The 144,179-nt window shown below is 42.1% G+C and overlaps 1 protein-coding gene and 1 long non-coding RNA gene across 3 annotated transcripts; one reads left to right on the top strand and one right to left on the bottom strand.

Annotated features, from left to right (window-relative positions):
* Positions 1–43,519: 43,519 nt before the first annotated feature.
* TMEM65 (transmembrane protein 65) lies at positions 43,520–102,914 on the top strand. Of its 2 annotated transcripts, XM_024102712.3 has the most exons (8): positions 43,520–44,360; positions 54,593–54,673; positions 77,995–78,039; positions 79,933–80,000; positions 81,457–81,511; positions 84,216–84,258; positions 95,147–95,252; positions 97,294–102,914. In XM_024102712.3, exons 1-8 carry the CDS (start codon positions 44,012–44,014, stop codon positions 97,387–97,389), a joined length of 843 nt encoding a protein of 280 aa, XP_023958480.2. In that variant the 5' UTR covers positions 43,520–44,011; the 3' UTR covers positions 97,390–102,914. The 2 variants fall into 2 exon arrangements, with proteins under 2 accessions (XP_023958480.2, XP_065442179.1); XM_065586107.1 differs by lacking the exon at positions 54,593–54,673 and having other exon boundaries at positions 43,532–44,360.
* A 13,364-nt stretch (positions 102,915–116,278) lies between these two features.
* Positions 116,279–119,752, bottom strand: LOC122174755 (uncharacterized). The gene is made up of 3 exons (XR_006177022.2): positions 119,633–119,752; positions 118,878–119,006; positions 116,279–118,384 (listed from the first exon to the last, which is right to left on the bottom strand). It is a non-coding gene; the product is annotated as an uncharacterized LOC122174755 (long non-coding RNA).
* Between the last annotated feature and the right edge of the window lie 24,427 nt (positions 119,753–144,179).

Below are 144,179 nucleotides of genomic sequence, written 5' to 3'. Positions count from 1 at the left end.
CTGCCTCAGCTCCTTTATCTTTGCTCTGCACTGTAGCGTGTCCTGATCATAGCCCTTTTCGCACAAGCCTCGCACAAGTATCAAAATTCCTACGGCTGAAACACAGCTGGTATTGCACAGCCTCCTCTCCCCAAATACTGAGCAGATACAGCAGCTCCACAGCAGTCCAAGAGGGAGAGCCTTTGCTGCATGAAACCACTGTGGTCACCTGGGAAGATGTGACGAGACCTCTCCACGACGAGCAAACAGGAAATGGAATTTCAAAAATTCCCAGGGCTTTAAAGGGGGAGGGGCAGATGGTTGTTTACCTGGTTGCAGGACAACGGAGTTTAAACCGCTGACCAGAGCCGTCAGGATGGGCATTGTGGGACACCTCCTGGAGGCGAATTAAAGCAATAAAATCAAGCGTGGTGTCTACACTAGCACTTTGTCGACATAACTTTTGTGCAAAAAACCCTTATGTCTCTCGTCGGGGTGGTTTTATTTTGTTGCATTTTTGCCACCAAAGTCACATTGTAGTGTGTACACATCCACTGTTTTGGCGACAAAAGCTGCCTTTTGCCAACAAAACTCTGTAGTGTAGACAAGGCCTTAGAATGCTCTCATACCCACACCCTAGCCCCAAACTCCCACTGGGCCCCTGACACAGCCCAAACCCCACCACAATCCCACTCACACATATCCCTAACAAACGATCTCAGTGCCCCTCACACACACACCAACCCCTTGCGTCCTTGCATACATGTACACAGCAAACACCCCCTCAGAAAATCCACCACATCCCTTAGCCACCCTCTCTCACATACACCCAGCACTAACCACTAGTACTGAAGTTAAACAGGTTTCAGAGTAGCAGCCGTGTTAGTCTGTATGTGCAAAAAGAACAGGAGTACTTGTGGCACCTTAGAGACTAACAAATTTATTAGAGCATATCTGAGGAAGTGGACTATAGCCCATGAAAGCTTATGCTCTAATAAATTTGTTAGTCTCTAAGGTGCTACAAGTACTCCTGTTCTTTTTGAAGTTAAACAGAACATCTCCTCATTCCACAATTCATTCACATATACTAAAGTTACACAAATGATAAATCCCCATTCATTACTAAAATCAATGTGGCAGTATGACCCATTTCACATAATACACTCCACACAGATAGCACATATCAAAAATATGACATACTATATATGTATATGAAATTCATATGCCATTATACAGAAGTTACATATAGAAAAATTGCCCAACTCACAAAACAGCTTTTTTAAAATGAGGAATTGGTTTTTAAACAAAAGAAATGTGTTTGTTTGATTTTAATAGCAATGGATCTCGAACAATCCTGAAACTGAATCTAATGCTGGAATGGTTTCAGTTTGTTTCAACACATAATTATAAAGACCGCCATCTCTCCCAGCATACCAGTGTTGATGTTTTTATTAGCTCAGCTATCTTATTTTCTCACAAGAAATTGTATGTAGTTTGCACTTCAGGCTGTGTCTATACTGTCCTTTTTAATAAAATTTCTCATAGGTGCCAGCATTTTTACCACTATATTGTCTAACCTCATTTAGATACAGGTTTAGTGTTGATATTTCCTGACTTATGAGTGAGTCATTCACCTTGAAATGTCAATGTTCTTTTAATGTTGGAGTGCGGGGAGGTGTTGCATGGAATTTCCTATTTTTATGTGTAATCAATAATGCAGAAGGTCTTGTCTTATTCTCTGCACACCTTTCTATATCAGATGGAAGAAGGCAGTACTCCTTTGGAACCATTCTCTTTTCCCCATACATCTTTTCTAAGAGACATTAGGCCCTACAGCATTGCATACAAACTTTCCTAAACTATGCACATTAACAGAACCAATAGAACATTGGCAGATTGCTAAAGGATTGCATTACAAATCCAATAAATGTTCAGAAAGAACATTTAATAAAATGGACAAAACTTATCTTTGACAATTCACAACTAATTTCCACGAGATACTGATAGGCATATCTGCAACCCTACAACTATTTCCATACCAAATTAAAGTTGTAGGTTTTGTTTTTTTGTTTTATAATGAGAAATGTGTACTTTTTAATTTCCTCATTCTTGAAGATGGTTGATGCTTATAATAATATTGATAATATTGTTCAATTTGAAATAAAAATAGAGAGCAATACAGGCTTGAGATGAAGTATTTGAAATAAATCAACACTAATCATTTTTGAGGAGGACAGGAGAGCAACATGCATATACCTGATCATTCTGAATAAGATATATTGAAAATGTTTATCTGTATGGGGTATAATTTAAATTAACTAACAGCTGCAAAGTCTTCCACGCAGAAGGACCCTTTGGCCTGCATGGGGCCCCATTAACTGCAGTTGGGTTCCTCACTGATATAAGGTACACCTTTGCAAAACAGCTTGCTTGATAGGAGTTTATATTGCTATTTTCATGTTGCTTTCAAGGAGTTAAGCCAATGGTCCCCAAACTGTGGGGCATACCCTCTTAGGGGGGATGCATGCGGAGGAATGTTCGGGGGGGGAAGTGGCGGGGCCTGGGCCAGCCCCCAAGGGGATAGATGGGGAGGGAGCAGTACCCAGCCCCTCTCTGCCCACAGTTCCACTCCAGCTCAGGCCCTGCCCCCAGCTGAGGCCCCGGCTTTGGCTCCGCTCCTGACTGCAGCTCCTGCTCTCAGCTGCGGCCGCCGTGGCTTCGCTCCCAGCCGCAGCTCCAGCCTCAGTCCCCAGGGGGTGGGGGCAGACAGATTACATTACGGATAAGGGAGGATCCACGACATAAAAAGTTTGGGGACTACTGAGTTAAGCGTTAAACGCAGTGGACTAGATTCACAGTGATTCATAGATTCAAGGCCAGAAGGGACCACTGTGATCATCTAGTCTGACCTGCTGAGAAATAGAGGCCAGAGAACTTACTCCAAATAATTCTTGTTTGAAATACATATGGATGTTTACACAAACTAATTTAGGCACACAAGTACCATCAGGTGCATGTGCATATATATGTGTTGGGTCTTGTGTGTAAAGCAACTCCAACTTTTGTGTGCCCATCAAATGTAAGGTCTAAAGTGGGTCAGAGCAAATGAGTATACAAATTTTTGTACATACACTTCTGAAAATCTGGCCCAGTGTTTAACATTTCTGCTGTTATTTTTAAAAACCTTCTAAGCTTGATATAGCAAGCATATAGTATGTGTAAAGATAACATCAATTGTATATTTACACTTTGTGCTCCCAAATGTGGTGATGATCATTTGGAATAATGAACCAAATTCTGCTCAGTTACTCTGGTTTGGAACCTCACTGAAGTCAATGGGGTTGTATACATGAAGTGACTGTTCCACTGTGGGTAAATACTTACTAGTCATTGGGTGAAAAGGAAAGTGAGCACCGCTTTCTGTATTTTTCACTCCATGCATCTGATGAAATAGGTTTTAGTCCACGAAAGCTTATGCCCAAATAAATTTGTTAGTCTCTAAGGTGCCACAAGGATTCCTCATTGTTTTTGCTGATACAGACAAACATGGCTACCACTCTGAAATGTGAGAATGACTGTAGTTCAGTGATAAAGGCACCTACCTGGCAGTGGGAGACCCTGGGACAACTCTCTCTGTTTCAATCACTCTTTCATTATTTATTCAACAGCTTGAACAGGAGAGGTTGAGGGAACCGCCATATCAGAATATCCCATTGCTCAGTACACCCACCTAGTAGGGGAGAGATCCCTGTTCAAATCCATTCTTCCTCTCTGGCAGGGGATGGGGAGAATTGAACCTGGGTCTCTCATATCCCAGGTGAATGTTCTAGCTATTGGGCTAAAGTTATAAGCTGGGTTCTATTTCTAGATAGATTCTGAACTGGACCCAATCCACTAGCTGAGCATACCTATTGGATCTGACCCTGCAGATGACTTTGGCAGTTGAATACCTATCTTCCCCTGATTCATGACTCGCTCTGGCACTTACATGGGAGCTAGACCTTGAGGGAGGCAGCAGTGCACATGCTCAGAGGCAGAAACATAGGCACTTGGGGAACTTTCCCCTGAAATCTTAGGTGCTAAACTAAGTTTAGGTGCCTACTGCGTTCAGAAGGAGTGAGGCTAATCCTGGGATTTAGGGCCTAAGACTGGACCTTAAGCACCTAAATTCCCTTGTGAATCTGAGCCTTAGTTTCTTGCTATATAAATTGGATATAATAATTACCTGCCAAATTGCATTCTGAAAATTAATTAGTGTTTGAAAAGTACTTTGAGATTAGAGCCAGCTGAGGATTTGTTGACAAAATGAATTGTGCAAAAATGTTGTAAATTTTTTTACAAAGGATTTTTACTGCTTTATAGCCAGCTCATCGATTGGTCAAAATTTATGAACATTTTCAAAAATTGTTCACTACACTTTTTCTACATTTTTTTAACCAGCTGTGTTTGAGCTTGTTGGTGAGAAGTGATGTATAAATGAAAAGCATCAAGTATGGACTGCAACAGTTTGCTTGAGCTGCAGCTGGTTTAACAAAATGAACGCAAATAAACTGGACATAAACAAGAGACATTTGCTGGAGCTCAAAACACTCCTTAAACTTGCATATTAAGGAATGCCCTGGTATAACCACACACTTCTCAAACCAGGCCCTCTATATCTTGTCACCTCCTGAAGTCAAATTTGTGGGCTTCTGTGGCCTTATGAAACTGCCACATCTACATCAGCTGTTGGGGGAAAACAGCTGACTCATGATGACTACATTTATTGCTCAGGTACTATAATGGGCTCTACACCCACAGGGCAATAGAGTTGCCGTAAGGCCAGCACTTAGATTGCACATTATAAAAAGACAGGATTCTGCAAAATCCACATTCTTAAAGGTAAAGAAAAAGAAAAATGGGGGAAGACTTTGTGGTTGCATTCCTGTTTCTAGCTACAAATTCCTGAGAAGCATGTAAATGTATTTAGGGACCCTTTTCCCTGTGTGGCCAGATGTTAATTTAGCCAGATCCAAAAAACAAAAGTTATGTAAGAATTATAAACACGTGCTATTTGTTAAGAGACTCAACTCAAAATTTGGGTACTGAAAAATCAAAGTTGGTACACAGCTTGAAAATAATGAAATAATTAGCTGTCTTACTGTATTTCAAAAAGAGCTTTTTCCCCCCTTCTAAAGGCTTAAATCTTTTTGAACCAGTGATTTGAAAATGATTTAACACTTCTTATTGAAAAGCTCTGTGCAATAGCTCATTATTTTATCACCGGGTTTTTCACATTAGTAAGAGTGAGGATTTTTGTTCACTGGACTGGAATGAATGAGAACTGTGAAAGGAAATTGGAGTTCAGGGCAAAGGGTTGTTTTTTTTATTCCCCTCACTGAATGATTTTCTAGCGTTAGATAGCAATTAAAAAGGAATGTACAAACATTAATCTAAGTATTACTGTTTGATACACTGAGTATGCAGATGACATCCAGCCTCCTATAGAGGGACAAATTCTGTCCTCAGGTATGCTTGTGTAAAATGTTAATAGGTTTGTAACATGTGTACTGACTACAAGGTCAATAAAATACATTTAGTGGGTACTGCACGTAAAGACTTCATAAGGCTAATGTAGTGCCCATCTTTAAAAAAGGGAAGAAGGAGGATCCGGGGAACTACAGGCCAGTCAGCCTCACCTCAGTCCCTGGAAAAATCATGGAGCAGGTCCTCAAGGAATCAATTATGAAACATTTAGAGGAGAGGAAAGTGATCAGGAACAGTCAGCACGGATTTACCAAGGGGAAGTCGTGCCTGACTAACCTAATTGCCTTCTATGATGAGATAACTGGCTCTGTGGATGAGGGAAAGCAGTGGATGTGTTATTCCTTGACTTTAGCAAAGCTTTTGATACGGTCTCCCACAGTATTCTTGCCAGCAAGTTAAAGAAGTATGGGCTGGATGAATGGACTGTAAGGTGGATAGAAAGCTGGCTAGATCGTCAGTCTCAATGGGTAGTGATCAATGGCTCCATGTCTAGTTGGCAGCCAGTTTCAAGCGGAGTGCCCCAAGGGTCGGTCCTGGGGCCGGTTTTGTTTAATATCTTTATTAATGATCTGGAGGATGGTGTGGACTGCACTCTCAGCAAGTTTGCAGATGACACTAAACTGGGAGGCGTGGTAGATACACTGGAGGGTAGGGATCGGATACAGAGGGACCTAGACAAATTAGAGGATTGGGCCAAAAAAGGTTCAACAAGGACAAGTGCAGAGTCCTGCACTTAGGACGAAAGAATCCTATGCACTGCTACAGACTAGGGACCAAATGGCTAGGTAGCAGTTCTGCAGAAAAGGACCTAGGGGTCACAGTGGACGAGAAGCTGCATATGAGTCAACAGTGTGCTCTTGTTGCCAAGAAGGCTAATGGCATTTTGGGCTGTATAAGTAGGGGCATTGCTAGCAGATCAAGGGACGTGATCGTTCCCCTTTATTCGACATTGGTGAGGCCTCATCTGGAGTACTGTGTCCAGTTTTGGGCCCCACACTACAAGAAGGATGTGGAAAAATTGGAAAGAGTCCAGCGGAGGGCAACAAAAATGATTAGGGGTCTGGAGCACATGACTTATGAGGAGACGCTGAGGGAACTGGGATTGTTTAGTCTCCAGAAGAGAAGAATGAGGGGGGATTTGATAGCAGCCTTTAACTACCTGAAGGGGGGGTTCCAAAAAGGATGGAGCTCGGCTGTTCTCAGTGGTGGCAGATGACAGAACAAGGAATAATGGTGTCAAGTTGCAATGGGGGAGGTCTAGGTTGGATATTAGGAAACACTATTTCACTAGGAGGGTGGTGAAGCACTGGAATGCGTTACCTAGGGAGGTGGTGGAATCTCCTTCCTTGGAGGTTTTTAAGGCCTGGCTTGACAAAGCCCTGGTTGGGATGATTTAGTTGGGATTAGATCCTGCTTTGAGCAGGGGGTTGGACTAGATGACCTCCTGAGGTCCCTTCCAACCCTGATATTCTATGATTCTATGATCCTAAACCTGCACCTGTTGTTTTGCAATTTGATATAGATGGACTTTTGCACATGATACTAGAAGCATGAATGATATTTAAAGACCAGAGCAGTTTTGCTGCTTGAGGCTTAATGTAAGAAAGTTACAATTACAGTTTCACATTATAATTAAAGACACAGGTAAAATCTTTGCCAAGAACAAACAGTTTATATCTGCATCTGCTACTTCTGAGCAAAATAATGAAAACACAGCAAAGTAGAAGCTCCTTTGAAAAAGAAGAGCCACTGACTATAACAGTAGTAGAAAATGTTTGCAGATGCCTGAGGGACATCTTTTTGATATTTTAATAATTGGCTCTCTTCCCTTTTCCCCTGTCCAGAAAAAAGCACATGTCCAAGATTCAGCTAGCAAACACAAACCTCAGAAAACTGTGTTTACCCTTTGATCTTCTACTTCTCTGCACTGCAAGCCATGAGTTTAGTTTTCACTTTTGAAACCAAGTAAAAAGTGTGTGGAAAGTGATTTATTCCTATTAAATACTGACAAGTCACATGGTAATAATTTATTTCTGTGTAAAAAAACAAAACTATTTTTATTTCACATTTCTAAGACATGTATCACCAGAGTATCTAGGTACCCATTATATAACAATTCTCTCAAAAGGGAGATGAAGATCTCTTACCCATTGTCTGGCAAAACATGCTCACTTAAAAAAGGAACAGATTCAGGAGAATGTTTCCTCTGTACAAGGTAAACTATACAACGGCATTTGCGAGGAAAAAAAGACACTGCAAAGTGCTTTAAGGATCCAGTAATAATGATCTCTAGGGGAAAACATACAAAATAGTAAAGTATATGTAAAGTAAAATATAGCAAAGTAGTATAGCAGTAGCTATAAAAATGTCAGTTTATCCTGGGCTGACAGTCAGTGTTTCTGGATTTGTTATGGTTCTTACTGCTCTTTAGAAGTTTGTAGTAAATAAAATACTAGACCTGCTAGTGCATTGTAACATCATTTTTAAAAAAATCCTAAATAGTAACTTTCCTGATGATTCTATTTTATATATTGTTTTCCATAGCTAAGGAAAATGAAAGTATTTTACACTCTAGATGCATGTAGTCACTGATTATGTAGGTAGAGAACTTAAGGATCCGATCCGGCTCCCCGGTGACTTTGGTGAGGCAAGTTCATACCCCATTTACTTAGTTTCTGATAAATCTTGAACACTGGAACCTGTTTTGCTTTGAGAGAAAATGTGGGGAAAGACACCAAAGTCCCCTTTGTCTTTCATTGGAACTTGGACAGAGACACCACAGTGGAAGAGGTCATTAGGAGTTCTGGTTCTCGTGATGTTTTGGCCCATAATGCATGAGTGCTACCAAATGATTCATATTGATCATCTTTTTAACCAGTAACATTTTGGAATGCAAATATTAATCTATTGGCAGCTTCCAACAAATATATCTGAAAACCCTTGCTCCCACCCTCAAGTAGAATTGTTTCTTACAAGTGTATTTGTAATACCTTTTACATAGAAGAAGTAGGAAAATACCAAATGGATCTGATCTTACAAAAGTTTTGTACATGCAGCTCAGTTAGAATGATTATTTATTTGTCTTTTGGTTATGATAAAGTGTATCGAGAAAGAATGATATGTCAGTGCACAGATATCTAACATCAGAGATCTAGAACTGACAAGCTAGGTGCCGTTACTTGAATTTACCAAGCCACTTAGAGTGCCAGGTTAAAACAACACCTTCAAATGTGCTTAGAAACAAACTGGAATCTGATGCTGACTATGAGCACATCTTTAATTTGCTCCCTGTGGGAAACACTGCTAAAAAAGTGAGCGGCAACATTCTACACCAGTTGAAGTTTCTAAGCGGTCTTCAAGTATCACTCCCTGTAGGGTTTGTTTTAGTAACCTAATCTGGATGGGGGGGAAAAGCACACGGTAACTGTGGTGAGATCTGCATCCGAAAGACAAGATAATAACATTCTAGCTAAGCATATACACATCTTGGCAACTGCTGCTGTCAGATATTCAGCAGCCATCTAGGCTATAATTACAAGATCACCCCCCCTTGTCTGGCTCTCTAACAAAAAGCAGGCAGATATTCCCAAATGAAGGAGCTCTCTACTGGTTTCCCTCAGTCTAATATCATCTCTGTCTTTCCTGGGCTGAATGTGACCCAGCTATGTTTTCCTGTGGGTCCCAATCTGACTACACTGAGAAAACCAATCAACATTGCTGACACAGAGCTGGGTGTCTCCTGCCTACTGAATGCACCAAAGCCCACACTATCTCCCCAAGTAGTCTCTTAGGGCTTGGCTACACTTGCGAGTTACAGCGCAGTAAAGGAGCCCGGGGCGCCCTAGCTCACTACCCATCCACACTGGCAAGGTACGTAGAACGCTCTGACTCCGCGGCTAGAGAGCTGCTGGTACTCCACCTCGGCGAGTGGAATAACGTTTGCTGCGCCCCCGCTGGAGCGCCGCAGTGCCAGTCTGGATGAGGTGTTGCATTACTGCACTCTGATCAGCCTCCGGAAACATCCCATAATCCCCTTAAGTCAAGTGGCCACTCTTGCCATTGTTTTGTAATCACTGCAGGAGTGCAGATATGCCCTTTGAAAGCTCTGTTTCTGACAGCCGGCATGCTTATCTACTCCAAGACAAAGCAACCATTACTGTGGAATGCTGTGTGTGAGTGAGAGAGAGGCGGGGGGGGGGGGGCGGTCTGTTGCTGTCTGAACTTACAAGACAGCATGCTGACATGCTCTCAGCCCCCCAAAAACCAACTCTCTCCACCCCCACATACACACAACACACTCCCTGTCACACTCCACCCCACACCCCCCATTTGAAAAGCACGTTGCAGCCACTTTGCATGCTGGCATAGCTACCACAATGCACTGCTCTCTGTGGCTGTTGCAAGAGCTGCTAATGTGGCCACGCCAGTGTGCTTGCAGCTGTCAGTGTGGACAGATGGTAGCGCTTTCCCTATTGCGCTCTACGAAGGCTGGTTTAACTCAAAGTGCTCTACATCTGCAAGTGTAGCTGTGCCCTTACACATACTGAATGGAGGGAATGACAAGGCTCTACCTGGGCCTGCATGCATATGCAGCACAATGCCAAATTAATTCATTACTGCCAAATGCAAGGTAATGCACATGGGAAGGAATCATTTGAACTATCCATATACATGGCTGGGTTTTCATTTAACTATAATCACTAGGGTTAAAAAAACCAAGTGTCATTTGTGGGCAGCTCAGGTGAAACCTCTGCTCATTGTGTAGTAGCAGTAAAAAAACCAAACAAACAAAAATACCAACAACAGGATAAAAATAAATATGAGAACAATTGTGATGTTCTTATAGGTACCCTACCAAATTCACAGCCATGAAAAACGCATCACGGACCGTGAAATCTGGTCTCCCCTGTGCAATCTGGTCTTTTGTGTACTTTTACCATATATTATACAGGTTTCATGGGGGAGACCAGAGTTTCTCAAACTGGGGATCCCAACCCAAAAGAGGACTGTAAGGGGGATTGCAAGGTTATTGTAGGGGGTCGCAGTATTGCAACCCTTAGTCCTGCACTGCCTTTAGAGCTGGGTCGCCTCAGAGCGGTGGCTGTTGGCCAAGGGCCCTCCTCTGAAGGCAACAGCGCAGAAGTAAGGGTGGCAATACCATACCATGCCATCCTTACTTCTGCATTGCTGCTGGCTGTGGCACTCCATTCAGAGATGAGTTTCCAGACAGTAGCTGCCACTCTCCGGCCACCCAGCTCTGAAGACAGCACCACCGCCAGCATCAGCACAGAAGTAAGGATGGCAATATCACGACCCCCCCTACAATAACCTTTTGGGTCAGGACTCCCACAGTTACAACACCATGAAATTTCAGATTTAAATATTAGAAATCATGAAATTTATTATTTTTTAAATCTTATGACTGTGAAATTGACAAAAATGGACTGAATTCTGCAAGCTGATTCATGTGGACGTAGCCCCACACCCTTCAGCAAGGCTCTGCTTTATGGCTGCATGAAGCATCTACAGATTGGGGGGAAGGAGCTAGAGATGAGAGGAGAAGAAACGGTAAACCAAGAATTCCTGTTTACCCTTTTTCATAATAAAAGAACAAGTAAATAGTTAAGGAAATTGAAAAGTGTAAATTTAAAGTGGATAAAAGGAAATACCTTTTACAAAATGCATAATTAGCCTTTGGAACTCATTGCCAGAGGATGCTATTGAAGCCAAGAGCTTAGTTGGATTCAGAAAGGAAGTAGGCATATAGATAATCAGAACATCCATAGCTCTATTAAGTAGGATACATTTTTTTTAAAAGAAGGGATTAAAACACTCATGCTTAAACCTGCCACTAACTGATGGGGGGTTGGAGGACATCTCTCTTATATTCCAAAATTGTCTGCTCCAGGATTTCTTGCACCTTCCTTTGAGATATCTGGTAGTGGTCACTGTCAGAGACAGGACAGTGGACTAGATAAACCACTGGTCTGATCTGTTATTGTGTTGCCCATGTCCCTATGTTTTATATTTTTAATGACTGATCTTAATTATAATTTATTTATAAAGAAGGCCTGATTAGATTCAGGAAGACAGAGTCTATGCTTTTCTCCATAACTCAAGGGTCATTGAAATCTCATAAGCCCAGGAATGTATGCTCCAAGGCAACTTAAAATGAACTCAAAACCCTTACTAAGGACTCAAAATCTTGTCTCTCTCACCAAGAGAAGTAGGTCCAATAAAAGATATTACCTCACCCACCTTGTCTCTCTGCATTCACATGGCATTTACAAATTGGCACAAAGTCTTCAAATATTATAGAGCTTCCCAGGGTGTATCTTCCTTGTGGATTTTGATAAATAACCCCCATATGTCAAAGCCTTTCAACTGTAATCTTTCTCAGCTGTGGGAGGAGCCTGGTACAGAACCTGTATGAGGATCAGATTTATGAGAGCTGAGAAGGTCAGAGCTACTTATATTCTGAACACACATATATCATCAGCTTTTAGATTTTTTTCTCAGGGAGCTAACCCGCTCCAGATGACACCAGAAATTAATCAGCTCATTAATACTAGCTTCTATTTAAAGAACCAGTTGAAAGTGGCAACTGCTCTGGAATGTAACAGTTTGTTTGGTTAATAAACTGGACATTTTTCAATTAAAAATTATCTGCTTCCTGGAAAGATTCCTGTCTCTGGTCTAGCTAGCCTTAAAGGTATCTGTTTTCAGCCCTTTCCTGAGTGTCAAGAGAGGAGCTTGTCACTTGGCATCGGAGTTATTTGTTTGTGAAATTTTGCATCTAGATGGCAAGACAAGAGTTTGGCTGGAGAGGTGGAGGGGATGAGTGTAAATAGTTGTAGGTTGGTGGTAGCATCACAGATCCTGTTACGATAATTGTTCTGCACTGATCATTAATACCAGCTATCTTCAGTGGGAATTCCACAAATAAAATGATCTCAGGACTTCAGTATCACACCAGTTTCAATAGAGGTTTGTGGAAAACATATTATGATGCTACATGATTAAGGGTATAGCTCAGTCTTGTGCAGAGGGCAGCACAAGGCTTATGCTAGATTTAAGGCTTAGGAGGGATTTAAGTGATGCACAGATTTGATGGCCCTCTGTACAGGGATGAATTTCACCTAAAATAATAGGCCAAATTCTGATTGGCAGCATGTATATGCAGATCAGAAAATTATGGGTGGCAGGGGAAGAGCTCCATGGAAGTTGTTCTCCTTGATTCCACAACCTCCAGAAAGTTACATAGGGCTAGGTTCACAAAGGAACTTAGGACTGGCGACACTGAGTGTCACCACACCTAACATTTAGGCACTTAGAAAATCCCTGTGATTCACAAAGCCTGAATTAGGTGCCTAGACTCTCTCTACAATAGATAGGGAGAGGAGGCGCCTCAAAGTGCTGTGTAGACATAACCCCCCCTCCCCCCAGGGCTGGCCTATGCCAGCTGACTTGGGCTCACGGGCTTGGGCTGCGGGGTTGTTTCATTGCTTTGTAGGCTTCTGGGCTCCGGCTGGAACTCAAGCTCTGGGACCCTCCCACCTTGCAGCAAATTGGGTCAGAATCCATGACAGAATTAACAGGTTGCTGTGTTAACGCACACGTGGCTTATCGTGTTATTGCTGCGTGCAAACACGCAGACCTCTATAGGTTTCCTCCCGCCCGCACCTGGCACAGTTTGGGGCAAAAACTGACACCCCACTTGTACTTGGGAGAAATGATTTGGTGACCCACAACCAGCATGGATTATCTCTAGCTGAAATGGACTAGATTTGGAAATGGAACACTGTCTCCCAAACACACACGCTGAGTTCACTGTTTCCCGGCAGCTCTGTGGACCGAGGAGGAGCGATTACAGAGCAGCAACTTTCAAGCCCTTCCTACTGAAAGGAAAACATGAGTGACCCTAGCAAACATCTGTGACTTTATAGCGAAAATATCCTTTTGAGCTGTTTGAAATTCCCAGTCACCATTTTGAACTTCACGTTGTGGGGGATGAGGAAAGGGGACACCAAGGGGCTCTGCAAAAAAAAACGCCATTGGTGGGCACACGCTGCTAGCCGGGGCTTCTCATAACTTTTGCATTGCTGCTTAGAGCAGAAATCCCTCCCATTCCTGTCATAATAAACTGTTAATTGGAATCATAAATTTACTGAGCTCTGGAGCAGCTTCTGTCTCCACTGAGTTTGCTGCAGGCTCAACGGTGGGCTGTTCCTGGTGGTGGTGGGGAAAGCAAACGGCTCTTCTGAGTAGGGTTGCCAGTTATGGTTGGATGTATTCCTGGAGGTTCCATCACATGACATAATCTTTCATGAAAGATTAATCTTCAACTCCTGGAGACTCCAGGACAATCCTGGCAACCCTAGTAGCAACCGAGAATTCGCTGTTGATCCTGATTTCATTGTTGAGCTCTGGTTTCAATGAGAGTAACTTCATGCTCCTCACGGGGAGCCTGCTGCTGGCTCCCATCAGTCCCCATGCTGGATACAGAGGCCAGCAGGGCACCATCCCAGTTCACCAGGTCATCAGGAAGCACAATTGGCTCAGTGCTGAGTGCAGTGCCCTGCACCCGGTCATACTGCTCATAAAACAGACATGTCATTGGTGAGTTGTCCGTTGTGTGGTTCTTGTCCCTCGTCTTCTGGTACTGCCAGCTTTTTAGTTATCTGCTGGTACACGTCGTCATTCCTGGTACTTTTGCTAAAGTCCACAGTTTTACTGACCTCATACCAGAGAGTCACCAAAATTTGACTGTGCTCCCGTGACCATGAAGCAGCGTGTTTTGTAAAAGGCATGCGCTGCTCGGTCTCCACTGCAAACCCAGGAGGCTCTGCAATAGTGTGCTTGCAACTCGGTGATTAGAAGCGAACGGGTTAGCGCTGACCTGAGCTGCTGCCCTATGCCAAGACGAGGGTTGGGGTGGCTTCCATTTTCAATAGAGTCAATTGGAGATTGTTTGGATAGAAAGGACTAAGGGAGTTGGCCCCTGGAATTGTGGGATACTTCTGGTGGTCTCCCAGGACACAAGTCAAGAGGCACTGCGTCTCCACTGCAAAGCAATAGGTCTCGGACCCTGGGTCCCAGCTGGACTTGTGCTCAGACCCTGCAGCCCTGCAGGGTCCTGGGGCCCTAGGTCTGAGCCCTGGGTTAGTATGTCACCCTGTGCCCACCAACAATGCCAGCCTCAATGCTCCATTTATCCATTCCTTTCTATGTTTTTTTTCCAGAGTCCCCCTTGCGTATTGAATACCTTCACAATTCCGGTCCATCAATCTATTACCCTGTCCATTAATATCCCTCCTGAAATCTTGTCTCTCTCACCAACAGAATTTGGTCCAATAAAAGATATTACTTCACCCACCTGGTCTCACTTCTTCTGTGATGCTCACAAAAAGACAATAATTATAATATTTTTTTCTAAAAATACTAGTTATTTCCTCCGGCATGCTTCCTAGTGCATCTTGTGTATATCTGTCTTGTTTATACCATAAGCTTTTTGGCCCAGAGACTATCTGTATTTTGTGGTTTGCTCTTCCCCTTTTAGATACTTAAGGTGGATGGATCAAATACAGACACTGACATTCCTGAAAATGACCAGCATGATCTGTCTGGCTTGCTGGGTGATTCATAGATTTTAAAGCCAGAAGGGATCATTATGACCATCTAGTTATGCTGCCTGCATAGAATCATAGAATCATAGAATATCAGAGTTGGAAGGGACCTCAAGAGGTCATCTAGTCCAACCCCCTGCTCAAAGCAGGACCAATTCCCAGCTAAATCATCCCAGCCAGGGCTTTATCAAGCTGGGCCTTAAAAACCTCCAAGGAAGGAGACTCCACCACCTCCCTAGGTAACGCATTCAAGTGTTTCACCACCCTCCTAGTGAAATAGTTTTTCCTGATATCCAACCTGGACCTCTCCCACTGCAACTTGAGACCATTGCTCCTTGTTCTGTCATCTGCCACCACTGAGAACAGCCGAGCTCCATCCTCTTTGGAACCCCCCTTTTGGTAGTTGAAGGCTGCTATCAAATCCCCCCTCATTCTTCTCTTCTGGAGACTAAACAATCCCAGTTCCCTCAGCCTCTCCTCATAAGTCATGTGCTCCAGACCCCTAATCATTTTTGTTGCCCTCCGCTGGACTCTTTCCAATTTTTCCACATCCTTCTTGTAGTGTGGGGCCCAAAACTGGACACAGTATTCCAGATGAGGCCTCACCAATGTCGAATAAAGGGGAACGATCACGTTCCTCGATCTGCTGGCAATGCCCCTACTTATACAGCCCAAAATGCCGTTAGCCTTCTTGGCAACAAGAGCACACTGTTGACTCATATCCAGCTTCTCATCCACTGTGACCCCTAGGTCCTTTTCTGCAGAACTGCTACCTAGCCATTCGGTCCCTAGTCTGTAGCAGTGCATGGGATTCTTCCGTCCTAAGTGCAGGACTCTGCACTTGTCCTTGTTGAACCTCATCAGGTTTTTTTCTGCCCAATCCTCTAATTTGTCTAGGTCCCTCTGTATCCGATCCCTACCCTCTAGTGTATCTACCACGCCTCCTAGTTTAGTGTCATCTGCAAACTTGCTGAGAGTGCAGTCCACACCATCCTCCAGATCATTAATAAAGATATTAAACAAAACCGGCCCCAGGACCGACCCTTGGGGCACTCCGCTTGAAACCGGCTGCCAACTAGACATGGAGCCATTGATCACTACCCGTTGAGCCCGACGATCTAGCCAGCTTTCTATCCACCTTACAGTCCATTCATCCAGCCCAAACTTCTTTAACTTGGCGGCAAGAATACTGTGGGAGACCGTATCAAAAGCTTTGCTAAAGTCAAGGAATAACACATCCACTGCTTTCCCCTCATCCACAGAGCCAGTTATCTCATCATAGAAGGCAATTAGGTTAGTCAGGCATGACTTCCCCTTGGTGAATCCATGGTGACTGTTCCTGATCACTTTCCTCTCCTCTAAATGTTTCATAATTGATTCCTTGAGGACCTGCTCCATGATTTTTCCAGGGACTGAGGTGAGGCTGACTGGCCTGTAGTTCCCCGGATCCTCCTTCTTCCCTTTTTTAAAGATGGGCACTACATTAGCCTTTTTCCAGTCATCTGGGACCTCCCCCGATCGCCATGAGTTTTCAAAAATAATGGCTAATGGCTCTGCAATCTCACCCGCCAACTCCTTTAGCACCCTCGGATGCAGCGCATCCGGCCCCATGGACTTGTGCACGTCCAGTTTTTCTAAATAGTCCCGAACCACTTCTTTCTCCACAGAGGGTTGGTCACCTTCTCCCCATGCTGTACTGCCCAGTGCAGCAATCTGGGAGCTGACCTTGTGTGTGAAGACAGAGGCAAAAAAATCATTGAGTACATTAGCTTTTTCCACATCCTCGGTCACTAGGTTGCCTCCCTCATTCAGTAAGGGGCCCACACTTTCCTTGATTTTCTTCTTGTTGCTAACATACCTGAAGAAACCCTTCTTGTTACTCTTAACATCTCTTGCATAACACGGGCCATAGAATTTAATCAAGTAATTCCTGCATCAAATTCAATAACTTCTGGTTGCAGTAAAGCATATCTCTTAGCAAGACATCGAGTCATGTTTTGAAGACCTCAAGTCATGGAGAATTTATGTTGGAGAACTTATGTTACCTCTGAGTGACCAAGCAAGTTCTTCATCCCCAGTTAAAAATACTTCATAACGTTTTCTTGAGGGGGGTCAAAGTCTAGTGAGTCAGAAGGTTACTGTGTTTTGGCTTTTATTAGAACAGTGTGAAATATTTTCAGTGGAACCTGGCACCGTACAAACGCTAGTACAAGTTCTACTTCAACCTTGAAATTTAACAAAGGTTTGTCCAAATGTTCTATAATAGTTTGTGAATCTTGGGCCCTTTTTGTGGACAATCTTGGTTTGATGCTGAAGCCATCAAAACTTGTGGTTTTAATGCAAAACTAGATTAATTTTGTTTGTTTCAACGATGTGTGACTCTTAGACTGTTGGGTAAATGCAAACCTAAAGGAATGTTCAGGGAATGTAAATGCTGCAGAGAGAAACCAAAGAAAAAATTAACATGAAGCCTTGTGGACCAAAAGAGAGAAGTTTTGCATAACTCTAGGGCCAAATTTGTCCCTGATGTAATTGGGGGAATCTCTGTTAACATCAAGGGCACCCAGGCTTAATTTGGGCCCCGATTTCCTTGTGTCAGCAACTCTCAGTATAGAAATTTTCATGTGAGATTATTTCCAGTAATCCAGCCATTTCCATTAATTTCCATTAAGCCGGTTTATACCTGGGTTTGACCACAAGATGGCAGGCATGTTTTGTATGAAGAATTAGAATAGCCTCTACAAAGTTTTTCAGTTTATAGTTTTGGAAAGGTTTCCAAGCAGGCTTGTGTTTTAGTTTTAAGAATAAAGTTATGCAAAAGTAAGACTTTTTGACTGTAAATTACACTACTGAACTCAGAAGAATAAAGATGTCCATAATTACTCTACTGATATTAAAGTTACTCTATTCTCCCTTCTAAATCTGAGCCCCTCTTCTCGAGTCTGTATCTACTTTCACAATTGGAAGGAGATTATAATTTTCTGGATTAGAAAAAACACAGGAATTATCACCCAGTGCAAATTCTTTGGTTCATGTTATTTCTATTTTCTTTACCTTTTTATAATTTACCCAGAGATGGAAGGGAGGAGAGAGAAGCAGTGAACTTTCCCTCTCACACAGGGGTACTGGGACAATTTTTATAGTGGGGGTGCTGAGAGCCATTGAACCAAACTGTAAACCCTGTATATAATGGAAACTACTTCACGCCGGGGGTGCAGTAGCACCCCTAGTTCCAGCACCTATGCCCTTGCAACCACCAGGATACCCCCTTTACTACTTTAGAAGCACTGCCTGATTATCCTCCCAGCTGGTAGTGTCTGGATGTGACTTCTAAAGTTTATAAACATTGTTTCTGAGTTGGCCAAATATATGACTATAGAGCAAAGCTGTTGGAATTATTAATAATATTTGAAATTATTAATATGGAAAATTACCAAACACCAATTTAACCATAAATTCCGTTATTAAATCCAAAGGGTACTTTATGTAGTTGCTCTAAACATGTCAAAAAAGCTTAAATAATAAGGCTGGGTACTACTAGAGAAGATTGTGAAAAATTTAGATGTACACAGATGTGGTGGTAAATCATACGTACAGCCTTTGAAAAGGACTCGGAGGAGGATAGAGCTGTATGTGAAAGTTAAAGTCCTGAAAGTACTTCCAAAAGAAGAGATTGCAAATGACCAAATTAGCCTTGAATCAACAAGAAAACCCAGTTATTAGAAAATGTCCCAAGAAGTGAACCTCCACCTTATCTAGGCTGATTGGTCAGTGGCACACCATCACAATCAAAGCTAGTGGTTCATATTTCAATACTGACTCTCAGCAGTCCCTCCACTGGCTCCCCCATGCCCACTATATTACATTTAACCTTGTCATATTCTTCCCAAGGCCCTTAATAACTATGCTCTGGCCTGTACCTCAGCTCTAATTTCTTATTCTCTCCCTTCCCCTGGCTTTACCACTGAAGTCAGTCTTGAGGAGATGTAGTCTAGCCAAGGAGTCCATCCCATGAGAGAGAATGGGGGGCATGAAGAACCCAAACTACAACTCCCATGAGGCACTGCAGCAACCTACACAGATGCAGTTTAATGTTGACCTGACTTGAAACAAAATGCAATTCAACAAACTGAAATGTTTTGATTGGGGTGAAAGCTCACGAAAATAAAATATTTCATTTAGATTTTCCTGACAGAAAATAGACAAATTTCAGCAAAATCATTTTATTTTTTGGCTGAAATGGTGTTTTCTGTTAAAATCATTCGATGGCTAGCAATTATGCAGGTATAAAAATGAACAATTTTTTCATAAATATGAAAACACAAAAAATGCTGAAAATTTTATTTCTATAAATAAAAATAGTGGACCAGATTCTCAGCTGGCATAAATCGATATAGCTCCATTTACTTCCATGGAGCCAAGTCAGTTTACATCAGTGAGGATCTGTCCCAATACTTTAAATCTAAAAATGCAGAAATTGCTGCTAGATACTTTTAAACCAAAAATTAATAAAAACAAACAGCCCCTAATAATCAGGTGACTAACTCTTGGTCATTGTTCATCCTCTTGCACACAATGCTATGTGTAACTACTGTCCTATTCATCTTTATTGTTGTTTTCACTATTATGATTATATATTAGTTTGTATAGCACCCAAAGGCTCCAATTAAGATCAAGGCCTTTTTGTGCTGGGCCCTGGACAAATATGCAGTACCAATTTGCATGTATCAATTTGCTTACAGTTTGATGTCCTGATTCTGCAATTAACTTCTCAATGGCAGATTCCTGGGCCTGCTCAGAGCTCATTGCAAGATTGGGGTTTAAATTAGGGTTGCCAGTTTTGGTTGGGTGTATTCCTGGAGATTTTATCGCATGACATAATCTTTAATTAAAGATTAATCTTTAATTCCTGGAAGCTCCAGGAGAATCCTGGAGGGTTGCAACCCTAGCTTAAATAGGTCGTTTACAAGATGCAAGAAGAAGTGAAGAACAGAACATGGGGTGAAATGGCAAGACAGTGATCATGGAAATAGAAACACAGAGTTGCATAAGGCTTCAGAATTGCTGTATAGCTAATGTGCTTTATCTCATTCAAAGTGTTCAGTTTAGGAAGCTTGGCATATTGCTGTTTCTGGGAAGAGTGGATGATGATCAATTATCGTGCAGATGTTCAATTAGCGTGCAGATGTTACAGCCACTTATCCCAGTATCCTGTTTCAGTGTATTGACTACATTTCATTATTAATACTATATCCAAACTAATGGTGTGTATCCTGCTTTACCATTCAGGTTGCCCCATTATGGTGCATTATGTTATAACACACTCTGCAATATAGGCAGATCTGAGGAAATGTTGTACACATCAGCAGGTCTGACAACCTGTAACAGAATCTTAATTCTGTAATTGTTTCACAATCGTAGGTGGAGAAACCACAGGCCCAGACAGGTTCATTCCACTCTTTGCACACAATATGTTTCAGTGCTCTGTACTCTTATTTACAGGAAGAGAAGTGTTTAGTCTTTAGCCTTCATGCACCCAGGCATAAGTTGATCAGCTGGAGGCTGTGACAGATTTCCCTTTGGGTACAGAACTGAATGGTTAGGTATATTATAGAGATTTTATGCCATCCTCAAAGTATCCAGCATTAGCCATTATGAGAGGAAGGGATCTGAGGATGTTGTTTATGGAAAAATGTTGCTGTCCCTGTACTCTCAGAAGAATTTCAATTAATTATTTCCATTCAGTGAAAAAAATTGCCCATTTTCTTTTTAAGGGCCAAATACTTAACTCCTGGCCAGAACCCTAATAGATAGGATTCCTTCCCATACTGCTGGCTGTGGAACACTGTGCAGAGCCTCTCTATGGTTGTCATGGAAGCCTCAGGGCTGCAGCAGCATCTCCGGCTCCAGGCTTCCCCCCGCCGTAGTGATTTTGGCCAGGGGATCTACATAGTTGTTGACCCTCTCCAATCACCCATCCCCGAACCCCTCCGCACTGGCCCTGAGGTAAGTCTCCACGGTGCACTGCTTTGCTGCCGGTGGTTGGTGGAGTCTGCCCACAACTTGGGCAGCAGAACCATGGCAGTTTTGGTGCATTAGGGCCCTTCCCTCTACAGAAGGGGATGGGGCATAATATCTCCTCACATATTATCTAGTTTGAGGTTGTAGTAAGTGAAGAAAATATAATTTACATTATGCTGGTACATAACATGAATTCATCACTAAGGGCCTGATCCAAAATCCATTGATGCCAATGGAGAGACACCCATTGACTTCAGTGGGAGTTAGATCAGGCCCTAAACCATACACACATGCCTATCCTTATCCTCTGGAAACTTGATGGTACTGTTTCTTTTAATTAAATGTGGCCTGTCAGACACTTGTAGTATTACAAGATCTACGCCAACCTATAACTGATGCTGCAATAGCTTCAATAAGCCTCACAACAGGATTTTCTTCCTAGTAGCACTCATCTGTGACAGAGGTGGTTGAAAAACAAGTAAAAAAAAGTCTTGACTTTAAAAAAAGATTGGATTTTCAATATTTGATTTAATTTTTTTTATCAACCCAGCAATCAAATTGGTTTAAAATGATAACCTCTCTATGAGGATCTTCATTGGGAAAAAGATTTTTTTGGGGGGTGGTAGTGGTTGAAATTAGAATTTGCAACCAAAAATTCATCAAAAGTTAGGCACTTTACAAAGGCAGAAGAAGACATGGCCCATGTCACAGTTCAGGGCAACAGCACCTTTAGATCCCCTCAATGGTTCAACAAGGGCTCCACATCAGTCTTCCAGCTCCCCAGCTGTTGGCTCTCTTGGGTAGAGACATGCATCTGTCTCTGTTCTGAGTGACTGGGATATTTCCAGGCTGCACCGATCCCTGCCTTCACTGTGTTATGTCCCACAAAGACAGTGTGCCTAAACAGACCTGCTTGCTTTCTCAGTTCAGATACTGATCACAGACTGATTGCTACAGGTATAAGTTCCACGCAGCTCTTTCTAAGCAAGCCTCCTTTACTCTTAAGGTAAAAAGCATTACAGAGAAAACATAGAAAAAAAAAATAAAAGAACCTACACACATGCTAATAAGTTCACCAGAGTCCATCCCAACTCTAACATGAGTTCTGGCAGGAGATGTCCTTTAACACACACCCCTTCCCCCCACAAAGGGATTCCTTGTGGTTACAAGTTCATCACAGCTTCAGTTCATAACAACAAGCACCCAGTCTTACGAGGCCTCAGTAGGCCAAGGCCTGGTCCCCACTAAGCCCCCCCTTCGGACTAAGGTATGCAAATTCAGCTACGTTAATAACGTAGCTGAATTCGAAGTACCTTAGTCCGAACTTACCGCGGGTCCAGACGCGGCAGGAAGGCTCCCCCGTCGATGCCGCGTACTCCTCTCGGCGAGCTGGAGTACCGGCGTCGACGGCGAGCACTTCCGGGATCGATCCGGGATCGATTTATCGCGTCTTAACCAGACGCGATAAATCGATCCCAGAACATCGATTGCCTGCCGCCGGACCCTCCGGTAAGTGAAGACGTACCCCAAGTCTTGCCAATCTTCCCCTAAGGATTGGGGCCCTCTGTGGACCAGGGGTCCTGCCCATTTGCTGGATCAGGAAGAAGGCCCTGAGTCAGCTTAAAAACAGGCTTTTTATCCAAAAGTCCTTTGTCTATTGGTCTCTGGAGAATCCAGTTTGATCTAGTATATGCATATATCCCCAGGGAGTGACTTCATAGGGTTAATAAAGGAGGAAATGCATTAGCATCACCCCACTCTACTAGTGAAGGGACATACAATGCCACATACACAATTGCATTTTTAATACAATGTACCCCAAAGCCATTCAATAAGGTTTAATTTCAATAATCACCTCTAATTCAATAAGGTTTAACTTAAACTTTATAAAATGATCATAATTCCATAAGGTTTGTTCAGGATATTGTCAATCCATCACAGTCCCTACCCCAAAGAGCTCATAATTTAAAAAATCCTGAAAGGGAAGCTGGTAGTGATTGTGGGAATAAGATAGGTAGTAGACAACAGGGCTATAGTTTGGATACCCTGTGGTATGGACATTCTTTGGGGTACCTGACCTTAGAAAAATGTGCATGGTTATTATGGATTAACTGGCCCATCCCATATTTATTCTATCCACCTGGTGCTGCTTTTCTGAGAGCATTTCATCACTGTAGCACTTTGATTTTGCAAAACATAGTTTAAAAATAGAAAGCATCTCAAATGGAATAATTTTCTTCTTGCGTCACTAAGTAACATCTGTAGGAATTATGAATGCACTAATCAAGAAATGATTCATAGATTTGTTGTGTGTGTGCACGCACGCATGTCAAAAATATTGCAACTCTAAATGACAGATTAGTTTCCTGGAACACACAAAATAAAAATAGCCAATCCCCAAAGCCTTTCTTGCAGAAGGACCATCTCCATTTCAGATAGATTATTTCATCCTTGCGCTATATTTCTGGAATAATTAAAAAGTGTGGCCATCCCTCTGACTGACAAGCTAGAATGCCTAAATTTAGTTAACTCTTTAGTTCTGGGAGTCACATTTTTTGTTTTTAAATACTGCAATTAGCACAATGCAGGGCCGCCCAGGGGATTCAGGGGGCCTGGGGCAAAGCAATTTCGTGGGTCTCTTCCATAAAAAAAAGTTGCAATACCATAGAATACTATAATCTTGTGGGGCCCCCTGCGAGGCCCGGGGCCTGGGGCAAATTGCCCCACTCCCCCCCTCCCCCCCCCCCCCCCGGGGCGGCCCTGGCACAATGCACCAAATCTTAACTCTTCCTACATCAAGGTACTGTGCATTGGATTAATGTATTGTAGCTACTTTGGGCTAGATCCTCAGCTAGTATAAAATGTTGTCATGCCTTTGATTTCAGCAGAACTACACACTAGCTGAGGATCTGACTTTATTTATTTTGTACTAATACTTTCTGTTTAGTCATCACACATGGATGGCTTTCTACTTTTGGCAAATGTTGATACAAAATTTAAATATTTCTGTTTTAACGTGACAAAACGAAGTCACAACATTCTCAAAATTGCCAGAATCTCTTCTTAGTTTAAAATTTTCAACCACCAAGGGAAGATTTAGAAAACAGCCCATACTTAATAGGCTTTCTTCTGCTGCAGGAGTGTGCATTTCTGCTGGCAAAGAGCACTAAGAACTCACAGTAACTTGTCCTATCATTAAAGAGTTACAATTCCATTTGCTAATAATGTGGAGCACGCTGTCTGACCTATGATAAACAGTGAGTATTCAAATAATTTCAGATACAAGCTATTGCTAGATATTTTCACCTTGGGTGAAACCCAGGCTTCATTCATGGAAGTTTTGCCATTGGTTTCATTGGGACTAACATGTCATGCAGGCCTTCTATTTCTATGGAGTTAGATAAGACCGTGACCAGCATTCTAGAAATACTTAAGCTATATACACATGTATATATTTGTTTAATGTACGCTGATTTCTTCAGCTGTGGTTATTCTGAGCCTTCATGGCTTTATGTGGTTGCTAGAAATGTCATTGTTTGAAGAAGACTCTCCAGTTTTCTGACCAATCCACCTGTTCAAGCTCTCATCAAACATCACTTATTTCAGTTAACCTTCCATCACTGACCTTGACTCTTACTCCAGACACTGTACCAAATATTAACATCTTTTATAAATAAGGGAACCAACTAACTTATATGTAGCAATAATCAGGTGGTTGGTGTTATCCTCATAATTCTATCCTCTTTCCTACACCCTTTATTTATTGCCATTCCTTATTGTGTTGTTTTTAATTTAGACTGCAAACTCCTTGGGGAATGGACCCATCATTTTATTTGACCATAAAGTTGTATGCACACAAATGGTGATCAGTCTAGCTGTTCTACAACTTGATGGAATAGGAAAGCGATAGGTCATTTTATATCCGGAGTGAATAAAGTACCAGGGAATAATTTGTAAAGAATGTTCCTGCACTGGACTCCAGGGATTAAACTAAATTGGCCTAATAATTATTAGTTTTCTCCATCTCTCATTTTTACCCTAACTTTGTTCAAGTAATGGCAAAATTCCCAGTGACTTCAATGGAGCCAGGATTTTATCTTTTGTTTCTACAAGATTCTTAGGTGCTATATTTAGCATATGGCAAGTGTGTATTCTTTCCCTCTCTTTTTTAAGTTTAATACATTTATTTGAATTTGGAGCAAATTAATTTCATATAAAACATTCGATACTCTTAGCATCTCAACATTTATACAAAGTTAAGTCTAGTATATTGAATGCTATTTTCCAGTACTAAATAATTGTTCCATAGCTACTCAGATTTATACCCATAGTGATATATATGAAATAAATACTTAGAGACAGAGATTTCTATGTCAGTTCATAAATATTGTTACACAGTAGGATCAACTTCTTAATGACAAAAAGTACCCTAAATTTGCTGTGTATTTTTACTCACCATCCACATTTCACCCCAGAGCTGGCTGCATTTCAGTGGTTCTGTGAATCACCATTTAATATTCTAGAGAGAGAATAATTTTGCAAAATGCCTGCCTTTTATGCTTTGGAAAGGAAATATATAAATTCAAAATAGATACCATGCCTAAGAGAGCCCTATTCAGTGGAATGATGCAGAGATAGTGACAGTAAACTTTTTAGGGGAAGACCTAAATGCATTAACTTAATGTTTAACAAGTTTGGGTCCCATTCCGGTTGGTGCTGATCTTCCTGAACTCCCACTGAGTTCAATAGGAACTGAAGCTGGTTGAATTTCACAGGAAGCGCTCAGAACCTTTGGTCCTTTATTTTCCCCATTGCAGATTTCTGCAGTGCTTGCTCCTTGTAATGGCAAATACAGGCTGTTTTTCACATTAAAACAGAAGCAAGGGGAGCACTTCACTCTTTACATTCCTGCTATGCTATTCATTTTTAATCTCTTCTCCAAACCCTCCTGGTTTTCCGCAACATTTAATCAGTACCCCAAGCACAACCACCTCCTCACCTCTCTGTTCCTTTACTGTATTGTTGTTCCACTGAAGAAGGCTGTTAAGCTCCTAGTGGAATGTGTTTTCCTCTACATTGTTGTATTACCAGAGAGGCTGGCTGGTAAATGCCAACAGTGCTGCTATATGTGTTTGTATACCTAGATCCCATTGAAAATGATAAAGTAAGAAAGCAACGTGAACAGTTAGCAAACAGAGAGAAAAGTCTCTCCGGAGCCATTAGCTGCTTTTCACAATCCTGTTTTATCTTCACCCAATATGATTTGAGGATATTAGACTCAGTCTACTGCCAGCCATTTCAGGAAGTGGTGGGAGCCAGCAGCTTGATTCAGTTTTTAAGGCTTATTCATTTTATTAGAGGACAACTCTGAAGGGACACTGCTGTGTTACTGGAAGTGAATACTCTCCTTTTCCACCCACCTTTGACACACTTTACGAGGAAGCATGGTCTAGCGGTTAAATCAGAAAACAAGGAATGAAATCCTGGCCCTATGAAGTCAATGGGAGTTTTGCTATTGGCTTCAATGGGGAATTTAATATTAGGCATTAAAAGATGAGTCTCCTTCCACTAATTTGCTGCGATTCTGAGGAAGTCACTTAATGACGCTGCTGGGTAAACATGGGAGTGACACTCTATATCTCGGGGGAGCACCCTGTAACCTCCATATTAATCATTTATATATAATTATGATATTTCATATAAAGCATGCCATGTAAGCCATAGATGCCACCCACACCAAATTCTGCCCCCTCCCCTGAGCGCGCCCAGCCCTGGCTCCTCTCCCTCCCTCCCAGGACCTCCTGCATGACGCTGAACAGCTGATCTGTGGTGGGTGGCAGGCACTGGGAGGGGGAGGAGCTGATCAGGGGGGCTTCCGGTGGGTGCTGAGCACCCACTATTTTTTTCAGCGCCTATGATGTAAGGAAAGGTTATGATCTGCTGAAAGCCATTGTTCTAGCTAACTATGTATATTATTAGTGCATATGAAGTTATGAGATTGTGTTGTATGGTTGTCACTAAAATATGTTGTGAGTTAGGGAATTGCCCAGATATTAGATGCCCAGAGACAACAAAAAGGGAGGTAACCAGCACCTGAGCGGGTGTTGAACAACCATCAACAGCCATTGTCCAGCAAGGGAGTTACAATTTAATGACTCACTTGTACAAGGCCTCAGCAGGGGAATTGCTCAGCCTTGCCTGGTGACTCAGCAATGCCCACCAGACATGCCTGGACTTGTGTTCATGAACTGAGGATATAAAATAGAAGACAGAGGCTGCATGGTTTGTCCTTTCTCCTCTCCCACCTACACTGAAGGCAACGAGAACGCTGGAGCTGAGGAGACTGGTCCTCAACCTAACAGGGAGAGCCTGTTTATGAAAGACTGTAACCAACCTGTAGTATCCAGTAGGGTGAGAAAAACTGCTTAATCCAGCTATTCCAAGTCTAATAAAATTGAGACGTTAGACTGCATGCTTATCTTTTATTTTCTTTTGGTAACTACTCTGACGTTTTGCCTATCACTTATAATAATTTAAAATTGATCTTTTGTAATCAGTAAACTTATTCTAATGTTTATCCTTACCAGTGAGTTTGACTGAAGTGCTTGATAAATTGTCTCAGGTTACAAAGGCTGGTGAATGTCCACTATCCATTGACGAAGTGGTGAACCAATTAATAAACTTACATTTGCTCAAGAAAGGGTCTTGAGAAGTGCAAGACAGTACATTCCTGAGGTATAAGGCTAGGAGCTGGTGGCAGGAGGAGGGAATTTGGCTGGTGCCTTTCATTGTGTGATTAATGAATGGCTCTGGGAGCATTCATGCAATCTAGCTGGGTGTAGAGCTCCACATGTAGTTGTACTGAGTGGTAAGAGCATCTGCAGGGGTTTGCTGCTTGTCACCAGTAAGGCATTGTGAGAGACTAGATTAGTGAGTTAAGGGGGCACAGCAATCTCACAGTCCCAGATTGCACCCTGGGGATCCCATCACAATGGGAATCCATATTTGAAACTTGGGAGCTTAAATCCTTCCTTTGGGTGCTCAAACCACCATTTACAAGGGTTGCCTAAAAGGGCATTTAGTTTTCCAAATGCTTTGTAAGTGCTCAGCTGCCAGGATTTAGGCACACAACTATGAAAATTGAGTCCTGTCTGAACAGGAAATAGGTAGCCAAAAAAAAAAAAAAAATGAACTGCTTGAGTTGAATATGAAGAGAAGATGGGAAACAGAAAGCTGTTGTTTTCTGAATGACATGATTATATTCATGACAGTTATTTTCAGCGATTTAATATAGTTAAGGCTTCCTGTTTGGGAAAATTATTTGTGTGTATATTGGTGGAACTTCTCAAAATACTTGAGCTGCCAATCGTACACTGAAACGGACAGGTAGGTGTGTGGAAGCTGCATGACAGATATTAGGAGAATGGATTTAATTGGTCATATATGATTTTGGTTTGGAAGCCAGGAGGAGTACGCCCCCATCTGTCCTCAATCAGAAGATCTGATAGTCCACAGCAAATGTTGGTAAATTTGCCTCCCCCTTTTCCCTCACCCCTGCCAGGGGTCATCTCACAATAGATGATCATGTGGAGACTAGGATAAAACTGCAATTTAATTTTCACATATGACCAGAAACAGGACTTGAATGTAAGTGATAAACTAGTGCATTAACTAACCCCCAATGCCATATCAAGAATTAAAACCAAGCAATCAGCATTTTAATAGAACATCCCTGATTTCTGATAAGGGTCCAAAAAGCACTTGGCAACAAAGGTCCAACATTAAAATCCAAGACCAGGAAATTTAAAGGAAAGCAAGCTTGAATCTACCACACAGTGCAAAAATTAGGCTTCTGAATCTCAGTTACTGTCTCAATATACATAAAAGAAGAAGTCACTTTCAACGCATTGAGATAATTACTCTTCTGTGCTCAAAAACACAAATGTTTAAAGACCGATATTGGTAAGGATGCATGTCACAAACTTTCACAGGAAAAACATTGCCAGTAGGTTTCACTCCTCCTCCCTATCTTCCCTCCTCCATAATCAGCTAAAATAACATGAAATGTCAAGCGGAACACCAAGACTAATTCAAGGGTAAATTGTTCCCAAAATGTTTATAGAAGCATAAAAAGTTAAATTTGTTTTATTGTGTGAATTTTCATATCATGCAATGACAGCTATTGTGGCAGATTCCATCCAGTTATTGTGAGTGATCTTAGTGTGATTCAAACATACACAAAGACCTAGTCTGGGACCCAAAGTACTTATATTCTCAGATGGACAGTCAATACAGTATTGCCACAAAATCCACAAGTTGGCTAAAAGAAGCCCCCAAAATGAGGAAGGTGGAGATTCCTTCTGTAAGATATAGTTATGAGTAGGGTTCTGTGTCCATCACGGAGGTCACAGAAGTCACAGTTTCTGCGACTTTCCATGACCTCTGTGGCTCTGGGGCCAGTTGCTCAGGTGGTCTCCAGGACAGCCACACCAGCCACTGCTCTGGTGGCCCCAGGCAGCAGTCCCCGGCTGGCCAGCTGAAGCAGCCTTGGTCCACTGGTCCTGGCAGCGGTCCCCAGCCAGCCAGAGCAGTCCTGTTCCATTGGCCCTGACAGTGGTCCCCAGCTGACCGGCAGGCTGGCTGGCTGGAGCAGCCATGGTTCACTGGTCCTGGCAGCAGTCCCTGGCCGGAGCAGCCTCTCCTGCCCCACCCCCTGGGACGCCCTTCCACCCCCCCAAGATTTAATCACAGGTATTTTTAGTAAAAGTAATGGACAGGTTACAGGCTGTGAATTTTTGTTTAATGCCCGTGTCCATTAATTTTAGTAAAAAATATATGTGACTAAATCATAACCTTAAATATGATATGAATTGTGGAAGTATAAAGAGACAAAGGAAGTGGTTAGGTGGGCCAGTTGGTGGAAAGATTGCAAAAATGTAAGTGGAGTTGTACAGGGTCCTGAAGCTGAGGACAAGAAATCTGAACTTAATGCAATGGACAGTGAAGAGATGTAAATAAGGGAGTGACATAATCACACTGGTGAGAAGATTGTTTTCACAGCTGCATTCTGGATGGGCTGGAAGGTGGCAAGGTGAAAGGTAGAGAAGTCAGAGAGGAGAGGATTGCATTAATCAACATAAGAAATGACTACGGCAAGGGCTACCATGTTAGTTGTAGGCATGAAAAAGAAAGGATGAATTCTGGAGACACCTTGGAGACAAATACAACAGTATTTGGCAAAGGTCTGGATTTGTGTGTGTATATGGATGGAAGGCAGAAGGAAAGAAAAGAATAAACAAATGACATCCAGTTTGGAAAGCCTAGGTGGTGGGAAAGGTGGTGGCATCATTGACAGTGATAGGGAAAGGAGGCAGATGGGAAGGCTTGACAGGAAAGATAAGGAGTTCATCTTCTATCATATTGAGTTTCAGTTTGTGGCTAGTCATCCAGAGTGAAGTATCAGAGAGTCAGCCAGTGAAAGAATTGTGTAGTCTGTCAGTGGGAGAACCCTGTCTTTGTTCATGAGTTGTAGAGTCCTTCAACAGAAAAGTTTCCATGCCTCTTATATGTGGGTTGATGGATCTATAAATCTGGAGCAGATAAAATTGGGATAAAATAAACATGAGAAACAAAAGTGCATGTCAGTAAATATTATATAAAATGTATTGCTGCAACATGTCACTGAGTCCAAGAACTTAGCAGGATACAGAGAAGAATTAAACATTTATATTGATGTTACATTAAATAGAATAAAAATTGAGGGATATAAATCCTCATGCTTCCGGGCGTAAGCCAACCATTGGTGACCTGGTATTGGTCATTGTTGGCGACAGAACTAGGTGGACCATTATTCTGATTTGGTATGAAAATTCCCATGTGACTTGGGAAATGAATTTATTGACAGTTTTTCATGTTTACAATTCCATCTTGGAAGTTATGCAAATATTAAATTAAAAAATATATAATAATTCCATAATCAGCTTAACAGCAATGTTCCCTGTCTTGAATGATTGCTATGCGGGAAACACACAAAACATAAAAATTCTGCATTTAGAATGAACAGATTTAGTGGTTGGATGTAACATAGGTATATTCTAAATAAATGATTCTTAATCTTTGTATTCATCCATCTAGTCATGAACAAAATCCCACAGAGCCCACTGTATCCAAAGAAGAAGTGAGGTTTTTACTCACGAAAGCTTATGCCCAAATAAATCTGTTAGTCTTTAAGGTGCCACCAGACTCCTTGTTTCTTTTTGTATCCAACTTTGTTAGTTCTTTAGCTGCAGTAGAATGAGGATATCTGTGCACAGAAAGCACTTACTCTCTGTGAAACAATGTAGACTAAAGATCATTTCTTCCATAGACTGTTGTGGTTTACAAATCATGATCATGACTATACAAAAATAATTAAATGGACATTCTTGATTGACAGCAACACATGTTCTTTCTCTCCAGAATACTGATGAATAAAACCACCCTCATCTTTACTGTAGACAAAACAAATAACAGGCAAAAATACATTCCTGTATGTTGGAGGTTTGAAGAAGGGGACTTATTTATTTTCATTCATAATGCAAAATCCTGGTCCCACTGAAGTAAAGAGCAAAACTCCCATTGACTACAGTGGGGACATGATTTCACCCCTAAGTTCTAATAACAGTTCTTACAGGTCTGGTGTACAATGGGGAAATTTCCTCCCAAATTCTAACTGGTTTTAAAACTAGGTCAGCTAAACAGATTTTAAAACTGGTGGGAGCTGAAGTGTAGACCAGGCTCCACTGTTTTTACTGATTTTGTTCAAAACCACCCTAAGCAAGTTTTGAATTTGGTTCAGGCTGCCCAGACCCTGACCTGTTCTATGGCTCCAACCAGTTTCAAAATCCGTTTAGCTGAACTGATCTTGAAACTGGGTTAGAGAAAGTATGTGTGTGCATGTGTGTGTGGCAGGGTGTGGGTGCTGCTAAACTTCCTATCTCAATATCTTACCTTGGGCAAGTCCTCTGGCAAGCTGCCCCGCACTGCCTGGCTCCGGCTTCCTGCCTCCGACCTGGCCAGGGGGTGGGGAGAGGCACCAGAGATCGGGGCTTCAGCCACGGGGCCCTGCGGCCCCCTTGAAAGGGCTCTGGGGGTCCGCGGACCCTGGTTGAGAACCGCTGATCTAGATGAGTTGGTGAACCCCCGGAAAACCTCTGCATACCCCAGAAGAGCTGTGTGCGTGCCCCTGGTTGAGAACCACTGAGCTAGAGAGACTTTTAGAGATGTCGGTAATACAAAGGTCTTTCTGTACCCAGTAAAGCATAGGAAGGAAGTTACAGCTGAAGTGGAGGAGGGACAGGCTGAGATCTGTTAATTCTAGAAAAGTGACAGTCTGTCGTACTAAGAAGGAAAATAAAAGTAGATGACGGCCAAAATGAAAACTATAAACATCTATGGGCCTGGTCTAGCTCCAATTGACTTGAATGGTGTTGGGCCAGATCCCTGTGCCAGAAGCTTACAAGCAAAACTAGATGATCTAGAATGCCTGGAAACAGAAGAGGACCATGACATAATAGGCAATATTAACACCTGATGAAAAGACAAAAATCATTGTAATCCCTGGTTGTAAATTCTACAGGAAGGGCAGAATATGGCTGTTCTTAATCTTGGTAAAAGTGGTCAGATTTAAATGGTGCAGGTTGGAGAAAAGACTTTTGCAGAACAGGGGCCCTGATTGCTGTTATTTGCTTCCCAATGGTTTATCTAAGCTTAAACTGGTTGAGCTACAGGGCATCATGCAAGAGCTACCTGAATGTATTACATTTGGATTTGAGTAAGTTGTTTTTGTGGTTCAGGATGTTCTCAAAACACATTTTTATGGTACTAGATAACACAGGCGCTGGCTTCTTACTTTCCCCAGGGGTGCTCAGGCCCCACTCAGCGACAGGCCCCACCCCTGCCATAACTTCACATACAATGATAGCACATATAACTTAACAGGATAGTAATGTTCAACAGATTAACACTTTTAAAATGATACTTACAAGGCATACTCTGTACAAAATATATCACAATTATATGATAGTGGTGAGTTTGGGAGTACGAGGTGTTGATTTGGGGTACAGAGTGTCACACTTATTCTACTTATTCACTAAATAAAATTTATAAGTAATACTTAAAAGGAAAAAAATGCTTTTATGAGTGTGGGTGGATGTGGGGTTTTTTTTGTTTTGTTTTTTGGTTGGTTGGGTTTTTTGTTGGCTGTTTTTTCTCTTGACTAGCAAAGCTCTTCATGAAATAATCCTTGTGTGGCATTATAGTACATTGGGAAAATAGGCCATAAAGCAATCAAAATGCTTTTAGTGTTTTTATAGTACTTTCGGTGAAATGAATAATTTGCCCACATGCATATTCAGTAGGTCTCTTCACTCCATGCTTGAAAAGAAGGGAATGAAAATGAATGTTCAATGTAGAGAGAGAAAAATACAAAAGCACAACAGTGCTGTGCTACACGTGGAATAGATAGACTAAAACTTGATCTGCCATTTCTTCACTAATAAACAACTACAACAAATGGTGACAGCTTTCAGTTTCAAAGAAAACAGATTACTTTTTTCAGTACCGCTTTCCCACATGTTACTGATGTGTTGAAATGTAGGCAGGTTACAAACAAAGACAAAATGCTCAGACTTCACAGGGGCGATGGAAAGGAAGAGCAGCAAGCCTTCCACTTTATCACACAGAATTGTCTATCAGTTTGTTCACCTGAATGAATCCCTTACTGAAGGCACTGGAAACAATGGAACTGCCATACTGGAGTAGACCTAAGGTGCTCTGCTACAGACAGGATCCTGCACTAATGGCCACTGCCAGGTACTCCAGAGAAAGATGTAAGAATCCCACAGTAGGCAAATGTGGCCTAATCTGCCCCCATCATTAGTCCACTGCCTGGTCTCTAATAGAATGGTTTAAGACCTGAAACATAACGTTTCATAGTCTTTCCAAAATTTGTTATAATTAATTATCTGTCCAATTGAATGTCTAATCCTCTTCTGACTCTTGGGTGGGCTTGGTGAGTTCTGTAGCATGGCCTTGGGAGTTTATGGTGGATAGGCTTCATAATCCCTGCAATGTCCCCTGGTGGCACTCTCCACAGCAGCATAGAGCAGTGTGGCCAGTGAATTCAGGATTCACTGGCTGAAACGCATATTTAGCAGCATACATAGAACAGTGGCTCTCAACCTTTCCAGACTACTGTATCTCTTTCAGGAGTCTGATTTTGCTTGTGGACCTCCAAGTTTCACCTCACTTAAAAACTACTTGCTTACAAAATCAGACATAAAAATACAAAAGTGTCACAACCCTCTATTACTGAAAATTTTCTTACTTTCTCATTTTTACCATATAATTATAAAATAAATAATTTGGCATATAAATATTGTACTTACATTTCAGTGTATAGTACATAGAGCAGTATAAACAAATCATTGTAAGACATTTTAGTTACTACTGACTTTTCTAGTGCTTTTTGTGTAGCCTGATGTAAAACTAGGCAAATACCTAGCTGAATTGATGTACCCCTTGGAAGACCTCTGTGTATCCCCAGGGTACGTGTACCCCTGGTTGAGAACCCCTGACATAGAACACTGGCGATGTTCCACCCCACCTTTGAATTGAGGAAGATTTCATATCCTCCAATCCCAGCCGCCAGCATTGGTCTCCTATATAAAGGCTGTTCACTCCATTTTGTAAATTGGACTGGATTTTGCCCATTGTATATTTTGAAAATGCAGTTTTTTAAATTAAACCTTGTAAAATATGCTATGAACAGTATAAAATAAGTGCAATTAGTATAAGTATTTTGTAACGGGTAGTGAACATTTTAATATCAACTTCCCTAAGGTCTCTTTAAAGTTGGTGCTCATAAAAGATTTCAGATGCACATTTTTGGAGTTCCCTTTTTATACACAGAATTGGTACAGCATGGACACTTCTTCAGTGTGCCTTAACAGTGACCTCAGGAAGCCACATCTGAGGGTGAAATAATACTTCAAGTTTCTATCTCCATGTCCATTCAGTTGCAACAGTCAGCTAGGATGCCATTGTGTCAGCTAGGCATGAGCTGAGACTGTCAGTTCAGATACTGGGATGATAAACCCAACATAACAGATTTCACACAGGCCGCTTGTCAAGCTGTCTACAGTGACTCAAGAGTGTGAGTACCAACCTCAGGACAGACTGTTAGGGAGCAACAAACCCCAAATTGGCTGTGAGTTCTATACTTAGACTTCACCAACCAATTATCAAGTGTAAACTCCTCAGGCACTCTAACTGCTTTAACATGGAGTCACAGATAGTCCTCTTGGATTCTCCAATCTGTTTTGTGATAGATGATGCCTTACACCAAGAATCACAGGACTTGTGATAGATGATGCCTTACACTTACCACAGGTCTATCGCACCTTAGATCTCACACCAAAGACAATGTTGGTAGCTAATCCTATAATAACTATATATAGATTTATTAACAGGAAAAGGAAACGAGAGTTATTTACAAGGTTAAAGCGGGTAAACGTATATACACAAATGAGTTACAATATTAAGTTCTGAAGATAATAGAAGCTTCTATAATAAGCAAGCTCTGTATGTTCTTTAGGGCTAACCCAGGCTAAACAACTAGGGACCTCTTGCTTATGCCTAGAATACCTTGCTCTCCAGAGTCTAAGCAGCATAGAGATACAGTTTCTTCTGGTTAGGGGTTTTTATTCTCCTCCTCCCTTGTATTCTGAGATGCAAATTCAGCTGATGGGAGGAATCCACTTGCATGACTCATCTTTATGGGGCGGTGATAGAAGAACAACGAAGTCTTTTGTCCTCTTTAATGTCCCACAATAATCCATCATCCTGTCGAAGGACCTTCCCTGTTCAGCAGGATGTAACACATTCTGTTGGAGACCAGCACTTCACAATAGTTAATGTCTCTCTCCTGTCTGATGATGATTTACAGAGGCTTACAATACAAATGCTCAAATATTAGCTTACAATATGGAATACAGATGTTATAAGCAGGGATACACATTTTCCATGATAAAAACCCCCCAAATTCACCAATTAAAAAATGCACAAATCCACGTTTTTCTGCGATTAAAATGAAATGCTGAATTTTAGTGTCCCTAGCCACATTATATATAGGTATCAGTTGACCCCACTGTTTCAGACTCTTGTTTTCATTTCTTTTCATTCAGTTTGTTTAGCACTTTCCATGTTTTCTACAATTGTCTGCCTTCTAACCATCGACAGCCTGGCTGCATACAGCACAGCACATTACCATCAATGTGAAATTTGTCCTTGCCAAGCTCAGTGACACAGTCTTTAGGGAATGATTTCAAAAGTTTTCAGCATCTTTTCATAACTTTAATTACTCATGTCTGGAGGCTGAAGTGAAATTTGAGATGCATTAAAAAAACTTTATCTTTACTTCCTGTTTGTATGCACTAAAGCGATGTTTCAAAATATTCTTTTTGTGGGAACCAACATTGTTAAAAGAGCCATCAAGCTTCCACTTAGAGACATATAGTGTTATTATGAGATGTGTACAGAGGAGACCATATTCGGGTGGTTAAAGTTACCTTAAATGGAGTTACCCACACAGTACACAACACTGAATTCATTTTGATTAAAGAACAAAAAAGTTTATTTAATTATATAGAGATTTTCAGTGAGTACAAGTATTAAAGCATTGAAGTCAGAAATGGTTACAAGAAACATAAAGATAAAACGCTTCCTAGTACTTAACTTAACAAACTAGACTTGGTTCAAAGTAAAAATTTTACCACATGCTCTCAACAGCATTACTGACCAATCTTCGGGTCAGGATCCCTCCCAAAGTCAAAGAGATGGATTCTTTTGTCATCTTACATTCAAGACAGATGGGTAGGGAGAGAAAACTTGGGGTGTTTTTGCTACTCACTTTTATAGCTGTCACCCTTTGAAATGCATTCCCTGAAAATGACCCCTAGATAAAGTTCTTTCTAGCTGACAGCAAGGAGACATGGAGTCTCGTGGGTTGTAGATTTGATACTGTCCCCTCTCTCCCCTCTGTTGGCTGAGAAGCAGATTTTCTTTGTCTTCTTCCTTCTTTTTGCAGTCAGGTCTCTGTTTACAGCTTATATGCAAATTGAGGTGAACACACATCCCTTTGTTTAAGACATGCTTGATCAGTTTTACCTAATCAAGGCTACTTGAGTTTGAACATGTGCCTTTATCATCATACAGGGGGATTTCATAACTTTGCACAGAATATTGCTACATACCTTTTCACCGTGGTATTATTGACCAGTGAGTTATTAATTTTCAAATGGTACCCTTGAAAGCATATTTTGTACAAAGATTATTACAATAGTGTGTAGGGCGTGAATACAGGGGTGCATTCGATCATAGTATTTCAAAGAGGGAGCTTACCAAATTTGTCAGTTATTTACTTGAAGATTTGTAATGGTGCCTGGCATTACAAACCCTCTCCCCCCCCCCGCAAAAAAAACACACTCAAAAAACAAAAACAAAAAAAAACCCTCCAGCTTACTAGCAAAATACTTTTCAAAGTAAAAGGAAACATTGCAGTACTGTTTTCTCTTATGTTGCACACGCAAAATTGATGGATATTTCAATTTTTCAAAGTGGCCACTGATTGAGCGGTGGGTCTAACTTGAGAGACCTTAAATCTGATTGTTTCAGAGATACTGTGCATCCACATATCTTGCTGATTTCAATAGGAGCTGAGTGCTCAACTGCTCTGAAAAATCATATCCAAGGTCTTTCAAGCTGGGTACCCAAAGACAGAGACACCCAAAATAAATGGAAGCTTTGGGACATATTGGCCATAGTGTAGAAAGAGTATAGAACCCAAAGAGTGCACAATGCATAAAGGCAGAAGAGCTTCCTGAGTTTCATTTCCTTTGTTGCATGCATTGGCACTGTACAGTCACAAGCATGAAAATATTAATACATTTCTATAAATGGGAAGTTTTCAAGATTTCAAAAGAGTTTTTACCTTAGGAGTCTGCAACAATCCAGGTTGCCATTAGAAGTCTCCTTATTTCATTATTGGTCAGGGTGAGTAAAATATCACTCTTTCTCATCATAGTAAAGAATGGGCAAGTATGTTTTGTGCCTGGGCTGCTAAATGTTTAGACAACTGAGCAAGGCTACTCTAATATCTCATTCCCCTTTTAGTGCTTATAAGTATATTGTTCATACCAAGGTATGAACTCTGACACCTTAAACTACCCCAAATATTTTAAAATTTATTGCTAGGACCCTGTTCTTACTTCACATGGTTACACCCCTGTCAATGTACATAGAGATGTACATAAAACCTTTCCACTTCTGAAAGACTATACACATTAAGGCCCTGATCCTGCAATTTGTGGTATGTGAGCAGACTGCTGGGCTCTGTGCAGATGCAGCAGTTTGCCCACACTAAACTAATGGCAGGATTGGGGTCCAAGTTTGTTAAATGAGCAAGATCCTCTCTGGGGATGTGGTGCAAAGAAAGACAGTTGTGTATGCCTCACCAGAAGACCTTTAATTATTTTCATAATGTGTAATTTCTTGCAAGCTAGATGTACACAAGTTTAAATATCAAAAACAACAATAGAGATTCTATTATATTTACAGATACATTCAGTACTGGATCAGAAAAATGTACCCATAATATACATAATTTCAAGTTATGGTGTTATAAACTACTTTATGAAGTTATGTTACAGTTTAGGGTCTTGGTCTCTTTTCATCCAACATGGCTTACCTTTACCTACAGTAGGCATGATACCACCCAGGAATTAAATTTTGTAAGTGTAGCCAGCACTGTCCAGACTACTACTGCTGCTCAAAATAAAAGGCCCTACAAACTTCTGGATGGGACATGGGGAGGCTAAGAAGAGGAACCAATCCTGTCCTGCCCCAAACCCCAGCTCAGAGTCACAAAAGAAGCACTTCTTTTAGCTGTACCTTTAAGAGTTGGCTATATGTCAAAGCTGTGGTACTTTCATGCTGGCATTCTGTGGAAGTTTTTTTGAACTTTCCAATATATTTTAAAATAGTCTTCAGACCTTTTCCAAGTGATGAAAGGTAAATTATTGACACTGCTTTATCAGTTCTCATTTGCTTCCTACATACACATTTTTTTCTAGGTGTTAGGCCTGGACACTGCTTTTTCAGCTGCATTATTTTAAAACATCTCCACTAATTATGTCAACTGTTATGTAAATCAGCTTTCATTGCGTTGGTCATTCATCAGTTTTTCCCTGTTATGAGAAAATTAAACTATCAGAAAGGAAAAAGGAAATAAACTTCTCCACTTTTCAAAAGGCTGTGAGACTAGGATGGCTGTGAGAATAGGATGGAAAGTCCAGTCGAAAAGGGGACCCGACGGTGTCCGGTCAGATCTATTGACCGGACTCCCAATGTCTGGTTATTGCGGCCAGGGGAGGCAGGGAAGCGCTGAGTCATCACCCACACCTGCCTCTACTCAGCCTAGGCTGCCTCCTACCAGTGTCGGGCAGCTGCAGCTCCTAGCCCTCAGTCCGCAGGCGAGTCCCTGCTGACCCAGGCTGGGGGGGTGGATGGGAGATAGGGTTGCCAACTTTTTAATTGCACAAAACTGAACACCCTTGCTCTGCCCTGTCCCGCCCCTTACCTGAGGCCCCGCCCCTTCTCTGAGACCCCGTCCCCACTCACTCCAGCCCCCATCCCTCTGTCGCTCACACTACCCCACCCTCACTCACTTTCACTGGGGTTGGGGTGCAGGAGGGGATGAGAGGTCCAGCTGGGTGTGCAGGCTCTGGGGTGGGGCTGAGGAGTTTGGGGTGTAGGAGGGGGCTCTGGGCTGGGGCAGAGGGGTGCGGTGCGGGAGAGGGCGCAGGGCTGGGGACAAGGAGTTTGGAGTGCAGGAGCAGGCTCAGGGTTGGGGCAGGAGGTTGGGGTGTGGGAGGGGGTGTGGGCTCCAGCTGGGGGTGTGGGCTCTGGGGTGGGGTTTGGGTGCAGGAGGGGGTTCTGACTTGGGGTAGGAATGTGGGCTCCAGCTGGGCGGCACTTACCTCAGGCAGCTCCCAGTTGGCAGCGCAGCAGGGCTAAGGCAGGCTCCCTGCCTGCCCTGGCTCCGCGCTGCTCCCGGAAGTGGTCAGCATGTCCGGCCCCTAGGGGGAGGCACAGTCCCCGCTGGCACTTCCCCCACAGATCCCATTGGCCACTGTAACCAGCCAATGGGAGCTATGGAGCCGGCGCTCGAGGTGGGGGCAGTGCACAGATCTTCCTGGGCCACCCCTCAGCCTAGGGGTCATAGGGACGTGCCGGCTGTTTCCACGAACTGCGCGGAGTCAGGGCAGGTAGGGAGCCTGCCTTAGGACTGCTGTGCCGCTGACCAGACTTTTAATGGCCCAGTCAGCAGTACTGACCGGAGCTGCCAGGGTCCCTTTTCAACTGGGTGTTCTGGTTGAAAACCAGACAGCTGGCAACCCTAGTGGGAGGGGAAAAACGATGAGCAATAGAGGGGAGGGTGAAAGAGGGGCGGACAGCAGCATGGGGCCTTGGGGGGGGGGAGGAGGTGGGGTAGGAGAGGAGGCGGGGCAGGGGTGGGGCCTCAGGGAAGAGGCCAGGCAGAAGAGGTTCTGGTGCTCGTGCTGGAGTGTCTGGTTTTTAAATATTACCAAGTTGGCAACCCTGTGTGAGAATTTACCTTTTTAGCAAGCTCACAGATCCTGCTGGAGTCTCAAAGGTTAATCGGAGTTACTATACATCAAGTGATGAATCAGGTTAAAAATAAGGTCTGATTAATCAAAATGTCTGCTTGCCAAAGGCTTCAGTTCCATTTTCTCTTTAAATAAAAGTAATAGCAATGAAAGATGTTAGATCATTTGGCCCATTCCTTGCCAGTGCAGGATTGTTGTCTTCAATGTTTTTATACTGAATTTATCCTATGCAGTTCTGTATGGAACCACTGCTATTCCCTTGAGAGACTCCACAATTTACTATACTTTCTGACTTTGAGCTATAACTTGATACTCAACAGAAGATTTTTGTTTTCCTAATGTTATTATAACATAACTAGTTTAATCCCCTTAACCTCTCTTTTGTCTCCTGGTGTTGTGTTTATATATCTCAACTACCTTTAGGCTGTTATGTCTATCTCCTTAAGATCCCAATCCTGCAATGAGTTCCACGATTGAACCTCCATTGATTTCACTGTGGTGCCGCACAGGGATCTGCCTGTGTGTGGCTTTTTCCAGGATCAGGGCCCTAGATTGTGAGCGCCTTCTGATGAGAACCGACACTTCTTGAATGTTTGGAAAGCCTCAGCCAGATTTGAGCTCTGTCACACCACACCCAACCATCATAAATAATAATTGCAGGAAAGCTTGAGCAATACTGGGAGTTTTGCGACACACTATAAAAAGGACTGAGCCCAAAATCTAATCAATCTTCTCTGGTAGGTCATTCTATAGCAGGGATTGGCAACCTTTGGCACACGGCCCATCAGGGAAATCCGCTGGTGGGTTGGGCCAGCTTGTTTACCTGCAGCGCCCGCAGGTTCGGCCGATCACAGCTCTCACTGGCCGCGGTTTGCCGCTCCAGCCCAATGGGGGCTGCGGGAAGCGGCGTGGGCCGAGGGATGTGCATCCGACAAAGTGGGCATTCACCCACGAAAGCTTATGCTCCAATATATCTGTTAGTCTTAAAGGTGCCACAGGACTCTCTGTTGCTTTTTACAGATCCAGACTAACACGGCTACCCCTCTGATACTTGACCCCTTGTAGCAGAGGTGCTTGAGATTCTGCACAGCTAAAATGTAAAAACCAATAAGTGTGCCTTTTCTTTTTAAAGCAAGCTAAACAACTGGGTTGCCACCTGTCAGGGACTGGACACTCCTGACTATGAATTTAGGCCTGGCACTTTCTTTGCACATAAATTAATTCCCAGGACAATAAAAATATCAGGTTGCATGTTAATGTATTTAAAAAGCTTCCCAATTCCTTTAAATTTTTTTAAAAAAACATAATTATCCTAGAGTGTTCTGTTGAAAAAGATTGCACTTTAGGATCATATTGGATAGTTAGTACTCATTTTTATTGCAAAACCTAATTAGAAATCTGAAATATTTGCGTTTATAAAAAAGAGCAACTGTCTTTTAATTTAAAAAGAATTCCCCTGCAGTGATTGCAATCCAAATGTTGCACAGCATTGTCCTGTTGCATTGGGGGGAAGGGGGGAGATGAGGTGGAGAGAAGAGAAGAGAAAAGGGATGAAAAAAACAAAGTGAAACATAGTTTGTTTTCCACTGCCTAAAAATGATAGGGTATTGGTTTGCTGATGTTTGTAACATGTTTTGATTATGTAAATCGCGATATCAATGTTAAGCTACTACTTATCAAATTTATTAGTAATAACAGGAAAGAACTTGTTTTAAAAGAATCTGGTTTGTATCTGCCAGTTTTAGTTACAACGATGACACTCTTCTGAGATGATTCATGCTTGCCCAGTAGCATGGGTTTCGGAAATTCAGAAACCACGTGCCTAAGCCTGGCACACCCTCTCTGTGTGTAATCTACAGAAAACAGAGAGGACAGCTCTCTGAGCTTCACTGCCTGAAACTAGTTCTCCAGACTCCCTCCCCCGAGGGAGAGAGAGGCACCCCATGAATATGATGTGTAAATAGCATCTTAACTCAGCCCGCTGGGAGAGCATGCATGCAGACCTTTGTCCCCCTCAAAGCACGTGTCAGGTCACGCAGATCCCTACCCTCCACTTTGGGACAGCCCCACCCACTAAAGAGATGCGAAGTCACCCAGAATTCCGGGGGAAAGGAACGGGGCTGCGGGGATGACTCCATGCGATGACAATCCGGGGCCAACTGAAGTGGGGTAATGGCCCCAAGTTGCACTAAGAAGCTCTGGGCTGTGTTCTGTTTCCCGGACCCGAGCTTTGTAGCTTTAAATGCTGGCAAAGCTCGCCCTGCCCAAACAAAGCCCCGCTCCCACTGAGTCCAGGCTCGCTGCTGAGCCACACGCGGGCTCCCCTGGCACTTGCGGGCCGGGGAAATACCGCGGGCAGCGCCCAGTTCCCCCGTGGTAGAACCGGGCACTAACCCGCTCCTCGCAAGGGCTTGAACCAAGGGAGCCGAGAGCACTGGGACCGGAGGGGAGCGTGCACCGGCGGTGCTGATGAGCACGGCGGGAAGAGCCCCCTGGCTTGCCCTGGGGCGCGGGTCTGAGCGCCCCCACTCATGCGCTCCGGAGCAAGGCCTGAGGGGTCGGACACACACGGGGGGTGGGGCCCGGGCCGGTGCTCGGCCTCCTTGGGGGCTGGGCCGTGTCCCGCACCGCCTGGCTGGGCAGGGCGCCTGCCACTCGGCTGGGCGGGACCCTCCATCTCTCCCGCTGTCGCTCAGGCATCGGCCGGGCGCCTGCGCGGAGCCGCCCCCTCGGCTGTCCGCGGGCGCCGCCGGTGTTTGCCGCGTCTGTGCGGAGCGGCTGGGGTGTTCCCTTCGCAGCCGGCCCGGGGGCCGTAGGCTAGTGCCGCTGCCAGGAGCCTCCATGGGGCGGCGCAGGGAGCCGTGACTGACTCGCCCTTCCCCAGCCCGGAGCCCAGCCGCAGGAGGCGGCTGCAGAGAGAGGCGGAGAGGACCCCCCCGCTCCCCGGCCGGCAGCCCATGAGCAGCGCGTCCCGCTCCCCAGTTTCGGTCACCGGCGCAGGAAGGAGCAGAGCTCGGCCGCGGCTGCTCGTTTCCCGGCTGCCGGGCTCTGCCCTGGATGGTGCCCGGCCCTGCCGCACTTGGGGCTCCCGGACGGGGATTGTAGCTCCCTAGCGCCGCTCCCTGCCTGCTGATGTCGGCGTGGCTGAGCCGGACGGCGCTGCTGCTGGGGCGGCCGGGGGGCCCCGCCGCCACCCCCTTCTGCCTGGGCTCCTTACGGGCCCCTCGCTGCTGCCGCCGCCTGGCCACCCTGCGCGGCGGGTCCGAGGGGCTGCGCCTTCCCCCGGCTTCGTCCTCCCCGGCCTCGGGGCTGGCGCCGCCCGGCCGCCCGCGGGCGCTGGGCACCCACCCCAAGAAGGAGCCGATTGAGGCGCTGAACACGGCGCAAGGCGCCCGCGACTTCATCTACAGCCTGCACTCCACCGAGCGGAGCTGCCTGCTGCGGGAGCTGCACCGCTTCGAGTCCATCGCCATCGCGCAAGGTGAGCGGCCAGTGCCTCCCCTCCCTGTCCTGCCCGTGTCGGGGCCCAGCCTGGCATCGCCGCGCCCGGGCTGTGACCGTCCCTCCCTCCAGCTCGCAGCGTGTCCTGTTCCCCCCTGCGCTCGGGGGAGGCAGGGAGACGCCGACGCGCTGCCCTCTGCTAAAGTCATCCTGTACACGGCCCGTGCCGCGTCCTGCCAATGCACCCTGCATCTGGTTCTGCAGCTGCATTAGCCACGGGGGCCAGGCTGCCACCGCACCCGCTAACGCTTTGGTAACGTGATACCCTGCCCCCAAAGTAAGTGACATAGGCAGGGTTCCCCATCGCCTGCTCCCCCAGCCAGGTGTCCTGAGCAGCCGGGCTGGGGTGGCTGTGGCTGTGTCACGTACTTCAGGGTGCCTTTGATGAGCTAGGCTGTGCGGTGAAATGAGATGCTGCTCAGGGCCCAGTGTTACTCATGAAAAGTTTTCCGTTTAAAAAAAAAAAAAAGTAGGAACGACACGCCTAGTGAAATGATTCCTCTCTTGCCTATTTCTGTTCATTGAAGAATAAAACATATTTTGGTGGAGGAAGGTGTGTTTGAAGAGCTTTAGGAACAGGAAGGAGAGACTCTCCAGTAGGCATTAGGAAGCAAAAGAGTAGAGCAGAGGGGGGGTTATACAAGTAGACAAGATCTGTGAATAACTTGAAAACAGTCCAGCATCAAATTGGGGAAGGATACAGTGAAATAAAGATGAAAGAGGGCTGTATGCTGACCAATTAAATTAATACTAGCTTTAGGTTGTTGGTAAAGAGGGACAGGGAGAAAAAGTGAACTCTTTACCATATTAGAAAAACAAACTTAATGAAAATAGAAGCAGAAAACAAAATGTTAAAACTAGGGCTTTCTATTTCATTCTAGACTAAATTGTCTATTTTGAGCTTTTAAAATTGTGGTATTTAAAGATTTGGCATGTCAGATTTTAGGGAGGCTTCTCGGAACTCCAGGAAAAGAGATGGAAGCAAAATGATAGACTGTGGGGAAAAGGAATAAAATGATTCCAAGGAACCCTTTTCACACTCTTGATACTCAGCTTGTATGAGTTTTTCTGGATGTTGATATAATTTATTGATTCAGCGAAGCATTCAGGTCTTACTTCGTAAGAATTCAGCCTTTTCTCCATCCTATGCATTCAGCCAATTGAATCCTTAAAAAGCAATAGAGTAAGTAGGAGACTCATGTAAAATGTGACTTAAAAAAATGTACTAATGATATGTATATATAAAAGTAAATTTGTCTTTGTTGTGCAGTATCAGTGCATAGGGACAATGTCCTCTGCCTTCAACACCCATAGCTCGGCAATTCTTGGGCAGCATAACCTTTGTGTTTGTCAAAGTATTACGCAGCTAGAGTTCATAAGCTTCCGAAGATACCATGCAGGTGGCCAGTTTTTAAAAATTTCACCTAGCTTTTGTTTCAGAACTTGATGTAACACAAACAAACAACCTATTAAGCGGAGTACTGAATTTGAAATTCTGACTCTTATAATTTAACTGTATTAGGTACCATAAAATTTTTTAAATTAAAATATTCAAGATTCTGTAACTTAAAGAAATCCATTCATATTTGAGGTAGGCCTCTTTGTGGCTTCGGTAGTACTGTAATGTATGTCCTTGGAAAGGGCACTTTTATGGCCTGTAGATGTACAGTGCAAGTCTCGAGGAAACATTGAAGTAAATGGAAAACAGCTACAACATTCAGCCCTAGAAGCACTGTTTCACTGAAGAAATAATGTGCTTTTCTTATTTTTGTTATGTAAATGAATTCTATATTTATAGTATACTATTCTGTGATAGAAAGCAAGTGACATTTTAAAAGATTACTATGTGACTATCTCTTGAGAAAATTCAAGCTTTTGTGGAGCTTTACTGCTAGCTTTTGACAAAGCAATACATGAGGTGTGAATAGTTGTATTCTTTAGCATAGTTGCCAAAGCTCCTTATTCAATGATAAATGGGACAAGAAGAAATGTTTTTATTTCAACATAATGTTTGAGGATTGATACAGAGATAAACAGATTGCATTAAGTAGTTTGCTAAACTACTGCTAGATGCATTCCTCTATAACTGCATTTCTATAAAATCCATAGTCTGCATACCTGTTAACTGAGTATTTAGAAGACTAAACAGGAACAAAACAGTCGGGCCATATTAATCTTTATTGTATTTGAATTATGACTTCTTTATTGCAGATCTGTAAAATTACCAGCGACACCTCTCTTATACTCTTGGCACTAATGAAAATTAGTTAATAGCACAATTAACATGAACAGAAGACTCAGCAGGAACCTTACACAGTATGACAAAAAAAATAAATGGACCACACAGTATAGATAAAATAGCTACTCCATCCTCGGTAAACATTACTCCTCAAATAGCATTTGTCTCCAAAAATCCCTCTAAAAATTTTTGGAGACTCCCCTGCAGGTCAACATATCCAGGCTAATTCGAGTTCGGGGTGTGTGTGTGTGTGTGTGTGTGTATTCCAGAGGAAAGGGTCCCTCATGTAGAATGCCCTGCCAATTTAGTGAGAGGGATCTCTGGCTAGAGTGTCTCCACAGGTCTCAACTTTAACAATGTGGCATGTAGAGAGAGGCAGGACTCGAGTCATTTAGGGATTTGTATATCTATACTAGTACCTTCAACTCCACCTGGAAATCTGCAGGCAGCCAGGACAGATCTGGGAGTACTGATAGAAGAATCTCATAATGGGATGCTCTACTTGCTGAGTGGGTTGCTACATTTTGCATTAATGTTAGCTTCCCAATGGATTTAAAATGCAGCCCCAAGTAGAGCGTAGCCCAGTCTTGATGTGACAGAAGTACGAATTATTGTTACAAGCTCAGCATTGGAAAGAGAATGCTGTAAGGTGGGAGAAAGGGTTCAAGTGATCTTAGCTACTTGTTGAAAGGTTACTGGGGATAATTGAGACTCTAACTTGATCCCACATGGAGAAGATATCCTCAAAGGGTATGTCTAGACAGCAAAGAAAACCCCACGACTGGCCCGTGCCAGCTGACTCAGGTTGCGGGGCTGTTTCATTGCTGTGTAGAATTGTGGGCTCGGGCTGAAGCCCAGGCTCTAGGATCCTGTGGGGTGGGAGGGTCCCAGAGTTTGGGCTCCAGACAGAGCCCAGAAGTCTGCATAGTAATGAAACAGCCCTGTAGACTGAGCCCCATAACCCCGAGTTGTCTGGCATGGGCCAGCCATGGGTTTTCCTTTGCTATGCAGACATACCCTTTGAGGGACATATATTGTCACCACATCTTCCAGTTACTTTCCCTGATCTATTAACCTCACCTTTATTTTTATTTTTTTTCTGGATTGAGCCTAGGGTGACCAGACAGCAAATGTGAAAAATTGGGACAGGGGGTGGGAGATAATAGGAGTCTGTATAAGAAAAAGACCTCAAAATCGGGACTGTTCCTATAAAATTGGGACATCTGGTCACCCTAATTGAGCCTAGTATTTGTCAACATGAATTTGGTAATATAGTGTATTCATTCTGGCTTCTCATTGAAAAGCAAGACACTATAAGGAATTGACTGCCTGGAATCATATTTGAATTAGTTTGTTTGGTATTGCTTCGGGGTCACTTGGTTAAAAGGCTACTAGGAACTCAGCCATCAAAATTTTTGTTTAACTTGCCATGCCTGCTGCAACTAACAAACTTTCTCCTCCTTGATGAGAAAATAATAAAAGGTGTGCATAGTTCTGTCACCGTATACACTTAGGCTTGGTTCATGTTGTGACAGTGTACCCCATAAGGCTTTATGGGGAGGGGGTGCTTATAAATGTATGTATGACATAACTGGAATATGTTTTGTGCTGCCTGTGCCATGTAACATATCTCCGTAAGGGTTGTGATCTACTATATCTATTCATCCTATTTGTACGTATATATCATTTTCTACTCGAGCTTAAGAATATGGGCTGTATGCTTGCCTGATTTCTAAGTAAGCTTTGTGAGGCATTTGGTCAGCTTCTTTAGGAAGGAATTTGCCAGGTTAAGTACCTGATCAGGAGACACTTAGGGAACAATGCATCTTGGAATGCTCCAATCCACATGAGAAGTCTTCCTGGAGACATGCAAGATGCCATGTGGACAATGCAAAGACTGAGTCATGCAGGGGCATGTGACTTGCCCAGGTGACTCCAAAACTCCATCTTGGAGCTGGGCTTTGCAGAGGAGGGAGGTCTCCACCCACAAGAGAGAGTCTACTTAAACCTGTGGGAGACCCCTCCATTTTGTCTTCAGCTGGCTAAAGAAGGAGCCTCTCCACCCCCCCCCAGGATACTTGAAGGAGACTGAAACAAAGGACAGTAACTACAGGGGGTGTGAGTGATTGCTGGACCCAGGCTAAAAGGAGATTAGCCTGTAAAAGGGAGCATTCTGGAACTGGTGAGGAAATTATCTGTATTCAGTTTGTTTAGGCATAGATCTGCGCATTTTGTTTTATTTTGCTTGTGACTTACTTTGTTCTGTCTGTTACTACTTTGAACCACTTAAATCCTACTGTCTGTATTTAATAAAATCACGTTCTATTTAGTAATTTACTCAGAGTATGTATTAATACCTGGGGGAGCAAACAACTGTGCATATCTCTCTATCAGTGTTATAGAGGGCGAACAATTTATGAGTTTGCCCTGCATAAGCTTTATGCAGGGCAAAACGGATTTATTTGGGTTTAGACCCCATTGGGAGTTGGGCATCTGAGTGCTAAAGACAAGCGCACTACTGCGAGCTGTTTTCAGGTAAACTTGCAGCTTTGGGACAAGTGATTCAGACCCTGGGTCTGTGTCTGGAGCCAGACAGGAGTGTCTGGCTCAGCAAGACAGGGTGCTGGAGTCCTGAGCTGGCAGGGAAAACAGAAGCAGGGGTAGTCTTTGCACATCGGGTGGCAGCTCCCAAGGGGGTTTCTGTGATCCAACCCGTCACACATGTCTGTGGTCTTCTGATGTGTACTGAAGCTTCAGCTCTTGACACAATACATCTTTATGGAAGAAAAGCTTTTAGTATGTGCCCCGCTTGACTAAGAATTCCTAGGGTACGTCTATACCCAGCCGCTAGTTCGGCGGCTGGCAATCGAACTTCTGGGTTCGACTTATCGCGTCTTGTCTGGACGCGATAAGTCGAACCCGGAAGTGATCGCCGTCGACTGCGGTACTCCAGCTAGACGAGAGGTGTACCGCGGAGTCGACGGGGCAGCCTGCCTGCCACGTGTGGACCGAGGTAAGATCGAACTAAGGTACTTCGAACTTCAGCTACGTTATTCACGTAGCTGAAGTTGCGTACCTTAGTTCGATTTGGGGGGTTAGTGTAGACCAAGCCCTAGTTAGAATAAGTTTTTGATTCTCTTCCTTCACTACCTCTTTTGTGCCCTCGCAGAGACTCTCATTAGTTAGGGGAGACTGTAAGCAGACAGGAGACTTGTTCACATCAAGAACCAAAGGGGGCCTGTTTCCCAACTAATTACCAAGCCCATGACCAGAAGAATATAGTCCCGCTGTCTACGTCTACCAACTGCCTTACAGCTAGATAGGGCGGGACGTCTTGCCTGCAGCTTCCACTAACATCAGAGGCCGAGGAATAACCTACTATTGTCACCACTGCTGCACTGAAGAACAATTGTCAGATAGGTGAGCCAGAGCCATCACCCTTAACATTTAGAAGCCACCAATCCGAACATGTTGGCCTGTGAAAAACGTTTGTATCATTACTATTCCAAAATGTAACCCGTTCCTGTCCACCGTGATCATGCAGCTATGCACAAGTGTATAGGATAATTCCTTGGGATGCAAGTGTATAGGATAATTCCTTGGGATGCATTCCAAATATAACTGATTTGTTTTATGTTAGGTGTTGGTGTCGGCTCCCTGTTGCAGAAGTGGATCCCAAGTTCTGTTTTCTTTCCCCAGTGCTACTGATTGGTTTACACTGGTTGATGTTATCAGGCCTATCTATCTAAGGGCTAGAAATGTACTTTAAAGAAATAAAAACAGAAGTTCTCCTTTATACTTTTAGTCCTCAATCAGAAGGCCTGTGTCTGTGTGCTTGGCAGTGCCCTGAAGGAAGCCACATAGTGCTGTGATTCTCAACCTTTCCAGACTACTGTACCCCTTTCAGGAGTCTGATTTGTCTTGCGTACTCCAAGTTTCACCTCACTTAAAAACTACTTGCTTACAAAAGTGTCACATCACACTATTATTGAAAAATTGCTTACTTTCTCATTTTTATCACATAATTATAAAATAAATCGATTTGGAATATGAATATTGTACTTACATTTCATTGTGATATTTGAGCCTGTTTTTCACTTGTGAGCCTTGTCAGAAGCCTGAGCCCCAGGCAGCGGGTGTGAAGCATGCTACTTAGCTTTGCAGGGATTCCTGTGGTGTGGGGCCCTGGGCAATTGCCCTGCTTGTCGCTCCTTAATGCCGGCCCTGCACTTGCAATCCTCCTAAAACCGTCCTGTGACCCCCCTGATGACTGCAACCCTAAGGTTGAAAAACACTGCTCTAGATGAGTTGAGTACCCCCTGGAAGACTTGTGTGTACTCCCAGGGGTACATGTACTCCTGGTTGAGAACCACTGACACGGAGGAACCTCTCACAGGAGCATGTAGCTCTGGGTGGGAAGACTGGGAGGAGGAAAAAGTAAAGAATTGGATTTTTAGGGAGTGTTGTCAAGATACTATTTTACCTTACGATATGTCCTGCCAATTGAGGTAGAATACATTTTTTTTTAAAGCATTCCATGTTAAAATTTTGACAGTGCAGCACACTATCTAGTGATGTATCTACAACATTAATTTTATATTTTTTCTTGTAACATGGAAATCCTTTGCAAGTTGTTCTCAAACAGAGAAGCTTGAGGATTATGTTCCAGAGTTTCCATTCTTCCTGGAAAATACAGTTTGTAAATGGGATGTCTGTCCCTTACAAACATCTCAAAATCACACAGATGGACTGCACTTGCATCATGTTTTACTGCTTCCCTCTTTATAATTGTAAAAGCACTAAGTGGTGGGGCTGACAAATTCCTCTTTTTTCTGTTTTGGATATATCTGAAATGCTTCCAACTTCGCTTTATTTTCTGAATAAAAGTGGTGCCCCTGATAAGTTTTGCTTAGCAGTGGGACAGAGTTAATTCCTCCTCCCTGCCCCCCCCCCCCCACTTTTTTAAACATGGTCAGAAGAGGAAGGTGTCACTGATTCCACAGTAGTGGAAAAACTTAGTTACTGTCGAAAAGTTCTTTACACAGAGAATCATTTACACTTCTAAATTTCCTTTTATGTAACAAAACCATCTTTTGATGAAAATTAAGAAGTCTTTGTAGAAAGAATTTGTTTTCAGTGAAAAGATTGTTACATTCAAGTTTTCTACTTTCAGTTTGATCAAACTTGCATTTCTAAAGTGACTTTTATGAAAACACCCCGGCGCAATGTACTAAGGCATACCAAGACCAGTGGGTTGAGCGTCACTCTTTGGCCCAGTGACCACTTACATGATTCTGCTGGGATCATTTCCTCTGCAAAATAAGCTTCCTTGCACTGGGTATGTGTGTGTGTGCATATTTTGGGTAGACTAATTGGTCTACTGTGGGGAATATTCCTGACAAACAGTGTGATATGGCAGATAATAGTTGAAGCTGAAGGGAAGATTCTTCTGGCATCCCTTTATGGCTATTGTATATATGTGCAAGTGGATTTTGAGCTATGCATAGATGGAACCTTCTGGCTAACTCTTACATAGTTTGTGCTTGCTCTAGGCAAGCAATTTTTTTTTTCCAGTGGGAGAACCAAATGGTTAGATTCATCATTATTTTGATAATTGGTGGTTGTGCAGATTTTGTGCCTGTGCTGCTAAACATTCATAACAGTTTTGCAAGAGTAAGCTGCTTTGACTAGTGCAGATAGTTCTTATCCAATATGACAGCAAGCTCTTTCAGCTGGTATGTTTGCAAAACCCACTAGTGAGTGCAAAAGGTTAATTCACAGAATGAATGAGACTAAGATATTTCAGACTGATGTCAAGTCTCTGTATAAAGGAGGCATGTACAGCAACTGCTGTATAGCTTGTCTAGAATGTTAAAAGAAAATACAAACAATATTGAGTTTGAACTTTGGTCAATCTTACACTTTGTATTTTACACAAAGCATCAATTTATGGGAATATAAGAATTACTGTTTATGATAGTTTATGTTAATATTTCTGTGTAGAAGCTAAGCAACATACATTAATGCTAATAGTCTTTTGTGGTAGACAATATAATTGGTAAGCATTTACACCACATTAGAAAATCAGAAGCCTTTCATTGCTATTTTCTGTTGACATGTACAGCAATTAGCTCAATTATCAGCAATAAATCATATTAACTTTAAAAAGTTTGTTCAGTTTTATGTTTAAATACATTCTTTGATAATTTGTTCAAATAGCAGAAGTTGTAGGTGATAAGGTGTGAATAATATACATGGCTTTCTTGGCAAAAGAGAATGTGTGTGTATGTGTATATAATACATACAAACTAGTCCAACCAGGGGACATTCAGAGTTAAGTCTTGCTTTATTTGCTTTGGTACAATACTTGGCCTGAGGGGAAAAATGCGTTTTCTTTGTCAGAATCATGAGCCTGTTCATCCACAAAATTGTCACAGCAGCTTTTGAGTAAAAGTATTCAATGAAGTAAGTTGCTGTGCAAAGCAGATTTGGCTTTGTTGGTCTGACCCAGCCACGCCCCTTTCTGATGGCTGGAACTGTGGATTCTGCCTTGTTCAGATAAGAACTCTGTTATGGAGTTTAGCCAGGGAGAACTGAATGCCCAATTGGGCTTAAAAACTCCACAGGTAACTGTATTAGTATATAGAGGCCTGGGTCAGACCTCTCTTATCTGCGAACACCACAACTACCCCACTAAGTAAATAGGGTCAAAAGTTGGTTTTCTTCACTCTCCTCATCCCTAGATGAAACTATTTTGTCTTGTAAAAAATAGTCTGGATTAATTTTCATGCTAATTTTCCTCCTCCACAAATGTGGTTGGCACTAAGGTTATAGCACCTCTGGTAGCTTGCAAAACAATCAGCACCAGATGCAGGTGGAGCAGAGAGAAAAGATTTGAAGACTAGGCATTTCATTGGATACCTCAGTTATGAGCCTTCTGAGCTGAGAACTTGAAAAATGTTAATCTGCAAAGTTAAAAAAGCTTTAACATGTACTGCTCTTGAGGAGTTGAAAATCTTAGTTTCTAGTTGCATAACTACCTTCGGTTGCACTACAGAGCTGCACAGCAGTTCTTCACCTAGTTTTCTTTATTCCTATATTCCTCTGCATTTTTACACGTTATTTAAAAAAATACAAAACCCTCTGTCAATCCAACAATAAAATTGCAAATTTAAATAGTTGGGAAACTCAATTTTAAATTTCTTATAGGAATGGTATCTTGCCCTCTTTATACATGTAGTATTTTTACTAGATTAAATGTTTATTTTAATACATATGTTATGTGCCATATAGGAAAGTTAAAATTTCCTGACTTGTTTTGTGTTTAAACTTGCAAACCTAACATAGTGTTGATTTTGTTTAGGACTTGATACTGGTTCCTTGTGTATAACCTGTGAAAACAGGAGCTTCTTATAGAAAGCACTCCAGGTTGAGGCTGTTGAGATATTGTTAGAGTACCAAAAGTGGGATAGGGTTTAATAGCCTAAATTACAAAGGAAGCATTTAATCATTTAAAACAGAATTAGCCTGAAATTTGTCTCAGAAAATGTCTAAACATATAGCTGTCCATTTTTACACTAGATTCAGCAACAAACTGTTTGGTGCAATTTAACTCCTTTTATGACTCATTCACCTGATTTCGCTTTGTGCTCCATTCTGCAGTGTTCTATCTGTCTGTTTTTATGAAACCACTTCTTTAATTTGATATTGCATCTATTTCTCTATTCTCAATAGTTTTCTATTTGTATCTAGAAATTCTCAGAGCCTGATGCTGCAGACTTTACTGTCATAAAAACATCTTATTAAAGACACTGATGCTGCAATCAGTGGTAGTTTTGTATACAGGATTAGGCCTCTCCATCAGTTATAAAGCCCTATCCTTTCTGGCAGGTAAATTATGGTAGCTGGAATGGTTTTAAATATAAGCTACTAGAGAATGACTTGTTCCTGTTTTTGCTTTTTAAAACGTTTAGCATCCAGATACCCAAAACCACTGGTACCCTTTGAGAAGGCAACGAAGCGGGTAACATCACCAGAGTCAACTAGTACTTCTGGTATGGCAAAATCTCTTATGTTTGCTGGCTTTATGCAGCACGAAAAATGTAGGAAATTATCAGTTTGACATACTTCTGCTTGCTTGTTTTGAAGCAGTTGGCATGTTTTGTTAACAGGAATAAAGTTTGCAGTTCTGTTTATAATTCAAGAATGTCAGCTAAGCCCAAAAATTATTATGGGAGTTTTTTTAGCTCAATTGTAGAAAGTTGTTCTTTTCCTTCTCCTTGTGGAGAGGTTTATGAACTATATCTTAACTTTTAGTTAATGCTGAAACAGGCATGCTTCTTTGAAATAGCTCTGTTTCACTCTGAAAGCATTGGCAACCTGTACCTTATACCATCAGCATCACTTTACTAGAAAAGAGCTACAGCTGGTACACTAAATGTTCAGTACCCTAGTACTGAAATACTTTCACCACTAAAAATATTGTGTTACTCATTTAAAAAAAACCAAAGCAGTAATTACTGTTCATAGGTGAAATGAAATGGAATATTCTAATTTAGATTTAGGCCTACATTTTCAAAATTGTGCATGTGCAATTTTGCATATATATTTTGTGCCAAGTTACTTCATAAATTATGTTTGCACACTTTTACATGCATGTCTTTACAAATTTGAACCTTAAGGCCTGGTCCTGCATATGCTTACCCGTGTTTTAACTTCAAGTACGTGAGTAGTCATGTTGAAGTTAATGGGATTACTTACTTACATACTTAAAGTTCAGTATATGCATAAGTATGTGCAGGAGTGGGGTCTAAGTTTGAAAATATATGTAAAAGTAGTAATCTTATATCTGTAAAAGGAATACATTTATGCCTGTAAGAAGTTAGATTTTAAACTAACCTTTCTAGAGGAAAATATGCTACTTTTTGATATAGTAAGACTTTTAGGAGAGATCAACATTCTGCTAACACTAAATGTGTAGTTTGATTTTTATGGTTCATATTACTATCCTAGTTAAAAACACTTTAGCAGCCATAAGCGGTATTCAAAGTGTGCATATGCTTAGTTCCTTTATGGTCTCCATCAGAGGCTTAGTTCTGGTGTGTCATCTAAATGCAAGGGGATTGTTCCCCAATGAATGTTAGTAAGGGGGTGTGTTTTGGTTGGTTAGCTCCCAGCACTAAAAGGGGAGGGGTCGATGGGAAATCAGGACCCTGAGACTGACAGTCCCCAGGAACAATGGCGAGAGGCCAATGCTCCAGGTCAGCCTGATTGACAGGGCGGGCAGGCTAATCAGCGAGACAGGAGGCCAGGGTGGGTCCCGTCTTCCGTGTGAGTTGGAATTGCCTGGGTCAGACTGAGTGGGGCCGAGCTAAGGAGAAAGCAGGGGCCCAAGCTGAGCTGGAGAGCAGAGCTGGGACAGATCCAGAGGGGCCAGAGGCACAGCCACAGAGCCAGAGACGCAGCCCAGGGAGAGCAGATCCTGTGCTGGGAGCAGAGCTGCAGCCACAGAGCCAGGTGTGGTGAGCAAGTGGGGCCAGCCAAGGGGGGACCTTGGGCAAAGGGCCCAGCACAGAAAGACACCCCTAGTTAAGGGCCCTTGCAGGCCAGACCGGGAGGGGGACCGTAACCTGATGGGGGGCTGACGCTGGGAAGAAGGGTCCCACCACTCAAAGCCCAGAGGTGTGTGGCCACCACCATTGCAAGTGTCCAACCCGCAGCATACCTGCAGCACAGCCAGGGCCTGAGAAGGAGGCCTGGGACCTACAAGGAACAGACTAGTCTCTGTGAACTGCCCTGATGTTCCAGAGACACTGTTTGTAATGTTCCCTGCCGCAGAGCAGGGTGATGTGTTTTCCTTTAACTTTTCCCATTTTTCCTTATTCTTTTTTTAGATTAATTGTTAATTAAACAACTTGTATTTGCTTTAAATTGTATGAAATGATCAGTGGGTCAGGGAGGTGCCCAGTGCAAAGAGAGTACCCCGGAGTGGGGACACCCTAGCCCCTGTCCTGGGTGACCACAGCAGGGTTGGGGGTCGAGCCCCCCAGGAATCCTGGGCCCAGCCTTGTCGGGGTTTACGAGGACTCCGCCAGACAGGAGAGTGGAAGGGGAGACCTCAAGGGCAGGGAGGCCTCTGGGTAAAGGAAGTGGGAGCGAGGACTCAGATCCTTTCGCTAGGCCACTTCACCAGGGTAGTGCAGAAGCCAGGAAAGTTCCCCACAATAGCGGGACCATTCCCCTGCGTACATAATATAAAATAAAATAAAATGTGGGGTTTTACTTATGGCGGGAGGGATAGCTCAGGGGTTTGAGCATTGGCCTGCTAAATCCAGGGTTGTGAGTTCAATCCTTGAGGGGGCCATTTAGGGAGCGGGGGCAAAAAATCTGTCTGGGGATTGGTCCTGCTTTGAGCAGGGGGTTGGACTAGATGACCTCCTGAGGTCCGTTCCAACCCTGACATTCTATATTCTAATTAAGCAAGGAGAAAAGTTTACCCTGAATTGCCAGCTCTTAGCCACTTCCAGTTTTATTTAGCCAAAGTGTACTAGGTGCTGTACAGAAGTATGAAGAAATAGACTGTGCCCTTAGAAATTTAAAGTATAAAAAGACAAAGTAGACAATGGGATGCAGCTAGATATGGTATACAAGCAAAGTAGTCAGGGCAAATGTCATAAATCTTGTTAAGTTCCATTTTAAAAATATATCTAGAAATGGCTAGATTAAGAGACAGTTGGAGATCACTTGTTTTTAAAAATATAGTGGAACTATTTCCAACAACAAATAATATCTTCTTTTAGTTTACTCTTATTCTGCGTGAAACTTTCCTTCATAACAAATAACATCTTGCTTGAGTCTTGGGACATGTACTAACAACGCTTGCAATTAAACTTGTTCTTTCATTTCTGATGGCTTTTTGAAATTTTCAGTTTTTGTCCCCATGAATTATATTTACTTGGCTTTGAAGGCAGAAGTTCAGAAAAATGTTTTATCCAATGGATGTGATGTTTTTCATCCAAAAACTCTCTCAATACTATCTGAAAGAAGTTGAAGGTACTTCTGCAGTGTTCATTGTATACTTTATTCTTGAGATAGACATATGTGTTTTTTAATGTATAGCCCAGGTTTTGCTAAACTTTAGCAGAGTCATGGCACATGTCAGCATTTGCTGTTTCTCTTCTTTCTAGTTTATTAAATGGTGTTTCCTCAGCCTGTCTGCCACATTCCATTTATCTCTGATAGTATGTTTACACTCTGTTCTTTGGATTCCTTTGGAAGACTTGTTGTTTGAATTATTCATTTTGTACTTCTTGTTTTTAAAATGGTGAGGATAGATGTTTATTGTACCTTGGGGAAGGACGCACTAAGGAAAGGCACTCCGTTTGTAGTCCTTTAAGAAGAGGAACCAGATGGTTAGAGACGTAAGATTGAAGGAGCGCCTTCTCGAGCAGGCAATGAAGCCTGCCTGGACACTGGGGACCGCTTTGGGAAGTTAGGCCCCTCAAAGAGCACTAGAGCTGGGACTTCTCAGCCAAGCTCAAATTACTCAAGCAGAAGGAAGAGGGACCGCTCCCTTTCATTGGGCTAGCTGAGAAAAACCCTCCTAAGACAGCCCAGGGCCTTTCCAGAGGTTGGACTTGACTTCTCTGCCTAAGAATAGTACTGAACAGCACTGAGAGTCTCCCGGTCCACGGGTTAGAGTGGGACTGTCAGCCCGCTCTCCAGTACTGAGGTGGGAGCAAAGAGAGCCTGTACTGTTGACTCAGTACTGCCTCGGGCAACCATTGAGACTGTCAGTCTCCTTCTTGACTGTATATCAAGCAACAGCAGATTTTCTGTGCCTTTCTATCTCTGACTCGCCGCTCATTCAGGACCAGTTGACTACAGTGCTATCATCCTTGGCATCCTCGGATCCCCTTGGTTTGGTGGCAAACTTACTGTTGTTGCTGATGCCATCTGTGATGTTGCACTCTATATGATTTTATAAAAATATGCTGATGGTGTGAATATAATGTAACTGGAATATGCTTCATGCAAAAGGTCTCTTGTAAGGTATCATTACAAAGCTCATAATCTACTGAGTGTGGTCATCCTATTCGTATAAATGTATCACTCTTGTATCAGAAACTTAAATATGAAATATAATTCTGAGGGCCTATTGCAATTATGCAAAGTGTGGGTCATTAATGGTGGTTTGGAATCTTGATGGCTCCCATTATCCAGGACAATTGACTGTAGATGGCTCTGTTTTACTTGTAAGTCTTCCTGTATATGTGTGTGCAGGCAAATGGGTAATGAAGTCTTAGTCTTCAGGTGATCATGTCACCTGAACTGGAATCCATCTTTCACCTGGTGCTTTTCCATTGAGAAGGAGGCGGTGGGAACCCAGAGAGGGACAAAGGATTCCCGCCTTATGCAAAAGATATATAAATGGCTGCCCCTTTTTGTTCTGTTCCACCCATCATGAGAAATCTCCTAGCTACCACCTGAGCTGGAACAAGGGCTTTACCAGGGGAAAGGATTGTGCCCAGACTAGAAAGACGTCCAGTCTGTGAAATAATCTTATTGAAACATCTCTGAGGGTGAGATTTTATCTGTATTCAGTTTATTACTGTATTAGGCTTAGATTTTCGTGTTTTGTTTTATTTTATTTTACTTGGTAATTGACTTTGTTCTGTCTGCTATTACTTGGAACTACTTAAATCCTACTTTCTGTATTTAATAAAATTACTTTTTACTTATTAATTAACCCAGAGTATGTGTTAATACCTGGGGAGGGGACAAACAGCTGTGCATATCTCTCTATCAGTGTTATAGAGGGCGAACAATTTGAGCTTTATACAGGGTAAAATGGATTTATTTGGGGTTTAGACCCCATTGGGAGTTGGGCATCTGAGTGTTAAAGACAGGAACACTTCTGTAAGTTGCTTTCAGTTAAGTCTGCAGCTTTGGGGCACATGGTTCAGACCCTGGGTCTGTGTTGGAGTAGACTGGCATGTCTGGCTCAACAAGATGGTGCTGAAGTCCCAAGCTGGCAGGGAAAGCAGGGGCAGAAGTAGTCTTGGCACATCAGATGGCAGCCCCAAGGAAGTTTTCTGTGATCCAACCCGTCACACCATCCTCTGTACTGCAGTTCACGCTTGGTGCAGGGTTGTTGTTGACTTCCTGCTTGGCATGAAAATCATCGTTGACGTGCATAGAATCTTCGGTACTGATTCTCTCTACAATGCAGCCTGCATCTGCTGTCCTTGAACCATCTTCGTTTTTGGTACCGATGCCTCTTTTGGGACCCAGTGTGAGGTTAAAGCCAGTACCAATATCCAAGGTCCTGTTGACTGTTCCTTTGGTACCAATGGCTTGGGTTGGGCTATGGATAATATTGGATGTTTGGTGGCCCTGTCGAGTGACCCTACCGACACGATCAAGCTATTTGGAGGGATCCTCGCAATCAAGCTCAAAGCATCTCCCTCCCCTTTCCCATTGCTCTCTATCTCAAAGGTCATCGAGACACAGCAGGAAACACAGTCGGTACTGGGATCGGTACCCTTCCTGCAGTAGACACATGAGACCTTGGCTTAGTTCTTTCTGGTTGGCAATGCAATATCTTTATTCACAGTGGCCTCTATAGAAGTCCTTTGTTTGGAGAAATGTTGGTTGTCTGTTCACTGTAGAGTGAGTTCACCTGTACCCACAATGGGCTCCTTGCCAGAACTACCAGGCCTGAAGCCATCGGCTCCCTCTGCCATGGGGTATCCTGAACCATTACGGCAGTCAGATGTCATTCCTCAAGGGATTCCATTGGTTCCAACTATATTTTTCTCCTTATCACCAAATGACACAAGAATACCGAGTCCTCATCTTCAGTGCTGGATGACTTCAGATTGTATCGTGATCGGCTTAGGTGCATGGCATCGGCCTTAGGAATTCAGGCTGAGTTTGTACAGGAAAATACCTACACGTTGGTGGTTATTCTCCATCGGTTCCTTGGATAGTTGCTCTCCCTGTAAACAAAGCAATACTAGAGCCTGGTAAATCCCTGTGTAATGCCTGGGCTCTGTTAATGCACACAGCAGAGCTCACTGTCAGAAGATACTGTGTGCCAATGCAGGGCTTTGAGTCTCTTTTTTCTCATCCAGCTCCAAATTCTCTGATTGAGATAGTGGCATATGAGAAAGTAGGACAGGGAAGATATAAATCGGTGCCTACAGAAAGAGTCCAAAAGGCTAGATTTGATGGGGAGAAAGATCTACTTGACTCCCACTTTGCAGATGCACATTACAAACAAGCAAGCTGTATTATCAAAATATAATTTTGTGAACTGGGATGCTATGTCCAGTTTTGTGGACAAGTTGCCAGAATCTTCCAGGTAGGAGTTCAAGGCCTTTGTTACGGAAGGCCATTTAGTGGCCAAGACATTCTTGCAGTCAGCGCTGGATGTAGTTGGTGCTTCATCCAGGCTCAGGGCCTTGGCCGTATGTGACGTTATTGACATAATCTGGGACCATATAGAACATGCTTGCAACCAAAGTCCTGTAGTGGCACCAAATCTTGTATAAAGGGGGTCAAATGAGGTGTCTAAGACAAGGTTATGGTTTGCTGGTTATGATTATGCTGTCTATATGTGTGTATCAATTTTGTAGTTGAAGTTATGAATATTGGCTCTCTACTGTCTGTATTTCAAACTTATGCTATGCTTCTGGGTGACATCCCAGACAAGCTGGTGTTAGCTCTGCCTAGCCTGCTTGATGGCCCATTAAGGACCATCAGCTATACAATTGACCCATTGAGAGAAGGCAAATATGCCTTGTAACTCAGCAAAGTATGCAGGAACTTGCCCATGTGACTCCAGACTGCATTTTGCTGTAATTTTCCACAGTAAGAACAAAGAGGTGTTCTTACACCTGGAAAAGACTATATAAGGCTGATGCCTCGTCTCCATCTTGTCTTCAATCCTGCTTCTTACCTCTGGAGGGACTGTGCTACAAACAGAAGCTCTACACAAAGGTCTGATGACCCATCCCAGCTGGGGATGTATTCCAGAGACTTGATTTGAACCTGCAGTTTATTCTATCTCTGCTGTAAGCCTGAACCAAGAACTTTGCCATTACTGTCTGTAATTGATTCCATTTAACCAATTCTAACTCTCATCTCTATCTTTTTCCTTTTATGAATAAACCTTTAGATTTTAGATTCTAAAGGATTGGCAACAGCGTGATTTGTGGGTAAGATCTGATTTGTATATTGACCTGGATCTGGGGCTTGGTCCTTTGGGATCAGGAGAACCTTTTTTCTTTTACTGGGGTATTGGTTTTCATAACCATTTGTCCCCATAACGAGTGGCACTGGTGGTGATACTGGGAAATTGGAGTGTCTAAGGGAATTGCTTGTGTGACTTGTGGTTAGCCAGTGGGGTGAGACTGAAGTCCTCTTTTTCTGGCTGGTTTGGTTTGCCTTAAAGGTGGAAAAGCCCCAGTCTTGGGCTGTAATTGCCCTATTTTAAGCGATTTGTCATGAATTGGCACTCTCAGTTGGGTCCCGCTAGAACCGCATCGTTACACCGTAACAATGAAGGATTTCATGGTTACAAAACTCTGGCATAGCTCCTGAGGTCCAGCAAACCATAGAGGACTTGCCAATTGGTTGCTTCCTATTTTTGGAGAAAACTAATGAGACATTACATTCTTTCAAGGACTCCCGGGCCACCCTACGCCATTGGGGATTTACACCCAGGCCTCAAAGAGATGTCATTTTGGGAACCAACAGCAATATCATCCTCAGTGATATTTCCAGCAGTCCTCCCACCCTGGAGGCATCAAAATTTCCCCAGAAAGGGGTACAAATCTAGGAGAAGGAAACCTTCTGGGTCTAGTTTTTCTCAAATGGCCCATCCTCTTACTCTTTTGGCTAGAACGGTTGTTTGGGCATTTTGAGATCAGTGCCTCAGTTGTCAGTGTCATATCCACGCCCCAGCTATGCGGGGACAGGCTGTCTCACTTCTACGGTGCTTGGGGGACAGTAACTATGGAGAGATGAGTCCTGAGCACAATGAGATTGGGTTATATCATTCAGTTCCTCGCTCCCATCCCACTACCCCATCTGTCTTCAGAGATCCCTCTCAGAACTCACTTCTGTCACAGCAGGTATGAACCCTGTGTACTGTGGTGGGTATCAAGGAGTTTCCTCATCACCTTCACAGAAAGCGCTTTTACTCCCGGTACTTCTTAATCCCAATATCCAAAGGGGGGAATGAGACCTATCCTGGATCTCTGTGCTTTCAAGACACATCAAGTACATTAGATTTTGCCTGGGTACTCTGGTTACCATTCTCCAGGCTTTGAATCACGACCTGTTTGCTGCCCTCGACATCCAGGATGCTTATTTTCACATGGCAATTTTCCCAGGCCACAGGAAGTTCCTCAGATTCTTCATTGCTGGCCACCACTACCAGTATATGGTCCCTCCCCTTTAGCCTATCATCAGCCCCCATCATGCGATTTTACCAAATGCATGAATGGTGCTGGTGGCCTTCCTCAGGAGGAGGGGACTTCCAGTCTTCCTGTACCTGGACGATTGGTTACTGAGAGACTATCCAAGGAACAGGTCCTCAGTCTGGTCAACTTTTCATGCTAGACCGTTTTGATTGTCTAGGTCTATTCTTAAAAGGGCAAATCAACTTGGCACCTAACTCAGAAAATCATGTTCATTGGAGCCGGATAGGCCCTCAAATTCATAGAATCCTTCTTCCATCTGAACGGTTCCAGACAATTCAGCAACTTTGTTGGGCTCTCCAGTTGCACCCTTTGACCACAATCTGAGTATGCTTGAGGATACTGGACCATATGGCTGTATGCACATACATAATGCAATATGTGAAGTTGTGCCTTTGCTCTCTTCAGTGGTGGCTGAAGTTAGTCTATTGCACAAGTTGCAGACATGGGGCACCCTTGTTGAGGTGCCTCCAGAGATACTTCACTCTTTACAACGGTGGATGGAATACAACAATGTGTGTCAGGGAGTCCCCTTTTCCTGCCCTCGGTCAATCAAAGCAGTGGTTACCGAATGCCAGTGCAATAGGGTGGGGAGTGCATCTGGGAACATAAAAAATTCGGGGCTTGTGTTCAGAAGAGGAAGCTCCCTCTCATATAGCTTGCTGAAACTTTGGGGGATATACAATGCCTGTTGGGCTTTTTGGGATCACATACCCTACTCACTTAACATCATGGCCAGACATGTTAAAAGGCCAGGCTGTATCTATCCAGAGGTTATCTAAGTAGGTGTCTAATTGCATTAACACTAATTAGAAATAATCCAGTTTAGATCCTTTGGTGCAGATTAGGACTTATTCCACTAGAGCTCAGGCAGCTTCTGCAGCTTCCCTGAGAAGCGTATCTGTTTCTGAGATTTATACAGTGGCGATGTGGGGATTAGTCCAAACCTTTATGAGACGTTATTTCTTGGTTGAAGTTTTGAGATTTGATGGTTGCTTTTGCAGAGCTGGATGGTAATCCTTCTATAAATTGACTCTGAGCACCCTCCTCGTACACCTCAAATTACTGATTTGTGAGGCACCAGAAATGGAATACATACGGACAGTTGCTCCAAGAAGAAAACTGTTACTTACCCTACAATAACAAAAAAAGTGTTTTTTTTTGTTTTTGTTTTTTATTGAGATGTTGTCCATATGTATTCCATGACCTTTATTGCACCTGGATTCTGTATTGGCAAAGGAAACTGAGAAGCGATTGGGACCGCTTTCCCGTCAGTATGGGAGCGTGAGGGCACAGCTCGAGTGGATGCTGTTGACTAAAAGATTCCAATTGCAAATGCATGGGGCTCATGTGCACCAGAAGTGGAGTACATATGGACAACACAACTTGAAGAACCTATTGCGTAAGTAAAGGGGGCTTTGAATTTTGCTATAAAAATCCAACATATTTGTTATGGATTTCAGTGTTGAGAGCTTCTTTCTTCATGGTTGCATACTGCATTCTATTTTATTAGGCTTCGCTCCTCTCAAGGCGCCAAGGAAATTGTTTTACATACTTCTGTATGACCATATTCTATTGAACATATAAAATAGGCTATCTAAGAACCTGTATAATTTTAAGACTAAAAAATGAGAGATTGCATATCAAAGCTGGTGTCCAATAGGCTGGCCTTTAAAACTAATTTTTCAAAGAATATTCAAAGTGTGGTTCTGCACTGAAAATAAAATGACATCTTCTGACTTGATAACAGTTTCCAGTTTGCGTTTAGAGTAATATTTGCTTCCCTTAGTGACAAATGTAAGATTTACTCCTTATGCTCAAGGGCTACGAGAGAGAGAATCGAATCCAGCTCCTTCTCATGAAGCATCAACAGAATCGTTAACTAATTTCCAATTGCCATGCCAAAATTTGCCCTCTTATTTGTGCGAACCCCTTATATACCACAGAAGCTTAATTTATAATGATGCATGATGCAGAAAGAAAAACTTGATTTTTCAGAGTCCAGGTTGTCTGCAGCACTGGCGGTTAGAAAAAAAACAAACCAACAACCACTGTTTATATTTAAAACTAGCAGATGTGCTCTGGCTTTGGAGACGTGAAAATGGAAGCATATGATGCCACTTTAGTTACTTGTCATAGTGAAACCATGCATTAAGCGCATATGTCTTAAGAACTGAAATGCCATCAGGCCAAACCTGACCTTAAAAAAAACCAAAAAACCAACCCCCACCCCCTTAATTTACCTTCCAGCTTTCTCAACCTACCCTTTAATTGCTTCCTTTTCCAAAATAAACGTAGGGTCTCCAACTCATCTATGCTGTTTGATTCAGATATCTTTCTTGGTAAGTTTTTCACCATATGCTCATCCTTTATTTGTAGCTATTGTTTGAGTTTCCTCTTCTATTTCCAGTCTCTGACCTTTTTGATTGTAATTTTATTGAGTGCCTTACTTTGTTGAAATAACATCTGCTAACCACTTTAAATAAGGTTTCCCAAATTTTGAGTCACGCTGATGTTCATCATTTCTCCTGGTTGAATTACGACAAATTCCTTTTAGACCAGAGGTTCTCAAACTGGGGGTCGTGAGGCTATTACTTGGGGGTCGCGAGCTCTCAGCCTCCACCTCCAAGCTCCTGCTTTGCCGCCAGCATTTATAATAGTGTTAAATATTAAAAAAATATATAAGGGGGGTCGCATTGAGAGGCTTGCTGTGTGAAAGGGGTCACCGATACAAAAGTTTGAGAACCACTGTTTTAGACTACTTGGACTTATTTGCCCCTCTCTGTTTGCTCTCCAAATTATTATCCTGTCATGTAAAATATATATAAACAGGATTCCAGATACATTATCTGTTAGTCTATCAACAGTGTCTTCTCTAGCTTTGTATTCTGTATTTTGTAAATCTAATAGCCCTTTTGCCCCCCTGCCACACGCCCCCCCCCTTACACAGTGGTATATGGTGATTTAATGATTTATTTGCACAATAACCCCAAATACTTTTCCTGAGCACAGCATTGGATGCCTGTTCCATGTGCATGTCACCTAAAATGATCCATGCTTTAGTATATTTCCTCACATTGATCTTTGCAGATTGCTGTATCCAGAACAGCAGGAATGTCAGGAGAGTCTAGTAGTCCCAAGTACTTGCCTAGCATTTTGGATGGATACATACTTGGGGTGGCTAATTGCTCGCATCTTTGAGGCTACTTTCACTGTTTGTTTGTTTTTTAGCGTGCTCGTTCAATCAAAACTACCATGGGTATCAGAGTAGCAGCCGTGTTAGTCTCCTGTTCTTCTTCTTACATGGGTATGTCTCCTTGAGCTGGGACTTGCACCCTCAGCTAGAAGTGTAGACTTACTCGTAATGTTTTGACAAATGATTGGAGTAGAGGATTGGAAATTGAGAATTCTGGTTTCTGTTCCCAGCGTTGCCATCTACTCGATGCAACCACAGGCAAGACAATTGTAGTGCCTCAGTTTCTCTCCTGTAATTTGTCTCAAGGGAAAATTGAAAAGCATTTTGAAACCCTCAAATTAAAAATATAAAATTCAAAGTGTACTTACTCATGTGCAGAAGTCAGGTTTCAGGATACAGGTGGTGTAGTAGTATTCTAACTTTGTTTGCAATCTGAATAGCTGGCTTTCTACTAAATGACTAGTAGTTAAATAGTTAACATCGACACTCGAGTCATCAGCTTTCAGAATTCCTACTCAGCTGATCTAAGTGGGGCAGTTTTCACCTATCTTTCAGCAGTGATGTTTGTACAGTAGGTTTAACTCTATTTATTGACCTATTGTTTTTAGTCTATCTGCAGATTTGGTAACGTGCCCTATACGTAACTGTGCCTGCAGAGCCAGACCTGTAATCTGACATGGGTATTTGTATTCCAATATGAAGTTTGTTTGTTTGTAATGTAAGGAGCCACCACAGCTCTATAACTGTTACAATCATGTTCCAACCTAGGTCATGAAGAATTGTCTTGTCCAAACTACAAACACTTGTTTGAACAGTGATGTTTCTAAGCATGTGCTGGTATAGTTATTACTGCAGTGTGGATTGGGCCTAAAACAACACTACCTCTTCATAATTGGATGGTCATCTTTGTGGCCATAGGGACTAAAAGCTTAAAATTAAAAACAAAAGCCTAAATGCTTTTGCTTATTTAGATCACCCAGTTCCAGTTTATTTGCATATTTAAAACAACCCTTGTTTCTTGCTGCTTTACTTCCATTAGGGCTGTATCTACACTACAGCTTATGTTGGCATAATTTGTCGCTCACAGGTGTGAATAAACCACCCCCCCGAGTGACATATGTTATGCCGACATAAGTTCCAGTGTGGACAGCGCTTTGTTGGTGGCAGAGCTTAGCTAGCTAGCATAGCAAAGCTACCGCCTCTCATGAAGAGAGCTCTCCCAGTGGCACAGAGCAATGGTTCTCAACCTGTGGCCCACGGGCCGCTTGTGGCCCAATCAGCACACAGCTGCAGCCCATGTGATGTCCTCAGTGCCAAACACCGGGTGTGTGTGTGGATGTGGATGTGGCCCACATAACACACAGAGAGCTGCATATGCGACCCACAGTAGTAAATGGGTTGAGAATCACTGGCATAGTGTGTCTTCACCAGACGTACTGCAGTGGTCGGTGCAGCTGCACCGCTGCAGGTCTATATGTTTAATATGACAAACCCTCGTTTAAGTTCACTTTTTATAGCTTTTTGGCTATACTCAAAATTATAAATACCCCATCCACCATTGAATGCCAGCCAGTTTTCTTTAATTCATTTAGAATTTTTATGCATGTAAATCTTTATCTGAAATTTGTACATTACATTGATGAAATATGGCTGTCTGAATATGTTTTAATTACTGGACTTGCTGAAGCTGTTCTACTGTGTATAAATAGTCGGTCATTGAAGCAGGGACTTCAGCATGGTTCTCCCACATCCCAGGTGAGTACCCTAAACATCAGGCTGTAGTCATTTTCATTCTTTCCCTGGCCCAGTAATTATCCCTGGTTAATTATGAATTGCCACCATGATTGATAAGGACTAGTCATTGGGTCAGGGGAAGAGAGCAAAAATGACTATAACCTGGTGCCTTCATTTTGACATTACAGTCAAGCTGTTTAGAGTAGCTGATAAACATGAGTGCTAATCTCAGGGCAGACTGCCAAGGAACAGGGCACAAACCACAAACTGGTTATATATTCTATAATTAGATTTCATCAACCAAGTAACAAGTGTGATCTCATAAAGCAGTGCCTCTCAACCTTTCCAGACTACTGTACCCCTTTTGGGAGTCTGATTTGTCTTGCGTACCCCCCAGTTTCACCTCACTTAAAAACTACTAGTTTACAAAGTCAGATATAAAATACAGAAGTGTCACAGCACACTGTTACTCAAAATTGCTTACTTTCTCATTTTTACTATACAATTATAAAATACCCCTCTACCCCAATATAACACGACCCGATATAACATGAATTCGGATATAATGCAGTAAAGCAGTGCTCCGGGGGGGCGGGGCTGTACACTCCGGCGGGTCAAAGCAAGTTCGATATAACACGGTTTCACCTATAACGCAGTAAGAATTTTTGGCTCCCGAGGACAGCATTATATCGGGGTAGAGGTGTAAATCAATTGGAATATAAATACTGTACTTACATTTCAGTATATAGTACATAGAGCGGTATAAACAAGTCATTGTCTGTATGCAATTTTAGTTTGTACTGACTTCCCTAGTGCTTTTTATGTAGCCTGTTGTAAAACTAGGCAAATACTTAGATGAGTTGATGTACCCTCTGGAACACTTCTGTGTACCCCCAGGGGTACATGTATCCCTGGTTGAGAACAACTGTCCTAAAGCACAATAACAGCCTTTACTTGGGCTCACAGACGAGTCCCTTGGGCACTCTGGTCTATCTTGCCACCCAGGCAATGTCTCTGCTTCGTGGGTGGTGGTGGGGAAGAAATCAACAAAGTCTTTTGTCCACTGATGTCCCACAATTGCTTGTCTGAAAGAAGGCCTATAGATGTCACTGGGGAGAAGATGACACCTCTTGTGGTAAACTAGTATTTCACACTTGGTAATGATTCTCCCCTGATTGTGGGGGTTTACAGTCTTACCAAACGTTTTGATAGTTACAGAGCAAACACGTAAATGTTACCGTATAACATGGGATACATATATAAGAAGTAAGATTAATACATGCAGCATCCTACAAGCATTTTATAAAGTCTAAACACATTCTTATAATTTTAACATCTATTTTAACAATGCTAACGCTCAGGTGAGCCAGACTGGAATACAGACAGCTATGCATTTGTCAGTGTTCAGTGAGGCCCCGGGGCCTTGGTGTGAGCTGGCACCTAGTCTGCCATCCTCACAATTACCTTTTTTTTTTTTTTTTGGTCAAAACTGTTTGGTAAACTCGACACACATTCGTGAATATTTTTGTGTTGACCAAAACCGCATTTTAAATTTAAACAGCTCTAATTACCATATTCTTTAGCATATTCCATGGAGGAAACTTGGCATCTGTCATTAATCTTTCCATATTTTATTTTACTTGTTCAGTAGCAGGACTAGGGAAGTAAAGTGAAATTATATACTCAAACTATAGAACTTCCGGGGGGGGGGGAACCAATAAAATGAATATCCGCAACAGTGGTGGTGCTCTGAATACTAAGCCAGACTGTCAGCGACTTCTTGAAGAAGAAGATTAGAAACTTTTTATAACTGTGGTAATATGAGTTATGGGGAATGAGAAGAATGTAATCGGGATGATCTGATATATAGGGAGGGGAACAAAATAACATAGAAGAGGTGAATGTATTGCTAATACTGTATTTTAAATGGACATTGTCAAAGTTGACCAGTCCAAATGTGGAGACTGTTAATTTAAATCCTATGTTCTAAATTGATTTTATTTATAAGATTCTAGATTGACAGAAGTGGAAAAATTAATTGGATTTTTGAAATGCTTTCATTATTTACACTCTACTTTTTGTAATTTTCTTAGCTTGAGCTATGAAAATCAGTGGAGTCAGTCTTTCAGGTGTTTAATACTACAGTGTTTGGGTTTCAAACTGTACACAGTGAATGTGTTCTTAAAAACTGTTCCAAAAGAATTTCTTAAAATTGCGGTAATACTTTTATTGGCCTATGGTTTTTTAAAAGCTTTTACTTTATTACCAAACGTAAATTTGGGCCTCATTTAGTTTGTTCCTTTATTGAACCATAAAAAAATGTTTTCAGATATCCTCTTCTGATCCTGAGAAATGTTTTGCCCTCCAAGATGAAGGCCACAGTACTGCACAAATGATGAGCGAGTTTAGTTCTCAGAATAAGAGCTCTGCTTATGAGCAGGTATAAGAGAAGAAATGATTATATATGTGTTGTTGGTGCATGTAAATTAACAGAGATTATAAATTTTATTTTAGGTCTTTCCTGCCTTAAGATCCATTTTGAATAAACATTTAGTTTTGTTTTTTTTCTTCATTAAAATATCGTGTACTAAAATTAAAACACTACCATCAGACCACAGACTTGATCATAATTGCATATTTGGCACTTTAAATCTTCAAAATGTTGTACCAATATTAAAATAACTTTACTTGAGAATGTTTCAATCTACAAGAACAGCTAAGAAGTCAAAAATATGACTTTCTACATCATGGGAACTTGTTACTTGGGACTGCTAGGTTTTTCCTGCCTCAGACTTGGAGTAGGCAATAAAGAGCTTCCTCTCCTCTGCCCCCCAGTGCAGTCTCTCTTCCTGTAGCCTATTTAGGTGAACCAGAGGAACTGCACTGATGTGCCCCAGGACATACCACTAAAGCAGTGGTTCTCAACCTGCGGGCTGCTTGCAGCCCAATCAACACAGAGCTGCAGCCCATGTGACATCCTTAGGCCCCCAATGGTAAATAGGTTGAGAACCACTGCACTAAAGCAAAGAATAAGGGGGAAAAGGCAGATTGGCTCTTGAGACTTTTGTTTGAACACTTTTCCCCAAGCAAAAGCTTGAAGCAAAAGCAAAGTTGCCGTCACCTCTCTGAGCCAATAACCTGAAGGGAAGGTTTTGAGTACCATCTCACATTCAGAATTTGCCAAACACAACGTACCTGATGGAGCAAAGATTTCCGTTCAGAGAAGACAAAATTATAGGTAAGGAAACTAATTTTATCATTCTCTATCACAGGAATCCACTGCTCTAACAGATGTGGAATTGCTTGGAAGTAGCACGCAGTAAACAGTTTTCACAGTCAGGCGGGGAAAGTGAAAATGTTCAAGTTAAAGCAACAACTTCAAGTTAAATGGTGCAAAAAGATTTAAAATAAAATATTCATGAGAGGGCATCAAAGGAAGATGCTGGACAAAGTCAACATCAGCTTTGTAATGCTTCATAAAGCATTGATGCCTAACAAGGTGTTTGGCTAATCTGAGGGTCAGTCTTCACCCAGAGAGGAGCAGTACATCCGATTGGAGTGAACAACTCTATCTCCCTGAGAGGATCTCTGTTAGAGTCATCATAAGTTTGGAAAACAGTTGGCTTAATTCACATAAAGAATGTTAATGTTTTAAACTCTTTCCTAGGTCCATTTAATAACCATAAAACACAGAGTCAGTAGCTGGAGAATGAGCAGGGGACCTCAGTTTACCCCTGTGTACTTGAGCTCGAAAGGTCCATGTGGTAGGAAGTACACACAGGACATACTGTGTTTTGTACCAAGCTTCTTACATAAGCATTTCCTGAGACTCTGCTTCTTAGCAGCTGCAGCCATCTTGAGTTAGCTGAGAGCCTTGTTGATGCATCTGCTCCTTGCAAAGACAGAGATTGGTTGATGAGTGAGGGCAGGTGGCTAGCTGAGGAGACAAAGGCACCAAACTCTTTATCAGCAGTTTGTGAGGTGGTGGCAGGATATAAAGCAGTAGGGACACAGCACGTCCGACTGATAGATAGTTGATGCAAGCAGGCAAACAAAAGTGCTTTCACTTAAAGCTTCTATTTTATTTAGTCTCGAGCACTTGCACACCTCCACAACAGATTAGTAGAGTACCCCAAATTAACCCAGGATTCATATTTACCCAGCATCTTGATGAGGTTTCAAGTGGATTTCTATAGACTTCCGGTGGCCAGCTTTCTATCTTCAGGGGAACTTGAGAGATGTTCAAGTGTCCACTGAGCTCAAATTTCTTCCTCTTTTTATTCACAATTTCTTAGTATTATTACAAAGCTTGTTCATAAAAAAACAAACTGCAGAAGCTAAGTTAAGTCTGGAGTTTTCCAGCCTGCAGTGTGGACTTTTTCATCAGTTAACCGGCTGTATCTGACATAGCAATTATTGCCAGACTTTCCATTTTTCAAAACCTCATGCTTCGGAAAAAGCTCAAGTCAGGAGGGCACAGGGTCACGTTTACTCCTCATGGTGGCTCACTTCTCCCCTCCCCTTCCCTCCTCTCCCCTCCTGTCTGTTTATTGTGCTAAGGCTTCAGAAATGGCCTTGCTAGCTGCTTTCAGCAATGAGCGTAACAATTGGTATTCTAGCGGGCAGTGGTCTAGGCTTGTTACTGGGCTTGCTATCAAAATTTCCCCCTCCAATACGTTGACAAATTGGAGAACTGGTTTGAAATCAGCACGATGAAATTCAATGAAGATAAGTGTGAAGTTCTGTTCTTAGGAAGGAAAAATTAAATGCACAACTACAAAAATGGGAAGTAACTGTCCAGGAAGTAGTACTGCTGAAAGGGATTTGGGGGGTACAGTGGACCACTAATTGAATATGAGCCAATAATGTGATACAGTTGCTAAAAAGGCAATAGTCTGCGGTGTATTAGCAGGAGTGTCACATGTAAGACAAGGGAGGCAATTGTCCCACTCTACTCGTCACTGGTGAGCCTCAGCTGGAGTCTTGTGTCCAGTTCTGGGCACCGCACTTTCAGAAAGATGTGTACAAATGGGAGAGAGTCCAGAGGAGAACAGCGAAAATTATAAAAGTTTTAGAAAAGCTGCCCTGTGAGGAAAGATTTGGAAAAAAAAATTGGCATGTTTAGTCTTGAGAAAAGAAGGCTGAGGGGGGACCTGATAAGTCTTCAGATGTGTTAAGGACTGTTATAAAGAGGACTGTAATCAGTTCTCTGTGACCATTGAATGTAGGAGAAGTCGTATTGGGCTTAATCTGCAGCAAGGGAGATTTAGGTTAGATATTGGGGAAAACTTTCTAACTATAAAAATAGGTAAGCACTGGATTAGTCTTTCACGGGAGGTTATGGAATCCCCATCATTGGAGGTTTTTAAGAACAGGTTAGACAAACATCTGCCAGGGTTTACTTGGTCTTGCCTCAGTGCAGGGGGCTGGATTACCTGACCTTTCGAGGTCCATTCCAGCCCAACATTTCTATATTCTGTGATTCTGAAATAAATTTGTAAATTTAAGGTATTGAAGTAGAGTTAGATGAGAGAGGGGAAAAATGTTCCATTGTTTTAGATGCTAGCCTGGGATTTGGGAGAACTGACTTAGATTCCCTGCTCTGCCTCAGAGCTCCTTGGTAGTGATTTGCCCATGATCAAGTCTCTCTCTATGTTGTTATTCCCCATTTTACAGATGAGGAACTAGCACTGACCAACCTCATAGGAAGGTTGCGAGGATATATACATAAGTAAAAAAAACTGAGGTGCTAAATTACTTTGGTAGAGCACATCATAAGCACCGATGATAGAAGTCGGTACCCAAAGCTCTGTACATCCTGTAGTAATATACAACATTTGAATTTTGTGTGTGAGTTACAAAAATGTGCAGACGAATGAGTTTCTTAATCCTGAAGTATGTTTGAGAACATGACATAATGTAGGTTTTTTTCAGGGAAGGAGCCTTATGTTAATACATATGTATGAAGTGCCAAGCACACTTTTGTCACTACCGTGCATAAATATAGAAGCTTGTTGCTTTTGCTTGCGTAATCACCCTACATGGTGTGACTGTCTCCTTCTAATGGCTAGTCCACATATATGGGTTTGTCTGCTACAACCTTTCAGTTAAGGAACCTGGTTCTATATCTTAGCCACTAGGGGCTCAGGGTTTTGATCCAGAGGTTCTGGGTTCAATCCCCATCACTTACATGTAATACACTTATAGTAAATATGGGGTGTCATGTTGTTGTTACCTTAAATGTTTTTGTTCTCAGTATAGCGCCTTCTGTGGAGATTGTGCAAAACATGGTCCAGTAGCACTGAAGGCAGTTTAGTTTAAATATTTAATTTTTTAAAATAATCCTCCTTGTATTATACAAAATTTGATATTCAGATGTAAGAGTAGGATCAAGTAAACAGAAGCCTTGAATAACTGTAGAAATTTCTCAGATTTTGAGGGAGGGATGAGGCACTCTCTCGAGATGTGACTAAAATGCTCTGAGGAAGAGCTCTGTGTATCTCAAAAACATATCTCTCACCAACAGAAGTTGGTCCCATAAAAGATACTACCTCACCCACCTTGTCGCTCTAATATCCTGGGACTGACACGGCTACAACAATACTTTGCTAAGCTTTTTTTTGGGGGGGGGGCTGGGCTAACTTAATAGTTCATATGGTACAGCATATATTTAGGCATTTCACTAGTCAACATCCTTCCATGCTTTGACTGTTATAACAACTGGAAATCATTTATATTATGTACAACAAGTGGCTGAAGTTTTTTGTTTCTAGATACTGTCAGCTTGTGTTTTGGCTTTTCCTGCCTGAAATATCTAAGACAACCACTGGAAAAGCAATGCACTTGTTCACTAAACATTATAGTCAAAGTGTTTGCTGTACTTCCGTCTCATTTTTAGGTTTTAGAGATCTTCACACTTTTACTGTCTCATGAGGCTATCTCAGTGAGTAAAATTGACAACTGGTTAGCTGTCTTGCCCTATGCTTAGCAGTTATTGTATAGAGTCCACTTTCTTAGGATTCTCTAGTAAGTGTTATCTGGTTTCTGTGCATCTTATCCACCAGTCCAGAATTTTTCCCTAGCATAGTCCCTTTCCTCTTCATGGATATTCCTATAAAGGACTTTAGATTAGATTGTCTTTCTGATAGACATGGAAAATATTTTTAGTTCCTTTGTTTTGTGTGTTTAAAGCCCTCACTGTCCTGATGATGATTATCTTGGCAAGTGATTTGCTGGCTTTGCCTTGACAGGCAGGTCGGAGAGAAACTTATGTTCTGGATTGATGGATCTGAGGCACAGAAACTAACTTCCAGGTAAGAAATTATCCTTCAATCTGTGTATGGTAGGGGTACTAGATCGAGAGTATTAGTATTTTCCTTGACTGTTCATATTATTTCCTCACCCTTTCCCAGCATCCACTGTTAAACTGCTGACAATGATTTCTTTTCTGTTCTGCTTTGGAGGAGACAATTAAAATATGATCTGTACAGCATCTAAAATTATTCTTTCTTACAAAATATGCTATTTAGATTTTTAACACTTTTACGTTACTTGATATTGCCCAGCTGTATCTTATGTATTTATGGGAGCATCCATCCCCATATCAAGTATCGCCTATAGCCGATTGCAGGATTATAGTATTAGAGATTGATTCTAATTTTTTTTGTATAAAATTATAACAAGTTATGACTTGGATTACCAGTAGACCCTGTGTATTTCTTCAAGGCTGCCAGCTTCATTGTATCCTTATTTCTTAATAGTTTGTTCACTCACAAACTAGCACTAGTGCTTCTTTAGTACACTTGACTAATTTCCTGAATATCCCCAGCTATCACTTATCTAATCATTTTCCTTTCAGATTGAAGGAAAAACCTGGGTCTAAACTCCTGAATATTGCTTGGAGTATAAATCATAGACAGTCAGCAGATTTTGTCATTTTGCTGAACTAGGAACAAATTGGAAAAACGGTGCTGTATTAGCATTCAGATTTATGTCCCTCAAGCTTAATCCTTTTGCGATAAATCGAACTTTGTTTTAAAACAATTTATCAATTATAAGCATGTAAAGAATTTAGATTTGAGAAGTTGTTGGAAAAAAACGCTTCCCTAGTTGATTGCTGGGCCTCAGTTATTAGAAAATATAGAATGCCTTCCACTTCCACTTCTACAGGTTATTCTAATGGCATGCTAGTAAGGTTCTCTTTCCATTTCATTCCTCCTGCTGCAAGACACACTCTGGTGTCTCCTTCAGATGTACGCCTTAGTCAGAAGGTCTGGTGAGATGCTCTCTTGAGACCCGAGGCCAGGACTGCTTTCATTTTTGAGACACCAATACTCCCTATTTGTGTATTGAATTTATAGTATGATGATAACTCTTAAAACTGAAGCTTCTGCATAAACGTTCTATTGAGGTTCCAGGGGTTACTGCCTTTTTTCTTTTTAATGGGAAAAATTAAGGACCCTTTGCTTGTTTTTCCTTTAGTATTGATATATAAGGTTTCAATTTGTCCCTTTCTAATTTTTAAAAAAATCAAAGAAACCACAGCTTGTATCCATTGTGCTAAGCCCTGAAAATTCAAAAGATCAAAAACCGCTTTTGTGTATGAATGTACTGCGAAATGTATTTCAAGTTTTTAATTACATCTAGAATTTTCGTCTTTCAACTGTTGTGGACTATCTTGCTGATAAGATAGTGACATTAATGTGGTTACAGTCTTACAATTTCTGTGCTTTAAAGCAGTGGTTTTATACACTACAAAGTGACTCTGCAAAAATGGTATTCTGAAGTTTCATGGTTGTGTCTCAATTATTCTAGTTCAAACTTGCTCATTGTTAAAAGAATATTTTTTTTCTGCCAGCCTTAAACTCAGACTTGGGCTCTGAGAATAAAGCTGGGTTCTTTCCTTCTCAAGCATAATCATCTGTAATAAAGGTACTGCAGGCTTTAGCCAAAGTACAGGTGTGCATGTTGGAGCATGATTGGGTGATCAATCAAGAGTTCCCTTGTGCTTTCCTATGAAATGCAATTCCTGCAGGCTTACTGCAGCAACCTGTAGGAGAGAGTTTTAATGTCCAATGCCTGCATAACATGCTCAGTTTCAGGTTGTGTCCCTGATCCTGGCAAAGGTAACATCAGGGTGGCAGTGCCTGCATATTCTGAGGGTCAGTGGTGGCTGACCTGTACTTAATTTCCTGGTCTCAAGCCCACATAATGCCTGTCAAATACCTCCACCAGTTTCCTTTGGTCCCCGCAATTAAGGTTAGATTTCTTTTCATCACCTTATTATCCTGGTCCTTATCTTCAAGGCTCTTAATGGTTTGGGCCCAGGATACCTAAACGATTTGCTCATGCTTCAGGAACTCAATTGCTGCTGCCTCTGCCACTATAGTATTGTTTACTTTTAATCTTGCATCAACAATGAAACAACCATGCTAATTAGAGAGAGAACCTTCTTTTCAGTATCCGTATACATAATGCTATCTGCTATATACTTAGAGTATCTTTTTTTTAAAAACATACTTCTGTAAGGGCTTCACCTGTGCACCGTGAAATGTACTGTTATTTATTTATGTAGACCTATTACTGCCTTATTGCTGTTTCCCAGAACTTTCCTCCCCCAATTTTAAAACAAAGGTGCTCATCAAATTTTTTGAATATAGGCAACTTACTTTGCATAATTTTGATATTTTTTCAGTTTAATAATGATATGGAACTATTCTATATTTAAAAATTACTAGAGAGCATGTTAGTCATGATGATAATGTTATCTTGAATCCAATTTAATTGTATCCTTGTATAATATATTGATCTATGCCTGTATTTTTATTACTCCACTACAACCACATTCCTTTATATACCCTAGAAGGCAGAAAATAGAGAGATACAGTAAAGGTTTTATATTGCAATGAAATGGAAGTATGATTAGACTAAGTTTCTAATTTCTTTTTGACCTATCTAGAGAAGTTGGAAGTTGCACCACCATCCCCAGGACAGCTGAAACATGGTAAAAGAAAAAAAATACTTATTGAATGTAGTTGTATATATTTTTTGATTCCTCATACTTGAAATACTTTGTCTTATTCTCAAAACTGTGCAGATTTATTCTAACTCCTCCTTTCATTAATGGGAGCTATCTACATATTTTCCTTAGTGACTAGTGAGAGAACCTACATCTGGAATGGACTGAAGTATTAAAAAAGTATCTGCAATCACCGTGCTGTTGTATCATAATACTCTAATTGGGGAAATGACCAGATATCTTTGGTGTGTCTTATTGTCCCTAATGTCTAGTTTACCCACACCCCAAATACAAATTATTACTTTAGAGGAAAAGAAATTCAGAGCCAATACAGAACAGTGTATTGGTTCCGAGCTGTGTTGATGTGGTAGCATTTATTTATTTATTTTGCATCCCACAGAAGTAAATTATCATCTGCGTGTGGAGCGGTGGTGGGGGACTAGAAAATAAAAACTATAAATGTTGACTACTAAATTCTCAGAAATTTTATCCAACACTTATATTTATAATTTTTATTTTCTAGTCCACCACCACCACCACCACCACTCCACACACAGATGATAATCTACTTCTGTGGGATAAGAAATAATTTACTCAGATACCACTTCCTGCCAAAAAAGAGATTCACTGAATCTTAACACGTAACATTTTTAGCCTAATCCCAAACCTACATCTATAGGAGAGAACTGTGCTATAACCAGGCTGATTTGACTACTAAATTCTCAGAAATTTTATCCAAGTCAGCCTGGTTATAGCACAGTGTTCTCTCCTATAGATGTAGGTTTGGGGTTAGGCTAAAAGTTTTAGGTGTTAAGATTCAGTGAATTTTTTTGGCAGGAAGTGGTGTCTGAGTAAATTTATTTCTTATCCCACAGAAGTAGATTATCATCTGTGTGTGGAGCGGTGGTGGGGGACTAGAAAATAAAAACTATTTGTATATACTGGGTTGAAATATTTTAATTTTTTAACTGCACTTACATCTGCTTAGTGTTGATCTTCCATAAACACTTTAGCAAACAGATTTACCGGCAGAAATGTTTGCCAAAGCAATTTATATTTAAGCAAATATTGCAGAATATTCATGGAAAGGAAATTTCAGATTATCAAAAGTATTCATGCTGTTAGCCTGGAAAGAGTTACTTGCATGCCGTGACCAAATTGTGTACTTGAAACAGGGAACAAATACATAAAAACTTTAATTATCTGTGATCAAAATGAACAGGGAAAAAACCCACCCCAGTCCAAATTATTCTTGACAAATTATGTGTTCAGCTCCATTTATTATCAGAAAGAATGTAAGTACCTTTTTCTTGTACATCAATGGACAAACACACTACTACACCCTTTTCTCTTCTTTAGTTGTGTAAATTGTTTGTAGTGTTACTCATTCAGGGACCAATCTAAACCCTATTGAAGTTATTAGAATCTCATTGACTTAATTTTAGAGTTTGATCAGGCCTTTGCGCTAGAGATCCATAGTTGGCAATACAGATCTTGAAAGGCACTGCAGTGTGTCACACTTAGTGTTTTCTGTCTATTGCCTTCTTAATGTCCTCAGTGTTCAAGCTTGCTTATGTACCAGATGTTTACAAATCACAATCCACTACACATTTTCAAATGCTGATATGAAGAGAGAGAGTTTTTACTGTCATTTAGTATAGTTCCAAAATTCCAAACTAAACCTTAAGTATTTGGGGGCAAATTTTTTTTTTTATTCAAGTATGGTATTTTAGTTCCAAAAATTGGATTACATCTAGGTGCCTCTACTGGGTAGTATGAGTTGACTGTACCATTCACATTTTTATGATCCTTTCGGTTTCCCTTCAGTGTGAAATCAATACTCATAGATTCTTACCTCTTATTACTCATTTCTTCCAGTGTTCTTCCACAATGCAATACCTTTTGTAGGGTTTGGATTCTTGGATAATGCAATTATGATTGCTGCGGTAAGTTTGTTTTTATGTCTCATTTTGATAAAGGAACTGTAGTGTCTCAGATTAAATACACATTTATTATGATTTCCAGAAGACTTTTTTCTACCATGTTGCTAACTTCAGTCCCATTTTAGTACTTCCACTGGGAATATTTTCACATTTTATTTATTTATACAGAATATTTTCAATTTTTTTTTTTTTTTTTACTTTTCAGAATAGTGATGTTCATGTCTGAAGGGGCAAAATTAGAGCTGATCTTATTTTGGCTTGGTTTGAAAAGAACTTGCTTTTTTTCCCCCTGCTCTTAAAGATCTGTGCAGTGTGAGCAGTCTAATACACCTCTACCCTATATAACGCAACCCGATATAACACGAATTCGGATATAACGCGGTAAAGCAGCGCTTCGGGGTGGGGTGGGGGCGGGGCTGCGCACTCCGGTGGATCAAAGCAAGTTCGATATAACGCGGTTTCACCTATAACGCGGTAAGATTTTTTGGCTCCCGAGGACAGCGTTATATCGAGGTAGAGGTGTATGTGAAGAATCCTTCATTCTGTTGACTGACACTGGCTTGTCGTGTGACATTAGACATGTCATGGAACATGTTTTACTTATAAAATGGTTATAATATATCATAGCACGCAGGAGTGTTGTGATGCTTAGTGTTTGTAAAGAATGTTTGTGACTTGCTGATAAATAGATACGCTGTAAATGCTGTTGCTTCTTTTTATTACAGTATTTTATTAATCTAGGTGGGTTTAATTGGAATAACACTTTCAAATATTTCTACCTAGTTCATAGATTCCATGGTCAGAAAAGATCATTGTGATAATCTAGTCTGAACATCTGTATAACATAGGCCATAGAACTTCCCCAAAATAATTCCTAAAGGCAAAATAAACTAGTGGAGTGGGTGAGAACAGGAGTAGAGGCCAAAAAAATCTTTCTTCTAATCTTGATTTTTTTACCACTGATCTTAGGGGGTTGGGCATGCTACTTTATTACATTGTGTCATCTTCCTCATTTGACAGATAAAGCCCTAACTAGCTCATGTGGTGCTGAGTATTTATTATTTTGATTAGCATTTGAAGATCTAAAAGTGTTAGAATAATTATAACATTTATTGGGTTTACATTTGGTAATTAAAAGAGAATTAAAATAGGAAATTAGTGTGCTGAGATTGGGACTCTTGTTTTTTGATGTCCATTAGGTAGCCACTGTGAAACAAATATATAGTATGAAATGAATATAGGAGGTATTAAATATATGAAGCAGGGACCTGGATTTAAGGGAATGGGAAAGGCTGGAAGGAGATGTTTTGGTCCAGTAGAAGCTATGGTATTACCTACCTCTGTACTTCTAAATAACGAAGCAAGCAGCCATCAGTCTGTTATGTTGAGTATGAATGTTCTTAACTTATTGCTGACAATTAATGCCTCAAATAATGACAAGACAAACTTTTATTTTCAGGGAACCCAAATAGAATTATCGATTGGAGTTGTCCTGGGAATAACAACTATGGCAGGCAAGTAATATAAACACAATAATAAATGTAAACCAAAATGGCAGATTCCTTCAATCTAGACTGAAAATGAGCCACATGGATTTGAAGCAGCTGCTCTTTGTTCCATAATTGAATCTTGTTTATAGAGAAACAACTCTCAGTTGTTAAAAGTAAGTATTCCATCTACAGTAATGGAATTTTCAGCTGAAATAGCCTCCAAAGATATTGATAGATTGCAGTTGTTGTGTTACTTTTTTTTTTTTTAAAAGTGGCATTTGTGTAGGAAAGCTGTAAACCACCAAGGGCCTGATTCTACAAGCTGCTATGTGCCTGCAACTCCAAATAAAGTGCACAGGAATTGAGGGAACTCACCTTGCAAAATCAGGCCCACAGTCTATAGCTTTTAAGTATGTTTAAATGATCTTGTCTGTTTACCAGTATTTGCAACATGTTATTTAATTCTGTCATACTGTTTGAAAGAAGACTCTAAAGTTCCAGTTGCAGAGAAAACGGCACTTAAATGCTGACATGAAAGTAGGGGTGACTTTGTCTTGTATAAATCCTAGATGTAATTCTTTTGCAAAATTCTGCTTTACTACAAAATTATCAAAAGTTATTTTTGTTTAACTCATTAACGGTGGCCAATGCCAGATGCTTCAGTGGTAATGAACAGAACATGGCAATTATTGAGTGATCCATCCCTTGTCATCCAGTCCCAGTTTCTGGCAATCAGAGGTTTAGAGACACCGAAGGCATGGGATTGTATCCCCAACCATCTTAGCTAAGCCATTGATGCATCTGTCATCGATAAACTCAAGTAATTCTTTTTGAACCCAGTTATACTTTTGACCTTCACTGCATCCCCTGGCAAGGAGTTCCACACATTGACTATGTGTCGAATGAAGAAGTACTTCCTTATGTTTAAACCTGCTGTCTGTTAATTTCATTGGGTGAACCCCTAGTTTTAGTATTTTGTGAAAGAGTAAATAACACTTCCCTGTTCACTTTCTCCACACCATTCATGATTTTATAGATCTCTAGCATTTTGGAATGCAGAGTGTAGTTTCTCCATCTGGGTGTTCTCCTCAAATACTAGTTAATAGGACATAGAATGAGTATTTTTCTAAAAACAGACAAGGAAACTACACATTAGCAACGGGAATTTAGTTATAAATCCAATCACATTAGCAGACCTTTTTGAATGACTTTCTTGACGTGGCTAGTATAGACCTAGAAAGAGTGCTCAGCTGGAAAATGTCAAACATAAAAGACACACAAATGTGACTGAAAATAGTGCCATGCTCTGTAATTTTCCTTACTGAGTCCCTGTTAAAATGTGAAATACTGTATCGTCAAGAAAAACTGTTGATTAAGAGGGAAGTGGTGTCTGATTATGCCATGTTGATTTACTTGTTATGTGATTTGTGTGTGTGTGTGTGTGTGTATATATTTATTTATTCGTTTAACTGGGAAGAAAATCTAAGTTAATTAGAACTATCCTTAAGATTAGTTTGGCAATTTAAAGCTTTTTGTTCTGCTTGTCCATACAAGATTCAATATGCATGTTGGTATACACTGGCTGAATTACCAGTCTTAGAAATTTTTACACCAGATCTGAAAAAGTTGTGTCTAGACATTGCCAATGGCATTTAGTAACAGATAGGTAAAGCCTAACAGGCGGTTTGGGCTTTATGGAGGCACTGTGGTGTCTTTAGTATTTTACAGTCCTCATGGAATGCTTTGTGACCACTCAGTGTTGGATAGACTTACAGCCAAGTGAGCTGTTGTTTGATTTAACAGATACCCCCAGCACCAAAATACATGTTATACCGACTGTCTGAATTATCTCCTTTATTTTTACTTCTGATATAAAGAAATAATAATATAAGTTTCGAAGTTGGAGTACTTCCTGTGGTTTACTTTCAGTGGTGTGTGTACTCTGCACATGTGGGACAGTGGCCCAGAGGCAAGAGGAATTGGTTTGCCTTGGGTAGAATGACTTTTAATCTTAATTTAATTAAAAACAAATCTAACAACAAAAAAGTAAACCTGCTTGTGAGTTCTGCTCTTGCAGCATAAGGGTTTTAAATGTGTGTAATGGAAAACATTACTCTTTCAGGCATGTATAAAATATATTTGCTCAGATTAAGAGCTAGTCTACATGACCGTGGTACATCGGCACAGCTGCACCAATGCAGCTGTACCACTGTAGCGCGTCTCGAAGACTCGCTGTGCCTATAGGAGAGCACTAGCCTGTCGGCATAATTACTCGACCTCAGTGAGAGGCGGAAGCTATGTCCATGGGATACCACTGCCTTTACTGGAATATCTGTCATACCTAGCTGTACAACTTCTAGTGCGAGTGCTGCTGCTTCTGCTAACTGACTGGAAGCCTTTTTGTGTGACTCAGACTAAGGACTCCTAGCTCCTTGTCAGATGTACAAAGTTGGCTGATGGCTATGGCCATTGTTAACTACAGACTGAAAATGTGTTATGCTGTGTCCCAGGTCTGAGTGAATTTCCTGAATTTAATAAATTCAAGAAAATAAGTGCACCACCTATGGTGTTAAAGCTCTGCTAGATCTACTGTTACAAATTGTGCTGCTAAAAGAAATCCTAGTGTAAGAGAAGAAACTTAATTCTGGATACTCATGCTATATATCTTAGTACCTCTTTTGTCAGTGGGTTTTGTAAAATAATGCTTTTCTGTTTCTCAATCTTTCAGCTGCGGCTTTGGGAAATCTTGTTTCAGATTTAGCTGGACTTGGGTAAGTCTGGATTTTGCTTGAAGTATGTTATTGCCTGATCTCAAAAAAACAAAACAAAAAACCCTCACCCAACAAAGCTTAATATACTGTAGAAATCCCTTTGGGTGTTTCTAATTCTTGAAATATGTATTAACAAACCAGATACCCATAAAGATACCAAAATAATTGCCCTTCTCTCCTGGAGTTGCTCAGAAATAAAGCTGCGTTCTTCGAATTACTGCACATGTGGCTCTCAATTATGGTGTTCATGTGCCCCAGCGCAGGAGTTTGGAACGTTTTCAGTAGCAGTGTCCAGGAGGGGGTTGCCCGGCATGCCCTCATCCCCCCCATTCCACAAGTACATAAAGGGCACAGTGATCCCAACTGCCACTCAGTTCCTTCTAAATAGTTCATATGGTACAGCATATATTTAGGCATTTCACTAGTCAACATCCTTTCATGCTTTGACTGTTATAACAACTGGAAATTATTTATATTATGTACAACAAGTGGCTGAAGTTTTTTGTTTCTAGATACTGTCAGCTTGTGTTTTGGCTTTTCCTGCCTGAAATATCGAAGACAACCACTGGAAAAGCAATGCACTTGTTCACTAAACATTATAGTCAAAGTGTTTGCTGTACTTCCGTCTCATTTTTAGGTTTTAGAGATCTTCACACTTCTCCCCACCACCCCTCGTATAGTACGCATAGTGTACCTCTGTAACCATATTATTATTTAGTAATTGCTCTGATAGTTGGGGGTTAATTTGTTTATAGTTAGTTTGTTTATATTCGTGAGTATATTGGTTATCCTTTCAATTAGCTTGTTAGCAGTAGTTGTTTTTTAAAGGCAGCAGCTTATGGCAGAGCCCAGATCTCCAGGCTTCAAGCCACGTCTCTTCTGGGGTGGGATCATTCCTCTGACACCTGCGATAGATGCCTTTACTGTCTAAGTGAGGAAGATGGCCACGCTGAGTGTGATTTTGCAAGTCCTTCAAGTAGCGCCCGAAAAGTAGAGGCAGTCCAGACTTTTTCTTACGGAAAGGTCTATGAGATCTGTGTTGGATGTTCACAACTTACCTTTCCAGTGCTCCGGTCAGCAGAAATGTGGCACCTAGGGTGACCAGACGTTCCGATTTTATCGGGACCGTCCCGATATTTCCTTGTTTGTCCCGCGTCCCGACCGACGTGCGGTCGGGACAACCGGACAAACAAGGAAATGCCCCGAGCCTCGAGCCCGGAAGTGCTCGCGCCCCCCCCCCCCCTGCCCCGACTCCGCCCCCCCCTCCTCCCCCGATTGGCTCCCTCCCCGAATCCCCGCCTCTTCCCCGGGCTCACCATTCCCCCTCCCTCCGCAAGTGCTGGAGGGAGGCCCGGGAGACTCAGAGGCAGCGCGGGGCCGGGGTGAGTAACAGTCCGGCCTGGCCCAGTGCAGGCAGGACTCGGGTGGTTGGGAGAGGAGGGGGGCGACCCGCGGGGCCAGGCGACGGGGGAGGAAGCGGCCATGGCGCTCGGCGGCTCTGGCGCCCCCGAACCCCCCGAGCCGGGGCCTGCAGCAGCGCGTACGCTGGGCCCAGCCCCTGGCTAGGCACGTCTGGGCTGCCCAGCTGGTGCTATCCCGCGGCGGCCCCGGGGCGGAGGCATCGGCAGCCCAGCCCCGTTCGTTCCCCTGCGGGACGGGGGGGGCTGGGGCCTGCTGCCCCCACTCCGGGGCCGCCGCGCGATAGCACTAGCTGGGCAGCAGCCCAGACGCTGGCCAGGGGCTGGGCCCAGCGTGCGCGCTGCTGGGTCCCCGCAGCAGGCCCCGGCTCGGGGGGTTCGGGGGCGCCAGAGCTGCAGCCGCGGAGCGCCATGGCCGCTTCCTCCCCCGCGGCAGTGGGAGCTGCAGCAGCGGCTGCTCCTGAGTCCCCGCTGCCCCGGGGGTGAGAACAGCCACCGCCTGGCCCCGCGGGCCGCCCCCCCTCCTCGCCCTACCACCAACTGAGTCCTGCCTGCTCGGGACCAGGCCGGACTCTCACCACCCCGGCCCCGCGCTTCCCCTGCGTCTCCCGGGCCTCCCTCCAGCACTTGCGGAGGAAGTTTTTTTTTTTTTTTTTGGCCCCGCCCCCCCCCCCCCCCCACGTCCCACCCCCCCCCCCCCCCCCCCCCCCCCCCCCCCCCGCGTCCCGATATTTGTCTTTGGTGATCTGGTCACCCTAGTGGCACCTAACGCAGGAGAAATTAAGACAAAAGAGACTCAGCGGAGTCCATCAGAGCAGCCAGGGACCCCTGCTGTCAGAGGACTAAGGCCAGGTCTACACTAGGAAATTAGGTTGGTATAACTACATCGCCTAGGGTTGTGAAAAATCCACATCCCTGAGCAACGCAGTTAAATTAGCGTGGTCTATACCAGGGAGTTAGGCTAAGTCGATGGGAGTATTCTCCATTTGACGTAACTACAGCCTCTTAGGAAGGTAGTTTAAGTACCCTAACAGGAGAAGCCCTCCAGTTCACTGCAGCGTTTTAAATGTAGACTTGCTCTGAGTGACTCTGACTCCTAAGGGCTGGTCTACACTAGAAAACTGGGATTGATCCGTCTATGTCGCTCAGGGTATGAACAATCTACACTGCTGAGCAATGTAGCTGAGCCAACCTAAGTCTCTGTATAGACAGTGCTTCCCTTCAATTTTTCCATTGACGTAGCTACTGCCTCTTGTGGAGGTGGATTACGTATGCTGACAGGAGAACCCCTTCCAATGGAGTAGGTAGCATCTACATTGAAGTGCTAAAGCTGTGCCACTGTAGCGTTTCAATTGTAGACAAGCCCAGGGGTGATATGGCACAGCTGTACTGCTGCAGCATTTCAGTGTGGACACTGCCTACACTGACTGAAGGGGTTCTCCCATTGGCGTAGGTAATCTATCTCCCAAAGAGGCGGTAGCTAGGTTGATGGAAGAATTCTTCCGTTGACCTAGCACTGTCTTCACAGGGACTTAGGTCAGTTTAATAGCACTGCTCAGGGGTGTGGCTGTCGCACCCCTGGCCAGTGTAGTTAAACTTACCTGCTTTTCTAGTGTAGGCCAGGTCTCCGTTTCGCAGCACCAAATCCTTTCTCTGCGGCTGGGAGGACAGGGGAGTTCTTCAAAGGAGCTGTTATGCCAGTGCTGAGAGTGCAGTGGCGCTCTGTCGTGCTGCAGCACAGCACAAAGCTGTGACAGAAATCTTCCTCTTCCTCTTCAGCTAAAAGATCTCAAAGGAAGAAGAATTCAGACAGTCACCTGTTTTCCTCCTCTTCGGCACAGGCTTCAGCAGCACTCTCCCTTTCAGCGTCAGAGTGGTCAGGACTGCAGTCTTCTGCAGTGTTTCCCTCGTTGGCACAGCAGCTTTGATCAAAGCCCCTTCTGGGCAAGCGTTTCAGCTGCTGAGGAAGCTTCAAAGCAGGGAGAGGCATCTACAACACCCTCACTGCGGGGACCTTTTTACAGCTAAATTTGCAGTTCCAAAAGCTTCTTTTGTGTCTTTGCCAAACCTGGAATCACCAATCCTGGAAGTTCCCCAATCTTTGTACCACCAAACACATCCCCTCCTCAAAACGAAGCCAGGGTACCGCTAAAGAAAATTGCTTTGAACCAGCATGTCGATACAATTAAGGATTTAAGTCCTACTCAAATCCTTCCACCCCCTTTTATGGCTTCTGCATTAGAGGTTTCTTCATCCAAAGACTCTGATTCCTCTTCAGACTCTGACAGGAATCCTCCACCAAAAAGGAAATTGCACGAATGCAAAGAAAAAAGTCTTGGCAGACATATGGAAAGGACCTTCCTATTTAACCTGAGGATGCGAATTATTACTATGCTCCTTGATTCCCTCCACTTCTTTCCATATGGTCCACAACCATGGCCATATTTGTCCCTCATGGCCTCAATAGTTGCAATTTTGAGGAACAAGTTCTCCCACAGTATATGAAATCTATTCATGAGTCATCTGCTACAAACTCTTATAATTCTGATCTCTCTCCTCATGAAGTTCAAGATGCAGAGAAATAACAAATTGTAAGTGATGGTGAAATACCAGCCCAACAGGACAATTCTTCTGATCTTCTTTCTTACCTGATGAAACCATTTCATAGGCTACACCACTTTCAGCTGATGATTTTTAAATCTTTGAGGAATCATTGAAGTATATGACAAAAACACTAGAAGTTACTATGGTGACAGTTCAGGAAAAACATAAACTTTTTGATATTCTACAGTCAGCATCCCAAAGCAGGTTTGCACAGGTTTGAAGGCATATCGGATCCAACAAAAGATCTCTGGGCTACCTCTGTTTCCATTTCAGCTATTGCAAAACACACTGATCATAGATATCAGGTGCCCTCCAGGATTTGAGTATCTTTACTGTCACATCATCATCTCGCTTCATCACCACTGGTGGTTGCTGCAGCCAATGAACGATCAAAACAGACTGGAAAATCTATCCCTAAGGAGATTGGATTTTTTTTTTTTTTTTTTTTTAAAGAAAACTTACTCTTCAGCATTTTTACAGATCAGGATAGCAAATTATCAAATCATGCTAAATATGATTATGTCCAGTGGGTAGACTGTCTGAGTGCAATTTGTCCTTAAACTCAGAGTAGAGATGAGTTTAAAGCTGTTTGTGAAGAAGAGCAGCTTATTGCTAAAACCTCTCTTTAAGCTACTTTAGATGCTGCTGATTTGAGTGCTTGTTCAGTGGCTACAGGTATCATCATGCAATGCTCACCATGGTTCTCTGCATCAGGTTTACCAAAAGAAGTGCAAGTGACAATTGAAGATTTGCCATTTGATGGTCAGAAGCCATTCAGTGCCAAGACATGAATCTCTGTATTAATTAAAAGACTCAAGTTGCACATTCAGGTCATTGGATTTATATAATCCTTCTTCCAAAAAGAAATGAGTTTCATCCTCAGTTTTCATTCTCCAGATATAGGAATGCCCAATATCTATCTTTTTCATATTTCCGACACCAAAGGCCCTTCTGAACAATCTAGAAAGAAATCCAGATATCAGAAGTAATAATCAATTCCACTGCCCTCTTCTAGAATTACTCAATTGGGTCAGACACACAGACATCAAATTTGATGCTCTTTTACTCCACTCTTTGGCTCCCATCTATTTTATTTCCTGGAGGTTTGGTAGCAATCACCACAGATTGATGGGTCCATTAAGTAATCAAGGATGGTTATGCCAATTCAATTTCAATCCTTACCTCCTTCCCACCACCCTTCCCAGTCCCTTTTCAGGGACCATTCTTATGCGAGTGCCATGCATCAGGAGATGGATGAAACTGCTCAAGCTTGGAGCAATAGAGTTAGTTCCTCAGCAGTATATGGGAAAAGGCTTCTATTCTCCGTTTCCTCATATTAAAAAAGAAAGGTGACTTGCGTCCAATTCAAGATCTCAGGAACCTCAACAAATTCATTTGACATGTAAAGTTCCACATAGTAGCTCTTGCTTCAGATATTCCTGCGCTGGATCCCACAGATTGGTTCATTACCTTTGACTTACAGGACACTTATTTTCATGTATCAATACACCCAGCACACAGAAAGTATCTGTTTTGTGGCTCTGGGCAGTCATTACTAATTCAGAATACTACTTTGGAATTTCATCAGTACAGAAGACATTACAAAATTCCTGTCAGTAGTGCAGCCCATCTCCTCAGAGAAGGGTTGCATATTTACCATTACCTAGAAGACTGGCTTGTGTGGGGGAAGTGACGAACACAGGTCATAGTGGCAGCAAAGAAAGTGATTTGTTTTTCATTCCTGGGTTTAAGGATCAACTTTAAAAAGTCTACTCAGATTCCGTCACAACACATAAAGTTCATCAGAGCTTTCTTAGACTCAATAGCAGTGAGACATTCCTCACGCCAGACCGATTTCAAATAATAAAAAAATCTGATTCTTCACATCCATACGTACCCTCAGACAACAATAAGGATATGACTGAAGCTTCTAGGCCATATGACTTGTGTACATTTGTAACCCCATTTGCCAGGTTACATCTGGCTGTTTCAAGCATGGATCAGGTCTGTTTACAGACCAGCAATCCACACTAAGTCAATGAAAGTGCTAATCCTAGATCAAATTTTATTCTCGATGGAATGGTGGCTGATAAATGGAAATGCATGTGCAGGAATTCCATTTGTTCCTCTGATTGTATCCAAAACTTTGATAACATATGCATCCAAGATGGTCTGGGGAATACCCGCAAATCAAGACCAGAGGCCATGAGTCTTGAACGTATCTAGAATCCACAGTTCACATAAATGTATTTGAATGAAGGGTGGTAAGCTTAGCTTGCAAAGCATTTCTACCTGTCATAAATAATTACTAAATCCAAGTTCTCGTGGACAATTCCATAGCTGCCTATTACTTAAACAGGCGGAGGCATGAGATCAGGCCTTCTTTGCCAAGAAGCCATAAAACTTTGGGAATGGTGCATTCAGAATCACATCAAACTGACAGCTCTTCATCTCCCAGAAAAGAAAAAACGGTCTAGTGGCCTCACTGAGCAGGAAAATGTACTTAAAAAATGCAATACTAAACTGATTTTTTCAAGGGTGGGGACTTCCCCAGATAGACTTATTTCCATCAGTTCAAAATAGGAAATGTGTGATATTTTGCTCTTGAGCAGGAAAGAATCTGAAATCTCTAACAGACGATTCATGATTTCTTGGTCACACTGTTTGAGGTATGCTTTCTCTCCATTTCCACTAATTCCAAGAGTGTTAAACAATATGGCAAGAAAAGCCTTGAGTTATACAGGTGGCTCCGGCTTGACCTTGCCAGTTTTGATTCTCAGATCAAATGCTACTGTCATCAGTTTATCATATCATCAATTGATCACATTCACAGTTCTGGAAGGCCTGTTATCATAGAATCACGGTCTGAGTCTCCACTCAAATCCAGCCTCTCTGCCTTTCACAGCCTGGATGATATCTGGATGTCCTCAACAGACAGAGAGCATTCTTCAGACATACAGAGCATTCTTCTTCAGAGTAGAAAATTATCCACTAGGGCTAAATACCCAGCCAAATGGAAACATTTTACTTTATGGGCAAGGTCTAAAGGTTATGCTCCATCTCAGTGTTCAGTTCCAATAATATTAGATTACCTCTTATCTTTAAAGCACTCAAGACTATTTATCTCTTCAATCAAAGTCCATTTGGCAGTGATATCTGTATTTCATTCTCCAGAAGAGGGAGATACATTTTTTTCTTATAAATCAGTGAATAGATTTATTAAACAGCTTGTTCACATCTTTTTCCTTCTGTGAGAAAGATTGCTTCAATATGGGACTTTAAATTTAGTGCTTTCTTCACTTATAGACATCTCCACTTTGAACCTTTATCAAATTGTCCAATTTATCTACTAACAGTGAAGGTAGCATTCCTGGTGCCAATTAACATCAGCTGGTAGAATAAGCATATTTCAAGCCATATGGATTCATCCTCCATACACATTTTTTCACATGGGTAGAGTAACTGAGACTGCATCCATCTTTTATTTCCAAACTACTATCAGATTTTCATATCAATTAGTTCATGCATTTACCAGTTTCTCCCCACAAAAGCCTCATTCTTCACCTGCTGAATCTAAATTACGTATTTTAGATGTGAGGTCCCTGTTATATTGCCTAGATAGCACCAGATCATTTCATAAAATGTCAAGATTTTTCATTGCTTATGATGATTAAATCAAAAGGGATGGCTATTTCATCACAAAGACTTTAAAAATGGGTATAGCCTCTCTTAGAACTGCTTATGATATTAACAAGAAGAGACATCTGTCAAGCATTCAAACCACTCCACCAGAGCATAAGCTTCATAGATAGTGTGCTTAAGTCAGGTTCTAATATAGGAAATATATAGAACAGCTACCAGGTCTTCAGCTCATACATTTACGAAACGTTATTCGTGAGTTACGGATTCAAGATTTGACCCCTATTTTGGTAGAGCTGTTCTGCAGTCTCGTTTCCGATCAGTCCTAGCTCTCACCTCTTACAGGTAACTGCTAGCTAGTAACTATAAGTGGGCTCCACATGTGCAGTACCACGAAGAAGGAGGAATGGTTACTTACCTGATAGTAACTGTTGTTCTTTGAGATTTTCTGCACATGTGGATTCCATGACACACCCACCGGCCCCACAGCTTAGAGTCTTATAAATGAGGATTCTGGATGGCAAAAGGAACTGAATAGTGATTGAAGTTGCTGTGACCTTTGTGCCTTTGGAGGGGGCAGGAACACGAGGGCATGCAGGGCACATGTGTGATGTCTACTGGACACTGCTAGAGAAAATGTTCCAAACTCCTGTGCTGGGGCACATGGACCCCATAAGTAGAATCCACATGTGCAGAACGTCTTGAAGAACCGCAGTTACTATGAGGTAAGTACGTTCTTTATCTGTTTCTTACAGTAGCTGGAATTACGATATCTTTACTCGCATTGATTTCTCTTCCCGTTTCGGAATGTATTTTAGCCTTTGCGCCATTCCGAAAATATAGCAAAGTAGCTAAAGTTTAGCTTTAAAAGTTTTGCTGTATCCATTAAAAGGTATATTCACATACCTTGCGGATGATAAATAGAATTTGCACCCGTTGTTGCAAACAGAACTTGCGTTCACAAAACCCATTCATTTCAATGTGTTCTGTAGATGCAAATATGAAACAATTGCCTACTGGTAAGGGTTAGGATTGTGTTTGCACAAATGTTTGTACCTGCAAAATGTGGACCCACGTTTGTATGTATATATGTGTTTTTGTGCATGTCTAAGTGGAGACTCAGTAGAGAACCTGCTCAAAACTTGACCCTAAGGTTAGTTTGTTAATGTTCAAGTTGCATTAATGTAATGAAATGGCCAGAAAGTGAAAAACTGTGTGCAGATAAGAGAAACATAACTAAAATGCCATAAATCCAACATTTTAATATTTTTCATGCTACGCTTTTTTTGGAGCAGTTTCTTAAAAATTTCCTTGATCATCTCAGCATGACATACATTCTGTGCTAGAATATGAAGTTGCCACCAGCAGTGTGTAGGGTCAGTATTTGAGACTTTGGGCAAGATCTTTGGATAGCATTATGTGCTGTCTTACCCTCAGTTAGTTCAACACTGTCTCATTCTGGAAGAACAAAGCCCACAGAGAGAATCCTTTAGTGTTAGTATCGTCAAATAACTTTTCATATACAGGAAAAAATATGGAAGCTGTTATAAACTGTTCAGTCCTAATCTATAAACTTGACTGTTATAGTTTGAATAGACTCTGCATCTTTCAGTCCATCTAATGTAGTTTACTAGTGTGCCTAGACAGGTGAACTGGAACATCCCAACAATCTGCTTTCAGGCAGGTTTGTTCATCTGGCCTCCATCTTTGGAATACACTTCTTTTTATGGTGTTTATTTCCAGAGGACTTGTGCAACCTAGAGCTCCATAACTATTTTCTTTGAGGCTTATTTGTCAGGCCAAGTGCTTCCCAAACTCACTTCCACCACCTTGACTGTGTAGCAGCCCGCTATCTGCACCTAACCATAAAAGTGAGACTAACCTCCAGATAGATAAGTTGGTTAAAAGCAAAAAACGTTCCTAACCTGCATTCCTCTTCAGTGGGATAACACTGCACTGATAATACCAAGTGTTTCCCAGCAAGTGGCTAAAGTTCCAGACAAGCTTTAGAATATTGCCAAAGCTTTGACTAGCGGTAACAGGCTTTTAGAATCTCTACATAGAGAATTTCATGGTAATAACAATTTTCCCTTGGAAAACTGAAAAACCTGAAGAATTGCATATAAATTAGTAATTCTTTGGAATGACTTACCTGTATTGGGAGGGGCAATCTACAAATACAGTGCCTCATACAATTTTAATGTATTTTGCAAGTATTAATGTGCCTTGAGAATTACAAAAGTGATAGAGTGGGTGAGGTAATATCTTTTATTGGACCAACTTCTGTTGGTGGAAGAGACAAGCTTTCAAGATCTGTGTAAATACGGAAGCTTGTCTCTTTCACCAACAGAAGTTGGTCCAATAAAATATATTACTTCACATAGCTTGTCTTTCTAGTATCCAGGGACCAACACAGCTATAATACTGCAAAAGGCTAAATAGATAGTTAACTCTGTGAAGAACTTTTATCTGAAACCCTTATTTTATCAGTTCCATTTTAAAAAAGGTAACTTTTGTTTGCCATGTAGTTACTTGTATGATAAGGGTTATGGTAAATATGCTGAACACTCAGAATTAAAATGGAATGTAACTTTTATTTTACAGTTGTACTATTACATTTTAAGAAACAGGTATATAAGAGGGGGAAAGATGTCTTTAGACTCCAGACTTGAGTAGTTATCAGTGGTAAATTAGTATGTGTGTGACTTTTGAGCTTTCTTTTCCATAGGAAAAAAACATATTGAACATTAATTTCTGCCTCAGCAACTGATTATTAAAGCACAAATATATATGATATGATAGAATGTTCCATGAATAATTGTTGAGAGGGAAGCTCTTATGTACTGGATTTTTTTCTAGTACTGAAAAAGACATTGCTAAATGGTGAAATATTTTTTTCATAAATGTTACTGTAAAATGTGCCAAACTACAATAATGTCCAGGACTTATTACATGAAGATTTGGTTTTGTTGGAAGGCTTGACTAATTAGGGAGTGAATTAGTCAAAAGTATTCGCTTACCATATAATGTGAACTTTCAAGTCTGAATATTTTCTTCTATATGCCAAACTGGCGGGTTAGCAGTACAGCATGCAAGAAGAAAAACTTTTCAGTATAAGTTAGTACTACTTTTGCACAAGTAATTTAACTTCAGTTGTGCATTACTCCAGCTAATATATTTTCAAATCCAAAAGCCTGAGTACTACTAACATGTGGCTCTTTTTTTAGTCTTGCAGGCTATGTTGAAGCTCTGGCTTCGAGAATGGGCCTGTCAATTCCTGATCTGACACCCAAGCAAGCAGATATGTGGCAAACACGTCTCAGTGCACACCTGGTAAATATATTTATGTATAGTTTGTGTGTACTTTTCACTGGTCATTAGCAGGGATGGGCAGAATCCTTTTTTTCCCCCCCCCCCAAATATCAAATACTTAGCTTTTGGTATTTGGTAAATACTAAATATTGTTGTGTCAAGTTGGGGGGAAGCAGATCTGGGCCAGGGAGCGGGCCGGGGGAGAGGGGCGGTAGATCTGGAGGAGTTTGGATGATTAGAGGCAGGCTGCACTAGGGATAGGGGTGGAAAATAGCCGCACAATCTGCATATGTCTGTGAACTCTGGCTGTGATGGTAAGATTAGGTGGGTAGTCAGTCAATGTGATGGGTGGCAGTACTTGTCCTTTAGAAAGTTTGGTATCTATATTAATTGTCCGTGTCAGACTTACTAAATGCTTTCTGGCAATATATCTGTAGTGTGAACAAAACTAATTCCAAGCCTTAATTTATGTATAAATCTGTATGTTAAAAAAAAACTTTCCTCTAAGTAAAATGTGCATGTTAAAGGAATATCCACTACCTAGACTGAGGATAGAAATCATTTTCAGAATTACTGGATATTCATCATCTTACAGAGAGAGAATATTGGCTATTTTATTTTATTAAAAATTGAAGTATTTGATATTGACTCATTTAAAATGGGGGGGGAATTAATTGCCACAGAAATAAACTGACAAATTTCATTGTGATGAGATAAAGGCTACAGCTGCAAGATGAAGGAAATATCCCAGCAAGAGCTGAAAAAGTAATGTAGGAATAGTTTACCTTGATGGAAATTAGGGTAAAAAAAATTACAGCATTTATCTAGGAAAAGTAGTTATGGAGAGGTGTGTGTTTGTATGCAACACCAGCAGCAGCAAAAGAAGCAATGAATCCTCTAGCCTTATGTACAGTTACTAAATGTTTTCAGTGGCACACTCATCAGCCTCTAGCATTTAGGGTTTTCCTATGCTAATTGCTAATCCCAAATGTTAAAATTGTGAGAGTCTGACTTCTGGAACTTTAAACGAAGTTAACTGTAGAGCTACTCTACTGCTCTTCCTACACATCTTTTTGTAAGATCTCATTCATTCACATAGATTCAGCTTCCATTCTCATGCCGATGACTCTCAAATCTGTTTTTCTGCTGTCTCCGTCTAGCCAGCATCTCTCTTTGACAACATCTTCTAGGTCTCGTACCATCAACTTAAACCTAACATGGCCAAAATTGAACTAACTGTATTTCCTCCCAAAACCTTCCCACTCAACCCTTATTTGTCACTTCACAATATGGCCGTATTTTTTTTGCTCAAAGATCTAACCTGCACATCACCTTTGACTTCTCCTTTGACCTAGACATGTGGGCCCAAATCTTGCGGGTTCTTCCTCCATAACGTCTGTGAAATCTGACCTACTTCTTTGTGTACATGCAGCAAAATCTTACAGGCCCTCATCTCCCATTTTGATTACAATAACCTCCTCTTCTCTGGCCTACCTGACACCTCCTTCACTCCCTTCCATTCCATTCAAAGTGCAGCTGCTAAAGTATCTTCCTTGCCTGTCATTATGACCATGCCACCCCTTTTTTTTGAATCCCTCCACTGTTGTCATCTTCTCCATCACAAGAAATTCAAGTTCTTGGGCTCTCGTTCAAGCCCCTTAATAGTTCTGCCCCTACCCCCCCACTACTTATTCACACTGTCTTCTTTTATTATGGTGTGTATCCAACTCTTTGTGCCTTGCCACTGCCAGCCTTGTCCACTTGCATATATATATTCCTCTTCACCACTCTTTGTATGTTGCCTGACTTGGGGCAAAAAACAAAACAAAAACCCATTGAATTAATTTGACATGTTACCCTGATTGCTGTCCTTGCGTGTTTATATCTTTTTTGTCTTCCTATATTGTAAGCACTTCAGAACAGGGTTGGTTCCTAATTATGTGCTATTGCAGTGGCTAGTGTAATAGGACCTATTTCCTGATTGGGGGTGCTACCACTGTGCAAATGTGTAGCAACTGGACTGTGAAAACCCTGGTAATTTTTCTCCATTTTTTTCCCTTAGGGTAAAGCTATTGGAGTGACCATTGGCTGCCTTTTAGGAATGTTTCCTTTGTTCTTCTTTGGAGATGAAGAAAAAAAACTGGAAGAGAAAAATTAACCTTTTTACAATACAAATAAAAATGTAAACTAATGTACCTCAATTATTCAATTATGCTGTCAGAATATTTAGGAATTAACTGACAGTAACAATGTATAGACTTGGGAACAAAACATTCAGCATGTTTTATGAGTACACTAATTTATTGTAGCTTTGTCTTATTCAGTACATCTTTTTATAAGATACCATTTAGCTTTTTATTTAATGTAAATTGTTGAAATGTTTTCACTTATAGTAGCAACTGACGTTTACCGATTCCCTCTCACCTTCATCCTGTAACAGGATTATTACTTAATTGCCTGCTCTGGATGTACTGTGCAGATTTTGGGTTTCCGTGGCTGCTGCCTAACTTGTAAATGCATGCCAAAAAGGGTCCTTTTGCTGCTGCTCAGGTCCTCCAATCCAGACTATCAATGGGGCCAGTTGGCGGGTGATTTGGAATGAGGCCATTAAGCATTCTTGCAGTTTTTTCTTTTGAGCCGCCATTTCACATTGCCTGAGGATAGACCTGTTTCAGCTACCCCCCACTGTTTGGTTTGCACTCCTTCACAATTCTAGCTAATATTGCCTGCAAGCCATCCATTACACGCCATCACTTCTTGACGAGGTAAGTGTTTATAGTGGTGCCTTGTTACCAGGTTCTTCCTTCAGAGTTTATACACAGTCACCCATTTATTTTTTTTCCTGAAGCAGTATTTTGAGAATCAAGTTTAAAGTTAGTTTGTGGAATATCCCTTCTTTCATCTAACCCACCTACTCAAATAAGTTACAGCACCTACTTCCAGTAAGCATAACTTTCCTCTCTTTCTGAACTTTAACCAAACTCCAGGAATTCCAGCTGAGCCCCAATGGAGTAATTATGTGCTACTGGCAACTGGATCAAAACAATAAAACTGTTTTGTACAGAATAGCAGATAGGTTGAGAAGAGCTGTAGACAAGGGAGGGATGTCTTAAGATGAAATTGGAAAAGGAGAGTTATATTTGAGATAATGATACAGGAAGTCTCTTCCAGATGAGTGCACAGGACAAAAAATGAGGTTGCTCCCTTATTGTTTTGAACACTTCGTGCAAAGGGTATGAACCAGTGCTGTGTCCTGTCCAAGAAGGATATAACTTGAAGATCGGTTTCAGTCAAATTAAATCAGATTTCAGTGTGCCAACTCTGGACACTTTCCAGATCTGCCAGTTCTACATGTTTCCCTGTAGACTACAGATTTTCAAACCATTATATGGATTTGTGGGGAAAACCTCAAATATATGGGAAATAGTCTTTGTTTGCTTGTCTTTTCCTATTCATCTGCATCATGGGGAAGGAGAGCCAATTGGAGCTGCTACACAAGCTGATGGATAGTCTGGTCCTTCAGTCTGTGGAGCGCACAAGAACTGTGCTCCACTATCTATTAGCTGGGTAAGCAAAGGCTTGAGGGCTGGTGAAATGCTCAGCTCTTTAGTCTTAGAACTGGCTGGGGAGTTGCTGCTTCCTGCCAGCTCTGCAGCTCCCCATGTCCCCTTGACCTCCCCCATCTGCCTACGTGCATTTGCCCTCCCATGAGTCTCTAGCCCCTGACATCACCCTATCCACTCTGGCCCCAGCTTTCCTCTTACCTTTGGAGTCTTCTGGGACGGGCCCTGATGACCTGCCCCTCCCCTCCATAGGTCTTAATACGGTACCTGGCTGACTCCCTATCTCTAGTCTTTGGGGACCTGCAAACAGTGAACCCATTGCCTCCCAAATCCCCCAGAGTCCCACGGCCTTTAGCGGCAGGGACATAGCCTCCCAGGCACTGAGCTTTGCTGACTTCAATCATACTAGCCAGGAGTAGCTCTACCCAGTGGGTGGGGTTTCCATACCCACGTGATGGGAAACCCCCTGTTGCTGGCAAACTCCTCCTATGGGGGTGAAACTTTCTTCAGCAGCCAGGGCTGGAGCCAGCTGAGCTTAATGCCTGCAGAGCCAGGGTGTGGATTAGACAGTGTTCTCCCCCCCCGTCTTGGCAGTCCCCCAAACACTGGAGATAGTAGGTAGCCGGTCCTCCCAAAGGCACATAGATGTGGGAGGCCATTAGGGGGAGAAATGGGGGAGAAAGGAAAAGAATTAGGGAATCATAGGCCTGGGATGTTTATCAGGAGGGATGGAACTTCCACGCTTGGAATCCCCATCCTTGCCCTGGGCTCTGTCTATGAACGGTGAAGCCTATGGTACGCTTTCCCTCCTCTTGTGTAATGTGGGAGCTGGCTTGGTAGAGGGTTTTGTGGGTGATGGGATGACTGCATTGGGTATGAGGTGCAAGGGTATGTTTGTGTATGTAATGGGGGGGTGAGATTGTTCAGCACAAGTGGGTGGAACATACATGGGTGTGTGAAGTGGGCAGGTGTGCATGTATAGTCGGAGGGTGTGGGGCTGCATGCATAGAATGAGTGGGTATTGGGTGTGTATGCAGAATGACTGGAATGAATGGGGGGGGTTGGTGGAGGAGTGAGTTGTCTGGGTAGTATATGAGTAATGACGTTGGGTAGGAAGATGGGATGGAGTGAAAGTGGTGTGAGATGAATGCTAGTTGAGATGTATGGAATGAATGTATGAAGTGGACATGAGTAGAACAAATGGACACATGTATCTGAATTTATGCATGTTCATGCAACTATAGCTAAATTAAAATCTACTGGGTTTTTTATTTGTAAATGTTTGCAGGCATGATTTCCTCATTTAGAAACTCAATCTGGTGGTCTCTCTCAATCTTTCTGTTGAAAGCTATCTTAAGATGAATGAGTGCTCATGTAAAAAATGCTTAACAGGTGGTTTCTCTGATAGTCAAATTGGAAAAAAAAAATCAGTCTGGATTAGTGGATCTGATTTGCAGAATATAATTCACAGTTAAAACTAGACCTTTGTTTATTACTTTCGCTGTGAAAGCATTTATTGGAAAAGGAGATTTGTGGGTTTTTTCCTTTTTTTGCCTTATTAATTTTACTTATTTGCATCCCTGTATAATCTTTTATGTTTGTTGGTGAGTGATGAGTTATAGTTGCAATTACCATATTAAATATTTTTAATATTTCAGTATATGACCCATCTGTACTATAATCATAAATTCCTAATAGTTGCTTACAAAGAGGAGGATCCTCTCTGTACAATATGGAAGAAGATACCAAAAGCAGGGTAGAGCTAGGGCACTTTATTTTGGCAGCTCTGCATCCTTAGATGAGTTTTTCTAATCTGTAGAAAGATAGTAATAATTACCTTAAATCCCATGAAACTAAGTGTTTTGTTGCTGTTGGAAAGACTTTATTATTGCAGCCCTTATTTGTTTAACGTGTTTGATTAGCAGCTCACCTCCTTGGTGGTAAATCTGATCTCCCTCTTGACCACTTCCAGAGGCCCTGCCACAGCAGTACCAGCCCTTTAATCCTAATGGATGAAGAAGGAACAAAGAAATACTGTCAATTTGTTAATAAGCTTTGAGATAGTACTGATAAAGCAGTGTCTCAAAATTGCACTTCCAACAAAAAGATGACTTTTCATAAACTTTGTTTGTATCCCCTTAATATGTAGTATCAATTCAAATGTCCCTTATTGTAGGATAGTATAATCTCCTTCCAATATAAGTTTGTGTTTTATGTGGTGCTTGGATGCTTTAAAATTGGTCATCCAATAGTAGTTGTCTTGCCTGGAAAGGACACTTTGATTTTCTTCCTCTGCATATGTATCCAGTTCGCAAGAAGCTTTTCTTCTTTTGACTACTGTTCTTTCCTATTTTTTTTTCTTTACAAAGCTATAATTAGTCCCTTTTATTTATTTTTTTTTAAGATGGAGAACACATAAAATGCATTTTGGATAGCAGTCAAATTAATAATTATCAAAGTGTAACATGTTGCTGAAGATAAGTACCATACTCTAACGTATGGTACTTTGCAGGAGTAGTTTCAGCAGTGTTTCCCATTACAATATTGGCATTGAAATTTTTAGGCAATACTCAAGCTTCTGTACTTCACTAACCGATTAAAATCGGAATACTAACTTCATTCTCATTATTTTTGAGAGCTTGCAAGAACAAATACGTAGCTAAATTCAGCTGTTGTAGTAGTGGTCATTTAAAAATGACAATATTAAGTCCATGTACTATTGTTTATTACCCTGTGCATGTAAATTGAGTGCATTTTGTTGATACTGTATGGTAAACTATTGTTCTGCAACCAATGTTTTTAACAAGAAAAGATGAACTAAAAGATCTTCAAAGAAGTTAATGTGATTTTGTTTTAAAACTACTGAGCTGGCCATGAAAAATGGGCAGGCAACACCGTGGTTGGAAATAGTCTTGGGTGTCTCAGACCAGCCGTGGACAGGGAGATCGTGAAGGTGACTCCCTATGTCTCTCAGGATTTGGGAAAGGAATAGTTAATACTGTGGGTGAAATCTTGCCACCTTTGTCACCAGTGGGGAAGCTCTCACGGTTTTCAGTGGGGCTAGCTGTCACCCTGTATGTGGGATGGCTCAACAAGGCTACAGGATTAACCCTTGTATACCTCAGTAGTGAGAAAATAGGGGTTTGTGCCTATTCAGTATTGTGAATCTCTCAGCATATGTTTTTAGTAAATGACCAATGGCAATCCTGATTGCTCTGGCTCTGTTCTTTAAAAACACAGATTTGAAAAGACCAAGCATATAACAAGAACTACCATGTTGTCCGTACAAGTTTTTTAAGAGACTTGGTTCTTACTCCATTCATTTATTTCTATCAGTTTTGTACTGTATGTAAAATGGGCCTTTAACATTAAAAACTTGGTAGACGTGAAATTGTTCATATCCTGAAATGGTATGTCTTTTATTGTAACTTTAAATTTCATTATCAGTATGTTTTTAACAAATGATTCAAGTGATTACTGTAGTTTGAGTTCTTCCTTTTGCTTCCATTGCCCATGATAGATTCAGGGACATTTTTTTAGAAATAACCAGCGAAGAACATGCATTTGATAGTATGGTGTGTGCCAAACTGGGAAATATCTCTTATTTTTTATTAATATTGTGCATACGTCAGTGTGTTTTTATAATGCATTACCTGCTATGGGGTAAGATCAAAAGGGGTTGTTAGAGGAACCAAGCAGGAAAAGGAAAACAATCACCTAGATAAGGAATGTCCCAGCAAAACACAGTAGCCAGGTTATTAGCTGTAAAGAAGCGACTTATCTGGTGCCAATAAGGTTACATAGCTGCTTTGTCAAGGCTGATGTGAGAGAGAGAGAGAGCTCAAAAGACTCGGTCAGTTAAAGGATTTGCTCTGCTGAAAGAGATGGGGAGTGAGGATTGTCAGCAGACTGAGGCTGACAGACTGATAGACTGAGAGGGTCTGTGAAATTGCGAACTGACTCTCAAAAGGGGGGTCTGGAATAAGCGGAACCTACCTCAGCTATGCATAGAAAGGCTGCGCGTTGGTAAGTCAGGATACATATAGGACACTTTTTTGCTTTAACCCCTTTTCCTAAATGCTGAGTTCCCTTTGGCAAATAAATATTACTTTGTTTTGAAGAAGCTGTTTCAGTGTCACTACAAACTTATTACGTCACAGGCTTCTGGAGGAAGAGGGCTTACATGTGCCAACCCCAATTGGTGCCTCTCAGGTTAACGCAGCTGGTAAATGGGGTTGCAGCCCAGAGGTCAGTCTGAGTGGTAAAACTGCCTGGTTCCACCCAGAATGAGGTGCTGGAAGCTAGGCCTGTCACCTGAGGGGAGCACTTAAGAGGGACTGAAAGGGCTCTAAAGCACAGCTCACCCTGTAACCGTGACACATGATCACCAAAACATATCTTCGTATTTTTGTCATTCATCGAATCATAGAAGATTAGAGTTGGAAGAGACCTCAGGAGGCCATCTAGTCCAATCCCCTGCTCAAAACAGGACTAACCCCAACTAAGTCATCCCAGCCAGGTCTTTGTCAAGCCAGGCCTTAAAAACCTCTAAGGATGGAGATTCCACCACCTCACTATTTAACACATTCCAGTGCTTCACCACCCTCCTAGTGAAATAGTTTTTCCTAATATCCAACCTAGACCTCCCCCACTGCAACTTGAGACCATTGCTTCTTGTTCTGTCATCTGCCACCACTGAAAACAGCCTAGCTCCATCCTCTTTGGAACCCCCCTTCAGGTAGTTGAAGGCTGCTATCAAATCCCCCCTCGCTCTTCTCTTCTGCAGACTAAATAACCCCAGTTCCCTCAGTCTCTCCTCTCCCCAGCCCCCTAATCGTTGTCATTGCCCTCCGCTTGACTCTCTCCAATTTGTCCACATCCTTACTGTAGTGGAGGGCCCAAAACTGGACACACTACACCATTGCCAAATAGAGGAGAATAATCACCAGTCCAGCATGCCATTAGCCTTGGCAACAAGGGCACACTGTTGACTCATATCCAGCTTTTCGTCTACTGTAATCCCCAGGTCCTTTTCTGCAGAACTGCTACTTAGCCAGTCAGTCACCAGTCTGTACCAGTGCATGGGATTCTTCCGTCCTAAGTACAGGACTCTGCACTTGTCCTTGTTGAACCTCATCAGATTTCTTTTGGCCCAGTCCTCCAATTTGTCTAGTCACACTGGACCCTATCCCTATCCTCCAATGTATCTACCTCTCCCTGCAGCTTAGTGCCATCTGCAAACTTGCTGAGGGTGCAATCCATCCCTTCATCCAGATCATTAATGAAGATGTTGAACAAAACTGGCCCCAGGACTCACCCCTGGGGCACCCCGCTTGATACCGGCTGCCAACTAGACATCAAGCCATTGATCACTACCTGTTGAGCCCGACGATCTAGCCAGCTTTCTATCCACCTTATAGTCCATTCATCCAATCCATACTTTAACTTCCTGGCAAGAATACTGTGGGATACTCTATCAAAATCTTTACTAAAGTCAAGATATATCGCATCCATCGCTTTCCCCATATCCACAAAGCCAATTATCTCATCATAGAAGGCAATCAAGTTGGTCAGGCATGACTTGCCCTCGGTGAGTCCATGTTGACTGTTCCTAATCACCTTCCTCTCCTCCAAGTGCTTCAAAATGGATTCCTTAAGGACCTGCTTCATGGATTTTTTTCAGGGACTGAGGTGAGGCTGACCATGTGAGGTCTGGATAGGGGTCAGGGCAGTCAGGGGACAGGGAGCGGGGGGAGGTTGGATAGGGGGTGGGATTCTGGGAAGGGGCAGTCAGGGGACAAGGAGCAGGAGTGTTGGATGGGTTGGGGGTTCTGAGGGGGACAGTCAGGGGGCAGGAAGTGGGAGGGGGCAGATAGGGGACGGGGGCCAGGCTGTTTTGGGAGGCATAGCTTTCACTACCCGGCCCTCCATACAGTTTTGGAACCCAATGTGGCTCTCAGGCCAAAAAGTTTGCCCACCCCGGTGTAACACTTGCAAAAAAAAAAAAAAAAAAAAAAAAAAAAAAAAAGCAAACATCATTCTGGGATGTATTAGCAGAAGTGTTGTAAGCAAGACACAAGAAGTAATTCTGCTCTGTTCCACGCTGATTAGGCCTCAACTGGAGTATTGTGTCCCATTCGGGGCATCATATTTCAGGAAAGATGTGGACAAATTGGACAAAAAGTCCAGAGAAGAGCAACAAAATGATTAAAGCTGTAGAAAACATGACCTCTGAAGATTGAAAAAGTTGGGTTTGTTTAGTCTGCAGAAGAGAAGACTGAATGGGGAAATAACAGTTTTCAAATACATATAAGGTTGTTATAAGGAGGAAGGAGGAAAAATTGTTCTCCTTAACCTTTGAAGATAGGACAAGAAGCAATGGGCTTAAATTGCAGCAAGGGAGGTTTAGGTTGGACATTAGGAAAAACTTCCTAACTGTCAGGGTAGTTAAGCACTGGAATAAATTGCCTACGGGGATTGTGGAATCGCCATCATTGGAAATTTTCAAGAGCAGGTTAGACAAACACCTGTCAGGGATGGTCTAGATAATACTTAATCCTGCTTTGAGTGCAAGGGACTGGACTAGATGGCCTTTCAAGGTCCCTTCCAGTCTTATGATTCTATGATTAAACTACTGAGTTTTATGTCATGCTTTAGCTACAGTGAACTTCTTTTGTGTTCCTTTACTAGACCGTCGTCCAGGCCTTGGGAGAAATGCCCATTCATATTCAGGCAAAATGCCCATTGAAATAAGCAATGCAGGAATTGGGCACTTAAATTATAACAGATTACCTTGGTTCCTTTCAAATGAGGTACTACAGGTGAGTGTGTTGAGTACATTCAAGTTAGGGCATTCTCACCTCTGGGGAGGTATCTAAATGGGTACTAAACGTGAAAATTTTTAGGAAGTAAAGTCACCCAAACTGACAAATATATAGGCAAAAAGTCCAGCTGCACTCTTCTTTGTGCCTGATAACTTGCATACACACATAAGCATGCAGTTTAATGAGCCTTTGGAACTCTGCGTTAGTCATTTTGGCTCTTTACTTGATTTACTACTTGGCTCTCAGTAATTGAAGCACAGTAACAAATGCCACAGATGCCATTCACTTTAATAGAAGTGACTAAAATAAATATATTGAGGAAATTACATGGTCTCATTTCAAATGTATTAGTGTCTCTGGTATATGAAAAATCACACATTTCACCGGCACCACTAGTAAGAGCACTAAAGTTTATATAAGAATGAATGAATGAATGGCTTTCACAAATTAATACAGAGAAGTTCAGTTACATGGATGGCATCTACCATGATTTTTACAGTCGCAGGCACTGATATCAATGGGCGGATCTCTTATTTTTGCTTCTATACTATAGACATTTTCTAAAATTCTTCCAGCTCAAAAGAAATCTTGGTTTTCAGTATTCAGTGAATGGCTGAAAGATTTCAAAGGAAAAAATATTCGCGTTGCTGCTGTTTAGCTCTCATTCTTGACAGGCTTAATAGAGGGGTATGAATGATTTTGTACAGATGTTGCTGCTTCTACCAGTTGGCTGTTAGCATTTTTTTCTCTCCCAGTAGCCAACCCTGTTGAACTACTTTAGACTTTTAAAGAGAGTAAAGGGCACATGAGAAAAGGAGCCAAGGCAAAAAAGCATTGCCATTCTTAGATTTTTATTTTTTTTATTCCAGAAAGTACTTTTAGAAGCATCTAGCTGAGCAGTGTCAATCTGCACACTGTGAGTGAGAGAGTCTCTAGCCAAGAAGCTGTTAGTTACAAAATTAAGCTGTTTGAGGATGTCTTCTGTGAAGCCTTTATGTTCATAGTAAGACTTACATTCATAGCATAGCATTACTCCTACCAGATCAGACCACTGATTGATCTACCTTGGATTCTAGCCTTTGGCAGTTGCCAGTACATGAGTCTTCAAAAGAGTACAAACATCATCCCCAAATATACCTAGTCATTGGGACAATAAATACATAGTATTAAGCAGTTCCCTCAGGCAGTTACTTTATGCCATAAAGCACAGCAGAATTACCTCTAGCAATATTCTGCTTAGATGTGTCAACCATAAATATGGAAAAAATCATATTGTTATGTGTTTATAAGCCACGTCAGTTCTTGTAGTGTATAGTTGCCATTGTCCACATTCAGAAGTCCATCAGTACCCTGAAGGAAGAGAAACAAACTTTCCGTTTCCCCTCTTGTATAAAGTTGAGGTATCGAGCAAGATCTCTACCTTGAAGTGTTGCAGACTAAAATGAATGAGAATTTGGTGTTTGGTGATGGACAATAAGTTATCTGTGACAGGTGGGAGTCTCTGCAGGTTCAGAGTATCTCTTGCATTTAAAATTACAGGGTTTGAGAGTAGATTCCCTAAAGGTGCCTCTTGCAGCTGTATGTGCCTCTCAGATATTGATTAGAAACAAGCCTCTATTCTCCCACCCCACAATCTCTAGGTTTCTTATGGGAATGACTAATGCCTCTCCTGCTCGAAGAGGCCCTTCCTGAGACTCCAACATTGATAGGCCCACCCTATGAGCCCCTCGCTCAAGCTTCCTTAGAACACCTGGCTATCAAAATGGCATTTTTAATAGTCTAGACAAAGTCATTAGAGAGAGACTTCACCCCAGATTTATGCCCTAAATGGACTCAGACTTTCTGCTGTCACAGAATGTCTCCATTTGTGTTCTTCCACAGACCTCATGCCCATCCAGGAGAGTTCCATTTAATTATTTTTAGATGTGCAAAGTCCATGTGCTATTATCTGGACAGGACTAAGCCCTTTAGAAAGTGTCTCTGAGCTTTGGCGCAAACGTATTATTTGTTGCCTGTGTGGAAAGATGTAAGGGACAACCTACTAGTAAATAGACTCTCAGAATGGATTAGGAGGTGTATTTGGTGAGAAATCAATACCCGTATGATTAAAGAGGCACTCCAGTGGGGGCTACAGCTGCCTCTGTCGCTTGTTTGAGGCCGATTCCTTTTGCAGACATTTGCAAAGCAGCAACACGGAGTTCTGGTCATTCCTTCACTAACCACTGTCCATTGACTTGGCATTGTGATCTGATGCTCGGTTTGGTAAGGGGATCCATTTGTGCCTAAAAAATTTTGCCCGCCATCCTCTAACAGGGGCCGTGGCTTACTAATTCCCCATAAGTGGAAAAGCACAGAGGCCCTTGAAGAATGGGGTTGGTTGCTTGTAACTGTTCAAGAGTTGCTGTTGTGCATTCACACCACCCAGCCACCTTCTGCTCTACCTCAGAATTCTTTGTGTGTCAGGGGCGGCAGGCTGGCGAGAAGGAACAGGGGTGACTCAGGTGTAGGACAGGTGTACTCTTTTCTAGACACGGCTAATGACAGCATTGCAAGAGAGTGCTACTGCACCACTTCCCTCATCACCCCCGCCACAGCAGACATGGCTTTCTATGCAGTTCCGCAGCTCGATGCTAGAGGCACCAAATCCCAAAAGTGTGACTGCACAGAGGCAGCTCTCAGAGAGCAGCAGTAACTAGTAAGTAACCCCTCTTTCAATCCAAAATTCCCCTAGGGAGAGAGGCAGGTCACATGCTGTGCTATTATAAATGCTTGTCTTCACATTGGGGTTAGGTTATTCATCAAAGAACACATTCAAGCCCAATCAACCCTCAAAAGGAAGTAGTATGCATGGGGGGGGAGGGGAATCATACATTCCCTCAGTTTTAATATTCAGGCTTACTGTGACACTTGCTCTGGATTCCCAGCGTTGGGAGGCACCTCGCTATCTCTTGCCCCTAATGTGAGGAAGCCCTGTAAGTGCCTGCTGTGGGTCAGCTCCTGAACTCCATCGGCCACAGGCACCACAAGCACTGCCTTGCAGGCCTGCTGTTAATCTGCCAGTTAGCAACAGGCCCACCCTAAGCCTTGAGCCCTCCGAACATCTTGGAGCATCCAGCCCTTGGTGCACCAGACACTTGCAGTACAGTAATTCCTCGCTTAACGTTGTAGTTAAGTTCCTGAAAAATGCTACTTTAAGTGAAACAATGTTAAGTGAATCCAATTTCCCCATAACAATTAATGTAAATGGGGGGGGGGGGGGAGGGAGGGTTAGATTGCAGGGAAATATTTTCCCCAGACAAAAGACTATATTTTATATATGCATATGTGTGTATATATATATATACATACACACACACACAGTATCAGTTTTAAACAAACTATTTAATACTGTACACAGCAATGATGATTGTGAAGCTTGGTTGAGGCGATGGATATTTCCCAGGGAATGGGATGGGATATTTCCCAGGGAATGCCTTACCGCTAAATGATGAACTAGCACTCTGTTGAGCCCTTAAGGGTTAACATGTTGTTAATGTAGCCTCACGCTCTACACGACAACATGAATGGAAGGAGAGGAGACAGACACACACTGTGTGTGTGTGTGTGAGAGAGAGATGCGCCTTGCTCCTTTAAGTATACTGACCCCACTCTAAGTACATTGCCTATTTAAGTAGATCAGCAAGTTGAGACAGCAGCTGCTGCCAGCAAGCTCCCTCTGTCCTGAGCCTTTTCGTGTCCCTCCCCCACACTCTCTGGAGATGGGGTAAAGGAGCAGGGGGGATATGGAGGGCACCCTGACATTAGTGTGACGGATTGGATCACAGAAACCCCCTTGGGAGCTGCCAACTGCTGTGCCAAGACTACTACTGCTCCTGCTTTCCCTGCCAGCTTGGGACCCCAGCACCCTGTCTTGCTGAGCCAGACACGCCCATCTGCTCCAGCACAGACCCAGGGTCTGAACCACATGCCCCAAAGCTGCAGACTTAACTGAAACCAGCTTACAGAAGTGTTCCTGTCTTTAACACTCAGATGCCCAACTCCCAGTGGGGTCTAAACCCAAATAAATCCGTTTTACCCCGTATAAAATTTATACAGGGTAAACTCATAAATTGTTCGCCCTCTATAACACTGATATGCACAGCTGTTTGCATCCTCCCCCTGCTATTAATACATACTCTGGGTTAATGAATAAGTAAAATGTTATTTTATTAAATACAGAAAGTAGGATTGAAGTGGTTTCAAGTAGTAACAGACAGAACAAAGTGAATTAACAAGCAAAATAATATAAAACACGCAACTCTATGGCTAGTACAGTAATAAACTGAATACAGATAAGATCTCAGCCTCAGAGATGTTTCAATATGTTTCTTTCACAGACTGGATGCCTTCCTAGTCTGGGCACAATCCTTTCCCCTGGTACAGCCCTTGTTCCAGCTCAGGTGGTAGCTAGGGGATTCCTCGTGATGGCAGTCCCCTTTGTTCTGTTTCACCCATTTATATATTTTTTGCATAAGGCGGGAATCTTTTGTCCCTCTCTGGGTTCCCACCCCCTCCTTCTCAATAGAAAGGCATGAGGTTAAAGATGGAGTCCAGTTCAGGTGACATGATCACATGTCACTGTAAGACTTCATTACCCACTTGCCAGCACACACGTATACAGGAAGACTTGCAAGTACTGTAAAACCGAGCCACCTGCAGTCAATTGTCCTGGTTGATGGGAGTCATCAAGATTCCAAACCAACATTAATGGCCCACACTTTGCATAATTACAATAGGCCCTCAGAGTTATATTTCATATTTCTAGTTTCAGATACAAGAGTGGTACATTTATACAAATAGGATGACCACACTCAGTAGATTATAAGCTTTGTAATGATACCTTACAAGAGACCTTTTGCATGAAGCATATTTATATTCACACTTATTAGCATATTTTCATTAAATCCTATAGAATGTATTACAATTAGCACCCCTCTTCCACACACGCACCCCTGCACAGCAAGCGGGAGGCTCCCGGGAGCAGCTCCAAGGCAGAGGGCAGGAGGAGCACATAGCAGTGGGGGGAGGGACACCTGAACTGCCCGGCAATTGATAGCCTGCTGGGCGGCTGTTGCACAGGGAACTTAGGGGAGCAGGGAGTTGATAGGGGGGCTGCTGGCCCTCTTTGTTTCTAAGCCCCCACCAGCTAGCTCCAACGGGCTGCTCTTTCTGCAAGCAGTGGTCAATGCAGGCAGCTGCCAAACAACGTTATAACGGAGCATTGCGCAGCTTTAAACATGCATGTTCTCTAATTGATCAGCAATGTAACAACGAAGCAACATTAACTGGGATGAGTTACTGTATTAACATTTTTGTTGCTTCCAAAGAGACTGTACCCTCCATCTACCAGTTCTACTTCAGATCTCCTCTCTGCTTAACACACTGCACTTAAATAGGTTTATAGTAGGGATGTTGATTAATTGCAGTTGTCTCATGTGATTAACTCAAAAAAATTAATCGTGTTTAATCACACTGTTAAACAATAGAATACCATTGAAATTTATTAAATATTTTGGATTTTTTCTACGTTTTCAAATATATTTATTTCAATTACAACACAGAATACAAAGTGTACAGTGCTCACTTTATATTATTTTTTATTACAAATATGTGCACTGTAAACATTATAAAAGAAATAGTATTTTTCAGTTTACCTAATACAAATATTGTAGTGCAATCTCTTTATCTTGAAAGTGTAACTTACAAATGTACAATTTTTGTTACATAACTGCACTCAAAAACAAAACAATGTAAAACTTTAGAGCCTACAAGTCCACTCAGTTCTACTTCTTGTTCAGCCAATCGCTAAAATAAAGAAGTTAGTTTATATTTATGGGAGATACTGCTGCCTGCTTCTTATTTACAATGTCATCTGAAAGTGAGAACAGGTGTTTGCATGGCACTATTGTAGCTGGCGTCGCAAGATATTTATATGTCAGATGCGCTAAAGATTCATGTGTCCCGTGATTCTTCAACCACCATTCCAGAGGACATGCTTCCATGCTGATGATGCGCTTTAAAAAAATTTGTTAATTAAATTTGTGACTGAACGTATTAGGGGAGAATTGTATGTCTCCTGTTCTATTTTACCCGCATTCTGCCATATATTTCATGTTATAGCAGTCTCGGATGATGACATAGCACATGTTTGTTTTAAGAATACTCACAGCAGCTTGACAAAACAGACAGAAGTTACCAGTGTGAGATTTCAAAAAATAGCTACAGCACTCGAACCAAGGTTTAATAATCTGAAGTGCCTTCCAAAAAATCTGCAAGGGATGAGGTGTGGTGCATGCTTTCAGAAGTCTTAAAAGACCAACACTCTGATGCAGAAACCACAAAACCCAAACCACCAAAAAAGAAAATCAACCTTCCACTGGTGGCATCTGACTCAGATGATGACAATGTACATGCGTCGGTCTGCACTGCTTTGGATCGGTATCGAGCAGAACCCATCAGCATGGACACGTCCTCTGGAATGGTGGTTGAAGAATCACGGGACATATGAATCTTTAGTGCATCTGATATGTAAATATCTGGCGACACCGGCTACAACAGTGCCATGAAAACATCTGTTCTCACTTTCAGATGACAGTGTAAACAAGAAGCAGGCAGCATTATCTTCTGCATATGTAAACAAACTTGTTTGAGTGATTGGCTGAACAAGTAGGACTGATTGGACTTGTAGGCTCTAAAGTTGTACATTGTTTTATTTTTGAACGCAGTTATTGTTTGTACAATACATTTGTAAGTTCAACATTTGTAAGTTCAACTTTCATGATCGCGATTGCACTACAGTAATTGTATAAGGTGAATTGAAAAATACTATTTCTTTTGTTTTCTGCAGTCCAAATATTTGTAATAAAAATATAAAATGAGCACTGTACACTTCATATTTGGTGTTGTAATTGAAATCAATATATTTGAAAATGTAGAAAACATCCAAAAATATTTAAATAAATGGTATTCTATTATTGTTTAACAGCGTGATTAATCACAATTAATTTTTTTAATCGCTTGACAGCCCTACTTTATAGTAAAATCAGGTGTAAGTTTGTTTTTTTTAACAACAGAGATTCAAGTAGTAGCAAGTGGAAGTATTGGAGACAAATGATTATGTATAAAACAAAATCATAACACACATTCTAGAGCCTAGACCTAATTAAAAAGACACTCTTCAGTCTTGTCAGAATATTGTTCACCCAAAATCCTTGTGGCAATTTACAGCCAGGCGTGGGGCTTTGACCTCCTTTCATGAAACAATCCCGCTGTAAGCTGCCTGCGAGGAGAAGGATCCTGTGTGTTTCCGGGCACTCCCACATATACCCTAACATCCCTTTGTCTTTGTTCATAAACAGGACATTCCCCCAGCTGTTTGCTTCATCCTGTAAATTTTCTTTCTGGTAAAACAGGCATTCTTTCATTCTGCCTTTGGCTCCATATGCAAATATGCATAAATTTTGAGGCATACAACGCACCCATGGCTAGACAGGGAGTTGGTTTCTGTTACCTGCTACCTGAAAGGAATATCCCCGAGGTATGCCACCTCCTGGTGATCTTAACTATCATATTTTAGTATGGATATGTAACTCCTTAAATATTATTTGTACATACATTTTGCAATGATTATGATGACCAGTTCTTGGCAGAGGCTTCACATGCCACCCTTTGGTGAACTATTATGTAGATGTCTGACCCAGGGACCCCTGCCAATTGGCACCAAGAGCTCGCTTGGTCACCCCGTGAATATTTTCCCATTACAGTTACATTACTCTTTCGTTCCCACTTTTTCTGTTAATAGTTTGGATCTAGACCAGCACCTGGCTAGGTATGGGAGTGCTTTTTTCCCCTCTGCACCACACCACTTCATCTGCATTATGGGTACTCCAGAGGTCAGCCCTGAGTTTGCATTTGTAGCTGGTGAGGGTAGTGTTTCAACCATGGCATTAGCTACCAAAGGCAATTTCAGGAAGACCATAGCAGCTGTATGGCAACACCCATATTCATTTCTTTATTTAGAGTTTCCCTCAATAATAGCTGTAGCCTGGCTCTAGCAACACTTCTCTGGGACGATAACCCAAAAGCTGAGCCCACTCAAGACAGTAGCCCTGAAAGAGAGATACCTGTAACTAGAATATGGTACCTTAAATACTATGGGGATGTATGTTAGAAATCAGTATACAGAGAACAAGAGATAACAAGTAAATGGCTGAATATCTCCAAACCACACTGAGGCAGGGCCGGTGCAAGGATGTTTTGCGCCCTAGACGAAACGTCCACCTTGCACCCTTCCCCTCAGATATCCAGCCCCCACCTTCCTACAGCCAAGTTCCCCCCAGGGGCCCAGATGTTCACAAAGTGCAGGGGACGTGGGGAGAGGGCTGCAAAGAGGGGGGTCGTATGGGGGCTCTTCCGGGGTGAAGGTGGCAGAGACGGGGGTGCACGGGATTGTTGCAGGGGGTGGAGGTGGCGGGGGTGTAGTGGCAGGGAAAAGATTGCACAGAGGCAAAAGGGGCTCGTTGCAGGGGGTGCAGTGGCAGGGAGGGAGTGGCACAAGGGAGGAGTGGGCAGGAGGGGGTTGTTGCAAGGGGCTGGCAGACGGGTGTGTGTCTGCACCCGGGGTTGTTGCAGGGGGGTGAAGGTGGCACAGAGGGGTTTGCACAAGGGAAGAGTGGGCAGAAGGGAGGTGGCGGGGGGGTCCCGAGGTTGATGCAGGGGTGAAGGTGACCATGGCTGGCTGGGGGTGGTGTTGCTGGGTGGAGGTTGCCCAGAGGCAAAAGTGGCAGGACAGGGTGGGTTGTTGGGTTGGGGGGTGCACAGGGGAGAAGGTAGCCGGTCAGTGGGTGATGGAGGGGGTGGGTCTGGCTGGGGGAGGGGTGCCCGGGTTGCTCCCACATACACCATTCCCCAGGCCATGGACTGGACCCGCCCACCCCCCGGTGCTCTGCTGGCCTATGCGGCTCCCTGCGGCCCAGCTAGGTACCTTGCAGGCGGCGTAGACACCCAGCTTCTCCGTCCGAAGAGCAGAGCGCAGCTGTGCTTTCTTCCCCGTGCTGCGGGCCGAGCCGGGCTCTCCTCCCCCCCCCCACCCCGGGGCTCTCAGCGGCGGCACAGGCAGCCAGCTCCCCTGCGCCTGAGCCTGCTGCCGCCGCTGCCGCGACCGCCACCACCGCCACTGAGAGCCCCGGGGGTGGCAGGGAGCCCGGCTCGGCCCTCGGCGTGGGGAAGGGGAGGGTCAGCGCTAGCAGCTGCGCCTTCTTCCCCGCTCTGCTGCCGGCTGCTCCCCCTGGGAGAGGGACTAGCTGCGCCGCTGGAGGCCCCTCTGGAACTGGGAGGCAGGGAGCAGTGGCAGCCTGGTGTTTCGCTGTTTAAAATTTTTTTTTGAGTCACCGCTTTTTGGCGCCCCCAACCACTTGGTGTCCTAGGTGGCCGCCTAATCCGCCTAGTGGTTGTATTGGCCCTGCATTGAGGCTCTTGTGACAGACTAACATTATCCTGTGTTACAAACCTTATGGAATTAAGATAAACTTTATTGAATTAAGTTAAACCTTAATGAATTAGTGTTAATATCTTTGGGGTACATTGCATTAAAAATGCAGTTGTGTATGTGGCATTGTATGTTCCTTCTCTAGTAGGGAAGGGGGATGCTAAGGTACTTCTGCTATTACCAACTCTTTGAAGGCAACCTTGCTGGAGAGACATGCATATACTAGTTTAAAGTGGATTCTCCATAGACTGACATAGGGGTTTTGGATAAATAGTTTTAAACTGGTTTTAAATTAGTTCACGGCCTTCTTCCTGATCCAGCAGCCAATCTGAACCCCCCAGTCTTTGGAGGGGCCCAGTTCTGAGGGTAGGGTTGAAAGGACTTGGCTTGTGAAAATGCAAGTTAGGGTTGGGGATAATTCTGGTATTATTACTGGCATGCCTGTAGGTACTTTTATTGCTCTTAATGTTTTCTCTGAACTGTTTTTTAAAGCTGTGTGGTCACTTGTAGCTGTAGCAATCAGTTTGTTATCAGTCTCTGAAGATAAAGCAAGCATGTGTCCTTGGGCAACCTGTCTATGCTGGGAAATACACAGTGAAAGCAGAGAACTTTGCAGACTGGGTATATACCAGTCAGAAGGGAGAGAGATATGGGTCTCCACCCAGAAAGGGAATGGCTGGGGAGCTGGTAGCTGAGAGCAGGTGTCCTTGCTGAGCCACTGAGGGGCAATACAGGTGCAATTGCCCTAAACTGTGACAGCTCTTATTAACCTTTGTGCAAATTCCACACATCGCTTATGATCTGTTTACCTTACTAAAAAGTAGAGAGGATGGAAATCAATTTATTAGCACCTGACTCACAACTGCATTTGTTATTCCAGAATTATACTGGTATATCTGATTTCAGAGGAGTTAGTCAAGTTTTACCAGAGTAATGGAGTGGTGAATGAGACTTAGAGCATAATTATCAGTCCAAATACTGCATTGTCAGCAAATAGAAATATGGCAGCTTATGTAATTGATTTAAAGAAGTCATTTAACTTCATTTTCAAACCAATGTAAGCCATTAGTCCACTTTCAGAGTAATTACCTGTAAATGTTTCCTTGAAATGAAGATCAATATTTAAAACCTCCACTAGCGAAGTATACAAATTAGGTGATCATGTCACATGGAAGCTTAACTATAAAAGATTGGAGACAGAGAGAGGGAGTTTTGTTGTTTTTTTCAGCTCTCATTTTTTTAACTTCCAAGTTGATTTAAGAGTTTGGAAAGAAATGACTACACGTTCCCTTCTGCGTGGAAACACTTGTTTACTGTAGCACCATCTGATTTAAAAGAGAACCAGCCATACATGCCTATAAAACTACATATGCACAAAAGGTGCATTGGTCTCGGAATTGCAGGGCAGTGCAGTATGGGCCCCTAGGTTGCCTTGTTGCAGCAGTCAGCCAATGCAGGAAGGAGGAAGAGGAGGAGAGCTTTCACTAGATAGTCATGGTCTATGAAAAAGGCTCTTGGCTTGGCTGAGGAACAGAGCAGCTGATATTATCAAGAAAAGCAAAGGAAGGCCAATTCCAATTCTGCCCTCCATTGAAAATATCATCTTTTGTTCCCTATCCTTGGTGGTTGAGTTGGAGGTATCAATGAATTTGCAGTCTGTTTGTGCTTGCAAGTTGTATTTTGAGTTTCACAGGACACTTTGGTTACAGGTGGTATTTTTCACAGGTCACCCGGAGTGTAACAATTGTGTGGATAATGTGCCAGACTTTGTCACTGGTATGGAGATTCTTGGATCTGGAAAATTTCATGGGTGTCTTGCAGGCACTTTGGGGACCTCTGATCTGTTGGCCTGGGCATCCTGTGAACTTTGACTTTTGTAGTTTGTTGGCCTGGGTGCTTTGAGAACTTTCATGGTTGGTTTGTGATGTACAGCCTGAGACTGTGGGATTTCAACATCAAAAGGGTGAAGACGGGTGACGGAGGGATCATCACAGCCCTTTCTCTCTTTTCACTGCTGCCAGTGAAGGTTGGCCCAGGAAGTGTCCTCTTATGAAATTAATAAAGTTGTGGCCACTTGGCCACAAATTTCAGACGTCTATGTCTGTCTTTATTGGCTTCTGCCATTCTTAAAAAAGATTTTAACTACTCAGAGTATTCAGTAGTTTCATCTTAAAATCCAACCATGTGTACACTTTCTGACTTACCTTGTCTTTATCTCACTGTCTTTGATTAGTCTCTCTAGGTGAAGCTGTTAATTATACAAGCATTAAGCAAATATAGCACTGCACTGGATCAGTGGAAATAGCATTGAATTTTAATTGTAAGTGGAGTAGCTTAATGACAAAGGGGCTGACACATAAACAAATGACTTCTTTTGAAACTTTCCAGCAGGGAACAGTTCCTTATTTCTATATGATTGTTCCTGGTGACATTATATGTGGGCAGCAAATTGCAACTTTTGTTTTCATTTCAGCTGCTATGACAAACAGTGGAAGTGTCAAATGTTACAAAATAGCTCGTAGTTCTTAAGGCTTTCTGTGAAGAACAGTCTACTGAAATAGCTTTGTGATGTTCTTTCCCAATCTGCAGAATGCATTATCATTTAACAAAATAAACATTTACTAATATGCTTATAATTAACATCGTCGAGCACTGTCAGTTTGACATTGTTGGAAGATGCTATGATATGGTGTAGGATAAAAAGGGGAGTTTTACAGTGTTGAGCACCGAGTAATTTTATCACAAAAATTACTAAACATTTGTAGCCTAGAGAAGCAGCTCCTGGACTTTATTGGTTCTTGCACCATTTTAAATTTGTTGTGAAGTGAATGGATGGAACATCACATCACGTGCACGTACCAGAGTTTGGGAATCTCTGGTCTAAAGAAACAAGAAATGGTTGGTCACATCTTAATTGACTCTCAATGCCAATTCAGGAATTGTGATTCCGGGTAGTCTAGTCACATGGAGTTCTGCACACCAGGCCTGAAGGAGCACCGTGATCAAAGACAGACAAAACAGAACACAAGCAGTAAACACTAGTTACTTCAGATACAGTCTCCTCTGTCTGTCTGACTGGAGAGCTTTCAACAAAGATTGCACCTTTAGAGTGGGTACGCTCTGGTGGGGACACTCTTCTACACTCTTGGATGATTTAGTTGGGGATTGGTCCTGCTTTGACAGGGCGTTGGACTAGATGACCTCCTGAGATCCGTTCCGACTCTGATATTCTATGATTCTCTAGGTAAGATAAAACCAAATTATATTATTCCCCAAATCAGTAGCGAGTCCTGTCTGTGTATCATAGATAACTAAAACAGTTTATAGATGGGCAAAGGAATTTCATTTAAGGGTTGGTGAATCTTGTTTGAATGATCACAGATAGAATAAACAGTTTATAAATGGGCAGAAATGAGTGATCATAACTACGACCCAGGAAACCAAAAGTATTTAACTTGGTTACTTAAAAGAAGCCATTCAAGGAGCAGTCTTGAGACAGGCAAATTAATGAATATAAAGAATCTTAAATTCAGATTAAATCCCATGATACCTCTGTGTACCAAGGTTAGCTGATGGCTTCTCTCCAGGACCATAGTTTGAACAAGCTGGTCTTTAACAGGAGAATCTGTTAGTACCCTAAATTAAAATAGCATTTCAATTTCCCATTCAAATTTATTACAAGAAAAGTTTAAATCTAAAGCCTTGGCCGTGGTTTTGCAAACTCCCATCTCACCAATGATGCTGAAGTCTTGGCAATGTCATCAAGTTGTAGAAGCAAAGTGCTGGACTGGAAGGTTGCTGCTTTAATAAGCTGTGCTGTGGCTTCTTTCTTCTTAGCTGTCTTGTTCCTGCTGTTTGCTTGCTTGAGAGATGAGATGTCAAGGCTGAATCCCAGCTCTGTCACTCCGAGTACAGAAGGGGGCCCGCAAGGATTTTAAAAATTAATACTGGCCCCTCCAGACTTGAATTAAACTCCCAAGGTTACAGCTTTTCTCTGACCTTGGCTTGGTAAACGCTGCCACCCCCCAAATGCAAACAACCCCCTTTGAACCCAGGAAGGAGCATTTGGGAATTCCTCCCTATGGGGTGCCCTCCAGCCATTTCACCCACTGCCCCCCCCCCCCCCCCCGGGGGGAAGACCTGAAAAAGGAAACAAAGGAAATTAGCTCTGGCCACCAGCTAATCAAATAAAATGCACAAATCTCTGAGGACACCAAAAATCCAATCCTGTTCTTAAAAAACAATCCTGTTCTTAAATTTTATTAAAAACAAAAAGAAAGAAAATACACCTGGAACTTAGGCTTTTGCTAGATTTTAAAAGAGCAAGTCCAAAAAATCAAGCACCCAAAATAGCTTTCTTGGGGGTTCAGCTTAAAGGTTACAAGCAAAACAAAAGCATCTGGGGTTAGCACAGAGGAATCCACAAGCCAATAAGGAATAAAAGAAATAACCCTAATCAAATCTAGCTAAACATTCTGATCTACTTACACATTGGAATTCAGATAAGTAGTTCTAGGCATGATCTGATGACTTATAATCATATCTGGCTTAGCTGCTTATAGAATGGCTGCTCTGACCCTTCAGCCCAGAGAGAACAGACAAAGGGAAAGTTTCTTTCACAATTTTAAAGAGTTCTAAATTCCCATCGGCTCTTTTGGTCAGGTGCCCACTTTTTTTCTTTACCTGGGGGACTTTTTAACCCTTTACAAGTAAAGCAAGCAAAGAACAGCTACCAGGAGGGATTTTACAGCTAACTGGCTGGCTGCGTGTCCATCAAAGGGAGCTATCCCCCCACTTTTTTTTATTACAGATGTTTTTTCTCTTTACAAAGCAGCGAGGTAAAGAAGGCCCACTTTCATGACCTAGTTTATAGCTCTGAAAACATATCCTAAGCATCACTCCTCTTTGAAGTATTCTGAATAAAGAATCCTCATTTTCTTTTACACAACCAGGTCTCTTTCTAAGACAGACGTAAATATCTCACAAAGTTTGCTTTCGTGAGATAAAGATCATATTTTAACCATAACAGTGCTTGTGCAAGGGGAATGTGCCTAGTTCTTTTGGAAGACACACTTGGTGACGGTTTGCCTTTTGATCAAATAATTCCTTGCTCTGCAACCTAGCATATGTAGTACATTTACAACTTGCAGTTAAGGACTCCTATCCAGTGTTCGATACAAATCACAATAACTAACACTTGCATACATTTTTCAAAACCTAGAATAAAAGAAAATAGTATAGAATGTTAAAAGCAAAATAAAAATTATAAAACTTCATTCCTGAGTTGTGTAAACACACTTGGAGGTAACAAATGTGAGGTTTTATGGGGAAGGTGGTGTCATCCTCTTTGACACTTGTGGTGTTTGTCACTGGTTGGTGAAACCGGAGAATTCCTAGGAATTTCCTTAATTAACTTGAATATTTCATTTAATTAAATAAGCAACCAAAAACATAAACATGCAAGCTATCCATATTTTCTCTAGCATAATACATATGAAAATAATTTTATATCTTAAAATGCAGGAAAGGTGAAGTCAAGACTGTAATAATTGTAAGATTGTAAAATTAGAATTAGAAATTATAATATTAACCATTTGTGCATCAATATTGAGATCTATTCCCCCAAAATGAGCTGCACAGTATAAATATCTATATAAATATCTTACTGATGCACAGCTGGAAGTAAAAACCAAAGCTGCTGCTTTATTGGAAAAATAGAGAAATATCATTGGCAAAATAAGAAAACTCTGCAGGGAAATAACCTTTCTCCTCAGGCAGGTCAGAGAGTTATAAGCACTCTAGCTAAGTATTTTATCAGAATCCCTGAAGACAATAATGAAAACAGTTTTTGGCTCCATACTAACATCTTACTTTACTTTCTTTCTGGTTATCCCTTTTGACACTAATAAGGTAAAGAACAGTGGTTCTGATCTCCCCTAAGCCAGTTTTGCATGTGGATTGTTCCACTGACTCTAAAGGAGTTACATCTGACGCAGATGTAACTGAGAGCAGGATTAGTGAATTTCGCAAATGTTTTTATTCTAATCATTTTATTCTGTAATTTAGCAGAGTTCCTGATTCAATACATTTGTACAATGCAGTCTGTGAAAGAGGAACAGTTACTGTTTCCATTTTGTGCTTGTCAGTGGGAAGAATTACTGAGGAGACTACAGTAGGTTTTGTGTCTACAACACAGCGATATAGTAATGCTGACCATAGATTTTTTTCATTTTATTGCCCGGTTCCTAAGACGATGCTGTTAAGAGGTCACTGTCAGGTGCAACCTCATCATTTTTTAAACAAATATCCTTACTTTGTATTTTTTATGCCTTTTATTTACTGAAATAGAAAGAAGTTTTACAATTTAATTTTCTTTTCACCATTCATATCTGTTTGCATGTCATTTAGATTAGGTGATGGCAATTGACTAATCCAGTTGTTCTCAAACTTTTTCATAATACGGGTGCCTTGTTAAGAGAGCTTCCAGTCATGATCCCTGTAGGTAGCCAATTGTTGTTCACTGTACATATATAACAATGCAGTGAAATTAGTTTCCAAAGTACATCTCTCAGTGTATGAATCTGCTTGGAAAAGAGACTATGGAGTGGAGATGTGATAGAAGTCTATAAAATCATGAATGGTGTGGAGAAAGTGAAGTGGGGAAGTGTTATTTACCCCTTCCCATAACACACACACCAGGGGTCACCTAACTAACTTAATTGGCAGCAGGTTTAAAACAAACATACGGAAGTACTTCTTCACACAATACACAGTCAACCTGTGGAACTCCTTGGCAGATGATGTTGTGAAGGCCAAAGCTATAACTGGGTTCTAAAAAGAATTAGATAAATTCATGGAGGATAGGTTCATAAATGGTATTAGCCAAGATGTCAGGGATACAACCCCTGCTCAGGGTGTCCCTAAACATCTGACTGTTAGAAGCTGGGACTGGAGGACGGGGTGGATCACTCGATAAAGTGCCCTGTTCTGTTCACTCACTCTGAAGCATCTGGCACCTGCCACAGTTGGAAGACTGGATACTGGGCTAGCAGGACCATTGGTCTGACCCAGTAAGGCCAGTCTTATATTCTTATTTCACTATAGCAATGATTTTGTATTGGTCACAGGAGTGTTGGAAGTTCCTAAGCTGCTTTAGAAGACGTCTAGTTGTAGTTCTGTGCAAAAATAATATAGGTTATTTGTGGCTTCAGGCTTTGTAAATTAAGCATAAAATATCCCATTGCAAACCACACAGATATAAAGTCTAGTAAAATCAGATTGTAAACTCACCAACCTACTCTATATGTATCAGTTTTATTTGTAGTCTGTCCTGATAGCCTGATATTATGGCTTTGCCTTTCTAAGCACAAGACCCAGCTTTGATATGTTTCCAGTTGTGCTTCTCCTTGTCTTATGAGTCTGAGAATGGCTATCTAACCTCTGCCCTATACAGGAGGAGGTGCAAAGTACTATTGCACCATAATTGGAACAGTCCTGGACACTCTTTGTAAAAAGAAAAAAATTGTCACAAACATTGATAGAAAAAAACTTGGGGTATATCTTTCTTCCTCTGTTTCTCTCTGATCACATTAGAGAAGACCCAAGTCCCTGGAAGCATGTCTACTATCTTTATCTCCAGATTTTCAGAAAATGTGGGGCAAATGCCAGTGGCATAGAGATAGTCAGTGGCATCAATGATAATATGGGGAGTTCTTCCTGGATTTTTTTCAATTAACTTTCCCTATCATTGCTAAAATGCCTTATAGAATCATAAAAATTAGAAATAGAAAAAGGCGTATTAGCCCTCTCCCTGCCAGTTCACAATTGTTCCTCAAGTGTATTTGGCAGTATTTTGCCCAGTGTCTTTTTGAATTTTCCAAGTATGTGGCTCCCCCTAGTTCCCTTTGCAAACTAAATTCTACAACTTGATTTTTTTTTTACTTTTAGGAAGTTCTTCCTGCTATTCATTCTTAATGTCCTTTAATTTCATTCCATTACTCTTAGTTAATTCCCCTTTACACATTTACAATATTTGTAGGCTGCTCATATCCTTTCCTTAACCACTTCTTTGGTAAGTTATTCATATTAAACTCTTATTAACCTGTACTTATGTCAGTTTTACTAACCCCCTGATCATATCTGATGCTGTTCTCTGTACTTCCTCCAGTTTGTCTGGTAATGTGGCCTGAATTGAACACAATATTTCACAGCATTCAAACAGAGAAGTTAGATAACATAAAATACTGTTGCTGGAAGGTTGCAATGTAACCTTAATAACCTTCTTTCTTAGAATTCAGAATAACACAAGAACCCCAGAACAGATAGAGACAAAGCAGGCTGCTCCCGATAACAGGCAGGCACTACTCCATCCACCTTACTTTAGGGCCACTGTCTGTGTGCTGATTGACTCTATTACACACTTCCCTAAAGAGCCCCTTCTAGCCTACAAGCAGGACAAGAAAACCCCTTACAAATTAAATGAATAGTCTACAATTTCAACACACTTTTCAAATACACCATATAGTATTCCCAGGATGGCCACATGATAGCGATACAGAGAGTGTACTAATATTTCCCTATCCTCCTCCTCCTAATATTTCTGTGTATGCATCCAAAATTGTGTTAGCCTTTCTGGGTGCCATCACCCAAGGCAAACTTGTATCTAATTTGCTGTCAGCAATTGGCAAGATCTTTCAGCATTCCTTGTTTCTACTACTGAATACTTGTTGCAGATTTCCCACAGATGCTAGTTTGTATTTTTCCAAGGTTCACTACATATTAACATCTACCAATGTTTCATACCTCTCTATATCCCTATTGTAGTATTTCTTCATTTTTTGCTAATATTAGAAGTAGCTGAGAGATGAGCACATGTGTTTACTTATTTCTTGGGGTATTAAAATTAACGTGTTGGTTGCTCCTCTGTAAACTTTAGAGTCTACATCATTCTTGCATGTGAACAGAGGACTTGTTGGTCACCACCACTATTTTTTGTTGCTTTCTCCCTAGTTGTCATCCTCCGTCTCCTTTTTAATTTTTCTAGCCCTTTTGCTGGATTTTGAGAGGTTGTAAAACATACATTCCACATGACAAACTACCTGTGTTTAGTTTTGACCATGCAAATAATAAACCATCAATGTACAGAAGCTGTCCACTTCATTCCATGGTGACATTATACTTGAGTTTCTACATCACAGCAGCCCGGTGCTCAACAAGAAGTGTCTCAGAACAGTAGATCTCAGCACAATAAGGGTTACTGAAGTGAACAATACATAGGGAAATGATGTACTCTTTTTTTACATGACTATACTGTTCAGACACTACAGCGAACAACACACTATAATAAACCTTTCACATTAAGGACTATTAGATAAAAGCAAGGGCATTATTTTTGGCTTTGGAGTGAACCTTATTATTTCCTGTCACCTTATTAAGCTCTCAGCATAGAATTTGCCCAGGCACATGCATTTCTATTGGTAAGCAATGAAAAAGTTGCCATTTATTTGAAGAAGGATGAAGATTGCTGCATTCTTTGCCAAAAAGAAATACAGTGTATCATCCACATCACAACTTGGCTTCGGTGTCTTAAATCAACTGACTTTTGAAAAAGCTGTATTAGGCTTCTGGTACTAAGTCTGCTTCTTCTTTGCAGTTTGTGAGACTGGACAGGGCTGGAGATTGATAATGGGATATAAAATCTTTTTCCTATGGCACTGGTTTGAATCAGGGTTAGCATGAGTGTGGCCATATCTCATTATCAAGTGGAAATGGCACTGAGACCAATATGAAATTAGTTGCTCCCCCAACGGCTTAGTGGTTGCAATGTACTAGCCGGGGTAAACATTGAGCAACTGAGACAATTTTGGGCACAATCAGAGTCATGGGTTGATTGCTATATCCATACAAAAAAGTTGGTAGAATGTCAACCTTAAGAAATCCTGTTGTTTTTTTAGGGGGCTGTATATGGAGAACCCCTTCCCCAAATGACTCCAAATTTGGATCACTATCTGTACCTTGCAGCCCCATGATGCACATCAAATGTAAATATATTATGAGTAAGCATGTAGATATTAGAGCACTTAAAAGAATCAGCCTTTAAACAGAAAGGAATTTTGAACCTTAATTTATGCAGAGCTATAATACTGTAAAAAGTATTAATATACCTTACTTTGCGGATTGACAGGTATATTAAAATGTGTATTAGTGCAGTATAGCGAATGTTGTCAATAGAAGGGATTCCTTATCAATAGCAATTTATCAGTGGTCCAGATGTCTACGATTTCTCAAGACTTTATCCTCATTCCTTTTACTCATGAAAACAAGTATTAAATAAAAGCATACTGTAGAATTGTGAGAATAAATTAAATTATCATGCTAATAAATTAAAATATTAGCTATTTTCCCCTGTAATTTGTTGTGTATAAGTTATTGTCTTGGCTAATACTTTGTTTAGTTTTTTTTTAAAGTATATCTTGTTAACACTGTTGCTTCTGCCAAAAGTGTCATGATCTTTAATCACCAGCACTAGTTAATCTCTTGTTTTCCATTTCATGGGAGGGACAGAAATTCCAGAAATGTATCTGCCTGATCCATCCAAAGACTCCTGAACCCTGCCTATCTCCCAGAGTCCTTCTCTTCCAAAACATCTGGGCCTCGCTTTCCAGACTGGTGATCCACTTGATGGAGTTCTCCAGGTACATCGCCCCCAGCCAGCCCCACTCCACTCAAACTCAAGAACCCTTACTATAGGCTGATCTATGCATGGGTTTTGTACCAGTGTAATGTTTTCAGTTAGGGACATGATTTTTTTTGTTTGTTTTAGCTGTAAGCATAGTACGAATGAGTTCGCACCTGACATCTAGTGATGAGCTAGGGAAAAGACTTCAGGAGCTGACTGTCTTTACATAAACACACCTACTTTGCCTAGGTGTGCAGCAGAGGGAAATGCTCTGCCAAAATGATCAATTTTGGCTGGTGCTGGGTTACTAATCACTCTAGTATTTTAATGCAGGGTAATGGAATATTGTTATCCTAACTGGATGAGTAAAGGGCAGTGGAACTGTGCTTAATCTGCCCTGATTGCAGAGAGTCACCCTAAACTGAACCTCACTTACAGGGTTACAGCAATGCAATAGTGCTGTAGTGCAGATGCTCCTATGCTGGCAGGAGAGCTATTCCCCGGGCATAGTTAATCCACCTCCCTGAGAAGTGGAAAATGTCACTGGGAGAAGTTCTCCCTGTGACTTAGTGCGGTCTACGTGGAGGGTTAGGTTGGTATAACTATGTTACTCAGGGAGGTGGATATTTTAACATCTCTGTGTGATGTAGTTAAATCCATATAGGTCTGTAGTGTAGACCTGGCCTAAGTCCTAGAGATCATTTGACCTTCCCCCTTCCCACTGTTTAAAGACTGAGCTGATTAGACTTAATAGAGAGTCTTGGTTTTAGGAAGAGATCACTAGAGCTGAAATCCCTGATAAGCAGCTGCTGTGCCTTAGACCTGGTGTGGGACAGTGCTGCAGTGAAAGAGTAACAGTGAGGTTCCTCACGACTCACTGAGAGCTGCGTTAAATGGCGGAACCTCAGAATGTGGCATCGCCGAGAGTAGCAGGTGGCAGCGGAGAAGCAGCAGCAGTGCCCGAGTGAAGGATGGTGGCAGAGTGAATGCGGCAGACAGCAGTGCCAGGTGGCAGAGTTAGCGACTGCTGCAGTGGGTGGTGACGGCAGAGTGAAGGGCAGCAACTGTGAGTCAGTTGCAGAGATGTCAGCAGCCGCTGAGGCATTGCTCAATGTTCCCCTCCCCCCACTCTGAAGGTGGGACTTGGACCCATATGAACGCACCTCTGAACTCTGGGTCTTTGCTGACTAAGCACAGACAACTGTGAGTGGGGTGCAGTGGAGGGAGAGGGGAGTGATGCACTAAAGGGCGCCATATGGGAAACTGAGGCAAAGGACACTGCCAACCGTATTGTGGGGTTGGGTTATGATAACATGTTTTTCAATGTTAATTGTGGTGTTTTCCCAAACTAATGCGTGGTTCCCTTTCCCTTTTAATAAAAGCTTTTTTTTGTTTTTTTGTTATGCAGACTCGGTGCTTGTGAGTGAGGAAGTATTGCCTCTTAGAGGCGCCCAGGGTGGTGTTAAGTTTTCCCAGGCTACTGGGTGCGGGCTCAAGCCAGTTCTGTGTTGTAGTGTTAAGAGGAACCCCTAGATACTGAATCTAACCCTCGTTACTGCCAACTTCAGCTGACAGAAGGGTTACATAACTGATATAGCTATTCCAGTACCACAGCTAGTGTGGATGCAGTTATATCACTATAAAGGGGTCTTATATGTACAGTTTATTGCTCTTTTGCAAACTCTTTTTGAGTTCAGATCTCTTCATCTCTACAGCTGCAAGATTTTATGGTTGAAAGTTTGAAATTTGGCCTTGAAATATCCCCCCTGAAGGAGAAGTACATAACAGGAGTGTTCCAGGGAAAACAGTCAAACTAGCAGAGCAGATGAACTGTACGTATGTGTGTGTGTGTGCACGCACGCTGCTGTAGCACTTTAGGGCTTGTCTCCACTTATTGGGGGATCGATGCGCAGAGATCGATTCATTGGGGGTCAATTTAGCAGGTCTAGTGAAGACCTGCTAAATCAACTGCCGATCGCTCTCCCATTGACTCTGGTACTCCAATGGAATGAGAAGCATAAGATAAGTTGATGGGAGAGTTTCTCCCATCAACCCAGTGCGGTGTAGACACTGCAATAAGTCAACCTAAGGTACGTTGACTCCGGGCAAGTCTACACTACGTGGCTGAATTGACCTAAGTTATACAACTCCAGCTCCAGGGCTCTGCTTGTTAGAGATCTGATCTCTGTGGAATGAATTCCTGCGAGCTACCATGAAAAACACATTACTTGTGTGACTGGTTCCCCCTTTTCCTTCATGCCAAATTTCTCATTGATGCCTCTGAATATGAAGGGGGAGAAAACCTTCTGACATTTCCTTGCCCTCTGTTTTACTCTCATTTTGCAGCAGTGAATTTAAATCAGTCCCAGAGAATATCACTCGCTTTGATAGAAAACCTGACATTCTTTGTGTTTTTCTATGATATATTCTTTGAATTAGGAGTGAGAGCTATTGGGGCGGGCAAAGCTAGTTAGCTGCAGGAAGAGTAGAGGGAATTTATTAAGTTTATTTTAACCATCTGTGAACAAACAAAATATTAAATTATAACTTAAAATGTGGCTGGGGATGGGATGGAATCTTCAGTTGCCATGGAGAGAGAATAAGAAATAGATGATTTGTATTACAGGTCAAAAAGATGTTAGTAACAGGAACTTATTATTTAGCATGTACCAAGCGCTGTCCAAATATCATTGAACAGCTGTATACAAGAAAATAGAATAGAATTAATCTGTGAGTGGGTTGTGGGAGGGGAGTTCGAGAAAGGAATTTTCTTCTAAATATATTTAACATCACGGCTCAGAAGACTTAGAGAAGATTTATTGCTATAAAACTTGTTGCATGTCATCAACTTAATAGGAATATTAAATAAAACATGTCTCATACATCATGAAATCTTAGAGTTGTTGGAACCATTCAATTCTATCTGTAAATTCACAGGAGGAAATAGGTAGACATCTGATTTCAGATTAACAAGGATTTTCATGAATAGTACTGTTCTTCATTCCCAACCTGCTTTACAAAGATTTTCAATATCTGTGTGAAGTAGCTAAGTATTATTCCCATCCTATAGCTGGAGTAACCCAGGCAGAGGTAAGTGACCTGTTTAAAATCCTAGGGCAGTTAATGCCAGAGAGAGGACTAAACCATAAGAACCTCAAGTTGCCAGTCCTCTGCTTTTGGCCACTAGCCCACACTTCTCTTTCAGACTCAGCCTATTAGACCCTCCTCGGAGTCACCTTTAGAAGCATTTTGAATTCTCTTTCACAAGGAATAAGTCCAGTGGGAATTCTGGAGTTGTTCACAAGCCTGAAGCTTGTGATACTTAAAGATGGTAGTTAAAGCTGATTTGGGGTACAAGTTTGGATACAGATTGTTCTAAGCCACGGGGAGGATCTTCTTGGTGATGCCAGCACCTGACAGTGTAGGGATGGGATCCCTTCACAGGAGACACTGAAGGAAATCCTTATGTCTATTGCGTGAACAGGGAGGAAAGGCTCTATTTTTCTTCTTCCCTCATTTCCTTTCAACTATTTTTTACAATATTACAGACATTGACTGCAAAGGAAGTTGCTTTGCCTGCCATCCCCCCATCTGGCCCCTTCAGAGATGAAGGCACACTACTCCTAATTCCCTTTGACCTTTCTGTAGGGCAAGCAGCCAGCATTCTCACCCCAGGAAAGGCTCATTTTCCTGCTGCTGCCAGCGCAGCACAGAGCCTTGCCACAGGGAATTTACTGTTTACTGTGTGATACCATCTGCAACATGCTGACGTTAAGGCTCAGGGCAACTCCACCAATGCCTATTTTTGCTGGCCATCCTGAAGATGTCAGACATGGGAGCAGCCCACCCAGTCCCCGAAGATAAGGGGGAGTTGGGGAGAAGAGTGGGTTTGGGCTGTTACAGTTCACTCAGCTCTGGAGATGATAACACGTGGAAGGTCTAGGGCCTGCAGTGGGAGAAAGAATGAGGGGTGAAGGAACTTCCCACATTTGCTATGAATGTGGCATGTCACGTGGGGTGTTCACTTGGAGTCCGAGTGTACGTGAACCTGAAACTCAAAAGAAAACAGAAGCATTGCAGATCTATTGAAACCCATAAGAGCTGCAACTAGTAGGATTTGTACAGCCCTGCCTAGGGGTTACCAAGCACCATTAAGCCAACATTTGCAATAGCTAACACTGCAAGTGAAATGAGTATTTAATTTACAGTTTCTCACCCTTGCAGTAAAATAGTCAATCGGCTCTTTCTATAACAGACACAAAGATATCTTATCACTAAGTTCTCTCGGTTCTGCAGTGACTCCTATCTGTTTCCCACACAAGCATCCTTTGTGTGTCCTGAAAGGTTCCCAGGGGCTGACAGCTGTGAAAGAAGAACTCCTCAGCTGGCATGGATTGAGCTAAAATTTGCTGTGACACAACACATTTCTTGCCTCAGCTGGTGGTGCTGGGAATTAAACTGCAGTTCTTGAAAATAGAGCCCTTTCATGCCAGTTCTCAAGAGTGTCTTTGACTCAAGACTTTTAAAATTTAGCATGGGCTGAGTTAGCCTGGCTAGTGGGAAATCGCTCATGATGGCTGTCTGTGACACTGAAGACAATTGGAATGTGGAATAGGTGTACCTTTGCTTAATATTTTTTTTAAGAATCCAAAGCACAGATAAATAAAAAAACCTAGAACAAGCTGCTTGTTATCCACTTGGTGAATCTACCATATGCTTCCCCTTATGCTTGGGAGGAGCTCTCCATAAACATCCATAAAACTAATTCATTAGCCTCGTTCAAAACCCTTCTTGAAATTCTCCTTTGCCATGATACCTACAATGAACTTAACAAAGTCTAGGTGGCTGGTGCCCTGAGACCATTTTGTTTTCACAGTGTACAGAAGTTTTTGATCTTTTAACTTCTGTAGGTTTACTGAAGTTTCTGAATCTTACAGGATTAGATGAAAGGATGGATAAAGTCCAGAGATGAGCAGTACAGAAATGCCGGATTAACTCGGGTACCTGTTGGCACTGTACTATCCATGGGGCATGCACCTGGGGACTAACAACAAGAATTTTTGCTAGAAGCTGGGGATGTATCAGTTGGAAGCAACAGAGGAGGAGAAAGACCTGGGTGATTGATCCATCACAAGATGACTATGAGTGACCAGTGTGATGTGGCCATGAAAAAGACTAATGCAATCCTAGGATGTGTCAGGCAATGTATTTCCAGTAGAGATAAGGAAGTGTTCATACCATTATACAAAGTACTGGTGTGACCTCATTTGAAATATTGTGTGTAGTTCTGGCCTCCTGTGTTTAAGAAAAATGAATTCAGACTGGAACAGGTGCAGGGAAGGGCTACCAGGATGATCAGAGGAATGGAGATCTACCTTATGAGAAGAGAGCTTGGCTTGTTTAGTGTAACAAAACGAAGGCTGAGGGGAAATATGATTGCTCTCTATAAATACATCAGAAATATAAATACCGAGGAAGGAGAGGAGTGTTTAAGTTAAGGGCCATTGTTGGCACCAGAACAAATGGATATAAACTGACCATCAATAAGCTTAGGCTTGAAATTAGGCAAAGGTTTCTAACTATCACATGAGTGAAGTTCTGGAACAGCCTTCCAAAGGGAAAATGGGAGGCAAAAAACCTAATTTGCTTCAAGACTGAACTCAATAGGTTTATGGAGGGGACGGTAGGATGAGATTGCCTACAATGGCATATGGCCCTGTTGTCCTCGATTTGAGGGGTGTATATATCCCAGAATGTGATCAAGCTAATTGCAACCATATTATGTGCATTCAGCCATCATGAATTAATGAAATAGAACACCACAGAGTTAAGGGTTAATTTGGAGACAGGCTTTCAGAAGCAAGGTCAAAATCTAGCTGACAGTTTCTGCTAATCAGAATGGGAGGAGGGGACAGACAAGTAAACAACTGAGACTGAAAACCTTGGTGGCTGGAAAACCTTGAGTCTAAGGGACTCTGATATGAAAAGTTAATTGAAAGTTAGAAAAGTGATGATACAGTAGGGGTCATTATGATCTATGCGTTTTGTAGAAGTTAGTTATAAAAGAATAACTAATAGAGTGTACTTTGGAGCAGTTCTCGGAAGCTATCTTGAGAGATGTTTTTCCTGGTACTTTTTTCCCCCAACAGGTGAGCAACTTGCCACTGTGAACCTGCTGTTAATTACTCAGCACTGTTCCAGATGTTAGGTAAATATCTGGGATGTTCTAAACCTATTGCTTATGTCTGTGTATGCTTAAATCTAATAAACTGCAGTGTTAGACAAGAGCATAAGTTACTTGCATTTAATCCTTGATCAGACAGAATTGCTGTGTTCCTACTGATTTATTCCTGACACCGCTTGGAGTGAAATAGTTAAGTTGCCCCTGCTGGGGGTTCTGAAAACCCTGAGTAACAGCCCATCCGCGACTGCTATTAGCAAATATCTCGAGTGGCCAGACATGGGATGCTAGCTGCCAAGTTACTACAGAATTACTAGCTGCTAAGGTGTCTGGCTGGTGGGTCTTGCCCATATGCTCAGGGTCTAACTGATTGCCATATTTGGGGTCAGGAAGGAATTTCCCCCCAGGACAGATTGGCAGAGACCCTGGGTTATTATTTTTTTTTTGCCTTCCTCTGCAGTTTGGGGCACAGGTCACCTCCTGGTTTGAACTAGAGTATACGGTGGATTCTCTATAATTTGAAGTCTTTAAATCAAGATCTGAGGACTTCAGTCACTCAGACGGAAGTTATTTGCATGTTTCTTTTAAGATAGTTTTTCTTTGCAGCTTTTTATTTTATTAGTTACTTTTTGAACAATACATCCTTCCTACACTACAAGTAATAAGTAATACCACTAATTATTATCACAGCCTTCCTTTACTTGCTGATTGGGGCCTTTTCCTCACTAGCCAGAAACCATAAAGCAAATATTTTATTTTCTTAACCAAACTTAAGCTAACTTTAATTTCATAACTATCCTCTCTATTCCCCACCTTAAAACCCACATACAGGTTGTACTATATTAAGCATTTAAATTACACTGATAATGACCACAATTTGGAATGACAATCTCCACCCTGGATGTAACCCCATACTGTATGCTTGTTTCCACCGGTAGGGGCTAGCCAATTCCCAAATTCCTTGTTCCACCTTATTATTTTGTTATCGCATTTCAGTAAGGAGTTCAACGGTTCTGGCCTTTACACTTTTAAGATCCATGCTTAAAGGAGGAATAGGATGCCCAAACTCAGGTACTGCATTTCAAGCATCCTTCTGCAATTTTAACTTTGCCTATATTTCAGTTACGTAGTGAAAAACTGGTAGGGGATATAACTTTTTATCACCACAGGAAATTCAGGTGTGAAAACAGCAAATAGGCCAATTAAAATAACATTCCCTGGGTCTATAGTGGAAATGGTCCTTTCCAGTCACCACACGATATTTGCCATTCCCGGTATAGGTAGTTTTTACTTTACCAACTTTCCAGCATCTCAGCTGTACTGTGCCATGTGCAGAATGTTCCCCCAAAGCGAACCCACATGCTAGCAACTCTGTAAGACATAACTTGTTAGTGTCTCCCTGATGCAAACAGCAGTACAAGTATGGGGCTTTCCAGACCTTGTCATTGACTTGCAACAGTATTTGAGGATGGAAAACAAACTTCTTCCACACCTTATGGGCTGCAATGGTTTCACATTTAACTTCGTGATATTGGATCCTTGTTAATTTCCTTACCCTGCACCAACTGGTGTCACCTCTCTTGGACCAAGTTTTTAACATTTCTGCTGTGTTAAGAGGGCAAATTTTCTTGCTCCTTCTCATTTAAGTCTGCTTTTACTTTGTATCTCCCATACACTACACCCGTTGTTATTATTAGAACACAGTGACTTAATCCCATACTTAAAAGCAAATACAACGTATATATTATATACAGTTAACAAAGGTTCATTAATGAGTCCTTGGTTTTGCTCATTCAATGGATGCAGTCCTTCTGCTGCTAGCTTCTACTGAAATGCTGGGTCATGTTCCCACAGGATCTCTGTCAGCTTGGTTTCAGAGTGACATACCAGTCCCACACAGCTCAGCTCCCAGGCCAATTCCACCAAGTGACCTTTGCTTTTCTTGCTGCCCCCCCTTGGCCCGCTCATGCATTTTAAAACACAAGTTTTGTTCAGAAAGTCCTTTCAACAGTTCACAACCACATTCCACCAGATTCATTAGGGAACTGCAGATTGGTAAAATTCAATGACACTGGCACATAAACTGAACATCATTGTACAATATTTTCTTAGTAGCTTTTACCCTAAGCCATTAGCTGGATTTGTTTCCAATTGCTTAGTTTTAATACAATTCTTCTTCTTCCATTTACAAAACATTGCTGTGTAGCTTTTCACTCCCTAATAACTTTTACTTTACATCACAGTTAATGGTTAAGCTCCATTTCTTATATTCACTGATCTTCCCTGGTGTTGGGTTGGTTTCTGCTTCCAAAGCACACAGCCAACTGAGAAAGAAAACACAACCTATTGTGGCTCCTCTCTGGAGCCCTTTTCGGATTTTAATTAAGTAGCATGTTTTGTTTACACTTATTTTATCCCTATTACTGTACACACTGCATGTTCTATGGGAATGCACACTCCTTCCATAATTAAATTCCCTCTCTTTATTTGCCATAACATATTAGCCATATTAATTTGCACATAAAGTGGAACTGTGTATTTTGTGCTTACAGAGTTTTCATGTCCTTCTATCAGAGTGACTGTCTGATCACTGAGAACCACTCAGTGTTCTTAACACTGCTTCTCTTGTGCCCCACTCCTACGTGTGGCTCTTATTATTAATTTATTTATTTTCCTTCTGCAGCTCTTTCAGGTGTTACTTTATTACCAACAAAATGAGGGTCTCTCCCCAGTATCCTGGTTCTGGCCGCCCCTTTAGTCCCTATTTGCATTTACTAATTCATCTTTAAGATTGATAGCCTAATTTTAAAAGATGTTGACCTTTGTAAAAGCATTGAGCCACCCGAAGGGTTAACTAACAAAGTTAAAACTGCCAGGAGAGGTTGACTGCTCCCCACAGAATGTCGGTCAGCTTTGCAGCCTTGAATGAAAAATTCAAATGGATTTGTAGTGGAATCTTTTAAAAGCCAATTCATTTTAAACATGTAAAATAGGGTTTTGAAAACCAGGAGTGTTTGTTTAGGTCCTTTAAAACCTTGCATGATTACACAAATGTATTTGCGTTTCTTTTAAACATTTTGCTCAACACCCCATATTTTTTACACAGCTGTACCCAGATTACATTCCCTGCTTGTATATTTGGAGACAGGGAAGTTCAAATGGAAATGCTTGTGTCGATGCACAATGAGATGCATCCTGGGTAGGTATCCCAGTGCGCAACTCACCACCATCCAGCGCACTGTCTTGGGAAGTTTGGGTAATGCATGATGAGCCCAAAATGAGACGCACAGGGGTGACTGGGAACAAGGGGCCAAGTTCTGACTTTGCAGCTGTCTCCATTCCACAGTGTCATCTGTGTCCCATAATTTTCATGCCTTTTTTCAAATCCCACAAAGCCGCGCGGCCCTCCTCGCTGTCTGCCATCTCTGATAGAAGCATGGAGTCTGCACAGCTCTGCACTCTTGTCTTCACTGTTGAAAGCACAGGGCGCACAATCCTGCAGTGCTTGCAGACCTGCAAGAAGAACTGCATCAGTGACGAATATGACAATTTCTTGGAGCACAGTTTGCTGGGGGACATAGTGAGAACCAACTCAAGGTTGTCAGCAGCATTCATAGAGCAGCTACAGATGGTGAAGCGCCACTTCTGGGCCCAAGAAATGAGCACTAACGGTGCAAAAGCCAATGGTGATTACACTGTGGAAACTTGAAGCACCAGATTACTACCAGCCAATGGGAAATCAGTTTGGAGTCAGGAAATCCACTGGTGGGGGGCAGTTATCATGCAAGCATGCAGGGCCATTAATTGCATCCTGCTACACAGGATGGTGACGTGGGAACACAGAGGATGGATTCGCTGCAATGGGGTTCCGAAACAGTGGTGAAGTGATAGACAGCACACATATCCCTATTTTGGCACCAGACCACCTTGCCTCAGAGTACATCAACAGAAAGAGCTACTTTTCTATGGTTATGAAATCATTGATGGATCACTGTGGACACTTCACCAACATTAGTGTAGGCTGGTCAGGGAAGGTGCATGATGATCTCATCTTTAAGAACACAGGACTTTTTAGAAAGCTGCAAGCAGGGAATATAACATTGTCAATACATCTGTTAATTTTGTGTGTGGCTTGTCCTATGTGTTGTATCACGTTGTCAGTAACAAGTAATTGGGTGCTTTTAGACCTGCTAAGCACTTGGTAGCAGATGTTGCAAACTAATAAAGATGTTATGTTTTAAATAACAGACATTTATTTTGTAAAAGAATTCAGTGCAAAAAACCCCACTACAACATTTGAGAACAAATATATTTAAAACATAATAAAAACGTAATAAATTAAGAACACAGAACTTATGATGGAGAAAGAAAAATTATGTGCATTTCAGCTATACACACACCTGTGTACAGGAAACTGTGATTGTCTTTAACGTCCCCCACGGTGGAGAGGTAAAAGTAGGGCAGTGACCCCTGATGCCACATGGAATGTTGAGGGGGGTATAGGGAAGTCCAGATGTTGAGTTCTCAATGGACTTGCAGAGGGAGGTGAGACTGGGATGGCTGAAACTGCAAGTCAACCAGAGTCTGCAGCGTCTGTGTTTGCTGCCTGAGGAGCCCCATTATGTCCTGGTTCATCTACCTCTCCTTTTCCTGCTGGTACTCCTGGGCCTTTCTCTTCTCCACTCTTTCCTTCTCCAGGCTGTCTGCAATGTTCATCCTCCAGGCCCTGTGCTCACGGTCTGATGCAGCACTGGCTTGCAGGATCTCACTAAACATGTCCTTCCAAGTCCTCTTCTTTCTTCTGCTTATCTGGTTCAGGTGTTCTGCAGGCGTGGAGGGGGAGACCCTGAAGGATGCAAAGGAAAGTGAAAGTTACAATGCAGAACTTACTCCCCTTGCTCCTCTGAAGTTGTGAGCACTACATTCTCACTTCTGCTTGGGATTGCTTGAGCACAGCACCAGCCATGATAAGTATGGACCAATGAGGGTTAGGGAAATGAGGAGGGAATTGCTCAGTTGAATGAATCTTGTAGTGTAGCCCAATGGCACTGAATCCTAGCACCATTTTCCATTGGCAGTGGGGATTTTAGCTGATATCTCAGTCCTGAGGGTAACAGGTGCAGAGAGAGTCCAGCTGCTGCTGGCATCCCGAAGCCACCCAGACCCGTATGCTGCTAGCCTGTGTACTGCAATGGTGTCTGCTGAAGTAATCGCTGATTAGCATGGGAAAGTGTCCTGCCATGGGGGAAGAAATAAGGCAGCCCTCCCTGGAAATCTTCAGCAGAGGATTGCAGAGTACCTCCATGAAAGCTTCATCAAGATCTCTCAGGAGGATTCAAGGGACATCCCCGTGCACACAAACAAGCTGCTCCACGGGGTCCCCCTGCCTAACTTTAGAGGGGAATGAAAAGCAGATAACAACTCAACGTCTCTTGGTTGTACAATATGTATTCTAGCATGAATAAATTATTGAAAAATCAAAAGCTTTTCCTGCTATTTTGAGGATGCCACCTCCTGCATTGGGCTCGCCCATGCTCAACTGGCAGGACTGTCTGGACTCCACTGGAGTCAAGAACATGTCTTGGCTTGCTGTGCAGCTGGATTCTCCGGTCGCCTCTCCCCCATCCTCCTTCTCTTCGTCGTCCACCTCCTCCTCACTTCACAGCAGGGCCCTATGACTCAGGCTTCTTGGATGCTACGTGTGTGTGATGGGGTCTTCGCCGAGTATGGCGTGCAGCTCTTTGTAAAAGCGCCAGGTCTGCGGCTGTGCAACGGTTTGATTGTTGGCCGCCCTGGCCTTCTGGCATGCCTGCCACAGCTCCTTAGCTTTCATGTCACACTGTTGCTGGTCCATGTCAGACCCCTTTTCTTGCATCCCCTGAGCAATAGTCCATGTTTCCGTGGCTGGTTCAGAGCTGTGCCTGACAGCCTCTTCTCCCCACAGGCCCAGGAGATCCAATATCTCCGGTCTACTCCAGGCTGGAGCGTGTCTGGAGCATGTAGCCAGCATGAGCAGCTGGACACTTGCACTCAGCAATGGAGAGCTGCTTGGTGTGCTTGCCAAGCTGGGAAATCAGGAAAAGAAATTTCAAAAATACACCAGGCTTTAAAGGGGAGGTGGGACTTCCAGCCTCTGTGACCCCAGGGGAATGGAGCTCACAATAGGGACCAGAGCTGTCAGTGTCTGGTATTGTGGGACAGCTGCTGGAGGACTACTAAGGTCAACATAGGTAATGCAGTATCTACATTTGCACTGCGTCGACCACAGTACATCAACTATGGCTCAACGCCACTCGGGGAGGTGCCGTTATTATGTTGGCATAACAGGGCATTCACATTGGTGGAGACAAATTTTAATGTAGACACATGCATGTCTAGGTCGATGCAAAGCAGCTTACGTCAACATAACTTTTGTAGCTTAGACCAGCCTCAGTACAGTCCTTGAAGGACTGCTGCTTTTTATTTGGATTTATGCAGACACTGTTTTCTCCCTGATCTCCCAGGAATCTTTTCCATGTAGTTTATTTCTTCCTCTACAACTTTAATTTGCCTTTTATGCTTTTTACATTCATCCCTCAAGGTGGCACATTTTGTTTGTAAAGATTTAGCCACCAAATCCAAACTCTATATAACACAGCTGCCTTAGTTGTGCTTTCTTTACTCTGGAATTGTTTAAGAAGGCAGTATTAACATTGTCACCATGATCACCCATGGGCCTTTTTCTTTTAAAATATCTGTGGCATTCCAGGGTCTTCCACTGTGCTTTGCCAACAAGCTTTCCATCTAGGTATCCAAAGTACAGTACCTTCCATTTCCCTTATGTTACGGATTTTTCTCTTTAGAAGAGAAATTATAGTGGCCCCAGAGGACAGGTCACTACCTCTTCACTATGTGGTTCAGAGCAATTGAAATTAATGTCAGGGGTCATAGAATCATAGAATATCAGGGTTGGAAGGGACCTCAGGAGGTCATCTAGTTCAACCCCCTCCTCAAAGCAGGACCAATCCCCAACTAAATCATCCCAGCCAGGGCTTTGTCAAGCCTGACCTTAAAAATCTCTAAGGAAGGAGATTCCACCACCTCCCCAGGTAACCCATTCCAGTGCTTCACCACCCTCCTAGTGAAAAAGTTTTTCCTAATATCCAACCTAAACCTCCCCCACTGCAACTTGAGACCATTACTCCTTGTTCTGTCATCTGGTACCACTGAGAACAGTCTAGATCCATCCTCTTTGGAACCCCCTTTCAGGTAGTTGAAAGCAGCTATCAAATCCCTCCTCATTCTTCTCTTCTGCAAACTAAACAATTCCAGTTCCCTCAGCCTCTCCTCATAAGTCATGTGCTCCAGGCCCCTAATCATTTTTGTTGCCCTCTGCTGGACTCTTTCCAATTTTTCCACATCCTTCTTGTAGTGTGGGGCCCAAAACTGGACACAGTACTCCAGATGAGGCCTCACCAATGTTGAATAGAGGGGAATGATCACGTCCCTGGATCTGCTGGCAATGCCCCTACTTATACAGCCCAAAATGCCATTAGCCTTCTTGGCAACAAGGGCAAACTGTTGACTCATATCCAGCTTCCGTCCACTGTAACCCCTACGTCCTTTTCTGCAGAACTGCTGCCTAGCCACTCAGTCCCTAGTCTGTAACAGTGAATGGGATTCTTCCATCTTAAGTGCAGGACTCTGCACTTGTCCTTGTTGAACCTCATCAGGTTTCTTTTGGCCCAATCCTCTAATTTGTCTAGGTCCCTCTGTATCCTATCCCTACCCTCCAGCGTATCTACCACTCCTCCCAGTTTAGTGACATCTGCAAACTTGCTGAGAGTGCAATCCATGCCATCCTCCAGATTATTAATGAAGATACTGAACAAAACCGGCCCCAGGACCAACCCTTGGGGCACTCCGCTTGAAACTGGCTGCCAACTAGACATGGAGCCATTGATCACTACCCGTTGAGCCCGACAATCTAGCCAGCTTTCTATCCACCTTATAGTCCATTCATCCAGCCCATACTTCAACTTGCCGGCAAGAATACTGTGGGAGACCGTATCAAAAGTTTTGCTAAAGTCAAGGAATAACACATCCACTGCTTTCCCCTCATCCACAGACCCAGTTATCTCATCATAGAAGACAATTAGGTTAGTCAGGCATGACTTGCCCTTGGTGAATCCATGCTGACTGTTCCTGATCACTTTCCTCTCCTCTAAGTGCTTCAGAATTGATTCCTTGAGGACCTGCTCCATGATTTTTCCAGGGACTGAGGTGAGGCTGACACTGGCCTGTAGTTCCCCAGATCCTCCTTCTTCCCTTTTTTAAAGATGGGCACTACATTAGCCTTTTTCCAGTTATCCTGGACCTTCCCTGATTGCCATTAGTTTTCAAAGATAATGACCAATGGCTCTGCAATCACATCTGCCAACTCCTTTAGCATCCTCGGATGCAGTGCATCCGGCCTCATGGACTTGTGCTCGTCTAGTTTTTCTAAATAGTCCCAAACCACTTCTATCTCCACAGAGGGCTGGTCACCTCCTCCCCATACTGTGCTGCCCAGTGCTGGGAGCTGACCTTGTTTGTGAAGAAGGAGGCATAAAAAGCATTGAGTACTTCAGCTTTTTCCACATCATCTGTCACTAGGTTGCCTCCCTCATTCAGTAAGAGGCCCACGCTTTCCTTGACTTTCTTCTTGTTGCTAACATACCTGAAGAAACCCTTCTTGTTACTCTTAACATCTCTTGCTAGCTGCAACTCCAAGTGTGATTTGGCCTTCCTGATTTCACCCTTGCATGTCTGAGCAATATTTTTATACTCCTCCCTGGTCATTTGTCCCTTCATGGTTGCCAGAAATACTGGAATTATTAATAATTGAAATTATTAATGTTAGTATGGGAGACCACCAGACACTAATTTAACCATGAATTTCTTTATTAAGTCCAAAGACCAAATGGTATTTTACATAATTGCTCTAAACATGCCAAACAGTCTAAAAATAGGTAGTCACCCCAGTTTGAAGCAGTTTATCCTGCTACTTTCCTTCCTCCAAGCCCTCCCCTGCCTTGCTTACCAGCAGAACAGTGTTTCTTTTCAGACAGTTTTCCTTTTTCTCGTTACTTTTTATTTTATTAGTTACTTTTTGAAGCATACATCCTTCCGACAATGCAAGTAATAACAAATGCCACTAATTACTCTCATGGCCTTCCTTTGCTTGCTGATTTGGGGCCTCATCCTTGCTAGCCACAAAGCGTAAAGCAAATATATCATTTTTTCTGAACCAAATTTAAGCTAACTTTAATTCTTTAAACTATCCCTACACAGCTCTTTGCTTATAAAAACATATGCCCAGTGATCTGTGCATACACAGTGTAGAAGTATAATGCCTCCTCAGGAAGAAGAATTAAACACAGGTAAACTATAAGGCTCAATGGCTTGGTTAGGATTATGAGTCCTAGGCCATGGAGAAGAAGCCAGGGAGTCAGATGCAGAGAGATTTTTCTATGTGTTTGAGACAGCAAGCTCTCTGGAGCACAGAATGTCTTTGCCACTGTAGAAGACAAAAAATAAATGCTTGGTTCATGTGTAATATAGCTGAAATACCCAGAGACTACTGGCCGTCAGGGCACACTGCAAGACATGTCTGTCTATATGTGGTGGGTTGGGAGGGGAATTTGACTTGTGGGGGTAGGGAGTCTGGTGTTCTGTCAGCAGTTTAATTGTACTTGCGTTTGTAACTTATGGCAGAGATGCCTAAAGTCTTGGGTAGGTGCTTCTTTATTTTTTGTATAAATCTGAATAAATGAATAGTAACTGGTGAGACAAAGCTTCAGAGGTCAATAATGCATGAATCGTTTAACTCTACATTCACTTTGGAAGAGAAAGCAGCTTCCTGGATCTAACTAGACAATTCCTTGGGGGTTACAATGCTAGTTGCTTCATGGCTGCTTAGCAGCCTAACTCTTGGGACACAGACTGAAATGTTCTTGCAACTAATATATGGGAAGTTGCTTCAGTGTATTCTTGAAAATGATTGGTCGATTTCACTGGTACAATCCAGTTCATCAATTCTGGAGTACCACAAAGCAGCCACTGCATACTGGTGAATATGGCAGTAAATGAATGGATGTAGGTACTTAAATTTATTCTTTTAATGTGTTCCTTACAGCAATTTGTAGATATCTATAATTATAACTAGAGCTATTCAAAAGTTTTTGTCAACAATTTTCCACTGAAAACATTGCAGTTTCATCAAAATTGAAATGTTTGGGAACATGTTGATTTTTGACAATTATTCAACAGCAACAAGTATAAACATTTTTAGATGCGTGTTTCATTTTGACTTACTGTATAAACTATTAATTTTAAAATATTAATATACACATTATATCTAAATGAAATTAATCAAAATGACACAGCAAATGTTTTGACTGAAACAAAATGTTTTCTGGAATGTTCGTGTCATAGCAAATTTCAAAATTTCAGCCTTTCATTCCAAACTGGAATTATTATTATTATTATTTTAAATGTCAGAATTTCTCACGGAAAGAATATGTCAGTTCCCAACCAGCTCTTCTATTAAGAATATTTTTGTTCCGTTGAAAGCATTCATTTTAAAAGGATTTATTATAAATACAGTGTGTACAGAGGCTGGCTAATGTGTTTGATCTTCTGACTATGGTTTATTCAGAGATTTTTAAGGCCAGAAGGGTCATTAGATCCTCAGCAAAGAGAGGTAGAGTTATTTAGTTTTCATTCCCCTGTAGAGTTTGTGGAGAGGCCATGAGGAGCAGTTTGTTTATAGACACAGGGATGCCACTTGAATTCTCCTGAGAGATCTCAATGAAACTTTCATGGAGGTATTCTGCAGTCTTCTCCTGAAGGTTTTGAGGGATGGCTGCCTTATTTCTTCTTCTACAGCAGGACACTTTCCCATGCTAGTCAGTGATAACTTCAGCAGGCACCATTGCGGTGCCCAGACTTGCAGCATCGGGGCCTGGGCAGTTTCAGGATGCCAGCAGCAGTTGTGCTGTCTGTGCCTTTGTTATTTGCAGGAGTCAGATAGCTAAAATCAACACCGGCTGTGGAAAATGGTGCCAGGATTCAGTGCCATTGCCGTATGCTCCCATCTAATTTCATGCAACCAAAGAATTCCTTCATTTCCCTCACCCGTGGCGGGCCATACTCACCATGGCTGGTGCTGTGAGTGCTGCCCTGCACAATCCATGTGAAGCAGAAGTGTCAATAAGCAGGTCTTGCTTAACACTTTAGGGGAGCAAGGGAAGGGGGTTCTGAACCTTAACTTTCGATTTCCATTGTGACCATACTGACAATGGAACTTCTGAGTGTTGTATCTGTAGCTGCTGCCATTGTGGCCTTGAGGGTTTTCGTTTCCACACAAGTGGAACACCTGAGCCAGATACGGAGGAGAAAGAAGAGGTCTCAGGGTGATCTGTTCTGTGAGATGCTGCAAGCCAGTGCTGCATCAGACCATGAACAGAGGATTTGGAGAAGGAAAGACTATATGGAGAAGGAAAGAGCGGACAGGAGAAAGGCCCAGCAGGGAGGGCAGAGGAGAGGGAGATGCACCAGGACATAATGGGGCTTCTCTGGCAGCAAACACAGATGTTGCAGACTCTTGTGGCCCTACAGGGTCTATAATCCTGGGCTTTCCTCTCTTTCCAGTCCATGGAGAACTGCAGCCCAGCGCCTCCCTACACTCCGCCTCAGCACTCCACATGGCATCAGGGGCCACATCCCTACCCTACCACTCCACACCGGGAGACAGTAAGGACAACCACAGCTTCACATACACTGACCTGTGAGAGCCACAGTGGATGTATGCATAGCTAAAATGGACATGAATGTTCCTTCCTCTTCTTTATGCTCTGTCCCAAATTTATTAAGATCTTAATGTATTTACTTTTGACTTGTGCAGAATTTTTTGAGGTGTTTTCATTAGTCAGTAAAACTCTCTTGTTTGGAAAATAATCCGTTTTTATTCGTTCCCAGCAGATGCTGTGTAATGTCTGGTGGAAGTAAAAGTAGGGAGCACAACCCGTGGGATCAGCGACACACGCACACACAGTGTCATAATCAAAAATGTATAGCACATACCACGACATTAATAGGTGCATTGTCGGTGTTACATTCCTAGATGTGCAGCGAGCACCAAGCAATTCCTAACA

Source organism: Chrysemys picta, chromosome 2, assembly GCF_011386835.1.
Source record: "Chrysemys picta bellii isolate R12L10 chromosome 2, ASM1138683v2, whole genome shotgun sequence".
NCBI classification, from domain to species: Eukaryota; Metazoa; Chordata; order Testudines; family Emydidae; genus Chrysemys; species Chrysemys picta.
This window is presented reverse-complemented; position numbering and strand designations above follow the sequence as displayed.

Bases quoted from the DNA above. Each gene is read 5' to 3' on its own strand.
- TMEM65 (XM_024102712.3), top strand. From the start codon at position 44,012: ATGTCGGCGTGGCTGAGCCGGACGGCGCTGCTGCTGGGGCGGCCGGGG. The intron at 44,361-54,592 runs GTGAGCGGCCAG...TAAAACGTTTAG, and splicing joins GTCCATCGCCATCGCGCAAG to CATCCAGATACCCAAAACCA. The intron at 54,674-77,994 runs GTATGGCAAAAT...TGACCTATCTAG, and splicing joins AGAGTCAACTAGTACTTCTG to AGAAGTTGGAAGTTGCACCA.